General features: G+C 41.5%; 2 protein-coding genes across 12 annotated transcripts; both read right to left on the reverse strand.

The window, feature by feature from the left end:
- Positions 1-18,003: 18,003 nt before the first annotated feature.
- mctp2a (multiple C2 domains, transmembrane 2a) lies at positions 18,004-51,742 on the reverse strand. Of its 2 annotated transcripts, none has more exons than XM_079347156.1 (22): positions 51,623-51,742; positions 48,464-49,447; positions 47,241-47,406; positions 44,872-45,014; positions 44,703-44,779; positions 44,483-44,597; positions 44,342-44,365; positions 41,854-42,027; positions 41,038-41,165; positions 40,735-40,921; positions 40,509-40,602; positions 40,323-40,425; positions 40,125-40,227; positions 39,912-40,013; positions 39,725-39,799; positions 39,317-39,436; positions 29,463-29,582; positions 28,348-28,389; positions 23,442-23,551; positions 23,256-23,365; positions 20,942-21,039; positions 18,004-18,801 (listed from the first exon to the last, which is right to left on the reverse strand). In XM_079347156.1, the coding sequence occupies exons 1-22, from the start codon at positions 51,635-51,637 to the stop codon at positions 18,748-18,750; spliced, it is 3,144 nt and encodes a 1,047-aa protein (XP_079203282.1). In that variant the 5' UTR covers positions 51,638-51,742; the 3' UTR covers positions 18,004-18,747. The 2 variants fall into 2 exon arrangements, with proteins under 2 accessions (XP_079203282.1, XP_079203281.1); XM_079347155.1 differs by having other exon boundaries at positions 41,854-42,030.
- A 150-nt stretch (positions 51,743-51,892) lies between these two features.
- mef2aa (myocyte enhancer factor 2aa) lies at positions 51,893-110,699 on the reverse strand. Of its 10 annotated transcripts, none has more exons than XM_079347164.1 (11): positions 110,490-110,699; positions 90,378-90,571; positions 83,224-83,427; positions 68,289-68,423; positions 66,710-66,932; positions 64,370-64,429; positions 59,115-59,299; positions 57,552-57,575; positions 56,051-56,180; positions 55,766-55,889; positions 51,893-55,577 (listed from the first exon to the last, which is right to left on the reverse strand). In XM_079347164.1, the coding sequence occupies exons 2-11, from the start codon at positions 90,429-90,431 to the stop codon at positions 55,241-55,243; spliced, it is 1,476 nt and encodes a 491-aa protein (XP_079203290.1). In that variant the 5' UTR covers positions 90,432-90,571; positions 110,490-110,699; the 3' UTR covers positions 51,893-55,240. The 10 variants fall into 10 exon arrangements, with proteins under 10 accessions (XP_079203290.1, XP_079203288.1, XP_079203291.1 ...); XM_079347162.1 differs by lacking the exon at positions 110,490-110,699 and adding an exon at positions 106,677-106,845; XM_079347165.1 differs by lacking the exons at positions 68,289-68,423; positions 110,490-110,699 and adding exons at positions 68,491-68,622; positions 106,677-106,845.
- Positions 110,700-129,841: the final 19,142 nt, after the last annotated feature.

Consider the following 129,841-nt stretch of genomic DNA (forward strand, 5'->3'; position numbering starts at 1 on the left):
TGCAGTTGACACAGAGCACATCAGTCAGGGCCCAGCTGTGTTGTGTACATGATTCACAGGACTCGCTGCTCATCACGGCCTGTGCCACTCCGTCAGGAAGAAAGAGAGAAGGATTGTAACTTTGGCCCTATTGTTTAACAGCTCCCAAAGACAGAGGACACAGAAATTATTCTGAAGAGCAGGAGGCACACGGTGGAAAATGACCTTTAACTGCACTTCCTTAGCTGAATCTCATCCAATTAGAGCACTGTATATTTTCCCTAATAGCAGCTGATGAGGCAGGGCGTATGAGCGAGCACGCCTGAGCGGCGTTGCTATGCAGCGAGATGGCTGCTTAGCACCAGAGGAGCGCTGGGGAATAAGTGAGCAGAGAGCTTTAATTTGATAGGGTTAGAATCCTGCAGGCTCCAGGGTCGTGGGTCACCAGGAGCTTGTCTCACACTGAATATGAAGAAATCAGAAGTAAATTGCTTACATCTGCTGCCAGTGGCTGTGAAGGCTGTGATTGGCTCCCAGAGGTGTGCACTATCTAGCGCAGGCAGCGGAAAGGGGCCTTGGTGCAAAGAAGGCTTGTAATTGGAGTAATTCTGCATTAATAGATGTTAAAAATCCTCCAAGCAGCTGGTTTGAAAAGCAGTGCCTTCGTGAAATGAAACAGGATTACGGGGGCGTTATTTATTTTTTTTCTCCCTTTTTAAATGCCTGCACTACATTGCAATCATAGCAGCCGGCTATAAATGCTTTGTCTTCCTTATGAAGGCAATGATGGTTACGTCAGACAGGGGAGCAGATAAATAAGGTAAACAAAAGTGCCATGTGAAAATTACTACCCATCAACATTGTCCACAGCCTGGAATGAGCGGAGAGAGCTTGTAATATTACTGCCAATGAATAATGTTATTGCAGGTCAAAGTTTGAGATGCTCCATATTGCATCCTCAATGTTTCCATCTATAGATTTCATACCAGCTATCTGCTTTGTTTGTCGTGTACTCATTGTGAAGAGCTATTCCTCCATGCTACAAAAACACTGCACATGTTCTCCTGTCTGTGTGACACTGTGTGGTGGTTCATGCGTCTCAACACGGCCCTTCTTTGGGACTGTGTCCAACAGAAAATGGGACAGGCTGTGAATTATCACAAATGCTCTAGCAAATGACACTTCATTGGAAGGTCTTTGTCACCAATTATGTGTCTATTAAGAAACAGTCAATCAGTCAATGTGCAAATAGCTAACCCTCTGAGGGCTCAGCTATTGACAGGAAGCTGTCAATAGTCCATCTGATATGATTTAGCTGTGGAGGAACTCTGTGCTCACTGCAGAAGCTTGACAATTCAGACGCCCGTTCTGAGGCGAACTCCTACTCTAGCTAGTTTATTGACCAACAATTATTTTAATGAGGCTTTTTAATGGAAATGTATTATTCACACTGGATTCACTGAGCAGCTTGCTGAACCTTTTGATTACAAGGTCTTTGGCACATCAAGTGTAGGTCATTTCTGTATATAGCAAAGTAAAAGTTTCCATTTTACATCAATGGCGGCGTATTCTTGTGTTATGTAACACAAATGAGCCACTTTCCTCTTTGTCTTGTGGCCTCCAGCATATTATGCAGCGTCTACATTTGACTAAACCAAAACGCAAATTGGATGTCTGGCAGACTAATTTGATTTCCCCAAAAACCCTGAAACTGAAACCCTGTTAGTTACCTCAAATGATGGACACTAATACTGTTTTTTCGGCGTGTAACTCCAGCTCGGCAGACTATCCCATCCCAATCAAAACAGTTACTTCCCAAATGTTATTACATTATGTTGCCATTTTCAGATAAATGACTGTAAAACAGCTCTGATTCACCGTTGATGTCCATGTACAAACCCATTACATCTAGTGGCTTACTCTGGTTTCATACAGTCCCACTGTCTCATTTGAGTCACTTGTATACTTGAGATAATGTGCTACAATACCAATACCACTGTGGATTAAGAAATATCTCTTAAATACATACAGCATTGGCATGAAAAGGCATTTCAAAGCAGGATGCAAAAATCTGTCAATCTTCATAACAACAGTATGTTCATTTTCAGTGTTTTCTGTTTGGAGGGCATCATCTCGCTCCGAAAGCTGTCCAAGCTGAGCACAAATGAGGAAAAAAAAACAAACATGTCTGCCTCGTACGGATGCTGGGAGATGTTAGCTCCTGCTTTTCAGACACTTTTTCCTGTCAAACACTGACTGGCTTGTCAGTAAGCAAATTATAAAATGAGTGACAATCCTGTGACATTGCATTTGCTTTAACCAGTCAGCTGGGTTACGTAGCATTCACTCACATTGTGACACTGCATGATTGATAATCAAACACAGCCACAGGGCACACACTGATACTATACCTTAAAATACAGTTATTCCTCACCATAAAATGCATGTGATTTGGCTCAGCTATTGCCATTAGGTAGATAAGTGCATCATTTGAATTTCCTCCCCGGAGCTCACAGGAGCCTCTTTACGTTCAGGATGGATCAGACTGGCAGAGAGTGAGGCGAAGAGCTGATAGTCCTCAACTATCCGCCATAATTACCATGACAGACTCACTTAAGCTTCTCCTCCATCCAGCAGTAACTGACATGCAGAGATCCCAGGATTCTAGTTGTGCATAATGGTTGTACATGGGTAGAAGAAAAAGCAGAGGTTACAGCGTCCACAGTGAGGCCATGTTCTTGTAATGAAAGGTGTCCAAGGGATGAAGGTTGACTACATTTATTAAATCTTTATGATCTTTAAAGACTGACCATATTGGAGTTATTAGTCATAGACTATAAAGGGCGCAACTTGCACAAAACAAGTTGTTATTGTTAATAGAATTTTAGCCAAAATAGAAGGAATCTCCAAATATGTGTTCCTTTCGAACTTAAAAAAAAAACAACAAACAAAGGAACTTACTCCTTTTAATGTTTTTTCTCTTTCTTTTGCACATTTTTATAATATTTTCAGTTTCCTTGTTTTTGATATGATTTGTGGAGGGTACAAATAAACAGATAATCATTAAAAAGCAAAGTAGTCCCATAAATCAGTGGTGGGTGTTCCAGCTGAGGTAGCTCAATAAGCTCTCCCTTAAACATTGGCCCATGGTAATGGGAATATCCGAGGGTCAATCGGGGTTATGCAGTCTTCCTCCACAGGAAATGAGCTTTTGGTGGGCTGTGTTCCCAAGGTAATGAGCAGTGTGTGTGTGTGTGCGTGTTTAATCTTAGCTAATAATGTTATAATAACTGGATAAATTATTAAAACAAGCAAGTGGTAACATTCTTAGGACTGTGTGTGCAACTTGAATTCATTGCATTATTTGACAATTTATACAAGACAAAAGAGATTCTTTGTAGAGCATTAGTGTGTTTTTATTCAGAGGTCTGACTGTTTTTTTTTTTATTGCTTTTTAAGTGTGGGTTGCGATGCATGATGACACCAAACACCCCTAGAATAACCTCTGTTTTCTGGAGTCAGATGTCATTGTTACATTAGTTATCCAAACTCTTGCTCTTTTAGTGAACTTCCTCATCACATTCTTGTATGCACGTTTCCCCCTCTGAAATTCTATGCCCATACAGGCCAAATGAAAAACCACAAGTCAGAAGTAAAATCTCTGTTCTCTTCTTCTGCAAGGTCATTATCTGCTCAAAACCTGCCGCAAAGAAGCGGCTGTGAGGAGAAATGAAATCATGTCCTCATATGCAAATGACTTCCTGAACACTCCATATTGTAGAACCACATGCATCTGGCATGATTGGGCTGAGTAGGACAAATTGTCCTCAGTTAGGGCATTTTGCTACTCAGCAAAAGCTGGTGTTAAACATTAGAGCCATGTTCACAATTAGCATGACAAAGGTGAGCAGGGAAAGAATACATACATGGCAAAAATGTACTATATATAAATCCAATACAGACTAAGTGCTGAAATCACAGAACAAATGCAGGCAATAAATACTTTCTTCGTGTAGAGCTGATTTCACCCCGCCATTTTGATCACGTCATTCCCTCTGGAAAATTCCAATTAAGTTTGGAGAGATAAAACATGCCAACTACTCTGCATTTCAAGGCTTGATTGGCCTATCAGCTAGTCAGTGTGCCGCCATGGTTTTCATCACTGTTAATTGATCCTTTCTTTAATTAATCTGGAAAGGAAAGCCCATATCTCTATCCTGTCTGATCGTCCCCTCTGTCTGTCATAACACAATAAAGGCCCTATCCTATTGCTGCTAGCTCTGCCTTAGCCTCTCCCTCTGGCTCTCAGCCAAGCGGACTATTTATGGAGCACCTGACGAAGAGCCTGCCGTACGGAGTTCAATGACCGGGTTCATTAGCGGTGCTTTTCCCAAGCTACTTCTAATTTGCATGCAGTGACACCTTGCTTTAATATGGATGTGAAGGTTAGCGGTAGGCCGAGACACTTCTTCAACTACCCATTGGTCTAAATATTATTTCTCTAGCTCCTTGTTCCTCCCACTGTAACTAACACTGCAGCATTATCCTTCTGATTTAATTAAACCCCCGCTTTTTTTTAATGCTTTGTTCCTCTGCTGGCATTTCATGTATGTTAGCATTCCCTGCTTTCACATGGAGTAAAAATGTGAGACGCATACAGTAACTTAATGATACCTTTTTATTATTTTGAGCATCTTATCAACAGATCATAATTCAGTCGTAAAAAGCTCTAAGACTACAGTTCAAATGAAATAAAGTAAATACAAATGGTCAAATATGTTTAAAAAAGTCTTAAATAGCAAACCTAAATAAAAAGTCTTTAAAGTGATGTCAATATGAAATGAGCATTTCTGTCTTATCAAATACAATTATTTGATAGATGTTTGACTTCATCCAGGAAGATTCCTCAAGACTTTTTTAACAATACTTTTTTTGACTCTGTTAAAAAAGTCTGTGCCCTCTCTTTTGTGTATCTTAACAGTTGGCTTGTGATTCTGACAGCTCTACCTGCTGTAATGGTTGCCTCCAGGAGGTGTGAAACAAGGTCTTAACACTTTGGCTTTTCACTAAGAATGTGTGCTTCTGTCTGTGCTCACAGTTAAAAGTTACAATTGGACCATAAAGCGTTTTTCCCCAGCAGACTGTAAAGAAATGGATGGGAGGCAGCTGAGAAATGAACATGTGAGTATCTGTTTCTGTCTAATTAAATCCACAGAACAGCCTCAAGCCTTCCTGTGCCAAGACTGCATTCAGACAAACTTGTACATCCTGTGGTCTGGCTTCTGTGGTAGCACACTGCCACCTATTGTTTAAAGTCCTCCTCTGTGCTCTGAAACCTTTGTCTGCTCCTCTGCTGATTGCTGAAAAGACAAGTCAGCTGCTAACAGATAACTGATGATAGTGACATCAGTCATGTGCCGGGATAAAACACTCTTTTAAGATCACATAGCTCTTTTGAAGGCTTCTTTATTACTATTTGTACAACACATAGGCTACCTCTAATGGCACAAATCATCTGAGCAGGAGAGTATTGTAAACCCCTGGCTCTTATGTGTTATCATTGTGAAATGTGTTTTCTTACTGTGGGATTCTGCAAAGGCCCATTTGTTGTTGTTGCTCTTGAGAACAAAGCAAAAGAAGAAGTGGCAGCTGGAGGAGCAATTTTTGTCCATCAAGGGCTATTGAGAGTTCAATTATTTATCTTGTGAAGTGTTCCAAGGATGTGGTCAGCTCATCAGGGTTATAATGCACCGAGTGAGAGGACATGTGCACGGAGCGCAGGGAGGAGGATGTTGTTATAGTCTGAAAAAAGTCAGCTAAAGCTTGTTTCCAGATACAAGAACTCCCACGCTCTGTGCAGCTGATGAGGAAGTTCTTTAGAAACAGACTATGTTCATATCTGTGCTTGTGAGGAGGACCGAACTGTGAATGTTCAACATTCAACAAAACTTCAGCTGAATGACTTAATTCCTCTTTTTTATTATATCTCTTTACTAAAAGTGCACAAAGTGAAAGTCGAGGTCAAGCCTGTTGGCCACTTGCATTCAGCAACAGACAGTTTGTCCTTCGGAGAAATTCAGTGGGAGTCTTCAGTGGCATTATAGAGTACATATGTATAGTATATAAAGTGTCAAAGTTGAAGTTGTTCGCTCAGTTATTCAGTTGTTGTTGTTGTTGTTGTTGTTGTTGTTACATTGAGAGACTTGTTTTGAATGTTTTAGAGATTTCATAAACACCATAATTATGATTTTGGAAACAAAACTTCTTCATCAGCTGAAACAAATTTTTTTTGCCCCACTTTGCTGTGATGACAAAACAGAAAAAGTTATTACACATTGCATATTTATAGATAATAATAATAATAATTCAGTCGACTACGATTAATAATACAAGTGTCTGAATATGTTGTTTGTGTGTTTATGTTTGATAAAAAATAAACAGTGAATGTTTGGTCATTCTGATCACTCCTATAAAGGGGGGTTCCCGTCTAGCAGCCACTTTTAAAATCAACATAACCTAATTGGTATAAAACCAAAAAAATTGTTGATCAGGACAACTGGACCAAAGTGAAAATATTTTTCTAACCTCTTGTTACAACTGTTGCCTGAGTCTATCCAAGTCAAATTCTGTGTACTGTAGATGTATAGGTATGTCTGGGCAATATATCCCCTTTTTCAAGATAAAGCGAGATATTTTCAAACTAATTTTAGGCTGATACAACATCGTTTATAATCATATAGTTTATGTTGTGTTAACATAATGTGATACGTTTCTTCCTAAAGCCACTCGTTCACCTATTTCCCTTCTAACTGTCTGTCTCTCGTCACCATGCTCTGCATTTGTCCCTCCACTAGTGAAACACAAAAACAGCCTTCATGATAAAATACACACGTGTGTTTTATTATTCAGGGAAGGAACATTTTTTATTTAATATTATTATAGTTTTTTTTTCAATGGGTAATTTATTTTACGTCATTTGTTAAGTTGACATGCATCAGGCTGTTCATAAAAGTGTGATATTTGACATTTGGCTCATGTAGATTTGGCATAGAACTTCCTTTGTTTTTCTTTAGAGGATATAGTATAGAGATATTTTCATGTATTGCCATTCAGAGAAAAAAAAAAATTTTTCGGTCCATATTGCCCAGTCCTAATGTGTAAGCATACTTGTAATACAATGAAGCAGATTCTGAATCTGATTTGCAGAATATTTAGTCAAATATAAGAAGAGTGGCAAGAGAAAAGCAGCATGAACACAATTTATCATCTACACTTAATGCCAAAGAACCTTCAGCCACATTTTTTCCAGCAGAGATACATTACAACAGTTAATGGAGAGAGGTTGGCAGGAGAAAACAGGATATGCATTATGTCCATAAAGAACGTCAAAGCCAGGGATGAGATCATTCACTGTTTTTGGTCTAACTCGCTTTGGAGCAAAGATTATATCGTTACATGAAAAACCTAGCATCTACAATAACATTCATACCACTATTTATACTGTTCTTATGTAGTGTGAGCAGTTCTTATTGGGCTTATGTTTTTTAATTTTGTCACGACACTCTTCCAGGAGAGTCCTGCTTTCTGAGTTCTGATTTCATGTGTTATTTTACACAAAAAGAACATTTTAACAGCATTTAAACAGAAAATAAAAATCATATGGTCTTTGGCTAAATCCCCCAATGCACCAGACTTTCTGCCCCGTCCATCAAAGAACAACAAAAGCAGCTCCAGCCCGCCCATCCCCTGCTGCACGTGTCATTCACTTCATTTTTAAAATATCAGACAATAAAAAGGCAACTTGATACATGTCCAGATCTGATGTCACTGAAAGGAGTTTGGAAAGAGACAGTGGAAGTGAGATCTGGGGAATTTCTACAACTGCTCAAGCAGCAACCGAGAAAAATACATCACTAGTTTATCCCCCTCAAAAAAAAAAAAGGATCACTTTCAGAATTCCTACTAATGTCCATCCGTTTCTCCCAGTCAAATGGACTCTGGAGAAGTGACTGATTTTACACTGAACTCAATAATCCAGAGACTGTGCAGCTTAAGTCATGGAGCTCCACTGTGCGTATGTTAACACCATTAAATCACCTCAAATGCCTACATGATTCAATCTTTTTCACAGTGGACGACAAGTGAATTGAATTTCCCCAAAGTGGCTGTCCATTTCCTGTCTACATGTGACGAGTGGCTATTCGGTTGCCGGGGAATTCAGACCCACTCTCTCCTTCACTTAACTCCCATATCACATTTAGCACAGAGCGGGAGACTGCCCATTTTTCAAAAAACACAAATCAAAAAATGTTACACGAGAATGTTGGAGAGGCATACATTCTTCTTCTGATAGTGTGACATTCCCCTCCCGTCTATGAAACTTTTATTTATCTTTCAAAATGTGCAAATGCTCTTAAAGAATACAGTTATTCTTTTCTGGGGGAAGGATATCTTTTCTATGCCTCCACAGTAGACCATATTCAGCCTAAATTTTGGCATGGAAGTCAGATGAGGCCCCAGCCTTGTGCAAGCCTGTCAGTGGCACTCTATAGCACAGCGGCTCTTAGTGGCCGTGACTCCCTGACCTGCTTTCCCGCTCCACTGTGAATAGCTGCTGGCACCTCTTTCCAGCCTGTCTGCTAGATGAGGAGCAAGTTTAAAAAGATACAGAGTGGGTTTTTTTTTTCTTTTTTTCATTTTCCATATTTGTCTTGGTTGTGTGTTTAATACTACATGTTCTATCCACACAGTTCTGCACAGTTTGACAATGCCCTCCAGAGCAGATCATAAGAATAACTGATTTATTACAGAGTTTATTAGGCTTTGAATCCTTACTTTACTTGTTGTTTAGGCAAACACACTGAGAATAAAAGAACTAAACAAACACAGTACATCAATTCGTGATGTAGACTTTGTTATAACTTTGTTACATTGTTTTATTTAAGTGTAATTATTTGAGCACTCAAATTAATTGCAAGATAAAAGATTCCAGCATGTTCCAGCTGTAGTGGCACGGAGACACCCGATGCACACAATGGGCTGTGGAGTGTTCATTTCCCCAACAGACTACGTCTGTTTGCTACCTGCTTAGATCAGGGTATTTTAAAACCATGTTTAGAATAAACGGGCTGAAGGGAATAGAGCACCTAAGAGCTAAAGAAATGGAGAGCTCTGCGCACTTGATTGACAGGCCTTGTCAGTAAGTCTCTTCCAGTAAGAGGCACCTGCCTCAATCCTGGTGGGACAACCCACCCCCCACCCCCCACCCACCCGAGCTCCAAAGTGAAGCGCAAAGGCATTGTCTTAATTATCCCCCTCCCTTCCCCCCATACCCCCCCATCACATCTCAACATGGAAGAGAGGGGGAAAAAAACACAATTAACGGTAAGCGTTTAGGGGAGAGAGATTATTTACTGGGGCCCATCCAGTGGAGACAGACGCTCAGCGGTCCTGAGAGACAAGCATGTCCATCAGCTTGGGGAAGCCGAGCAATCCAATTAAAGCAGAGATCTTTCAGGCGGTCAGTGCTAACTGGTGGTGTTCATGTGACAATGACATGGCTTTCATAATCTTTTATTGGTTTCAATTGATCTTTCTTTTTAAGGGCAAAACACTTGATTTTAGGTGCAAAACATGAGGGAATATATTTGTTTGTAACCAGAGGAGAAGAAAACAAAAGCCTTCAATGCATTGTTAGGTTTTCATCAGAGTTTTTGATCAAGGAGACAAGTTGTGAATTTAATTCAAGACTTGTTGCACTATTACAATTGGTTATCTATATACATCTGTCCCTACAGGAGGAACACGTAAGACAACAAAAAGCATGCCAGGATGTGACAGAAGCCAGATTTTAGCTCTCTATAGAATGCAGACTTCACTTCAGACCCTCCAGGCTGAGGCAAAAAAAGATTGGTGCAATTCAAAGAGCAGGACTTTACTTTGAGTGAGGCAAACCAAATGAGAGTCTGGGCTTGGGTTATGCAGGTCAGCTAGCAGGTGGGAATGAGATGAAGCAAAGCGGAGGGGAAAAAACAGGGTGGCAGAGTGGGGACGTCACATCTGGGCTGAATTGGGAAAGTAATACGGCGGGCCGAGAGAAGTGTTTGAGGATCTGGAAGGCAGATCTCCTTTCCTAAGAAACAGCAGGTTAGTGTGTCAGCGGGGAGTCCAGATGAGAATGATTAGAGGTGGCCTTTGAGGAGCAGGTGCCTCCTCTACCTCTGCTGCTACGCCCTGAGTGGACCGTCATTAATCAAACATTGTCATAAGGCATTTAAGCAGAGGCTACTTTAGGAGCGCGTCAAATTCCACCTTGTACGTGGTTTGTTTCAAACGTATGAATTTTCTGCACATGGACTATTATAGGGCAGCATTTCATGGCCTTGAAGTTGAAGCTGTGATGGAAGAAAGAAGTAAAAGAGGCCTCTTTGTAATTGTTAGTGCATTACCTCACTTAACATGACATCATGGTAGAAATGGTAGACACACTATTTGACAATATAAAATCATGTGGCCAGCAGATTTAACAGAGCCTGACCAGTTGTTCCCAGCTATTAAAACAGAGACACATCCACTGACAAAATCCTGTAAGAAGCCAAGAGTAACAACAGTGTGTGCTAAAAATCTCATCATTTCCCCCATGGCTCTATCATCCTCACTGTCTCTCTCTGCTCCCCGGGACCGCCTGCTCTGCATAGCAAGGACAGACACGTTTGAGCATCGATTCAGCGCTACATTAAGTAATCTAGTAATCATTTACACCAACTGTTTTTTGGGGGGGAAACAGAAGCATATTAAACAGGCATTAATGTCACTACGAGGAGACCAGAGCGCTCTGGCTGCGATGTGTGAGCTGTCTGACTTGGTCGGCCCACGTTAAGGGTTTCTGCTCTCAGTTACCTCCTCGAGCTGTACAATGAAGTGGAAGATCTCCCTTTTCACGCCACCGTTTCCACCCCATTTCTTTGCATTGCATTGTTATCCCCACCTAAAACAATCCAGTCAGTCATGAAGCTCTTCCCTAGAAGAGAGCGGAGAAATGCATCCGCTCGCAGGCGAGTGGGCAGAGCAGCTGTGGACACAGACCACTGCATGAGAACTACAGTGTAGGTGTTTGTCAACATAAAAAGCCTCTAGACAGACGCACAGAGACTTCTTTCAAAAACACATTTAGATCTGCATTGAAGCACTGCTTTGGTATTCACACCACCGCATGATTGCATGCATTCCACTACATTCAGGTCCATTTCAGCTTTGTGATACTGATACAAGTAGTAAAGTAAGGGGCTATGAAGCCTTTATAGTTTGACAAGTTCTCCTTGAAATATTTGTGTTCTTCTTTTTTTCAAAACAGGATGTTAAACCACACCTTGTCTGTATTGTTCCTGAAACCTGGAGAGCTTTAATAAGAACTGTATGCTCTGTAGCTGTGAGCTATCCTAAACCTTAAACCTTGGACAAAGACAGGGAGATGGAGAGGAAATCTGAGCCAAAGGCGGTCTAGCTTGAACGGATTTATAGACTTGCCTGCAGTGCATGGTGCAGATGTTTTGGTTGCAAAAGATTGAAAAGGTTTTTCTCACCTTGGAATTGGTGTTCAGAAAAAAAACATCACGGTGTATGCATGAGAAATGTGTGTGTGTGTGTGTGTGTGTGTGTGTGTGTATGTATATATATAAAAACAAGATTTAAGATTGATTGTTCTTTTAAATAAGAATCCGAGGAAATAAATGTTTAAATTTCATATGCTTAAACAAGATAATTATATACAAACTGAAAAACTGAAAAAAAGATAATCAAGCACAAAAAAGTATGGATGGACTGTAACGTTTAAATAAACTTTATACAATATGAATACCTTGCAAAAAATACAGAAGCTGTTTACAGTTTTTCAGAAATACTAATATTTAATATAGTAAAATATATTAAAAAACACAATACACGTAACTTTTAAGAACTATATTTCTTCTGTTTCCAAACTCAGGCCTGACTGAAGTGCCTTCTTCTCCTCTGGCGTCGGTTTACGAAGGAGGTGTGGGTGGCTGGGAATCAGTAATGATTTACAAATAATAAGTAGAGGAATGAACAAATCAATAAATCAGTAGATCTCTGGATATTTGTGAGGCAACCTTATTTCTTTATTTATCCGCCTGTTTTATTTGTTTTCAGCTCTCCAAGGCAGGAGCAGGAATCCCAAATTATCCAGGGGGTTAGGGGGCGCAGTGCCCCTGAGCCCCGAGCCCCATAGCGGAGGTAACGTATTCAATGGCCTGGGGCGAGTGGAGGAGAGAAGCGGCCCTGCTGCATACTGATGGCAGGCAGAGGAGCCAGTAATTGGAGCTGCAGAGGAGAGGGGAGAGGAGGGCAAGCACTCGGAGATGATGGCTTTGTTTTCTCTCTCTCTCTCTCTCTCTTCCTGTCTGTGCCGCTCAAACTCCTCCCCCCTCCCAGACCTCTCTCTCTCTCTCCCTCACACTCTCTAAGTAGAGATATGGAGAAATTGAATAGAGATACTTGCTAATTGGTCTCTTGCTGCTTGCTTAAAGGACCATAGACATTCTTTTTCATTTGCCTATTGAAACTAATAAACTATGTCTGTGAGAGTGTGTGTGTGTCTCTTAGTGTGAGAATGTAGTAAATCAAGGATTACATGACACTGTGTACTTTCAATGAAGAAAGAAGGAAGGTATGAAGGTCTGCTGTTACAGTACGTTGTTGTGATTAAAACTAAACGAGAAGCTGCTCAATAAAATGAGCATGTCCTTTAAAAAAAAAAATCGAACAGTATTTAAAAAAATATCAAAGCCTTACTGGATCATTTGCTGCCTTATTTCTCCCACTTTGTGTAAAACATATGCTTTCCGTCCATGAAAGCCAATTTAAACCCAGCGCTGGCTGATATGATGTAAATTGGTAAATACTATTTTAATCAGAGCACATCGCCGCTAATTAAGAAAATTACTCTGACAATTGGTTTGAAGCTGGTGTAAGAGCTCAAGCCAACATTGCAATCAGGCTTGTTCTTTTTGGTGCTACTCCCTCATGTGGGTGTGGAATGCTGGGAATGCGGTTACATACAGCATCACTATTAAAATCAGACAGGAGAAAAAGTGACATTAAAGTGAGTCGGTAGCTTAAATAGCTTCCAAAAAGGCCTCATTATATCCACAATGTCCTCGGTTGACACAGTTAAACGGTTTGAAATAAGCTGGCAAATGGCCTGAAAGAAGGAAGGAGGTTGTTGTGGCACGTTGAAGTCATTGCTGTTGGCCAGGCTGCCCTGCACAGGTTGAAGCCCGCAGGTCACCAGAAGGACAGAAGCACGAGGGGCTTTCATTTCCTGTCAAAGAGGAGCAAGAGAGATGCTTTCCTAGGCATCAGTCGCAGGCTAATTGGGCCCCTGTGGGTGACACTGCAGCATCATAAATAAAACAAACACAGTTGTGGTGTTTCTGCCACTGGACTCTTTAAACCTTCATCACAGAGCGAGCGGTTCCGATGAAACACCCAGCCTAATTACTCTGGTACGGGGGCTGTTATCTTTTCTGCCTCGCTGTAATTGATCCTCTTTTTTTCTGCATGCATTTATGTTTTTAATCAGAAATGAGAGAGCGCAGTGCCTGAGAGCTGAAAGACCTTGTAGGAGCTGATAATTAGCAGCTTTGGTTAATGGGCCTAACTGTACTCACTCGCTACATGACTCTGGTGTCACAACGTGGCAGCGCTTGGAGAAGATGGTGCTCAGGGGTGATACACGTGATTAGTTTCCACACTTCACCACAGCCCTCTTCACACCTCAGCCTTGGCACACAAGACTCTGGTGGAGAAAATTACACACCCTAAACTGCTCTCACTAATCAGATCGGCTGTGAGTGCGTCAACCTCTGGCTGATCAGTGACCAGCCTCGAAGCTATGATCTTTTTTTTCCCAGTTCTCTTGCAAGGAACAAAAACATTGAAACACAAGAGTATGAGGAGTTATACTTAGAAGTGTAACAGATAAAAGTAGCGTGGGGACTGTAATATATGAGCTGCTTTTGTATGTTTGTATAGCAGCATGTATGCTAATTTGGATAAATATACAACTTGCCCTCGGCCGTGAATTATAAATTGGGCTAATAATAATACACTCACAGTCTCTTGCTTCTTTTAAATTCACATTTGATCAAAATACATCAGCCCCCAGATTGTCATGTTGTTCATTCTTCATTCTGCGGGGTTTGCTGGAGATTTCACTTTGTTATGCAGCCAGTGGCTCCTTCCTTGGGACCATATATCCATATTCATTCAGAACCTATAGAATGTGTCAAACAGAGGTGTCCTAATTGTGTCCTTGATGAAAGGCTATTAATATTGAACACTTTCCCATTCACCCGTGTGCAGGCACAGAGAAATGTGTTTTCCCCTTCTTTCAGTGAGACAAAAAGCAGATCTGTTCATATCTCTAATGATACCTGATTCCCCAGGGGTTAGCGGCGAGACTAGCTGTGGCTTTAGCAGATTCATCAAACAAAATATGCTGCTCTTTCCTCAGGAGGCTCAGAGTCACATTGCGTTATATCACCGTTAATAAGAATGAAATATGCAGTTCAATTATTCTTTGTATTGTTTCCCGACGCTTGCGCTTGTGCTAACTATAGGGCACTGATGTAACACCAAATGTTGAAAAGCTTAACACTTTATTTCCCCTCTTTTTCTTTCAAAGCCTCAGAATAGTTTGTCTCCATTTTTCTGAATAACAAAGGAAGCCCATAACTATTCTGTTTAGCAGCCCCTAAACAAAGCATTTTATAGTTTAGTCTTGTTCTTCTCATAAGCAGTTCTGTCATGATTCTGGCAGTAGCTGGCCTGATTGGCTGGGTGGCCGCATGTCTGCTCCCATGTGACATTGTTTTTGAGGCAGGCGGGAGCTGTCCTGTGGACGATGTCAGTGCCCAACAACCTCTGATCCTGGAACAGCAACTGTCAGACCTGCACCTGTAACACTGAGACCTTGTGTTCCCCTCATCCACAGAGCAGGGTTACGCTCAGACATGCTTTGCATCTTGCCAGAGCTCATTGGCCCAAGCAATGCTCCAGAGACTGAGCATGATCCCAGCTGTTGTCTTCATTTTAATGCACTCTGAATAATATTAAAGCAGAATCAGTTGAATTTATTAATAGAGCGTGCCCCTTAGAGAGATGCTTTTAAAGGCCAATGATTTAATTTCAGCTCTTAAAGGCCATCTTCTATTCTTGATGCTATAAAGAATTATGGCTTTTGCCATGTCTTAACACTACTGTGTACTCTGTGCCACAAAATGAATTATTAGTAAACTGGAAGTACGGAAAACAGCTGCTATTAGCGGCCATTTTTTCCCTGTGTTATTACCCCAGATATATTCCCACCCGTACTCCCAGAGAAAACATCAATCGTGGTTATCGTGATTTACATCTTCTATCATAGGAAGAGAAGAAAGCAGAGCGCCGTCTGGTTGAGTTATAATCAGGAAGCAAAGGAATAGCAGGCGTTATATAAAGAAAGCTCTCTATGCAGCCTCATTTGAAAATATAGACAAAATCATTAGGAACTGTCTCAAACTGCTTGTTTTTTTTCTCTTTGAGATTGTTTCAACTGTGTTGTTTCTCTTAAATTCTGATGTTGGTGGTGTCACCTTTCTCTCTGGAGAGAGACCAAAACCTCTGCCCCTTTAATTTAGGCCATTTGGGACTCTGAGCGCAGCCACTGATCTTTGTGACCTGCTTCTCAGGTGGTACACGCAGACCAAAAAACACATGCATACAAGCTCTAACACATGTAAGTCAACCACGAGTCGTGCTTTTCTCACTTTGTCCTACTGTGCGCAGTGTGTCTCTCAGAGAGGAGGTCAGAGAACCTTAACGGCATTGCACATGTAACAATTACTAAGGAGGTGCAGAGAGAAGTGGCTTATTCAAATGAGGAATTTTTTTTTTTTTTTTTTTTTTTGCTATGCATCTTTTTGTAAGGCAGCACAGAACTGTGACAGAGAGAAAGGTTGCAGTGTTCTCTCTCTCTCTTCACTCTCTGGTAGTTTGACGCCCGCTCCGGGGCTGAACATCAGAGGAGCGGCTGCTGAAAAAACAGGTTGTATGGGTCCTTGCACACAGCCTGCCTGTGGTGCTGCCTGAAGGACTGCCATGGAAACAAGGAGTGTGACAGGCTCAGGGGGGATCCGCCACAGCTGCAGGCACTTCCTTTTTGACAGCCTGATGAAGACATCACTGCCACACCGTGCACAACAACAACTACTACTGGAGGAAAAAAAACATGATCAGACAATGTTAACTGCTGTGTGGCTCAAATGTTCATTAGCAGGCTTGTAAAACACCGAGGGATTTTCCCCACTGCACACTGGGACCATATTGCACAGTGACTTTCTCTGCAGAGATTTTTGTTTGCCTTCCCAAGAGAAAAAACATAAATAATTTCTTAAATCAGAGCAAACCTCTTTCAAACGGGGCTCATACGTATGTGCTTATCCACTATTTGAGTGTGTTTAAATAGGTGGCATGATCGTGCATTGGTGCATGCAATGCTGAATCAACAACTGTTGTAACCCTGTCAAGCTCGTCGGCGTCACCCACTGACTTTGAATGATACAGGGAACATCCAAGTCCACAACCTCAGTGCCACACAATCAAAGATTTGACAGCTTGGAGGCAGGGAACCGTATTCCTGCACGACCATTCATAATGTCACCTGTAGCATTTGCCTCAGTATTATAGTATATGCCCATGTTTTTGTTGAATTGGACTTTATGGGCTCATTAATGATCAGGTGTCTAACATTTGAATATCCCAATGCAGCCGTTTGTTTGCTTTATATCGACTAAAAGTACCCTGAAAGTTTTGCTTAATTGGTTTCACCCCTTGGGGACAATTCATCTGGTCTTGCCAGGGATCCGCTTGTACCCTGCTCCCCTTATGCCCCAGCTCTGTGTTCCTCCCAGCACAGCCAAGCCCCCCCCCCCTACTCCCAGACCCGATGGAGCCAAGAATGTAGGAGGGTCTCAGCCAGTGTGTGGGATTTAGCTCGTCAGGAGCTCAGGGTCACCTCCACACCCTCTCACTTTGAAATGGACCCCTGGTGGCAGCTCCTGGGAGAGCCAAGTGATGTCTCTATCAGCCTGTCAAAAGAGATAGCCCGGGGCTCCACCAGGTCCCCCTGAGCCAATCAAACTCTTCGCAAAGCACAGATGGATGCTCTTTCACCAGCGTGCTTCTGGTGGGGAGTGGGGGGGGGGGCACCCGACCGTGATGCTCAGTCCCCCAATCAGTCAGAAAAAGCTCCCATCGGTGGGGTCTAAGCCTCACTTCAGCCCAACTTCAGTTCAGTATGTGAATTTTAAAAGAGAGGACATGCCAATTGTCTGCTATCAGAAAGACAGAATACTCTGCCTTTCATGCAGATGTGTATGAGCACACCATAAGGTGAACTGTGTCATACACTGAATCAGTGCAGTATAAATATAGGATATATAAGTCATTTTCAATTTTTTTTTCCTGAATGTTCATTTCAATAAATAACTTCCGACAGCTGTTTTGCATTTTTGCTCTGTGTATAAAGTTTATATGTCAGAGAAGATTGATAAAGGATTTACTCCATCTCTCTCCTTGGAAAAAAAAACTATTGTGGGTAGACTGATGGAAAAAGCAGAGTATGTGTATGTAGCCATTAGATAGGCCAGGTGTTTTTAGAGGAAATGTAGAGCACTAAGTGCTGAGGATGGAGGGAGTACTCTCTGTGAGATGAGCTCTTTCTCTCTCATCTGGGCCCTGTTATTGTGAGAAAGCAACAAAGCACTGCATTAGGAAGCACAGTGGAGACACACAGCTTTGATGTGAGCTCGGTAACCAAGGCGCAGCGGTGGCCAGTGTGTGAGCTCTGTTCCAATAGCTGTGTTGTGTAATCAGATGTGTTTACTGTGTATTCAAGTAAAGAAGTGGTGTAATTCACCCTGACGAGAGAGCAGTTATGTGGGGGGGAGGAAATGAGAGAAAAAATTATAAAAATGATCAAGACTCTTTATTTGAGATTTTAGAGGTCTTAATTTGATGCTACAGACTTAATACTTGAAAAAATGAAACTCAAATAAATCAGTCTAAAATACAGAAACTTAAAGTCAGCAGGAGATAATACAATAAATATAAAGAGGCTGACAGAATGATGTACATTGACTCCACAGGAATAGAGGCATACAGTATTAGATATTTAAATGGTGTAACAAAAACATTATCATGACTATTATTCACAACTTTTAAAGAATATATGTAACATTTAAAAATTACATTTAATTAACACATGAATAAAGTAGACACATTGCCCCACCTTGTTTTACATAAACGTTTCTCCTAACCTTTAGGCAAATTTCTCGGTTTCATCAAGTTAAAAACTAAACTTAAGAGAGGAGTTCTACGGTAAGCTAAACCCGACGCTTCACATTCGTTTTCTAAATTAGATCCAAAGATGAAGGCTGAGCCTTTCTTTTCTTTACCTCCAGGCTTGTGATTGACAGCGCCATGTGCTGCCCCCCTAGCTGCTGCAGTTCACAGCCTCTGTCAGGGGGGTGGCAAACACACAAGCCACAGAGCGGCTGGCTGCCCCTCAGCAGCAGGGGGCAGAGTTAGGGTGGTACTGTGGGGTGCGTGGGGTCGCAGCTCTGCTGGCACTGGAGCATTGTTGTCAGGTGGACAGCATCGCACTATACTCAAAAGGAGAGCAGCCCTCCTCCTGCATGCTTGTGCAGCTTACTTTTTCTTTCGCGGCTGGCTGGTGGGCGCTCTCAGCGCGCTGTACTGCACCTGTAAAAACAAACAGGAGTTTGGTCAGAGGCAGGTAATCCGAGCTCAGTGGAGCGCACGGTAATGGCTCCCCTGAGGAGAGCTGGTGCAGGGGAAAGCGAGGCGGGCTCGGCTGTAATGAATCATTTTTTAAACACAGGAGCAGAGGGGATTAATCACAGAGAGGAAGGATTTGAAGAGTCAAGGGTGCCGTACCAGTTTACGCCCCCCTCATTCTGCACCACAGTCACAATATTAGAAACAGACATCAACTGTTGAGATGACCTGCCAGGCCAGTGAGGGAGCAGCAAACTGCATAATCACAAAGTGTGCGCTATGTCCCCTAAAGAAAACTTTGTTAAAGCTGAGAATAGCAGAAAGTATTATTTATGTTGTCAACATCAGTAAATGTGCAACTTTTCTCAAGCTTAACAGATCGACCCTTGATGGAACTTTGATTTCTTCAGGGAAAAACAAGGCCTAAAAAAATAATACTTGAACTTAAAACTTTCCATTTTTTTTATGCATTTAAAATAGAGCAAGATACATTTCCTTCTCCAGAAATTCCTTGATGTTCAAATACATTTGCTAAATTGATTGTTATTGAATCATAATTTTCTTAACATTCAAAAAATTAGATTCAGTTGTCCATAATCTCCCTTTTTTTTTAAAAACTACAACCAACATCCAAAGAGGGCTGATCATAGGGTAAAGTGAAAAAGAGGAGAGCTGGAATTTGCAAAGTTGCTTTTGAAGCCTTCTTGCTGAGCTCAAACAATACGGTGAATCTGTTGAATAAAGGTAAAAACTCTATGCTAATTAGCTGGTGTCCATTATTAGAATGGGAGATGGAATGCGGGAACAAAGTGACTGCCTCCTGCATCAGAACATGAAACTGTCCTCAGAACTGACAGATGCTTCTTATTTCAGGACAGACACAGCGTTGTCAGAAGTCCCCGTTTGAGGCAGACTTTGTAGATGTGCGCAGGCACTAATTGCCAAGTCACATTTGCAAGAAAGACAGGAGTCAATTTTCTGCCTTTGTGGTGTTTTTGTGTCCATACCTATCTGAGGTTTGAAGTTCTAAGTCAACAAAAACAAAATATGTGGTCTATTGTTTTGGGTCTCCTGTGTATATGATGTTAAGGTTATTTTTCACAGGACGTAATGAAACACACTTATGATGAATCTTAAGGGTGTTTTGTTATTTTTATGATTGGCGCTATTTTCAAGATGTACTCTTTCTTTTAAACCAGGCTAAAAAGTATTGTCTCCATGAGATTTGAAAGTGAGTCGCTTTCAAAGCTCAAACATTGTATCCCAACGGGGAAGAAGACATACAAAGGATCCGGAATCAAAATGTATTCACCACCTTGTTTTGCCAACTCAGTCAGCCAAATCTCAAACAACACAGACTCCCTCCAACATCACAGAGAAGTCAGGAATGGCTTGCTGCAGGAGGACATCAAGGGTGCAGCAGAGAAACAGACTGGGGTGAGAGTGTCTTTCCAGATCCAGACTGTCAGGATTTCTCACTGAATTCCGTCTGGCGAGTTACCTGCGAGATGAAGGCACTGTGTGGCACTTCATTTTCTGGCCGAGTAAAATTCACAGTCAGTGAACGGCGAGGACCCAGCGTCGCTTACAACACCCTGACAGCTCTCCTCAGCTCTGTGATGTAAATGCAAATGACACATCAGCTATGGCTAATATGTAATCACATATGGCACCCAGCAACACGACTGGGGCTCACGACTACATTAATTGACTCCACCACCCTGAAGTGACTGAGGCCACATCAGAGTTTCCGTGCTGACACAACAGCCGGAGACGTCAGGGGCCCATGCCTGCCCTCGGCCAATCACCAGCCTTCATGTCACAGTGCTTCAATCAGACAGACGAAATTGCTAATAACGGAGCAGGCTGCAGCAATACGGCTGAGGACAGGTTTGAGCGTCTACTTACTCAGACACTACGGCGACTACAAGGAGCTACACCGAGGAATAATTGGGCCAGGGCTGCTTTAGAGGCGAGAGTCCATTAATAATCAAACAAAGCCAGAGGATATATTTCTGCAACACTTGGGAATTCTGGTACAGCAAATAATGCAGACATCTTTAGGGAATTCCATCCCTATCTGTATGTAAAAATGGACCCTTACCTTTTGAACATCACAAGGCACCCTCTGGAGGAAATCCAGTATTTCATAATTGTCAATAGTATATGGTTTGCGCAGCTTCTTGGTAAATGTGTTAATGCCTGTGAAAACAAGTACACACATGAATAAATAAATCTGTCAAAGCAACCAGCATTACCCTATACTGCTTACCCTATACTGCCCGAGAGTAACAAGAGAATCATTCTAAAAAAGAGTTATGTAACCCTATCTATGTACCGTATAGACTTCTAACCAGTGTATCACTTACTGCTGGCGGTGCAATGGAACATTGTTGATCTGTGATCTGTTTGGTTCACCCCCCCAACGCCCACGTTCAGGCTGTTTGTGATCAACAGATCAATGAAAAAGGTATCATCCTGGTGTAAAGTCAATGAACTGCAAATAATGCCTTGGAGATCTGCTGTAGAAATATGAAGACAGCCCAGTCTTCTCCAAAACATTGAATGCATGTTTTGACTTTCACAAATTGAGGGATAATATTTCCTTTCAGTGCTGAGGATTGTCAAGAACCTCACAACCTCATTTCTTTGGGTCAAGACTTGATTCCATTCTGTTTTGATACTGATCAATATGCTTTAGTGTCAATTCAGTAATGCACATAGATGGCAGAAATACCCAGACTGTTCAGTACAGCTTCTTCTGATCTTTGTTAAATAGTAAGATTTTATTTGAACTCCTAAATGTATTTTATAAACTGCTTTAAATAATCAAGTTGGGCACGTTAGTATGACAGCACCCAAGGTGCCCCCACAGGAGTGAGGCACCATTACAACAGAAACAATAGATTTCAGTATTTCATGAAACGAAATGAAATTTGAAAAACATACATGTAAAGTAATGACCCTTTTTTTTATTGTGTACTGTTACTTCAAGTAACGCCTTGACTTTTCTCCCCTCACTGTCTGCGTTTGTCACGCATCAAAGGACGGAAGCATGAGATTACAAACAGACGTGACATGTTAATAACAGTTTCCAGCTGCCTGCTGTATTATGTAGGTGCACTATACTCTGTGTGAATACTAAAGCTATTAAACGAATGCATCTCCCAGATTATTGTTTAGTCGAGTCGCACGTCACTTCGTGCAGGAGAAGCCAGTGACGCACACACATCCAATAAATGATTTGAAATTACTTTATAGTTGATATAGTGAAGAAAATTAAGGACGTAATATAGTATTGAGATGCATTTTGATTCATTGCCCTTTTTAGACTCACAGCTCCAGTCATAGAAAAGTTTTACATTTTTCTGGCCAACCCAAAAACGTGTGAAATGTGTGATTTGTTGCTCCTCTAGCTGTGAAATGCTGAATAACTGTCCACTATGACGAGAGACAAATCAGTTATGTAGATGACGACGGTAACTTTCCCTCGAAAAAACAGGTTCCATATGATGAAAACGTCTTCTTTTTCATCTGATCATTTCTAGCCCATCTATATTTACTCTGCACATGGCTTCATACCGCAGAGAAAACAGCATCTCTGGGGTCCTGTAATAGGGACCATTATATTCACAGTTTGCTCCTGCCTGTACCTCAACATGCAGACAAAGAACCTAAGGACTTAAATATGTGCAAGCAACTTGAAAGGCTTGCCTTGAAACCACAGAGATGGGGGTTAACTGGGGAGGCAGAGGAGTGTCTCAGACTGTGTGTTTTTTTGTTTGATATGATGGTTTTTTTGGTATTGATTGTGTTGAAGGCAGCGTGGAAGTACAGTGGTTGTGGGCTTACAGCTTGAGGAGGAGAGCCTGTTAAGGGCAGCATATCTCCCTGACCACTGAGATGACTGTCTATTCTGTATGACTACAGCAGATAATGAGAGGCTAGACCAGGAGCCTACAGACTGCCCAAGGACATCATGTATTATATACAGCTTACTACTCTACCTCTGCTTTGTTTTCACACAAACCGTGGGCCTCGCCTCTGCTGGGCGCTGCTGTATCTGCCCACACAGAGCAGTGTAAACCTCTGCAGCTGTCTGATCTCTGTGTGTCTGCAGAGGTGTAGGGATGGCAGGGTTCTTAAATTATTGTAGTTCATTAAATCATGGATTTCCAGTTAGGAACATTGAATAAGAGTTGTGTTTTGCAACAGTGCAATACTAGTTACTCTTTATGCAAAATGTATATATATATATATATATATATATATATATATTGAAGTACTTGGGACACTTTAGCAAGAAAAAGATAGCTGGTTGGCTTAAAGTATTGATGCAACACACTTTAATGACTGCATTTGTTTTTTTCCATATTTTCAATTTCTTGTATGAACTTGTGGTTTGTCATTGAACTTACCCCAGATCAGCACGATATATCGCAGTGGGATATAATATAATACAGCTGTTACCACAAACAGCACCAAGCAGGCAAGACATGACAAGAATGGGACAGACCAGTTGAATATGCTAAAAAAGAAGAAAAAAAGAGTCAGTAAAATGTACATTAGCATTATTAATGAATGATGAAAAGAAAATGAGTTACTTCTTGGCCCGCTCTCCGATGTTTGCAATTTCGCCCAAAACATTCTGGACAATAAGTACAACTTCCTGCACCATATGTATCTTATCCATCAAACCCCTTTTCCCGGATTCCTAAGAGAAAAAGAGGAAGGGAAAAAAAAAGGCACAGACACTGATGAGGTACACCGTATGTCAATTGTTGGGCAGGGTAGACAAAGACCAGTTTATCTTTGCGATGCCATTATGTGTGATTTATCTATTGAATGGCCCATAATGAGCAAACACTGTACATCTTCAGACTCTCTGCTTTTGAGGATGAGACAGACTCAGTGCTCAGACGCTGTTATGTGGATGGCTGAGAGATTTCAGCTTTTGTCAGCCACACACAATGGAGCTGCTGCACAAGTGCAGCACAATCAAGACTCTCTGGTAGATGAAAAGTATACAAAATGGCCATCTGCAATCAGACAGACTAGATGACCTATACGAGAAGAGTGGAGGAGAGGGTGGGGGGACTCACAACTTAGGAAAGATTTAATTCCAGAAGCCAGCAGAGGATCAGTCTGAACATGTTTTTGCAAATTAGTGAGATCGTAAGGCTTCTCTGCAGCAGAAACGCTCCTCCAGAAAATCCTTGCATGTGTGCTTGTTCCACTCGTTTGATTTTCGTCGGAAGTAACGCAGCAAACTGCGGTATAATTTGCTTTATATACACAGATATTATAAAATTAAATGTCTCAATGAGTCAACATGTCAAGGGGGTTGAAGGTCTTCTCTTCCCCAGGATCACATCAAGGCTGGAAATGAGGACTGGCGTGAAGCCTTCCAGAGACAGAGGAGGGACTAAGATAACACGAGCTAAAGAGGCTTGAGAAGGCTCAGATCAAAAGGAGAAAATAATGACAGCAATGATGACAGAGGGTAGGGGAGGAAGAGTGAGAAGGGAAGATGAGTGTTTTTCCTTTTATGTGTGTGTGTGGTTGGAGAAGGGGGGGGGGGGGGGGGGGGCGCCTAACAGGAGGGCCTGAGACGTCTATATGTTTATGTTACGAGTCAGCCGAAGTCGCAGTCTGTGCATTGACAGCGTCCAGACAGAATGCCTTTATCAGAGCTTCATGAGGCCACCCCTGGGAACACACTCACTGCCAGCACAGAGAGACTCCCCACTGTCAGGCCTGCTCTGCTCCACGAAAGGCGCAGGAAGAGAGCAATTCCCACACTAGCAGAGCCTCCCCCACTGCGCTCGGGTCTGGACTCACACTGGAGGCTCCGCATTGTCCAAAAAAGGAAAAACTATCACAAATATGCTCGTTTTGAGATTAAGATCTCATGGTCTCATCTTAGTGGGAAGAGGAGTGTCTAGGTATCATCTTACTTCTCTCCACTGTATCAAGGGGAATGAGCAAAAGCTCATGTGTTTCCTTGATTCTACAGCGGCGCTTAATTAAGCTTTTAATTCTTCGTTTATTTTGAAAAGGGGGGGAACACTGTTACAGTCTGCTAAAAGCCATTGAGATACGTGTTGTTGAGCTCCTGCTGGACCCAGAGAGCCGTGCATTGAGAAATGATAGCTCTCTTTTTATGGAGACTCATTACACACTCATATTCCTTTTCATATGTTTGAATGAAACTGGTTAAGCAGCCTAATTACATGATTTAGAATTCAAACCTCCGAGGAGATATGAAGCTAAATTAACTTCAGTAGGTTCCTATGGAAGGTGAATTTGTCCAGAAATACACCTCCAACAGGGGGGAAAAAAAGCGCATATTGTCTTTCATTTCTAAATAAAAATCTGGCAAATAGATGTTCTCTGAAGTATGCATGGAGAGGCAGAGCTCTTATTATTATTCATGTGATTTAAAACTCTCAAAATCCTCCATCTCCTTAGCGACCAAAACTCTGAGTCTTGCTCCTTCCCACATTAGTCATTTGATGATATTCTTTATCTTTTCTCATTTCTCTTTCACGTTGAAACACGAGTGCAGAGAAAACAAAAATAAATAAAAGATCTCCTTCTGAAATGGAAAAAGGATGGGCAAACTGGGGATGGACTAAATAATTCTTAAATGTCTCCTGATTAGAAAACCTGTGCGAAATCATGTTCTCATTCCAGACAAAATTGTAAAAGCTTCCTTTTAAGGTGCAGTAATGGAGAACCAATTTGATCTCCTGCGCAAAGGTAAACATACTTTCACAGACATGTGGGACAGACATGTGGGGTGCTATCAAAGGCTGGAAAAAGCTCATTTAGCATCACTTTAATTAGAATAAACGCTGCCAAATTTGAATTCTAGGACTGCATATTTTCCTACTGACTTTTCTGACAAAGATAAGAAGTGCATCTAAATGAAAAACACCTGTGTGCCTGGCAAATTATCTCACATGGAGCTAAAATAAGTGAACAAACAAATTGCTGAGATAAAATGCCACAAAAAAAAAAAGCTCTCTCAGCGGCTTTAATTAGATGGCGGGTCCCGTGTGCGATTTCTCACATATTGAGAGCCGCAGATTGTGACAAAGGCAGTATGTCTGGGGGGGGGGGGGGGGGGGGGTCTCTCAAGGAGAACCAGCGGTGAGTGTGGACTATCGGGTGAGAGATGGAGTAACCCCCACAGTCCAGTCTCGCAACCCCACACCAGCTCTTCACCCTGCCCCCCCCCCCCCCCCCCCCCCCCCCCCCCCATCTCCCCTGGGCTACACTCTGGGAGCAAGGCAACCCCAGACCAGCAGTGCCAGCCGGGGGGCAATGAAAGGGCTGTTTCATCTTCCCTGTTCATTTCTACTGGAGATCTATGGACTTGTTTTGCCTTTCTGCTTCTTTATGTTATCATTAAATATTATCTATCTGCACAATTGATACCCAAGGCCAAAGGGAAGTCACTTTGCCCACACATAATTTGTAAGCTGTCTCTTTCCCCGAGGACAGATTTGTTCACAGGCAGAGAATCTGTTCTGTATTATCCCGCTGTAACACCGCCTTGCCTTTCGTCTCTCTTTAACGTCATGCCTTCACATTTTTGCTGCTCTGTCTGAGGTTTGAATATTTCCTTCCTCAGGGGGGAAAAAGGGGGGATAAGAACATATTTGAGTGGTAATCATAACCTTCTCAGAGGAAAAAAAAAGCCTTTATTCAAATGTTGGAGAAAAGACGAGGGGGAGAAGAAAAAAGCAATTGCTTTGAAGTTGTCAAATTTAACACTGATCACTCTTTAACCCCAAATATTTTTAAAGAAGACTTTGATAGGAGGTGTAAAGCTACACTGCTTGATCTAACTGCACGATACGGCATTCAAGTGACAGCGAGACCATAACAACACTTTCAAATAAGCCACTTTAAATTAAAGCTGACAGCTTAAAACAAACATGGGTGACTGCTTAATTAGTAAATGAAAGGAGATATTTCATTTCCTTGGAGTGTGAAAGGGCTTAAGGAGGCTCAAGGAAAACCTTTTAAACAGCTTTAACAGGCGAAGGCTGAGTTCAGAAACACACGCAAAGTATTGAAAGAGTCTTAAACCTTTCCAAAGCCACCACCATCTCTGTAACTATTAACATTGGTCTTTTCAATGTTGAGATCTCAAGGTAGAGAAAAATGTGCTAACCATTGTGTGCAGGAGGTTCACTGTAACTAATGCACAAAGCCAACTCTGGCTGATTCAGTATTCATAAATACACTTTTTGTTTCAATGCTGTTTGTTTAAGCACCCGCTCGCCTGTTCATAGTAATGATATCACATGCAGTTTGCCCACTTTGTGCGCACAGACATATCATGCGAGTTTCATCTGTGAATTAGCCCGTCCTTTCAGACAGGATTTGGCGGATGTGCCTGTGTTTTTAAAAGAATCTGGCTTTTTTTCGCAGCCCCAGGTCATCACAACAGAATATATTGAGCGCATTATGGATATGAATCCTGGGCCTAGACATGCAGCACAAGGGTCATTGCTTGGAGGCTTTGCGTTAGCTCCACACTTCATTGCCATAAAGCAATAATACACATCCCTGTTAACTCTTCCTTCTTTGCAGAAAACAGTGGGATGAGTTTAATTGAATATTATGTGCTGAGGGTAAGTATAATTTTCAGGCTACTTAAAGACTTCCTGTTGTTTTGTTTTTGCGAGAGACACCAGAGAGACACATTAATAAACATCACCATTTACGGTTTCTCACAAATGAATGAGTGATGCGACTGATAACCTTTGGGGCAAAGCATACTGTTCGCTGCTGTGTTAAAGTACTTTGTTCATTTGTTCTAGCACGAAAAGGTCATTCTCAACATCACTCTCGCATTTAAACAATGATGATACAAAAATATCGACTGATTTGGTCCCAAACAGCTGTGCAAAATGTAATTGATGGTGCTGTTTTAATTGGATTTATGGATTTCCAAAGGGATGCAGTACCTCAGCGGGGCACATTTGAAGAGTGACACTGAATACCCAGAGGAACACAAAAAAGAGCTACATGCTACAACTGCTTCATAGATGCCCTGATTTAGAATGCATGAAAATATTTCTATTCTTAGTTTAAAAGAGCCTCTGATGAGTCGGTCATTGTCACTGTGCTTAAATAAACAAGACTAACACCTGCATGGCTCTCTGTAAAATATTTTCTATTTTCTAACAAGCAAGGGTTCATTTGTTTAAGAATCCCAAATATATTTGCTGAAGCAAGAATTTGTACATACAGCGCAGGAACATTGAACCTTGGTTACTAATTTGCAAACTCCAATAAGAAATGTTGGCAAGGTTCACCCATCTGTCAAAACAACCCCCCCTTTTTTTTTTTACACAAGCTTTGAGTAATGTCACGGTGAAATGTGAAAACAGTTCATGTTTATAGTCCCTTGAAACATATTTTTGTATTTACAGTATCCTTGACCAAAACATATTATCCTCTAAAATGCTAGAAAGAGACAAGATGAATTACCTTCTCGTCCTCCTCCTCGTCATCAGCCATGCTTATGTTCACCTGAGAGAAAATAAAGGGTAGTGGGTGATTTCAAACGGACGGGACATGTGGGCACTGGAGCATTTTTAACAAACACCTAGTAATGAAATTTTCTTTGAGTACATTCACCCCTATTGGGAGAGGCTTGTTTCCATAGAGACTGCATCACAGGGGTGACCTCACACAAAAGGAGAGGTGAATGAGGGCCTTCCTCACAAGAGCACTGTCACACCAAAGCAATCTCATTTCTCCACAACATAAGCACAGAAAAACAGAAAAGAGAGAGGGAGGGGGAAACACATTTAATTTGGATGCTGTTGCCTAGATCACTTTATATCAAGTCATCCCTGACCCCAATGTGGTGCACATTGTGACATTGCCTGGGAACAGAGCTGTGTCATTGCCGGCCAGAGGGTCACAGAGGGTCTGCACGCTGGATACGAGGGTGAGCTTCAGCTTCAGCACTGCCCAGGGACAGCATCTTTGCCAACAGCCATAAACACATTCACCGGGGCCGGGTACGATGCTTTGAGGAAGGGGTGTGAGTGGGCCAGGCCCCCGGCTGGACCGATGAGAAGGCTTACAACACAGTGAAATTGGGGGGCAGTCGGAAGTGTGAACAGCATTAACCTTCACAGACATGTGTAGGGCAAACATGATGTCCATAACAGTAGATGGAGAGGAGATGGTGGTGTGTTATGGACAACTACAGTCCTGTGTTTACAGATGCGGTGACACTGTATGAAAGGCTATGCATACATTTACACTGATTTAATTGAAGTGTTCCATATTGCTTGGTGTTTTATTGGGACCAATGAAACAATGTAGAAACTAGTTAAAGGAGCTTTGAACCTAAGACAATACTGCTTCACCTAACTGTACTGTAAGATGCATTTCATAAAACATCTGCTGTAGTTTACAATGCACATGCAAGTGTAAGAGCTTTTAATTGCCATGACTATAAAAGTGCTTTAAAATGTGTATGAAAAGGAATTCATTCTCTCAAGACTTGACCAGAGTGGGGTTATCATCTAGATTTAATTTGCACCGTTAACAGCGTGCGTCCTGAAGAGTTCAAAGTCCTCGTCACTCACCGGGTCTTGGTTGGAGCTGGCCTTCCCCATGGTGAGCTGGAAGTATTGCCAGCCAAGAAGTAGAAGCAGGAGCAGGGGCAGCATGAAGAGTTCACAGTGCCACACCGTCAGAAGGAAGATCTGAGGAGACAGGACATGACAGTATAACGCAAAGCGCATCAAACTACGCTGAGATTTGAAAGCGCAGCTATCAAATCTGAATGTGCCCGCTCCCAAAACAAAGTATATAATGGATTTAACCACATCCTAAATCTCATGGAAAGCCCTTCAGACTGTAAATCCTCTGAGATTTATAGCCAATGGCAACAGATTTTACTCTTAGTGGTTTGAAAGTAACAGACATTCAGAGACAACTTTTAATATCTTGAAATCCTATTTATATACACCAAGAACACTGTGCTGGCAGGGTGCCTTACTGCTAAACAGAAAGTATGACACGGATAGGCATGGTATGCTGTCTTTTAACTAGCACATCAAATCCTCTTAGATTGTGAGGCAGCGAGGCTGTCTGACGAGGCGCATATGGCAACCGGAGAAGCAGTTGCAACATTTACCCCCTCCATGGCGATGATACTGAGAAAAGCCAAGACCCCTGCTAGAAATAAGACGGATCACACTGAATGAGTAATCCCTCATAATTCTGTAAAGGAGTGGTGCTAAGCACGTTGCACAACACCCACTGCATTTCACAGCAGAGGACTAATTGGACGGCTGCATTTAAACCCGTTTAGTGACAGCCTAATGAGTCTGTCTCCGACTGAAATGATCGGGACTATGTGAGGAGGATCACACCAGCAGGTGGACAGGGATGAAATAGAAATGTCCCCCAACAGCAACGGCGAATCTTAATATCTATTATAAATGTGATTATTTGCCAATGCACCCAACATATGGTCCATTTTTGTTTCACAACTGTACTTTTATGAATGCATCCATTCAAACTCAGATTCTACTTTGTTTTTTACTCTTTATATTGCAAAGTGTATTCCAAATGTTGAGTGTAACTGCGAAGCTAAACTAACACAATGGTAGCACAGTGTAAGCTCAAAGGGCTGGAGGCTGCTCCGAGTATGAACAATATGTTCGAGTTAAGCCTGAGACAGGATGTGAAGCACTGAGGCCTTAAGGCCCCAGTAGCAGGCCTGTAAACAGCAGACTGCTTCTGTCATAGCCACCGTACAGAGTCCGTTCATGTTGCTCTGGGGGCCACTCTACCTATCGTCACACAAGGCGTAGGTTCAAATGGCCACCAGGGGAAGGCGAACCATGAGTAATGCAGACAACACTTTGGCCCAACTGCCCTAGGCTTCACCGCTGACTGTCTATAATCTCTTAGTGTAACCTGGGAGACGGTACGTGAGCCAAAGCGTCATGCGGCACCACAGCGGGGTGAGCAAGATTTGAAGAAACGAACAACATGTTATAGTTATTTCATATAAGAGTTCATCTGAATTACATATGCAGCAACAAACTAGAGCTGGTGGGGGATAAAGAAGAGAAAAAAAAAAAGGTAAACCATGAATATGCATGATGCGCAGAGGAAGGTGCAGTACATACCCTCGCTGTTATGAATAACCTACGTCATGTGTTGTCACCTCAGTTCCCATGAGGGGATTCTAAAGCGACGCTCTCCTCACCCCAGAGGAATTCAGCTGGCTGCTGGACAGGTAGCTTGTCATATTCCCAGTATTCTCATAAAAAAAAGGAGAAGAAAAGAGGGGAAATGTGCCTGGAAACTGACATGCAGCCCAGCAGGAATGTTGAACCTCCTTGCCCTCCCTGCAAAAGCTGCTACATTAACCACTAAAGTCTAATTGCTTGGTCTCTGTCTTCCTGTGCAAGTCAACAGAGGGAGCCAATTCATTTCCACCCAGGGAGCCGGCAGGAAGAATCTGTCACAGGTATTCATAATCGCCCACTAATGCAAATTTCTGCTCACCGCGTTCTGGCTCAGTGGACAAGATAAAAGCCTACAGAAATACAATGCCTTGTGTCTAAACTGAGTGCTTAAATGAGGGTATAAACCAAAACTGTCAGAAATATCTTCTCAATTCCTCCCTCATGGTATGTCAGCCCATGTGTTCAGGATTTACATGCTATTTTAACACTAATAAAAACGGTGGAGAGAAACATCTGGGAAAAACCTCTCCGACTCCTTCACTCAGGTGCTCAGACTGAGACTCTGCCATCAGATTTTGTGCAGTAATGAGCAGAGGCAGGACTATACCTTCCCCCTGTCTCCTCGCATTCTCCAGAGTTTCTGTGAAATGGAGACAGAACTAATTCCCCACTAAGTGGTTTATGTTTTATTAGCAAGCTGCTGAGTGATTAAAGGACATGTTGGACAAAGTGCAACCTTTCAGGCGTAAGTGTAAATTTGTATTAAAAAAAATAATCTACATTTTAATTGCCACATAAGAGGAGCTCCATTTCAGTCTTAAGGGAGCGACAGCGATCCCCCCCCCCCCCTCCCTTAACAAATTACTTATGACAAGTGAAACCTTGAATTTCCGCAAAACAACATTGCTAAGATGTTGTACGGGAGGTAAAACTATTGTTTATTTAACCAAACAGGACATAGAGCAAAAAACAAAGACAAGAAAGGTAATAACTAATGATATACTTGAGTATCTAGGTGTATACACGGCAGAATTGGAAAACAAACGACTTGTAATTGAACAAGTGTTAGTATGTGTGTCTTGGAGGAGTGCCTCTATTGTAGGAAACCTCCCTTGACAAACTCCATTTAGCTGAAAAATGTCTGTGTGATTATGCACAGGGTGCCTCGGGAGGAAAAAAAAAAAAAAAAAAAAAAAAAAGAATGAATTAATAAAACTATTAGCACATGGTGGAGTAGATGATGGAGATGCACTCTCCTTAGCCACCTGTAAGCGCTTGGAGAAGGGGGCAACCCCGGGCAGAGCAATTCTGCCAGCAGGGTTAAGAACAGCCTGACAGATTTGTTTTATAGTGCCATTAATATGATTCCACTAAATGCATTCTGCGCCTTCCCATGCAGATCCCCTGGCCAGCAGAATCCAGCACCTAATAATAAAGCACTCAGCGATTAAAAGTGTGAATAAAATAAGTTAAAGCTGAGCAAGCATGGCAGCTCCCACCACCCACACTCTCCCAAGAGAGGGAGAAGGGATCGTAACAGGAACAAAGGGACAAAGACACTATCTATAAGACTTTCTACCATCCTGTAAATTGATTAACAGAAGAGGTGATGGCCCAGTCTACCAACCCAAACGACTGATTGGCAGACATGGCACCAGACGGCAAAACTGCCAAATGCTCTCCTTAAACAATACATCAGACAACAGTCCATTAATATATGCATATCGCATCACAGTATACTGGTGAGGAGTTAAATTAATGTAATGTTTCAGCACATTTCCACTATTTTTAAGGTGGTCTCTTTCTGAAAAGAATACCCTTATTTTCAGTACCATGTACCATCAAAAAAACACACAAGATTTAATCTTGGCTGTATCTTCACTACGCTCTTCAGTTGCACTCCACTTGGAAAGCTAAACAAAGTGAGAAAAGCACCAGCCAGCATTATGGGGGTCAGTCATGGGGGCTGTGGACGGATGCCAGATTACATGAACATACACTAAAAGAGTTTAACAAGACTGACTACAGGCTGCAGGGTCTGTGTTTGTATGCGTTTGCTTGTCTGTATTGTTTGTTTGTTTGTTTTTTGTTAAAAAGACAAAGGACAGAATCTGCAGATGTTACTAAGTACCAGTATGACAAAAAAAAAGTAAATCAAGAGAAAACATTTCAAATGATTTTTACTTGAAAATATACATTTCAACACGAATACTGCCTAACATTAGAGGGTGTTGTGGTTAAAAATCAACGGCAATAGAATTAATCTGCAATACTTCCTCAATTAAAATAAAAAAGATATCTTAATAATGAATCAAAAGGCACATTTAGCAGCAGCTCAGCTCATGCAGGTTTTTTTTTTTTTTTCCAGCCGGGCTGAAACAGAGTCTTGCTGAGGGCTTATGTAGGGGACAGGAGCGGCAGGCTTTAAAGTAGCTGTAAACGCAGAGCAATGAGACATGTAATTTGTGTTGAGCTCGGGCCAGTGTGGGGACAGGCTTTCAGGGGGTGTCGGAGGCAGAGGAAGCACAGATAAGATTTCTCTTCAGGGCAGGTAGAGTGTGTGGGCAGCTATGGCGCTTTGAGCAAACGCTGAATAAATATTTCACATATGCTCAGCTCAAGTCTTATTGACTGGGGAGAGAGAGAGAGAGAGAGAGAGAGAGAGAGAGACAGAGAAAAAAAGAGAGAAAAAGACGGAGAAAGAACTTGAGAGGACGAGGGGGAAAATAGAGCGAGAGACTATATTAAGTGAGAGCAATAAAATGGGGGAATCTAGTGCATCTCTTCAGCAGGCAAAAATCACTTTGGAGTGTGACACAATTTACACTTCAATTTTGAAAAAGGGTGCCATTGATGCATTGACTGTACTTGCGTTATTTGGTCAAGTGTTTTCCTATTTGTTTGCAACTGTAATGACGTCTTAAAAAAAATTAAATAAACAGCATTTTAGAAATAAACCCTGAGCCATACGCTTTAAAAAAAAAAAAAAAAATCCTAAAACTCTAAAATAAACAACAATTCTGCCAAATAGTCCAATTTTGGTGAGTATATTTTCCACAATTTTACTAATGTCAACAGAAGCTATGGTCGATAATAATTCAGATGATGCTTCCCAGCTTTACAGTGCGTTAGTGATAGAGACTAAAAGCAGCCGTGCGAAGAAGAACATTAGCATTTGCTTACAGGGCCAGCTCTGGTGGTTGTCTCCCCAACTGTCTGACACATGCCGGGGCCAGAGTAGCACCAGTATGAGACTGCAGCAGGGCAGTCAGCAGGGGCCCAGTGGTGCCTGTCAGTAGTGGCTACACTGACCCCACACTCCGGCACTGGCCACTAGTGTTTAATCCGTGTCGGGAACGTTAACACTGAGCGACCTCCTGGGTGACAGATCTGCCATGTGAGCCTTTTCCCCTGAGGAGGACGGGAGGGAGTGGCACGGACTCTCTCCCTGTCAGCTCGGCTCACATGCACGTTAATGCGCCAGGGCCAAGACCGGCCCCGGAACAGCCACACACAAGGGCGCACAGGTCGCCGCCTCAGCTGCCTGGGGAGAGGTGTCCTCTGTGACTAGGAATGTGGTGAGTATGTTAAAGGCAGTCATTATGATATGGCACACAATGGGGTTAAACACAGAGCATACTTCATCTAGGCTGAGGCGTGCATTAAATACAGCACCAGCGCAAGAACAAGCACAACAGATGCACAGATAAAACCTCTCCTCGGGAGGCAACACTTTTATTCAGTCAGCTCTAATAAATCTGAAGGCTTTACACTTGTTTGTACTTAAAAGTTACTTCATGCTGTTTAATAGTGCTTACTAATAAATGAATGTGATTCACTTAAATTAAATCAAATGTGTTCTCAAATCTGAAATCCATGTCCCTTAACAAGTAAAAATGGGGAGACTTTCACAGCTCTAATGAAGTGAATATCACCAGAGAAGGCTTATTAATCCCACTAATAAGGGGACATGTTTCAAGGTTACACACAGCATTGAGCCAACCCAAAGAGCTGTCAACTGACACACAGTCATTCAGGGCAGCTAAATAATAACACTGTGTTAAATTGGGAGGCATTCACAAGTACTCATAGCCCATCATCTAATAATTAATAGATTTCAGATCTTTTTTTTTTTTTTCCCTACTCAACACATTTGCAGTCTGTGAGAACTCGCACAGCCAAGGAGATGGAGAGTGCAACCCCCACGGGACTGAAGAAACCCACTCCTTTAAGGCCTCTAACTTTTTTCTCCAAGAGAGACAAAAGAGACGAAGAGCAGAAACAAGGAGAGAATTCACAGGCATGAACAGTTCTCTCAGTGTTCTCACAATAAGCCCGGCCACACTGCATTGCAGTAAAAAACACAAACGGGCAGATCCAAGACTCACAAAGGATCTCATTTTCAGGGACAGTGTTAACAAGAACAATTATGACAAGTCTGATTACGGCTTTGATCTCGGCTGGGCTGCTGTTCTGGCTAATGGCCCCGACTGCTGTGGCTCGGCACAGGTGGTCTCCTGAGACCTCTGGAGCCAGATCTGACCCTGTTCTGCCCTCCTCTGGGCAGACGACAATTCTATCATCTCTCCCAAAAAAAAAAAAAAAAAAGTGCCCGTAGCAGCTGCCAAGTGTGTTTACAGCTGCACCGCATCAAACATTCATCAAATGCCATCTTTACAGTGTATGATGTGAGGCAATCAGCATTTCACAGGCTGTCAAACGATGTCTAAAGCGGTTGCTACCTGGCAGTGTCAAAAAGAAAATGGTTCAAATACTCACATAAGGTATACAGGTTTCTTTCTAGTCTAACTCCTGACAGATGAGGTTCCTCATATGTTAAAATATTAATTCTACTTAAATACTTAAAGCGCTCTAATGACAGCAAGGCTCAAAATCAGCTTTCAAGTGTAAATGATCCTTTTTCTGTTTTTTTTTTTTTTTCTCCTTCCATTTCATCTAAATCTAAATTGTTCTCAACTTTAAACTTCTGAAGCAGATTAATTTGGCTGGCTAATTCATGCTCATTTAGATTTTTTTTTTTTTCCCCTCCTTTACTTTTTTGTTGAGGAAACTTGTCTCTTGGTTTAATGCACAGAATGGAGGCTTTCACTCAGTTGTTCCCACAAATGGCTCCTGTTGGGAAAAGTAACCGATCTCCACAGCGCCTCCACTCATCTTTCCAGCAGTGCTGTAGCTCCATCTACAGGTCCTGTTCTTGTGTGCAGCAAAGAACTCTGGGTGACCCCTCTGCAGTCACTGCTGATGTATAGCACATTCATCTCGCTCAGTGTTAGTGAAAAGCACATCTAAAGACGGTTATTTTATGAAGATTTTAGCTGTCACATTTTCTCTCTCTCTCAGAGAAAAGAACATGCTGTTGTCAAACTCTTGAAAGCGCAGATCCCAGGCTCATTACTCTAGCATAAACAAGAAGGTGGAGGGAAAAAAAAAAGTCTAAATTTCTTGTTTGGATTGCCGTTCACTGATGAAAATGTTTATGAGGATTGGCCGAAACTTTGTTTAAACGCGTGAGAAAAAGTTTTCTCCTTTTCTTTTTTTGTTACCTAATTAAAGAAACATTTCTAAAACTGCTGCCCATTGGTTGAAAACGGAAGGAAACTTAAAACAGAATGGACTCAGCAGATGAGATTGCACAATTTAAAACGGGTAACTTCCTGCACTTGGAAACACCAACAATACTGCAAATATTTCAAGTCCATGCAAGGTTTCCAATAAATGCTCATCTTTAAACCTTCCTCCATGTGAAGTTTTCTAAATGCCACTCATGAGGGAAAAGTTATCTTGATATGAACAGGAAAAAAAAAAAAAAAAAAAACTTCTCTGAGGGGGAAAAAGGAAAACAGTTTTTTTTTTTTTCACTTACTTGGTATATGTGAACCTGAGCAGTGATCCCTCATGCAAAATTTGAATACCTTACCCACCACACACCAACAACCACTTCATAATGCATACACAAATCTACATAAACAGGATACAAATGTAGACTGCATGCTGCGTGGAGGTCAGAAAATTGGCCTGTGGGACTGAGTGATATAATGGCTGAGTATTCCTGGTAAAGCACTACACGAGCGTCCCGCAGTCCCAGTAGAAACCACAGCAGCGGTAATGCATTACAGGATGTATATGGTGTAAAAGGGTAGGACTGGTCTGCCTGCTTGATAAATAATGTATTGTAATGTATATTAACGATAGACCCACCACTGCAGCGTTTCCTACTGGCAATACCCTGAGAAGCCCTGCGCTGCCTGCCACTGTAGAAAAGAGCAGGCACTAGTGGTATAATTATGCACATCTGAGAGGCAAGCAGAGGCCATCTGTCAATGTCTGAATCAGTTACCTTATTACCACTGCCTAAAGATATAAAGATAGGAGTGGGAGCTGCTTTCATTAAGGCACATGGTGGCATGCTTCTTTAGACAGCTCCAAACACTAACTTAATTGCAAATGATGACTTGGAGGAGGAGGAGTGGCTCGCCTTCGAGTGGGCAAGGCCACGAGCGTGGATGATGGCGTGGCACTTGGCTTGTAATGACAGTCAGTGAAGACCCTGTTGTTGCCCTCACCGACGGCTAAACGGGAGCACAAGTTCAAAGTTTTTCCCTGCTACTATCAATTACGTGAAATATGTTTCCGTGTGCCGCTCACTTGCTTAGAATACAATCCTTCAATGAAGAGAAGAACTTTTCACTCCTTGAACCCTCAGACTGCTGATGGTGGGTGATGAATATACAGCAGTCTGTGGCAATTCTCAGCGTGCAACTTCGACACTTAACACTATTAGAAGCGCAGCTCTTCGCAGACAAAAGCTTTGCTCTGACTACTCTGGTTGATTTTTTTTTTTTTTTTTAAAAGCAGACAATAACAGTGTGCCGGTGTTAGTGTTAAAAAAGAAAAGAAAAAGAAAGAGCAGTTCTAAACAAAAGGACAAAGCAGCTAAAATGACCACCATGCGTACTGACAGGGAGCCTTGCTGACGTACAACCGGCAAAAAAAATAAGACGGGAATATCTGTACGCTGCAGTCAAAACAGGTATCAGGATGATGAAACTAGTGAGTGTGTGAGTCTTTTCACTTCATTCTAAGATCTCTATTTGTGTGCCCAAGTCCTAAACAGCAGGTGGAGTTGAAGTGGAAATGAAAGATTAGAGTGTGCCCCCACACACTCCCATCGCCCGCGGAGGATCTAATTATAGGTGGAGGAAGATGGCCCCCATCCCGCTGACCTGTCACCTGTCAGCCTGCCTATCCTCCCGTCCTCCTGCCCATATCCCTGCCTCCGAGCCTCTCGCTATCTGCCTTCATAGACCACACTCTAACCGAACTGTCTCCCTCCTTCTTTGCTCTAACTTTCTTTCCCAGATAGTAGCCTCCCTCCCACTCTATCCTTATACAATCGCCTGCATTGTTCTCCGTCTTCCTGACTGTGTGTCTGTCTGCCTGTTCTAAAAGGCTGTGATACATTGAGCCTGGCCATTGCCTGGGGGGATTTGCACCTCAGGATCAGTGAGAAGGGCTTATAGAATACACCAGGTATGAATTGCATGTCACTCTGAGACAGAGCAGACAGAAGAGAGGCGGTGAAAGGAGAGTTCTTCACACACCCTGTCTGTGACCGCTTCCTCACCCTGACAAGGCGCTGGCAGGGCTTTCAAGGCAAGTGTACACTCTTAATCATGACATTACATGTGCTGTACGGAGGGGGATTCACAGGGTGATTTAAGATTATTTAAGCTTAGGACCTTAGATCACATACCCTCATTAAAATCAGTTAAACAGAGACATTTAAACAAGGTTCAAATCTCGGAGGTAGACTGTCACTCCTCCACCCATGGAAGCTGAGACTGTGATCCTCCTTACACCGTCCCTGGGGTCAGGAGGCTTTGCAAAGAAGTCAGATGTACAAACGCCCAAACCCCACCCCTTCAAATACGCTCTAATGTCCTCAGACCTGAAGGAAAGCCAAGTGGGGTTTGATTTAAAGGATGAAGCACATCCATCACATACACATGGGATACAAACAGAAAGGCAGCCATTGTTTAGTTTTTTTTTCATGGGAAAAGTCTAGCAAAGAGAAAACGGCTAAAACAAAGATTTTCCTGAGCATCTAATTCACATAAAACGAAAGAGTTAAAAACAAGGCTGCAGTGAAATGGGACAAAAGTTGTTCGCCCCAAGGCTCAAAGCGAGTTCATTAACGTGAGGCAATGACTTACCAGAAAGGCTATTAGACTCCGTTGCGTGCTCTCCCATTGAAAACAGCTTTTAATGTACTGTAACGTGTACAGAACTGCTGTGCTGATTTTTCGAACCCGATATATATTCTGGGCGAGAATCTAATAGGAAATAATTGGAACAAAACACTGGTTAGCAGTTTGATTCTGGACATAATGTTTATGACATAGCAATGAGGTCGAAGGAGCTGCAAATCCCTGACTTGACACTCGTGAAATTAAATGTTTAAAGCCAATTAAAGTAATTAGTTTGACTATGTCCGATCCAAACTATGACCATGTATGGCTTTGTTGTGGCAACATTATTACTTGGATGTGAGAGAAACAAACTGGCAAGCTTTTTTTTTGTTCCATCTGCTAAATTCTGTTCAAAAAGTCAATAGAGGTAACCTTTTTGGAGAACTTCACATTTTCCTCGGTTAGTTTTGATTGCTTCGGTTTGAAGGTTCTGATGCCAGCTCTGACCTGAGGAAAAAAAGAGAAATATATACGTATACTGTAGTATGACTCATATTTGGAAATTGTAGTACGCTGCCACCTTTCCGACAAGCCGTTACATATTTCATTAGATACTTACTTTGTTATAAATGACCTCCAGCACCAGTGTGATAGTTCCTTTTGAGACACTTCCCAGGTCTTCTTTCTTCAAGAACAGACAGATCTCCTGCCCATTCTGGACCTTTAACAATGGATACATAAATTATATTGTGTACATTAGATATTAAAATGCAAGTAATGTACATCTAGTCACAGAAGTAATGTAATGGCCGACCGTAAAAACCACACTTACGCTCAGTAATGGAATGGCCACTTTCCCCAAAAAGTTTTGGGCTTTGTCTCCATTTTCATCAAAGACAGTCAACTCGACCACATCATGAATGTCCTTAATTGGACTGAAATGTGAAGAAAAGGATATACTTTTTTATTCACAACATATAAACAAAGACAAAAAATGCAGATGTTCTTTTTTTCCAGATGTTTTACTTACAAAGTAAAGGCTTTGTGCCACTCTGGATTAAGGGTCTTGTAGATAGTGTGAGTTTGAAGTTTGTCATTTGAAAGCTCAACTACACATATGGGGTTGCTTTTTCCTGAAAAATGACAAAAATGGGGGTTAGACTTATGTAAAGAGAGGGCTACGACGATGAAAACAGAGAAGCAATTTTTAGACTACCATTGCGGTCTGTTGCAGGAAGATCATTTGCCTTAATGACCTTGACTTGCAGAAAGCCAATCTCCTCTATTTTCTTGTGTGAATTCTTTAAGCTCTGAAGAAAAAGAAGTTTAATTAAAACAGAGATTTGTGTATTGCTACTGATTAAATTGACCGTTTATTTGCATTATTGATAATAACCTTTCAATAATATCGCAACAATGAATTTAAACAAGGACGAACTTACAAATCTCTCCACCACGCTGACGCGCTCATTGGGCTTCTCTAAGGTAGCTGTTTCAATGTCAGAGCTGGAGACTCCCCAGCAGGGTCTCAGGGTGACCAGAAACACCAGCCTGCCCTTTCCAGGATCCAGGACATGAGTGTAGAGCTGCCTCTCATTAAGTGGAAGTCTCGATAGGTCAATCTCAAACCTGACGCAAAAGGAAAATAGTCCCATTGAATCACCTACTGTAAGGCCAACTAGGTCTGCCTTGTGTGTTTCGGCCAATATGAGCAAAATTAACACTATCCACCTGGAAATACTCACATCCCCCATGATTCCTCGCACTTCCTCCCTTTCTTTGAGAAGACCTCCACCTGCAGAGGTTCCTTATCTTCAAACTGATTGAAGTCAAACTGCTCTCTCCACTGGGGATTGGCCTGGATGCAGAGGCTCTGAGGGCAGTAAAGACACAGATTCAGCACATACAGTAATACGGAAACACACACACACACACACTTTGATGCAACGTCAGTTTTAATGCATTAGCCGACAGAGAAGCTCCTTCGTGACAGGTGGATTAAGTCTTCTCTCACTCCAACCACAATGAAGCAGGAGAGCAGAAAGAGAGGTGTGTTGAGAGTGTGTATCTATTTGTGTGTGCTTGTATGTGCACACCTCAGTAGCCACTCTGGGATTGTAAACACTGACAGCTTCCAATTAGAATCAGCTTTGTCCAACAAACAAACAAGCGGAGAGGAAAGCAGAAAGGTTTACAAAGAAATAACACGACAACACAAGACAAGTGCGGTGGGGAATCATCAGGGGGGAGGCCAACAAGTACAGGTAGATGAACAGGGCATGCTGGGTATGCAAATTAAGGCAATGAAGCCCAGCGCCTGAAGCCCAGGGAGAAGTGAGTGGCAGCTTTGCCCAGTCTAATGAGCTGCCTCTGCCATGGCCCAGTGAGCCAAGGTGGAGGTGAGTCACTGACAGGCACCTGCTGAGAGGGAGAAGTGGGGAGGTAAGAGGAAGAGGCTGGGAGAAGACTTGAAGTATAAAGAGAAGACTTTAAAAGACCCAGGAGCATGAGAAACGGAACTGTAGCAGTAGGGAAGGGAAAAAATTTAAAAAAAGTCCAACCTTGCTCTTGTACTTTTGATCACCCATGCGAAAGCGGACGTAAATGTCCCCGTTGCCATATTGAGGCAGGTCCTGTCCCTCCACTAAGGTGATACCAACCACCTCAGTCCAAGACTGGTTTCTCAGTTGATTCTTCCGCGTTTCAGCTGGCCACTGACCTGGTGGGGCCAGGTTCTGCTGCAGGGCAAAGACAGACAGTTATAGGTTTTTTTAGTTTTTTTTTTAGAATGCACAATACATGAAGGAAGGCCCGTGCACTCACTCCCCCTCCGTTTGCCTGCTCCTGCCTCAGCCTGACACCTCATCATGTTCACAGAGTTCATTAAACTAGGACAAAGGTTTACACTATACAGCACATGTCTGTTGGAGAACATTAGCACATCTCTGCTGACAGGCAAGCCACACCATCGAGGCTCCTGGAGGGAGAGGAAGAGAGGGACGTCAGCGAGCAGCCAGATGTCCCCGAGTGTGACAGTCCCACTCATCACTGGCTCACAGACTGAGTGTGGGGAGGCAGGACACTTGGCATACTGCACCGGAGACAGCAGGCAGCAGTGAGTAATGATGCAAACCACACAGCTCTCTCATCAGCAAATTATGCATACATGCAGTACGTATGGCCTGCTTCAAATTTGTACTGTGTTGGTCATCTAACTTTAATTTAACTAGCTAAATAAAAAATATTCTCTTCTTAAATTAAACTCTAAAACTAAAAAAAAAGAGTTTGGAAATGAAGGACAAGCCCGAGCAAATAATCCACTTTTCCTGTCTTGTGTCACAGAGGGAGTGAGAGAGAGAGGCCTTGATATGTTTCCATGTTAGAGTTCCCATGAGGCCATGCGGTGATAGGCCAGGGCTGTAAAAACAAACAGCAGAGAGGTTGTGTAGGGCCGACTGTAATTAAAGAGCAGGACCGTAATCTGCTCTAGCCTCTTTGATTGCCCAGCTCCTTCGACTGCCCCAGCGACGCCGCTTCAAACAGCCCCTGCTACAACTCCCCTGCCACTCCGGCCCCTCCTCTTCACTACGGGGTCACAACACACATTGCCACCCAATCCGGAGGGGATCAAAGCACATCTCAGGGCCCTGAATTAACATGGAATACCACAGGCGCAGCCCTATAAATATCAGCCCCCTTCAAAAGAAGAGGAACAGAGGGAGTGGAGCAGCGATATAAAACAGGCCTCAGCCAAGTCATCCCAAGTGTTTATCTTGGACACATTTCTATCTCAGCGGCCAATAAAACAATTCCACTTAACTGTAAGTGGCCCCTAAAGAGAATCTATTCCTGGTCCTAAAAGGGCTGCACGATTGCTTCCATATGGTGGGACAGCATGGGGACAAGCACGATGAGCTCAGACCCGGGTCCATTTGGCTGGTACCTCAGCACTGTCCATCCACAGCTGTGATATTACATCCTAACATCTGGGTTATTGCCCACCATGCCTGGGAATTATCAGCGTTGCAGATCTTAGGCATCCCGCACTGGCAACATGCCTCGAACAGCAGAGCCCCCCCCCCTTCACTTCTCCCATACACCCCCTCCTGTTTGAAACACTATCACACAGCAGAGTTTTAACTTAGGCACTTGCCATTCCCCGTCTCTGTGGTGGTAACACAGAGGGAGAAAACGATGTTCAGAAAGAGGGGGAGTGGAGCTGTAAGAGCTGGGTATTCAGCACTTCCAGGATAGGTGTTAAATGCAATAAGATATTGTACGTTTGTCAAAAATGAAACAGGAAAAAAAATGGCATTGTTACGTTGTTAAATTAGCACTGTGATTTAGGCAGCCGAACACTGCGAAGAGACCCATCCCACATTTCTCTCTCCCTTTGAGTATCTTTAACCATCTGTAGTGGATAGCCCACAATGTGTATGAAAATGGCTTCATTCCTTTGTCATCTCATTTCAAATTGAGATCGTCGGCTGGACCATCAAGAGACTGAACAGTGGCAGATGTAGTGACTACATAGGTGTGAATATAAACCCACTCGCTGCAGTGCAAGTCCCAAACAGCAACCCTCCTATTTCACTCTGAATCTAATTACAGCGGCAATATATTGAAAACCACTTGAGAGGAAATGGAACTTTGTTTACAACAAAACCAAATACTGCTCTATAATACTCATCTGAGGGCTCTTTCATGACAATGTATTCAGTAAATATTATTATTTTGGTTTTGATCAGAATGTAATATTGTGCTATACTTTTCCCCAGAGAAAATGATTCCAATGAAAATAATACGCATTGCAAAAAAAAAAAAATGGTTCAAAATAAAACCTTGAAAGAAATAGGCTGTGCTGAAACCAAGGTTACACACAAAAGACTGAGTCCTGAGCATACACCTCGGTCTTTGTTGCAACATATCACAGTGAGCTACTGCCCCCTAGTGGTCATGATCGAGGTAATTGTAAGAATACTCCAGGCCTTGGAAAAACTATCTAAAAATTCCATTTTAACAAAATTTGATGATGAATAAAATCCATACCTTGTTTTTTCGCTGTGGCCATCTCTGAGAAGAAAAGAAGGCATGAACATAAATCAGGTCACTTTTTCTAAAATAAGACTGTAGGGATAAAAAAAAAAAATGCATCAAGAGAAACTTCTCATATCATGGAAATAACCTTACAGGGCTTCTTTTGATGGTGGCATCCCGAAACATTAGGCAGACTTCAACAGTAATTACTCCCATGTCATCTTCTTTACTTTTTGGATCACTAAGATGCAGCTCCAATTCATAGGTTCTTTAAGGAGACAGACAGACGGAATGAAAAATAAAAGTAATGACCATTGAGTAATATCCTTATGATCATGTATTCTTTAAATCATTCTAGGAAATATTTACATACTTGTACAATTCAAGATTTTTAAGAGGAATCATGCTCGCACCCATGAAGTCATCAGCAGTCCGATTCTTATCATACACCTGCAGCAAAATAACAAATGTCCTTGTGATGATAAACTCAGGTTTAGTCCTCCGCCACATGACTTTTGGTTATGCAAACGAAAAATCTCTACCCGGACGTCCACAATGTGCTCTCTGTCACGAAGGGGATAGCTGAAGCACTCACTCCACCGTGGATTCAAGTTCTTATAAACCACTTTGCTTTTATAAAGCTGCTTTCCTTCAAGTTTGAACTTCACATAAGGATCACTGGTACCTGAAATTGAATAGAGAGAAAGAAAAAAAACGCAAATCAGCAAGTTAATGTTGTCTGACACAAGTGGTAATTACATTAACTGTTATGTTAGTGAACAATCACAGCATAAACATTGTGATTTCATGACAATCCTGTGCCTGTGGTGAAAGTGAAATATTTAATGCAAACGGTTTATCGTTTCAGAAAACATACGGACATGTCCAAATGCTGAAACGATGTATGAAAACACACACACACACACATTTAAACACATACACCTACACAACCATCCCCCATGCTGGCTGTGTGAGAAAGTGAGGTATGTGAGAATGAGGTGTACCCCACACATGGCAAAAACAGAGTGATGTAGCTGTTTAATTGTGAAAGAGTAGAAACACTCGCCAGCATGAGGCAACCAGAAACCAAAATGGAGAAGCAACCAGTGTTAATCTCCCGAGCCTGTTAAGAAAGTCTGTCTATGAGTAGAGTGGGGGTATTGGACTTCTTTGTTTCTGCAATTGCATGCAGATTGGCCAAAAAAATGAAAGCCAGTCCCATGCCTTCATTTGTATAGAGGAATAAAGGGGTGCTTGAGAGAGCCTGCAGGGAGGCTTGAATCACATGACAAAGGCCCTGTGGGGATGGGCTGTCAGGCCTGTCAGCTCCCCACTCCAAATGAACATCTCGCAAAGGCAGGCAGGACCCACAGCAGCTCCACCCTGCCAGCCTGTGACAGGGAAACCTCCAGGCAACTTGACAGGAGGAGAATGTGGCAGCTAGCAAGGAGAAAAGCTCTGGCATGACTGAGAACGGTGACGAGGGAAATTAATGGAAAAAAAAGGCGAGAACAAAAAACTAAGGAGTGGGGGCTGGTGGCGTGGATCCTTTTAGAATATGTAATGACAGTGTATGCCATTGGTAAGCCTTTGGCACGGGGTTGATTGTTGGGCAAACAGTGGAGAGACAGGGGGCGTGTGGGGAATGCATCATCTTGGTGCCATCTTGTCAGGGAAAGTAAGGTCTCAACTAGCAGGGAGTAGGGGACTGGGCCTTGAGGGGCTGTGGCCACCCTACAAGTTTACATTTTCAATGGAGTAAGAGTTATGGAGCATGAAATTCTGTCGTATAACAGTTTCAACTGAAGAATAAGTTCATCAGTCTAAAAAGACCAAAGTTGTAAGGAAGGGACAACATGTGATTTTTGTAAAATTGTTGTAGTTCCATATGAGGCCACTTGGTGTCACTGCTTTCCCAGAACTAAAAAAAAAAAACCTGATACTAGCGACTCTGTCTTCTTTTACCAGGATCAGGATCACTTTCAAAGTATAATAAACGAAAAAGTTATGAACATAAACATACTCAAATGTGTAAAAGTCAGAATTGTCTTTCATAGTAAATGCTTGATTTTACAATGTTTAAAATGTACTGCTAACAATCAAATAAAAGTAAGTATCCAAGTGTACTTCATAATAACTGCAGGGCTTTATAAGAGGAAAGCTGGATTTTAACATCAAACTTGAACATATCAACGAAACGGTTCATTTATTTTGTGGGATAAGTGATCACAACTTTTCCTTCTGAAGACAAAGGCTGTGTTTTCAGATAGCCCATCAGTCTAATCACTTGGCCTGATTGCCGGTTAAGATTGATAAAGGGTCCTCCTTCCATTGCATCTGGCATAGCATTTTAAAATCTGTTGTAACAACAAGTTTTAAGACCCGTGGTTTCAAGTACAGATTGTGTCTCCTCTTTAATTAGTATTGATTTCTTGATGCCAGTCTGTCTTTTGTCACACTGGTCTGACTACATTCTTCTATAGTGATTTTTTCTTTTTTGTACAAACGGAACTTCACAAGAGACGTCATCCTTACAAGTAAACAGAGGCATTAAGTGAACACAGCCCGTCTACACAACAACACATTTTCTCATTCGCCACTTTCAACTGTGAGCTGGTTCATAAGCACAGACAGATTACCACCATGTATAGGCACTGTACAGTATGTACATGTAGTGTTTCATCAAAGGCTCAATCTTAAACCAACACTCAAAAGAAAAGCTTTCTTTACAAGACACTTGATATGATATCTCTTGATCTGCACAGATCCAAGGAGTCTTCAAATTTCCCCTCAGTCAAGACAACAGCTTGATGTTAGCTTGTAAAGGGACTAATTATCTCCTTAAGATCCATGTGAGGCAGATTCTGTGAACGGCTAGGCCTTATGGATCACCTACAGGTTGCCGACCTACCAGAGCGCTTGTCTCGGATGACCAGATTCTTCCCCTGCTTTAGCTTGATGTTCAGGAGATATCTCTGGAATGGTTGGCTTGCCTGAACTTCAGGCCCAGCTGGCACAGAGTTATCCTGGGGATCTTGCAGATTTTCTTCAAACAAATCACAAGGCTCACTGGACAGCTGGATGAGAAAAAGGTTGGAATTTAATATTATGGAACAACAGAATGCAAAATTTTACTTTAGTACAGAGAAGCTAAAATATCTGGGTGCCAGAATAATCCTGTTGTCAATGTTATCTATTATTTTCTTTTTTTAAAGGTTTGTTGTTTAAAATAATGTTTTTATTATTTCAACACATACATCGAAGGTTTTCTGGTGACATCGTGTGTTTTATTTGAGAGACCAAACCTGGTGAGCGCAGCAGTAAACATTTTCATCAGAACAGACAGGTGAGATGTTATCAGGGGCTTTGCATACTTTCTGTAGAAATATGTGCGCTACACTTCCTCTAACTAGACACACAGGTTTTGAAATAGTTTCTGTATCTCTGAGGCATCAGGACAAAAAAAAGAACACAACAGTGTTGGTTTCTAAAATACCCCAAATCAGACGTAGAGTCCGTGTAACTATAGCGTTTAGTCCCTTACATATAAGGGTTTATGCAGGTGTATTTGTATGTGAGAGAGTGTGGCTGAGGGCCGCTCGAAGTTTAAGAGCTGAAGCACAAGAGGGAAAAGGAAAAACATTTGGTAGTGAAATATAACTATACAAACAACCAGTGTGCGAGTTTATCACACGGAACTTAAAGAGGAAACGTGGTGCTGCCAAACTTAATCAATATATTTGTTTAACATAATACTATTATTATTCAGCACGACCTCACTATGCTTTTATACTTTAAATATGTAATATAAGTTGGAGTTCTTAAGTAACTGTTTAATTTATTAACAAGAACAGTTTGATAAGTGAATACAAAAGAATCTAAGTGCTGGCAGACTTCAACAACAAACAACATTGGGTTGTTGGATAGCCTAAAGGTTATGTGGCATGCCCCATGTTCACAGGCCTGGACCCTTTCCCGCATGTCATCCCTCACACTCTCTGAGCAACATTTTCTGTCTCCCTTTAGCTGTCCAATCTAAATGTAGAAATGGCCAAATAATACAACTTAATGAAAAAATTAACACTCTCTGACCATATACGTACTGTAGTGGATTTCAAAAGTCATAAAACTAACCTCAATTTCTTCCGGGGGTTCCTCTAACTGGGCGTCTTCCAACATAGCTTCTTCCATCGTGAACTGTTTAACAAAACTGGGGGAGAAAGGTTCTCGATCCAGTTCCTCTATCGAGTATGTCGTCCAGTGCATAACGGCTGGCTCCTCGTTGGGAGAGCCACAGGCCGAATCCAGAGAGGTACCATCTGTATTTTCCTGAGTATCTAACACCAGAGACAATTTTTCTGCAGCAAATTTGCTCCTGCTTTTTGGTGGTGTCCATTTCTCAGATAAGGGCCTTTTTGGCTCAAATGTCCTCTTTTCAGTGTGAGGGCTTTCTCGTTCTCCAAGCGAGCTCGCTCTGGCAATGGCCGCAGCGACAGGACCTGAGAGCACTCTGTTCGCTGGGGAATCTTCAGCAGAGTGACTTTCCCTCTCCACTTTGTCTCGGCTCGTTGAGAGACCAGTGGTGTTGGTGATAACAAATCTTGGTGCAGGAATAAGCTCATTCCCCTTGGCTTTTTTATCTGGTTGTGCATCAACACTGTCTGTTCTTACCTTATTCTCTGAGCTTACATTCAGCCTTTCTCTAAAGTCCTCATAAAGGGTGAGCGACTCGACCGGTGCACTTGCTCTATTGAATGCAGCCACAGCGGGATCCCTGAGAACTTTGCGTCGAGTTACTGGGGCAAAATCGTTCACTTTGCCCATGAAGATTGGTTCATCAGCAGTAAAACCACTTGATACGGAATCGTTATCACTGACACCAGGGGAGATACCAAAGAAGATGGCATCTGAGGCAGTGGATCCCAAGGCGCTGTCTGTAGAACATGCTTCACCTGGCACAAACCTCAAGTCTGGTACAGAAATACTGCGCCGATGGGCCAGCCTCCTCCCCTGCTTGGCGAGTGCCTTCTTGTCGGGCTTCTTACGGTTGACCAACTTGGTTTTCAGCTTCAAGTTCTCCAAGAACGTCTTTTTCTTAACATCCATCTTGACTGGTTGCTTTCGGATTCAAAAGTAAACAAACATTGACTCTTTGTATTAATCCTGTACAAGTCTTAACACATGCCACATCAACATCATCAAAGACAAATCTTACTGAGTGCTGAGACTTGCGTATGATCTCAAATACATTTCTGAGGGGGAAAAAAATAAAGCCGACCTGAAGTTCACTAACTAGCATAACTTTACATACGTTTAAAATTAAATCAAGACACATTTTACTATACCTGTTCAGCAACTTTCTGCATTACAACCCAACACACAAAGTTAGTATCCACGGAGAGAACCAGGACATTTCCTGAGAGGCAGCTCAAACACCCTAACTATGACTAAAGTGCTCAAGCAACACCAAAACTAGCTCGTTCACTTTCCAGCTCGAGGACGGTTGATTGGTGGAGAGGCTGCAGTGGGTGAAACTAGACATACCTGTCCCACCAGGTGAGTTTCAATCACTTTGAGAGTGGCAGAGAAAAGTAATGAGCCCTTCCCAATTCTTTTTTTCTTTTTTTTCCTCCATGCATGTACTTACATAAAGAGTGACTTCAGGATCAGACATTTTGGATCTTATGACTGTGTGGTAGGATTAGAAGAATATCTTAGCACAAATATTGAGTCTATTAAGACACTGAGACATTAAATACACATTGAATCACTGATACAGTGAGGAAACAGTTGCTCACAGCACAGCAAGTAGCAACAGTCTGTTTAATGTTGATTTGAATATTTAGCTGTTTATTTGCATTTGTGGAGCTATTTGTTAGTTTTAAGACTTGCATGCATTACACTTCCTCTAATATGGGCTCTTTATAAGACCAAGTGTCTGAAAAAATAAAATACTTAATGCCATAATCTAGCCTAATTCTGCAATACAACTGTCCTTCTTATCTGTCCAAAACAGACCCAAAATACTGCTGATGGATTCTACAACACGGCTGAGGCATATGAAATGTTGGCTATCTGTTCATCTTATCTCATCCCTGATCTTCAGCAGGGATCTGGCGCTTGGTGGCCGCCTTGTCATATCAGACTCCATTTCTTTCACGCAGCCACATATTTGTTGACAGTGGAACATGGTTTAGCCTGAGCTCGTCAAAAGTGAGCATTCGTGTTTACAAAGTATAAACTCTAGCTTTCTGTCCACACACGGAAGCCAACGCAGCAGACCCGCTGATGTTCACTCTCTCCCTCATTGCCGGTGCACAACAGTGGAGACTGTATGACAACAGATGTGTTTGAGTCTGGACTGAGTCTTGTTCAATATTTGCTGATGTCTTAAAGAGATCAGGCCCACATGAAAGCACCCCAACTTGGCTTCCAGTTGAAAGGCAGGGCTGGGGATCTGAACAGGGCAAGCCCCTATGGCAGGTGGCCTGTCGCCCTTCTTCTCACACAACTCAAACAGCCCCAAATCCTACTTGGTTACTCTACACATGCACACTGGAGCTGTTCCAGCCTGCTGCACAGCTGGTCTGATGGAGAGGAAGCCAAGTACATGCACTGAGGGACAAACACTGAGTGAGGCACATGAAGGCCTTCACAGTGAAAATAAACATTACAGAGTCAGGTTGTAAACGACACAGCTGACCTAAACCCGTTTATCTTGCAGTGGTTTATGTTTTTGTCATGCTCAGCCTAAGTGTTATTCATAAGACGCATCAGCAATAGCCTACCACAATGTTAAAATGCTTACTCAGTTGAGCATCAATATTCAAGTAAAACATAGGCTACTTTTGATCAGCAGTTAAACTTTTGTTCTGTAGTAAGAATATTTGGATAACTTTAACAGGGGAATCCACTCATTTACGCAGAAAGGAAAAACTGGGTAAAATGTGTTTGTTCGTGTGGTCGAAGAGACACAAGGCACGTAACCTAACTAAAACGTAAGCTTGATTGCCTAAATAACTTGTCGTTTTGGGATGTTAAGGTTTATTTTGTTGATATTATCTCTGTAATTCCAATTAACCAGAGCTCCTACAATTGACCATTAGAAAATGCCCGTATGTTTTAAAAAACACAAGCGCACGTGTGGATAATAACCACATTATTTGCAGCCCCAAAACAGGTGCAGCCGACGGTGAGCTGTATGCTAGCCTGGATAGGACTTATTGTTTAGCTAAAGTTCTTATGTTACTTCATTTTCACAAACCCTTTAGCTTTAATTTTTCACCAACTTACCGCAGACTGTATCATGAAAATGCAGGCCAGCAACCAACACACTACAGTGTAACGATTTGTATTACAGTGCCTCCTGCTGGCGGTTATGTGGAAATGCACGGGCTCGTCTTGGAAAGCACAGGTGTCAATCGTGGTGAAAAGAAACTCGTAGTTAGAAGACTGAGATCAAATCTTCTGATGGTTAAATCGATGGGAAAATAATTCGAGCTGATGCATGCAGTCTGTAAAATGCAATTAAAAGACAGAATTCAAAGATTGATAGACATCAAGTTTGAAGTGAGCATACACTGAGGTGTTTAATAAAGTTGACAGTTTCTACTGTTTGGGACTTCACAGGAGAACAAATTCTATGTAAGAGTTGTTTACTTCATTTTATACAGAATAAGAGAGATAATCTAAATTACACATTAAAAGCCAATATTTGTACGTTTGTGAAGAATACAAATTTGTACAACAATATCTAGCATAGTATGTTAATTGTTTAATAAAAAGTTCACTTGAATATTTATTGTATGATGAAAATAAAATAACACATTCAAGGGAAATAAAATGTAGATCAACTTAAAATCTTGCGATTTGGAAACAAATAATTTCATTATTGGCAACAAAGTCCAGCTTGTGCCGCCAAACGGTCTGAGCATTCAAACCGAAAACAGCTTCTTCAGTTAAGTGAACTATCAGCTACAAACACTTACCAAACACATAGGTCTGTTTATAAAAGCCATGAAGCAAAGCAGTGTACTGTTACACAGCAAAGTGAAGAAAAGTCCTCCAAAGGTTCATTGATTACCATCTGCTTTCACATTCATCAATTGTGCACAATTTGGACAAAGACCAAAAGAGAAAAGTGGATCACAATGCATTCACTGTACCTTTTAAGAGTCTTTTCTGAGGTGGTGTTGGGGTGGGGGTGGGGATGGGGTGGGGAGTGGGGGGGCGCAGGTCTGGTCGAGTCCACATGAATTTGTTTTCATTTTAATGAAAGACAATAAAATGAAACCATCTGTCATTTGTCTTTGGGATAAGGCATTTCCTATATGTACAGTTGATAGAGAAACTAGAAAATTCCCTGATATGTTATTAAGTGCTATAGTGTGTGCTCAACTAGGAGGTGGTGCTGTCTGAAAAAAGGCAGTCATTTTTGTTGTAGCCTTCCATTATTGCTATTTCAACCAGCTTTATTAAACTGGATTATATTATGGATTACTGTTATATGTCAAGTATAATGTGTATGAAAAAGAAACGATTTCTGGGGTTTAGCCAAATCAATCATGTAATGAAAGGTATCATATGGAACTTTCAGTCCAGCAGTGTCCAGCTGTGGCACTTCAGGATTATAAACTAACAGTCTACCATCAGATGCTCTTCTTCCTGATTCTCTGTGGACTTAAAAAAAAAAAGACCTGTCGGGACATCATAGTCTGTTTTATGTCATATGAACTGGGGGCTAAAGCTGCATAGATCATTCGGTGAGCATACTGAGAACTAGCATTGAGCTGACGATGGGGTCGCAGAGAACAGAAACCTCAGTAAAGCACACTGGATATGTTACAGTGAATGCAGAGTAATACATTTTCTCGTACAGCAAACTTCTCATACAAATGTGTGCAACCCAGCAGTAAGATTGAAGTCAATGACATTGCATTGTTGAAGATGTTATAATGATGAATCAGCTGCTGAAATATTAGCTTCTTTGAGGATGGAGAAGAAAACAAGTCACAGCTGCCTTTCCCCCCCTTCCGTCTTTGCAAGACACTTTCCTCGTACATGAATGAAACACCTTTGGATTATCACTTCTCTTAGCTCTAAGGTTCCCAATCCAATTGTACTCTTATTAGTAACAGGGCATTTATGTAAGATACAATTTCCACCGTCGATTCAGGAAATACATGAGTATTTTTTTTACATAATTATGACTCACTTTTCAAGTAGACTGCAATATTTACAACCACATTCGGGCACAGGCATGTTGTTTTGTGTGAAGGTCGGCAGCCTATTCTAACACATATATGTCCTCTGCTTAAATTCTATGAACCAATAACAGGATAGGGAAAAGGGCTTGAGAGATGGCATGTCTTTCAGATGAGCTACATGCAGTAACAATAGATTATTGTTCAATGTGGGGCTGGGACCTTGGGTTTGAATGTTGGCAGTGTATTCAGCAGCTGCTGGTATACAACTAAGAAGAGCTACCACAATAGGAGGGGAGAAACCCTATTCCCTATTTCCCTTAGCCTTGTGATCATCCTTCACAAATGTATGAATACAGGGGAACTTCAACCTCACAGCATTGTTAATACAATGTCTTCAGGACAAACAATCACCACTAATAGAGACAGAAAAAAAAAACAAGTCAACCATCTGGAACTAACACACACGGGAGGTTATGTTGTATATTCAATTGTAAAGAGATTACAGTAAATTAACAAAAAAAGCAAATATTGACCAGTGAATGATCTACTTTTTAAGGGTCTACTCTTGTAAACTTGGCTGTAATCCACAAAAATATACTTTTCTTGAAAACGGTGATTATACAGTACATTCAGTATGTACTATCACCCTGCTGATATATATTAAAGTCCTTATTTACACAACAGAGGAAAATGTTTGGCTCAAATTTTCATTTGTACAAACAGAACAGCAAATGTTCATGGCTTTAGATATTGATTCAGGTTTACATGACTTTACACCGTTTGTGATGAAGCACAATAAAATATAAAACTACGATGAAAGAAACGGTGCATTTGAGTGAAACTGTAGTAACTGTACAAAACAACACAAAAGAACAGCTTTGGCTTATATTACTGATGAACTGTTACACGATTGTGAACATGTTGATTTTCTCACCAGTTCAACTGGACAGGTTTGCATTCTCTTAATTGCACATTTATATATCCTACTCTTTTAAATTAAAAAATGATAGTATGTCATTATTGCAATAGTCCTGTTGCTATTTTGTTTTACCACCAACAGTACTGTTTCATTTGATCACTAAAGTAGTCTCAACTGCTGCGTTTAATTCACTGCATGTAAAATCCTGGTTGTATAAAGTATAAATTAACTCCATGTTCTCTGTATTTCCTGATGGACTGATCAATAAATGAGACGAGGCCACTTGAGTTAAAGGTCTTGTCTTACAGCACGATTTAAAAGATAGTTCATCATATTCGAGGGTTTTCAGCTTGAAAGCAACACAAATTTTTCAGATTGTTTGCAACTCGCAAGCACAACAGCATTACAGCAACTACATGTAAGTGTCTGTCTAGACCAGTGACTTCAATAATCTACCACTTATTGTTTAACAATTATTCTTTAAACGTCTTCACTTGCAAATATGAAATGCACCAAGTACCTGATACCACCTGTTTGTGCACATTATTCAGTCCAGCTAACTGAGATTTTTTCAATCCTCCTGCTTCAGTTTGAGAATTTATGTAGATATGTGTTGTAACATTTTGCCACTCAGTCTTACAAATTGAAATGGAGTTGAATAATAATATAGCAATGACAGCTCTAAGAACCCTTACTCTTTCATTTGTCTCCATGTCTCACCCCTCCCTCCCTCCCTCCCTCACTCCTCTCTGCTCGGCTGGTGACTGGAGGCTCGATCCCGGCTCTTTATGTCACCCACGTGTCCATGCGCAAGCGCTTGACTGAGGGGCTCTCCCTGTCCTCGGAGCCAGCTGGGGGTCTGCCCAACCCATGGGGGGAGTGGAAGTCTGGCCGGTGGTCCTCTCGATCACTGCCGTCATAAGAGCTACAGGAGGAGCTGAGGCTGTCGGCAGGTGAACGTCCCAGAACCTCCTGTCGGCTGGACCCTTGCTGGGGCTGCTGAGGGGGAAAGCCGGACGGGGTGACACGCTCTCGAGGTGGAGAAATGGGCTCTGATTTGATGTTTATGCTCTGGCTGGTGTTGATGGAGAGGTTGGAGCCCTGAGGTAGATGACCTCCACCACTGCAGAGAACAAAAGCATGACATTCTGTGTTCAGTTTGGAAACAAGAAGAGACTACAAAAGTGAGGCGCAACAACGGCAGGAACATGTAAATGTGTGATTCAGCATGATATCACAGAGCACAGTGGGTGTTGCTTTTATATGAGGGTGTCTGGAGAATGTGCCTTTGTTTGAAAGTGTGTTACTCACACCAAAGAATTAAGAGCTGCCTGGCCCAGTTGATGCTGTTGCCATGCCGACATGGAGCCCAGTGAGAGCCCAGGAGAGCTGAAGCCCTGAAGGGAGGAGATCTCTGCACTGCTCAGGGAGAACTCTGTAAAAACAAAAGCAGCCACATACAGTGAGAACTCCCTCATATTGCAGCTACAACTCTGTATGCTGCTGAGAAGAGAGCACGAGCCAACAGCGTACAGTACAAAGAGTCACAGCTGAGGCTGTTGTGTTAGTCTGAGGGGGAAGCGAGGACAGACTCACCAGCAGGGTTGTAGGAGGTGGGCATGCCCGAGTAGACAAGGCCCTGAGGGGGTAAGCTGGGGGTGGTGACAGACACTACTGGAGTGGCCAGCTGCTGGGTGGCCTGGGAGCTGCTTATCCTATGGGTGTTCTGCAGAAGAAAAAAAACAACAATGATAATAACGATAATAATAAAATAAGGGAATTGCATAAATGGAGATTTAAAATGCAACACCTTCTTATAGATCTTTGATGTACTGCCATATAGGAAACACATATTGTGGTTATCAGACACTTGAGTACATTTCTAAATGCTGCCACTAGATGGTGGTGTAACTTCATGACAGTATTCTGATCTCTCTGCATTACAAACATGACTGTATGTGAAAGATCAAAACAAAAAATCTAAAACTACATAAACAATATTGTCAGTTTTTAAGGGGAAGAAAATTAAGACATTTACCCAGACATGGCTCACTAAATGTGTATTTACTCATTACAGGAATTCACTGTAATATCTCATGCTTAGATACATATACTATAGGTGGACTTCATTAAAAAAACAAAAACATTTTGCATAATTTAATTCCAATAGTAAGTTGACAACAGATAAATGTAAACTGTGCAGTTTATTACTGACATGCATAAACAGGCAAAACCTGCACAGTACTTTGTTAGATATGAAAAAGAACCCTGTTGGTGAAAGTGCAGGTGAGGAACGCCAAGTGCAACAAACTGAGGTTTCACAATCAGATTTACAGCTTTTAACTGAGCGGGTGCAAAGAGATAAGTAAATGACTCATTTCAAATCCCAGGGTGACGTACAGTGAGGCTCCAGTGGTTTTTTAGTGCAGTGACGAGCATGCTGTCCTCACAATCACACCTACACAGCTCAGTGTGGTCATGCAGCAGACTACGCTGTGAGAGCTACAAACGCACACACTCCTACGACACTAATCAAAAGCAGACATAGTTTGAAACGATACGAAAAACAAATCTTCCAAATATAATGTGACTACCAGCTGCCAGCGGCTACGTTTGAAGCAGCATTGCATCATAATGTAGTTGATGGCTTCCTTGCATTGTTCCAACACTCTCCAGCCAGATGACTTCACCCAAACCAACCATCGCACGGAATGATATCATTAAAGATGACGTAATCTTCTCTTCCTTCGCAAAAATATTAGTCATTTATACTTTCCTGACTTTTTTTTCTGAAATGTTTCAGATAGCAGCTGTAATGTTACAGTTAGAAAACAATCTTAAAGAAACTTACACCGAGCTTTAGCTTTTTCTTTCCCCCCCCCCCCCCAAACTCTCTGTGGTATATGACTAACCTTGTGCAATTTAATCAGGCTGAGGCAATTTTCACAGGCCAAACCCAAAACATGCAGTGACAAACATTTTTTATGTATTATTGCAGGCAGTCTCCGGTTTAAATCGCTGCCTTTTGTCTCGAACGTCTGATTACCGGAAGCATGTAACATTTTAGCCATTTGCCCAGGCATTTTTCAAAACTCACCAAATCCATTTCCTCTTCCTCCGACTGATCTCAACAGAAAAAAACAAGAGAGGCAGAGTTACCAAAAAGTAGCAGAGTGACAGTAAATCACTCTGGACTAAGTGCCAGCAGTCTGCATACAACAGTACGGAGGAAGTAATATAAGATGTGGATGACTTCTTGAGTCGTTTCAAAATCACACATATGTTATTCCTACAGTCAAGTGTTAACCTTTTCATTGAAAATAAAACACTCAATTATTTCTATTCACTTCAAGACTGTGGCCACAATCTTATCTTTAAATGTTTGAAGTATCTTTAAATGTTCTGAGGTTTTTAAGTGTGTTGGGCAATAAAGTTGTTTTGGTGTCAACGATGACGAATCAGCAGTCAGGTCCTGTACAAAAAACTCACTGAGGAAAAACACATGTAGTACAGTAAGGCAGCAGAATAATTCTGCAGAAGATTGTCATGTAACCGACACAAATTAAAGAGGAAGTTTCCTCTCAAAAACGACTGCATAGTACTATGTCTCTCAAATTGTATCTGAACTCCTTCCAGTGCTGAAACAGAAACCTGAAGCCCGTCCTCCATCTTTTCTCTGCTGTGGGACATACAGCGACCAGACCAGTTCTGTCTTAATACCCACACTCAATCAATAGCGGCAGGAAGACACGACAAGGGCGACAAGATATTATCTGGCTCACACCCTGGCCCCCTGATTAAGTCTTCATCTACACTCTGTCACACTGAGATGTGATTAATTTAATACCATTATGGCCTAATGACAGGCTGTCTGCAGGCCTGCACCCTCACAGCCTTTACCATTTTGAAACTGCTCTATTCGCTCAGGCAGAACAGAACCGACCTCAAGCCAAAGAATAACCTTATCCAGACCTCTTACAACACAACCTGCCATGTTCTACTGATTCCACATGCAGACATGGCAACACACAGACGTTGAAACAAAGCACGAGGGCCAGTCGAAGCCTGAGCACCCCAAGTAACCCGTGGTTTATTTACCAAACACAATCATTTTCCTGGAGTGGTTCCTGTTGCTGGAAGCAACAAGCACAGTTTGAAATGGTATATCATCTGCACAGTGTCTGAAAATCCCCTGCCTGTAGTTTTTTGGATGTTGATTTATGACCAGAGGTCTGTAGTTTGGCCTCAGGTGCTTACTGAGGTCAGAACGCCCTGTTCTTTTATTATCATCATCAGAGAAAGTCTTCCACTTAAATGTGAGCCATTGAGCAAGAGTTATGACACCTGGGCTGCAGATTCTTGGCTCCATTTACATTCAATGGAGGAGATCTAAGAAAAACAGAGCACGAAAGAGATGCTGTTCGGCTCTGCACATTCCCACTTGGCAGATACTCTTTGGTGAGGTGACAACCTCACTGGCACGGCATGATGCTACATTGACGTGATAATTTGTGGCAAAATACTGCAAGACATTCTGCGATTAATGTCTGGATTGAGAAGTTGAACGAGGCAGTTGTCTTCCCTGCAGGAGAGATACTTGAAGGTCCTTTAGTTGGGTGTTTTTTTTTTTTTTTTGTGCAGTGGTGTGCTTTGTACTCACCAGTGGGGGCATCATCCCTTTGCTAGACGGAGGGATAACCACCCTTAGGTCTGGCTTGCGGCTTCCCATTCCCATGTTCCCTCCAGGGGGCGGGGGAGACTTGGTGGGCATGACTTTACCCAGGCCATTGCCGCTGGATGTGCTGAGGACGCCTGGGGAGCCCCTGGGGTTAACAAAACCGTTCCCTGCAGAGGTACACAGCGATAGAAACACATCATCAAACCACGGACTGTGACTGACAACACTCTCAGTCATCAAGCAGCACTCTCACACAGTGTTGTTTTCCTGCCGCAGCACGCAACGTTAAGTGTTTCCAACCCTCTGGGAACTTTTAATAGACTTGGATAATTATCCTGCACATTTACAAAAATAAAACGTCCATTTCAAAATTGATGAGCCTTTTATTTTTATCGTGAATGATTGGATCAAAGTCAAGTCTTCGTATCATGGGAGGAGGAGCAGTTCTCTGGCAAATGTACTGTGACTGCTTAAAAGAAATAGCTGAAGCCATTACAGCTGAATAAAAACAATAAAAGATGTCTACATGTTGTTTTAACATGGTTCACACAAACATTAGCAAAGTGTTAGACGATCCCTTTAACATTCAAAACTTGATAAGGTGGGTTGTTAGTCATTTCCTATTTACAATAAGTCGGTATGAGTCCCCATCTACTTATTTCAGTAACTCCCACCCTCATCTCCTCCATTCCACTCTTTGACAGCTATTACAGAATGTAAACTTCATCAGCTTACATTCACTAAGAAGCTATTCTATGTGTTCTGATATGACTGAAACTAAAAAAAATAAGATCTCTGACGGCAATAGAATAATACAAAAGGAAAAACTGCAATAGAAAAATTATTTGGAAGAATTGTTTGAGCGCTGCAGGAGCTTCATTTCTAAAAGACAGATTTTACAAAAATACGGCTCCTTCAAGGTTTTATAACCTAGAGTCTTTTTTTTTTTTTTCATTTGCAATATACTGTGTGACTCATCTGAACGAGGTCTGCAGTGAGGTTCTGCAGATTCCACAAAATCGACGGCAATACAAATGAAACAATGATTTAATATGAAAAATAAATGATAATATGTATAAGAGCTGTCAAATTATAAAGTGTGCAGTGACAGAACGTACTGTAAGGCTAAAAAACATATCCTTTAGAAATACATACGTTTAAATCCTGAAAACAACGGAAAGAAAACTGAATGGTATCTAGCACTGCATCAACAGATCACTAACACTTCAACAAGTTGCTAACCTCCCCATTGTGTTTGGTGTATCCCACTGAAACACAAAGTGTGTGCACAATGAGTAGGCCCTTGCGTAGGAACATAATGGAACAATAGCCCCTCTAACTAAAGATAAGGACAGCAACAATTCACGGTCAAATAAACAGTTATGAAGCCAACAATAGTATCACACAGCTGAATCAACAGTATATACAAGCAGCTATCCCCATCAGCTCTTGGCTTTGATCACACCAGACTTGGCTGCTGCAAGAAAACAATGTTTACAGAATTAACAGAGTAAACGTCCAAGACTCTAAAAATAGCCAACCTGATTTAAAGCAGTGAAGATGTCATTGAGTGGGAATAAGATGTTAGTCCAAATACAACGTCATGTAAGGGAATATTATGCAGAATAGCAATACTGCATGTGAAGAGCTTTCTGAAGGCTGCTGATGAGAAAAAAACAAGACCAAGACATTTCCCATTATCATAGCTGAGAAAGCATAAGTGTGCTTGTAACATATATGACTACTTTCCAATATGCACCGCAACTTCACCATACAAGCTCCCCATATTAATGATACTAGGCCTTTAACAGTTTTTACCGATTATCTTTTTTTGTGTGAAAAAGCATAAACATGCGCTTGTCCATAGTGCTTTCCTACACAGCATGTGATGGCAGACTTGTCTTCACATACAAAGCTTTTGAGCTGCAGCTCAGTCATAATTTCACGTGTACTTTATTTAGTTAACAAATACATCTGAAACTGACAGAGCCTCGTTCGATTTGGATTTATATTTCCGCATATATACTGTGGACAATGAATCTGTAGAGAAAGGTGTAATGTTGCTCACGCATATTATGATGGTTGTATGAATACTACAAACATGGAGACACAAAAAGACAGAGGACACAGCTGCTGTGGTGTCAGAACCTGGCAAGACACCTTCATGAAAAAACACACACAAACCTTGAAGAAATACGTTAATTGTTATTGAATACTTAAATAGCCCTTATTCCTGAGAAAGACGACAGTATTGTTACTTGTGCATTCTTTAGACAAAAACTTCCTGGCTATATTAAGACTCAGTGAAATAAAGAATAAATATGTATTATCACGTTAAATGTTTCATTGTGAATTATGTAAACTGAATAATACAGGAATCTCCATTTAGTTCATGTTTACTCTGCGTTTACTCTTTATTTTTTAACATGTTCATGACACTGTTTAGTGCTACACAGAGCAAAGACAGACAGACACTAAGTGCTGAATTAACTGGCTAATTCAAAAAGGATTAGCCTATTTGACTTGCATATTGGAAAATGTCTCTGATTATGACTTCAGATGTCTGTCGATGATAAAATCCCACACTGCTTTTCAAGTCATTGCCAAACACTTTGACCACAAAGACGTTTTTGAGCCAAGGTAACAGCCAAAAGTTAAGACCAAGCCTTTCAGCAGAGACATTTCAATAGGCCTTTCTGATGTTTGACATCTTTCCATATTCAGACTGAGACTTCTCTAACGGACTGGCAGTGCCAATAAATCCTCCCTGGCAGGAATCTGTGCATGCTGAAAGCTGTTTAGTTTCAGTTCATTGTCCTGAATTATTAACACGGTCTGGGACAGGGCCATTACATAAGGCCTTGTGTTCACAACTGAAACATTCAGTTTTCATTTGGAGTTCAGGGAAAGAAAACACAGTGACTTATTGTGCCCAACATCCCACATGCGTCCGATTCAGGTAAAATGTCTTTGAGAAATGGTAGGTGTAAATCAAGTCCTCCAAAAACACATTTTCTAATAATAGATGCTACGCACAGTCCTATTGTTGTGTCTCAGAAAAACTAAGAATGGACAGGATGTGAAGAGGAGGTAAATGATTGTTCTTGCCCTCAACTCTTTTCCTGTAGAAAAAAACACACATAAGCTTTATATAAGAAGTGGACGTGGACACCATGACAATACCTATGGATTTTTTGACTTTCCTTTCAAATGCTCAATTTTGGCCAACAGCATCTTTGTTGTCTAGAGTCAGAAGTGGCCATATTTTAACAATAAGTTAGAAGTTTAGGAGCTTGAATGAGCTGGTAACACAACAAACAGCACGACACCCATATGTCACCCAAAGCAGCTCATGGGTGAATTGAATCCAAAAATGTTCAAATGTCCAAAAATCTTTTTCTGTGAAAGGGGAACTAAACTGAACCAGACTGTTGGCATGTAAGTGTCTGCTGTAAAGTTGGGATTTTTATTAAGTTCTATGGGAATCAAGTAGCCTTTGGAACCAGCCTCATGTGGCCATTCAAGTAACTGCAGACACATTTTGGCACTTTCACACTGACTTCATTTTTTCAGAACTTACAGTAGCGGCAAAACAGTTCACACTATTGTTTTGTTTCATCCAACATGAACATTTTTAATCCGAATACATACAAACATGTTTTTTTTTTCTTTGAGTTTTAAGAGCTTATAATGCTCAAATTGCATTAGGAAAGAGAGACAGAGAGAGGCCTCTTAAGTCCTCCACTGTTCACCACAACTTTGTTCTCAAAGCTCACAAGTCAAGGATCAGAGCTTTTAATTGGCTGTAATTGTATGAGTTGTTAGGAGAAAAAGTCTGTAATAAAACTATAAAATTAGACTTTAAGGGAGGGTGTAGTGAAACTTTAAAGACCTAAAGCAAGACAAAAACAACAGCAGATGGCTTATTTAAGGAAAGAACAAGAGACACGCTTCTGTTGGAAAAACCTCACCAATAATGTTCACTGTGACATCAACGTATGACACTTCCAAGTCAGGCAATTCAAGCAATCTGCCAGTAGGTAAAAAATAACTAATACATTGGTTGTTTGGGAATTCATTTGTTTGTGTTTTTTTGCCCTTCAGTTAAAAAAAAAAAAAAGGTCTTCCTGTACATGTAAGTAATATCTTCTCTCTGTGGTGACTCCAGCGAACAGTAGAAAAGATATCACACGGCGCATCTTCCATCTGGCCACTTTGAAAGGCTTCTGCTGTGGTCATAGCTGCTACTTGTGAAAAATCTGAGCTATGTCAGGAATGGTCATCTGACAGCAGGGCTGGAGAGGTTTCCCCTCCCTGTCGTCTCTGCTGTTCTACACACTTGGTACAAACAACAGCTGCAGCATGCACACGCTGTGCCAAACACTGACGCCCCCCTGGCAGAAGATCCTATCTCTAGTCAGAACCATTACCACACCCTGAACTTCAATCTCACTAAGACTGTAAACCAATCTGAGGTAGTCTCCATATGTTCTGATCAATATCTCACAAAATATCCCACTGTAAGCCTAAGTTCTTATGGACTTCCAAAACAACAAATATCTATCCAGTTTGTAACTTCACGCAGCATTTGGCAGTATACTGAATGTTTCCAAGCTTATAGACAAGGAAAGAGTTAAACTCCACCTGCCTCAGCCTCTCACACAGCACATTGCAGCCATGACAGGCTGTTCGGTCATTGTGTACTGAGGACTTAGTGGGATGTCATGGCTCAAATACCTACAGGGTTATGCCGGTCTAGGCATCTTACAGACCCTCTCCGGCCATATAAGGGCTGCCAGAGCTGTGTGGGGGTAAACAGATGCACCTGTCAATAGAGGGAAGGGAATAGGATGCGGAAAGGCTACATAAAGGTGACATGTTTAAAGGAAATGCTGCGTTGATTTACCTGCCAAAGTCGTTTAGATAGCTAATTGCCTTGCCTGGTAACCATGATCAGTTTCAAGCACAAACCCTACTGTGTGAAGGCTGCTGATCACCAACTGTCAAACATGCGTTTAACAAGCATATCATACATTTCCTCCGCTGGGTTTAGCAACAGATATATTCCGTTTGGATACAGGGGGACTAAAGTCTGTAAAAGGCACCATCAGTCAGAGATAATGGCAATGTCTTGAACCAATCACAGATGGATACACAGCTATCCGGCTCGCGTGCTTAGCAGGAGGCCTATTGGGCAGAACTACAGAGAGCTAATGAATCTCTCCGGGAGGACTTACCCGCTGGGCTGGAGCCCACAACACTTGGCACTGAAAGGTCTGTGGTATCCAGTATGCCACCTAATGAGACGCACAGAGTGATATGATTAACCATCTGCATCCTTCTGCAAGCTAGCAGAACATGTGACAGAGATGCCTGAGCAGACATGAAAATGTCACGGAGATCGATCTTCACGGCAAACGAAAGGGAGACGTGTGCTCCTGCCAGTGTCCTCATGGCGAGGGGTTTCGATATATGATTAAAGAGGGCAACGCCATGCTGTGTTCAGCAGGTTTGTTGTGTTTGTAAAGCTGGATATGGGAAAAGGAACCTTTCACGAAGGAGACTCAGCTGAACAAGTCATTATTCATTTTCTTGTGAATAATGTATCTACTAGAGTTTCTCACATATGAACCCTCAGAGACGTTTAAATCAATCAAACGAAAAATGTCTGCCCCAGTTGTTCAAAATAAAAACACAATCGTGACCATTTGGCAAATGATCAAATCGCAAAGAAGGGAAAAAACAAAAATGAAGTAAATCCCCTACAAATGAGAAGGTGTTAGCCAATTCCGATATGTGGTTAATATTGAATGAGATATTTCACACCTTGATGCTTGTTCTTCCATCGTATGCAGTGAAGCCGACTCTTGCAAAAGCCATCTGGACTGGCTGAGTCAGACCAATAAGCACACACGAGCATAGCCTGACGTCATTTTTCCACAATGCTGACACAGTCAATGGTGTGATGATGATCATATCAGAGGGTGTGAAAAGCATATCACACAAAAAAAAACAGGGTAAGGGTGTTAGTATGATATGACTTTCTGATCTTAGACCTCTTACGTCCAAAGCTTTCTTTGCGAAAAAAACAAAAAAAACAAAAAACTGTGTATTAGAGACAATAAAATAAAAATAAAGTTACCGTAAATTCCGTACTATTGAGCGCACCTGGATATAAGCCGCACCGGCTAAAAATAAGTAAATAAATGTATTTGTACATATATAAGCCGCACTTGATTATAAGCCGCAGGTGTCCACGCTATAACAAGAGCTATTTACACAGACGTAGGCTACCGGTAACATCCGCAAATACTGTAGCGTCCGTACGGACGTTAAAGGACGGCGAGAGCGTTCAAATAATAACTTTTAATAACCCGATCACTGTCGGCCGTGACCACGCCGTTTACAGCAGAGAGCAACACATAACTTGCCGTAACAATCCAACTCTCTCCCCCAGCGTTCTCTCATACAGCCACTCAACACGTTCTCGCTGGTGCATTCACTGACTCTCCACATAATCGGAATTATGAACACATTATCAACTACTGACTTTACAACATGAACCGTTACAATACGAAGCCTAGCCGACGGTGTCTGTAACACGGCTGATGAAAAAGATGACCGTAATATATTTCACAAGAAAACGTCCATCCATTCACTGCCTCAGAATGACTTCATTACTCACTTCCTCAGTCTCTGTTGTCGCTGTCAGTGTCATCTTAACGTGCAGCAGCTCTGTTAGCTTCTTTGACAGCCAGGTCGATCGCCTTTAACTTGAAAGCTGCATCATATGTATTTCTCCGTGTGTTTTCCATGATGAGGGTGCGTGCATGAAGCGCAAAATGACTGATATTAAGATCCGACTTGACGAAGTCAAATGTTTTTGCGGCAGAAGCTCATTGTCCCCCATAAAAAATCCATGCATTAGCCGCACCGGAGTAGAAGCCGCAGTGCTCGAAGTGTGAGAAAAAAGTAGCGGCTTATAGTCCGGAATTTACGGTATCTTAAGAGAAAATGTGAAATAAAAGAAACTAGGCGTAAGAGCTATGTGACCTTTATGATAGTAAGACGTTTTTTATGATTGTCAGTTGTTCTTCGTTAGTGTTTTTTTTATTTGCAAAAGCCAGGCTGTTTTCACCCTGATTCTAGTGGTTTATGGTTATATTGTGTTTTTTTTTCCACTATAACAAAGTTTTCAGTTTTAAGTGACTGGTCTTATTCCATCCTGAGTGGGAAAAAATCTGCCCACAACTCTTCTATGGTGTTTGGTAGGCTATGTGCATGTTACACTCATGTTTTTTATCTCATACTCTCTTTATATGTTACATTCCTCTTACTACAAACAGACCAAACACAAATGCTTTCGGGTGAATAAGAAATTAGTTAGTAAGTTGTTTTTGTTGTTTTTTAACCGTCAATGCTAAGCTAGGCTAATGACCATGGCATTCATTTGACTAATATTCTTCTGCTGTAATCAGATACACACAAAGGAGCTTTAATGCAGCAGATAACCTTTGCATCTTCTGGATCTTCTGAAGAAAACTTTATTGACTAAATCACAATTGTTGCCTACTAACCTGCACTGCCTGCACTGGTGGGCCTCTGGGGGCCTCCACTCGAGCCTACATTCCTGTGCAGAGAGGCCTGGGGAGGGGACAGCATCCCACTGTCACTCAGGGAGACTGTGGCTGAAGCCAGGGCCTGACTGCCCAGAGGCCCTCCTTGCTGGTACATGGCATTAGGATTGGAAACAGGCACTGCCACATGCATTGAGAAGTTCTGCTGAGGCAATGCTGTGGGCTAAAACAGAAAGACAAACATAGATGATTACATACACACTCTAAAATATTAGGTCTGGTGGTTGGTCAGTGGCTGGCGTTGCATTATTAATCCAATATAGATATCATTAAAAGATCAAAGAAGTTTCTGTTCAAACACTAGGAAACTCCCATGACGCATACTGAAACATACATTTTAAACTGGACAGTTGCTATATCACAAAATATGGTGATCATTTCTGCGTAACATGTGAGGGCTTTTCAGTGACATTTTATGACAATCAACAAAAAGTTTTGTGTCGTTATCATCTTACACACAGAATACATACAGTACATCTTGAGTGCTCCCGTAACACAGAGAAAACAGGAAATAAACATCCAACAAAACATGCATTCAGGTGATCACTTTGGCATTGCAGCAGTCAGCACTGGAAACATTCTTTTGTCTTACACTGTGTCATGTGTTTCTCAGCACAGCCGAGAGGAGTAACAGGGACTCACAACTTCAGGAGTCGTGACTCACATGCATTTACCTTCAAAGTGCTGACAAGTGCAAAGCGTAAGTGAGAATGACAGGTGGCAGTGAGAAGGTTTCATCATAGCATTATCCACTGAGCCAGTCGGGTGTTGTCATTAGTTTTGTTAATGGCAAAGTGATGCTCTTCATGTAAGGAACATAGAGAAAATGACTTGCTTAGTAAGCACTATGTCCTTGCACAAGTCTAATATTGTCACGCATGATAAGATCACAAAAGATTCGTGGGACTTTAAAGGGTGAGCCAGTGTGGTCTTTGATAAGGGAGAGGGAAGATGCTAAATGATAGTGTGGTGTTAGCGAGCTCTGGAAACATTTTACTGCTGGATCTGTTCAGGAGGATGACTTATTCGTACGAGAATGCTTTGAAAGAGAAGATGTTAAAGAAGAAATTGTTAAAATGACATCATCAAGATACTATTTTCAATAAGCAATGAGTCGAGAATAAGGGTATTTAAATCACAGAACATAGTTATCTGAGTGACCAGCATTCACATTACTGTACATGACTGATGTGTTTGAGAAACGACTCCTGTTTAAGTTTTGATAACATGATACGATGGTGTCATCTTTCCAGCAGATGCATGCAACGATTCACCTGTTCTAATGAAATGTGATCTTATCAGGGTGTGCCAAAGTATCAGTTGCTGAACAAATCAACGTATAAACAAACGCACACCCAGTGAATGGGGTATTAATCGTAAGCCAGAGTAGTTCTGAAAGAGGGTGACAGAAGTTCTGGGTGGGGGGGTAACAAAAAGAGGAAAAAGTTAAATGAATATAAGAGTGAAAATCCTTTTGTGCCACAAAGCCAAGCAAAGATGTTGCATTTACAGTACTTACGATTTTATGATTTCTCATCATATTATCAAACTCCTCATTAATTTTTTTATACTTTTCTTCAGTGTGAGGAGTGAGGACATATGAGGCATCGGGGTCCGGGCTATCACAACCTCTGTGTTCTTTCTTGTTTAGCGCCTGTAGTGAACATCAACATAAAGACAGGAATCAACACAAAACAGCAGGGGACAAAGGAAGTACTTACACCACAGCGCTTGTACATTAAATCACTCTCTTCGCTTAGTTTGCCGAAATGGTCGTCCATGAGGGGGCTGTGCCCAAAACAGTCATCTGGATCGGGACTAGCACAGTCATTATGGCCTTTGTTTCTCAATTTCTGAAATGAAATTACACAGTTGAAAAGAAACAGAATACAAGATGTGGCTCTGTGTTTGTTCTGCTTGTTACCTGATGAATAAATCCTTACTTAATTAATATATAAAAGCATTAAGTGTACATTTGTCCTTCAGTTGTGTCTTTTGTTGGAAGACAAAAGCTGCTACACCAATGCTTCATCTTAACTGTAGTTCAATTCAAGACTATTCGTAAATGGGAAACTGACGTGTCTCTATCTTCCAATCTTTAAAAGTGTTTAGCAAAAAAAAAAAAAAGAGAAAAAAAAGCGTCCTCCTCCTTTTTCCTCCGCTTCTCTCTCCTTCTAGACCCCCCTCCCCCGGTTTCTTCCTTTCCTGTTCTTCGCTCTCTTGCAGCGAGTGTCTTTTTTTTTTTTTTGCATTTTTCATCACATTTCAGCTATCATGAGCCACCCAGCTGGAAGAAAACCTCTGCATAAGGAGATCCTAAGGCAGAGCACTTTAAGACTGTCCCGATTTAGTATGGTTGTCACTCAGGGGATCCTATCACAATGAATGCATGTGGAGAATAAAACGGATAATCAATGTGGTCAAAGATGCTTATTTGAGCATGAAATTAAGCAATTATAGTATTAAGTAAAGAGCTCATAAGTACTACATAGGTTTGGGAGTTGTGGTGTAATAAAAAAGCCCATTCCAATTTCAGAGGGGGGAAAAATACTGTTCAACTTAACATATAAAAGCTACACTTGCTCTTTTGCTCAGTTTCATGTGGGCTGTTCTCTGCTCCTCATTACAGCTCTGAATAGCGGTGTTAACAAGACGCGCTGACAGCATGTGACAGCTTGAGATATCAAGGCAGTGTACATCAAAACATGATTTATGTGTGGCTCTCGAGGTTCCTCTATCAGGCGACTGCAGGTCCACAGCAGCGCCCTACCCTGTCTGCGAGCTGCCTCTGAGGTCTCGTGTCTACAGGAAGGTCACTGACTCTTGTGGATGCAGGGGTCAGGAGTGTGAGCCAGAGGGGAGGCACCTACAACTAATGAGACCTCGCTCTCTCGTGCCTGTTCTTCATCGCCTAACAGAGTGGGAAATGGTGTGTGCAACAGAGGGAAAGAGAAACTATTTGAGAAGCAGTGTGGGGTGCATATGTGCAATGTCTGTGAGTTTTGGTGGTGGTGGTGGTGGGGGTGGGGGTGGGGGGTGGGGGGGTGTTTCTACAGCTGCTACATCCTCTAACAGAGATGTGACAGTGCGTTCAAGTCTTTGCAGACAATGCGGCTAACCCAGCGCTGCTCGCCACAACCTCAGTGCAAGTTACATTTCCTAAAACCAGGCCCATAGCCTTCAAAGACCTCTTTTAATATGAACTCTTTTAAATACAGATTTTAAACACCTCTATCGCCAATGCTGCATTTTCTGAGCAATGTATATTTTTTTGCACGAGTATAATGTCAACATGCATTGCGCAGACCCAGACGGAAACGTGTTGCTTTTTACACATTTGACAGAAATAAGGAAGTTCAGAAGAGCACTCGCAAGTCTTCAAACTTTACTGTCTGCAATGCCAAGAAGAGAAAAGAGCTCCTCCAGATAATGAATGGCCAGCACTGTACCAAAGATGGATTACTGTTTGGTGTGGTACAGAGCAGTGGCATTCTTCTCATTCTAAGAAAACGCCTTGCTGGTTCATTTCCTGTTTACTGAACAAACCCTCTTTAGTTAGGGTCCTGAAAGGCCTGTGTTTACTGGGGTTAGACTGTGCACTTTCTCCACCAGAGAGCCAAAGATCTGATCTCAACCTGCAAATTTAAGTCTCAACCTGCTCATTATGGGAATATCTTGGTCAGACTGGTCAGGCACGGCTGTGTGCGAGCTTGGGCAGGGCTGCTCTAGTTTCACAACGAGCCTGGCCAGTCTTCAGCACACCGCACCCACTGGCCCAAGACATGTAGGGAGGGGTGAGGCTACACAGTGGGTGAGAGGGAACCAGATAGCAGCGGACAAGGGCAGGCAGATCTTAGATCTGCTCTGTGATACTAAGCACGACAATGCATATTATCGTCTAAAAACTGTGCTAGCGGTTGAAGTGGGATATTGAGGGCCTGTGAAATTCTTTGTTAAATGACTTGGCGTGTTATGAGCGTCTCACAGAGGCTTCCTACAGCTCCCAGTAAATGGATCACTAGATCAGCACATGGCCAAACAGGTGTCCCTCTTCCAAACACCTGTCAAGACCTGGCTCACTGTTCTGGCCAATCAGAGGCAGCCGTGCGCAGGCATGGCCGTAGAAGGGACCACATGGAGCCCTGAAGGCCACCCGACCCCAGATCAGCTTTGCTCTGACATGTCAATGCTGATCTGGGGCTCTGGACTTTTCAGTGCTCTGACCTAGAAAAGGGAAAACTAACAAGACCAAGATGCAAAGAAAAAGGATGCATTGAAAAGATAGCTTGTTTTTGTGTACTGCTAATAGTTGAAAGGAATCAAATGCCTCTCAAATCTTGAGTCAAGTTGTGGGGTTTTTACTTTGGAGAGTACATTGGACTAAGCCTGAATAGCTGAGGTTTGGGTTTTCAGTAGCATTTTTAATGGAAGATATGGGTTGTTTGTTACCAAAGGGGGGCTGTAGAGAGCATAGACAAGGGAACTTGTGTAATCTCTTTACAAGGCCCTTAGAGGCTCACAAAGATGAGTGGGAACAGGGCCAGTGGCTATTTTCTTACAGAGGTCCAAACCTGTATTGATAGACATTTGGCTCTTTAAATAAAAATGAGACTTTGAATGGCTGACGTCAAACCAACCAGGCACTATTGTCCGTGTGTGCATGTGTGTGTGTGTGTGTGTCTCTGTCTTTTGGCTTGTGTGATACTTCAACTTCTTTCTCAAATGTTTTCCATTGCAGGAGGCCTTGAGGCTTCCTTACCCTGAAGAAAAATAATGTCATCTCCACCTGAGCCCTGACTACAAACCCAGCTGTAACCAAGGGGAAACAACAGCATAGTTTCCTATCCATCCTATCCATCTCTAGATTTCAAGTATGGACAAAAAGCCACATCAATAAAATCATACTAATCATTTTATTGAAATATAAAATGGTTTCATGAAAATTTGCCTTATGAGTAATTTAAAAAAAAAAAAAATATATATATATATATAAATCCGACACGCAGTAACTGCATAAAAATCTGTTCCCAAACCTCAGGTTTATTCTCAAGCATAACATTCACCTTTTTTTATTTCAAAATTGAAGCAAACACTCTTCCATGGATTAAAAATAAAACTCAACCCTTGCGTAAGCCACCTACATCACCTGTTTCTTAAGAAGTACTTCCAGTGGAATGGGCCCAAGCAATTTAATCGGCTGCTGTGAGTCTTAAAAAACAATTTCACTGTGATGTTCTTCCTCTCTTGTGTCAAGAGAGCTTTCTGCATTTGACTTATTCATGTACTGCACAGTACTGTACCTGAATAGAAGGCAGGGTGAAAGAAATAGTGGCTCGGTATAAAAGCTGAACTACAAAATCCTGTGGGGGAGATGGCTGAAAGGAAGGCATGAAGAGGCTGTTTTTCTATAGTCTATTCCATTGTGCCTGAATCACTGTAACGTTCACTTACAGTAGCTTTCAATATTGGCAGAGCACCACCTGACCTCTGGCTGCTCCACCACGGCTCTGATTACAGGCCCCTCAACAGCAAGACAGTTGGTAGGGTAATGGCAGCGGAACAGGACATTTCACAAAATGTTCCTAAAGTGGAGTGCAACATGAATGTTTAATGTATGTCGTGTTTATTCCTGCCTTCCTACACAGAAGCTATATTTTAACTGGTTGCTCTGCAGCGGCCCGCTCTCTTTACCACCATTTAGCCAGGTCTTGCAGCTTTTCACCCTGCAGTGCTGTGAATTAGCCCTTGTGCCCGCCGCTACACTAAGCAAGGTAGCGTGCTAATCCTCATGACATCACCATTGTGTCCAGGCCGTTCCATCTAATGTGCTTATCAAAGGGCTTCTTTGAGTGTGAACGCACTAGGAAATCAGCATGGGGAGGCGGCTGATAGGAAGGCTTTTATCTGCTAAGGAATATTTCTGCTCTTATATAACATCTTAAGAGACTTTTCACAACAGGCATGTTCCCCGTGTGGTGAAGTAGTCTTCACTTGAGGTGAATAAAAGCCTTTTTTGGCTGCTCTCTAAGCACTGTATGCCATGGTCAAGCACAAGGTTACTGTAATGTAAAGAGCTTCCTCTCCCTCTCTCTCTCTCTCTCTCTCTCTCTCTCTCTCTCTGTTTCCTCCCACATATTCTGTGTTGGGAGTGGTGTGCAGTTAGATTGGGAAACTTCTGTAATTCCCAGACCTATCTTATTTAATCTTTTAACCATTACACATTACAGACTGGACAGATATCTGGGATATGAAGCTGGATTCACGTCCTTCCTTCAGCTGTCTCTATTGTCCTCTTTTTCAGTGGACAGGAAGACCAGCGGGAGGGGGAAAGTGCTCAACATGACCGTCTGCATTTTATTTGGAGTTTGTTGTATTGAAGTTGTTAAAAAAAAATAGAGCACAGAGTGGCATTCAGTTCCACCTGACACAGAAATGGCAATTCCCTATGCTCAAATGGTGGCCATTTTTTTCACATCAGGCTTATGGTGGGAAGCTAAAAAGCTGTCGTACTACTACAGTACATTCCAAGTTGTTTAAATGATGATCATCATACCACTTCTTCTTAACTAAAAACAAGATCCTCATTATCCAGATGGACATTTGTTAAGGTAAAACCCATCAGTTACTGTAAACTAGCATTGAACTCCTCCGAGCTCACATTGTGTTGTCATACACTTATACAGCTAACAGTACATTAGCCTACATTATGTTACTAAATATTAGTTAGGGAATGTATTCCTTCCCTATCGTATCATTATAGTTACTATATTGTGCTTCTTTGACACTTCTTAGCGAACAACAACATCACAGAACGTAACATTAGCTTTAGTCTGCCTGTAGCTAAAGGGTCAATCACATATGTTGACTTGAAAGATGGCCAGTCATACAGAGCTCCAGAGCTGATATCATTTTCCCCTTAGCATGAAAAAAAAGAGAAAATAAATACCATGTTGAAAAGGTCAATGGAGAGACTGCGATGAACTGTTGGTTCAGAGTCAAACAGGTATGATCTATTTGTCCAAAGTGAACATGCACACCAACCATGCTAGCTTGGGCAGGGATGGATACACAAACCAATGTTATTCTTGTTGCCATGCTATCGGTTGAGGCCTTGCTGTGCAGTGTGCAATCCCTTCATAGCTCTCACCTCTGACAGCGTGGTAAATGACTGATGTGACGAAGCTATTAGCTGGCGCACTCAGAAAGAACGGTCTCAATCAGCCGACTGTGAATTTTGCTCATAGACGAGGGAATGAAAGTATAAAATGAGGATAATAGGACAAGGATATAGACAAGCTACAGTCATCATTATCTACTAATTAAAAAAATAAGAACACATGTACTTTTCACAGTCCACCTTAATAAAAGGTTGAAGACATTACAAAAAAGTATGGAAATTACAATCCATACCACAACATTAACGTATAGATTATTGAAAATCTTTCCAACCATCTTCACTCACTGTCTCCCATCTCTCTCTCTCTCTTTCTCTCTCTATGGTCATTGAGTGGATCATTAGCTTTCAGGGCCCTTGAAACCATACCCCCAACCCTGAACTCCCATTCCTGCTTGCCTCTAAAATATTCATAAGGACAATTAGGAGTTCCGATAAGGCGAGTACGGAGGGTTGGGGGGCGAGTGGCAGAGAGGGCAGGATGTGCCAGCAGGACGTCTGTTCTGCAACACTCTATACCCGGACCACAGACCTGTCCTCATCAATCTGAGACACAGCAGCCTCCCTCTTTGCCCCCAGTCAGGTCAGGCAGCCAGGGGAAGGTGGCACAGTGCCAGCTAGCCCCCCCTATCCCAGCAGGTTTTGCTCTGTCCTCGCCCCTGGGCAGGAGGGGTTGGCCGCACAGCACGCATATTGGAAGGAGGGGGGGCACAAGGGCAAGCTGATTGTTGCATGAGCTAACTCACACAAGCCGCCATGTATGATCGCAAGGTCTCAATTCAGGAGTTTGGCCTGCAAGGTCAGCGAAGAGCAAACGGAGGGTGGATTCACGGCCTGTGGTTGCGGTTTAAGATAGACCAAACTAAATTAGGTCAGCTCCATGTCTGACCTATTTCATTAGGACGGAAGTTTTTAGTTTTTGAAAAGCATTAAGAACCTTATGAGATGCGATAATTTTTTTGTTGAAAAAAATCACTATTATTATAAGCTTTATTCTTCCCCGAAAAAGAGCCGACTTTAAGAACTTGCTGACATTATATTTATTTTGTGTTATATATTGAGATATAGCCAAGTGAATCAGGTTTAGTTAAGTCTCATTTAATAGCGTAAGTTGGATACAGTTAGGTAATACCCAAGACATTTTAAAAACATTCTGAAATAAGAAATAATGTGAAAAAAAAAAAAAATCTTTAGTCAAGCTTTTTACAAACATACGTGTGTTATTGTCTTTGGTGTAAAAACTGCATGTTTCAAGTTTCAGATTTGGAGACAGAACATGTATCCTAATGACATGAGAGTATTGACTGAGAGTATTGAGAGTATTGACTCATTAGTGACAAAGGAAAATAATGTTTTGAAAAGAACACATTATGGCTTTCTTTCTTTTTTGTTCCCTTTCATTTAAGGCTCTAAGAGACCCTTGAATTCAAATTAGACTTTGGGTAAAAAGCTGAGAGGGTGGGGGAAAAAAAGCTCTGACGTCAATGACATACAACATGTACTAAAAGCAAAAATCTTTTAGCAGTATCCTGGTAACAAGCATATCATGATGGAGAGCAGAGCCATCATAAAACACTGAGATGTGGTTCATAACGGAAATAAACCTGACCAATTGAGTCGTACAGTAGGTTAAGAAAACTGTACAGACCTAAAATGAATACTGAATGCTGCTCTAATTCCAATAATCAAATTACATTTACAGTTTGAGAATCAGCGGCTATTACTCTGCCATCAGGAAACTATTACTGCGTGTCTGTTCTATAACCAAGGACACATATAACAGAGCAGTTTGAACATTACCTCAACTGTTTCATTACACTGAGAAAACTACAAAAGAGGACTGGTGACCCTTTTTCACTAAAAGCCCAGAGGAAAAGGAGTCCTTGTCCTACAAAAAGGGGCACTTTGAAACCCAGCGTGTCGCTCGCAACAGAACCATTAATACGGCTTCACTCACATGGAGAGAGAAGACTTTTCACACAACCCTCACCACACTGCTCCATAAGAGATAAATGAATAATTTATTGAACATGAGTATTAACACTAACTAAAGAAAGATGGCATAATAAGGAGGGTTGGGAATCGCAGGTTCATTCCTAATACCCTACGTTATGATTGGATACGCGATATGCGGCACGCGATAACGATTGGCTGATATTTGGAATAAATATGATAATTGTATCATGGCGTCCACGACGCGATGCAAACGACTTTGTAAACTCCTGGTTTTATTATTCTCTCGAAAAAAATGATGTTATTATTTCTATTATTATAAAGTTGTTTAACATTTAACACTAACATAAAAACCAGAGTCGCAATCTTTCCCGTATGTTTACCACCGTGCTGTTCTTTCTAGCTGGGACCAGAGGCTGGATTGAACCGTGGACTCACCTGTGACAGTCCCTGAGCTTTTACACCAAAAATCTAGACATGTGGAACAGAAATGTTTGGTTTCATTCATTTAAAGACACATCGAACATTATCATCTTGTTGTCACTTTGAGGTTATTATTAAAGATGAATAAGAAAGACAATGCAATCTTTTTTTTGAAAGATTGACTTCATTATGACTTGTATATTGTTAGGGTTGTTTCAGGTTTGATTTTGTCGTCCAATATCCCCCCTCAGAAATATTCACAGGAGCTGACAGGGGACGCCAGAAACTGAAAAGTCACGTCATCAGTTGTGACTCTGTAGTAAACAAACATAACCCTTCACTCTGTTTTCGCTTAAACATATGCGAGTTATCTATTTTTAACTTGTCCTACTGCACTCGTCTGAAAATAGAAGCTGGTGCAGTGTGAACAGTGAGTGTGTTTGTTTTGACTGGAAACACATGCTAACTCTGGAGCTGACCAGCACAGGCCCAAAGGTGGAATGTCTGCTCTCAGGTATACACAACGCTCCCAGCATGCAGGAAACAGGAAATAACCTGTCTTCACAACACAGTCCCTTTACCTAAACAATGCACATCACCATTCATTTATAAACTAAGTTTCATAACAGTAATCATACTTAAGATAATACCATCTTATTTAGGATAATCTACAGTGCTGTGCGTGACTGAAGATGAAAATCTAGAAAATCATTTTAATATCACTCCAATAAATCGCAGGAGAGCAGACGAGCACATACTTTTTTTTCTGTAATAATAAAAATGGGCTGCAGAACATTTCACATATATTGAAGCCTTGAAAAATCAACATCAATCCAATAAGTTTAAGTCAATAGCAATGACATTTGATTTAGATAAAAAGGGATTTTTTATCATTGCTGCTTGGAGCTCATGGAAAGGAGAAGGAGGAGTCTGTAATTGCGTTGTGGGGAGATAATGGCAAAAGTGTCATTAAGGATTGAAAGTCACAAGTCTCAGGACCTATTTCACAACATTTTACAAAAGGAACACTTTGAAATACCAACATTTGTCCTAAAAGCCCCCGAATTCTCACCTCACAGGGTGACAGTATTCTGTTTGATTTGGCCCTTTTCCTATCCCTCTTAGTCCAGATTTAGTGAAGGCCAAACACTTTCAAACTTTCTTGTATCTGAAATATATAAACTGTAGCTCAGATGTAATCCAGTTGTTGTCCTTAAATGTAGACTTCTGTTCTCCCTTTCCGAACCATTAAACCAATTTTACACAATAAAGTGCATAAAGTGAGAAGCATGACAACAAGACTGATGTCTTTAAAAGCGTTACTTCTCCACATCAGAAATGGGGTTTTTTTTCTTTCTATTTAATGTTCCTAGAAATGCCGGTTTGATGGTTTTGCAGAAAGATGGTAGAAAACAAATATCACAAGATGTTTTCACAAAGAGAAAAAAAACAAAAAACGAGGCAACCCACATCCCCCAAATGATGCACGATGGTGAAAGAAAAGCTCATTTAATGTGTCCAAAGTCAGAAGGTTTTACAAGACTAAACTATTCATTTAATGCTCAACAATAACTTATCATCATTTACAGCTACTATTGTCATTAAACTGTAATGAATAATTAACGGTGGTAATATTCTATTGCCTTATTAGCTGCAGGCTATATATAGGTTCCCATTACACAGGAGTACACAGTGCTGGTGATAGTTTCCCTGAGTGCTGACCTGAGCCTCATGGACCATCCTGTAATGTTTCTCTATCAAAATTATACATACAGTACAGTCGGGTCCGACCGATATGGGACATTTGGAGCCAATAACGATATCGACCGATATCTTTCTGAGAGAGATGTTCGATAATTATAGAGTAATAGATTTAGATTAAAAAAATCACATTGATTGCATTGATCCATTAAACATCAAACGTTTGTGGAACAGATTTACAGTTAAACAAAAGCCTTTATCAGCCAGAATAAACAAATAGCAAACCCTAACTGAACAGATACAGCGGCACATATCAGAGATCCAATTAGCCAATATGGATAGGCACGTGCCAAGCTTCTATCGGCCGACTCTACTGTATCCAGGAATATCCTCTTCTGCTACTCAGACTAGTCTCACTAACATGCTTAAAGGATTTGATCTCTTAAGGAAAATAAACACAAACATGCTGTGCACAACATTATCACAACAGAGCAGCAGAGTTTAAAGAGCACAGAGTTACTAATGGCTGAACCTCATTTCTCACAAGGATATCTGAGCAGGAGATCTGCGAAGGTAGAATCAGAGGAAGGTTTCAAAGGTGCATGTTGTGTTGGTTTAATTAAGATGTTAAGCAGTTACCTGTTGTTATCTAATAATGTTCACCTTTGAATGGCTAAACTGAATTGAGGTCGAACACGTTTTTTTATTTAAAATCAGAACTTTTTTCATAAAACCTACATGTCACTGTGTATATTTTTCAAAATAAATTACTTTTCCATGTTTTCCATTAAATCTAAGCAAATAAATAATGAAGCTTTGGTACAGTTTCTCACACACTCTCTTGTTTCTCCTTCAATCCCCCCCTCACCCCCGCTCTCTCTTTCTATCTTCCATTTTCAGTGAGCCATCAGCAGGAAGATAATTGGTCAATCATGCTAATTGAAGAGTTTGGACAGCAAGCCCACCATAGCAGATGTGCCAATTTGCATTCATTAAGAAAGAAATGAGTCTTAATCACAGCTCGGCCTTTGATTGACAACATAAACATCGCCTGCCTGAATCTACCTTTGACTACCATTCGGTCCAAACAGTGAGGTACCATTTCATAGCTTGTAATATTATTCTCAAAGTAGCTATTTCATCTTAATGCAATGCGTTATCTCCGTCTCTTCAAGTGAAACGAGGAAAATGAAAAGCTTCACTGTGATTGTTTAAAAAGCTTTTGTCAGAGGAAAATCTGCAAAGGGCAGCTGCATGCCTTGGCATTTAGTTTGGGTCAAAATTTTCATATCTTATTGAATTATAAATATGATCAATTTATTACAACAAATGATAGGGATCATGAAATAAAACTAATGGAAATTACTTGATAATTTGATGCTTTTTTGGCTCTCTCGAAGGTTCCTTCACAGAGAGTAAATATTCAGTTTTTTTTTCCTGACTTGCACTAACAAAGGCCTTCCGTCATTGTTGTGAAGAAGATAAGCAGCATTTTCCTGAGAATGAATGCCGGTTGTTTACGCTCACAAATCATCAGGGTAAAAGACATTTGAAAAGCAGCGGTGAAAAGGCAAAGATTTGCCTATTGTGCAGTCCATTTTCTAAATTACAAAGCAACCGTTATTCACTCAATCGCATCTTGAAATTTGGTTAAAGACAAATCACAGCCTTGATTTTATTACGATTTAAGTGTTGACTTTATGTCAATTGCGTGTGCCCTGCAAACCTGATTTATCCTCCTCTTTACCTCATGCCTAAATTGTTTTGAATTGCTCAAAGAGAAGCCGGTAAATGCGACATGATGCCTTTAAAGTTAGAGTGTCATATTAAGGTTTCTATAGAGACACAGTGATGGTTCTGTATGCTGGAGAACAGTGTGAGGTTATCGTGTAGCATGAGCAAAATCTCATTAGCTCCAACAGCAGAGAGGGAAGGAAGAGTAATAATATTAGATTAATCTAATGACTAACAGCAGCATTTTCATTTGGGCTACATAAAATGCAATACCTAGCACAAAAGGAACAACAACACAACACATTCAGGCATGAGTACTCCACTGGGTCATAATAACAAGAATATATTAAATACCATATTTATTTCCAAATTGACGAGAAGTTGATCTAGAGACTGGCTGCACACTGTGGAGACAGGGACAAGTCCACACTTTCTTGATTTGGGTGGTCCACATGGGACCATGTTTTATAAAGTGGTAGCATTTGCATGTGCACACACACAAATACAAAAACACACACACACACACACACACACACACACACACACACAGCCTATAATAACTTGTTTCAATTATTAATAAGAATAACAATAACAATAGAGTAAATAAAAATGTGCATGCAAACTCGTGTACAGCTTAACTCACACAAATATATTGAATAGCATTGTTTCAAACAAACTCATTTCCCTCCTCCTTTTTCTGTTTTATTAAAGAAAACTGCAAAACGTTTACTTAGAATAGAAAGTACTTACAAAAGAGTACCAGTAAAGTGTGCCAGCAGCCTGTTGCAAGACATCCTAAAAAGTTGATTCAAACACAAGTCCTACATCTGACAAATCAACTAGCCAATCATAGTTTGAACATTTGGGGTGACCATGCAGGGGGCCATGTGCCACCCCAGTTTGTTGGTGAAATGACATCACATCAAATGTGGCCCTCAAAGAAGAAGATCTGTATTCTGTGGAAACCAGTTTTCCTTTAGTCTGAATAGGAGACTGAGCGCACTCTTTCTACTGTTTCTAATGTTTGTTTGTTTTTAAGCTAACAGCAGTATGTAAGTGAAATGACAAAACGTTGATGAGTTTGTGTGACATAAACTGCAGTACAACACACTGCTACATGTGTGAAGATTTCCTTCAACATTCACCTGCCGCCTGGAGTGCTGGTAAGATAAAACCCATCAACGCATGCAAACACGCACAAGCACAAACACACACACACACACACACACACACACACACACACACACACATGACTGAATATCGGAGCACACAGTTCTGCTTTGGACTGCGAGCCAAGTTTGAGACAAAGTCCATAGCCCTCCACTGGGTTATCAAACTGTGTCCCAGGCATGCATCCATCTGTGGAAAACATGGAGACTGTTCTCCCACACTGTAGAGCTCGGCCTTTATCTACAGATGGTACTACTGAGCAGGAATGTGACCTTTGATTTAGTATCTCTCACGAAACAAGCTTCCCAACGAAAAAGTAAGAGAGGGTTTCTCTGGCCTCTTAAAGTAGACAAATGAGCACATGGTTGTTTACACCACAACCATTTCTTTAACACAATTTAATAACTTAGATAAGTGTCCACAGTAACTGTCCTCATGCGCGGCCCATTTCACTTAATTAACAGGGGGATGGGTCGTATTCTTCCCATCAACTTAATTGCATCAGCTCCTTCATGTAGTGAACAAGACTTCTGGAAAATAGTGCAAAGACCAGAAAATGGTTTGAATTTCTCTTAATGTACGATCATGTCATATCATTTCCGGATAATGAACCACCTCCTACATCGGTTTCTAGTGATGTGGTAATGCTGTGAAGTGGACTGGCTCGGTTACTTCTGCTCCGTTTCTTCAGTTCTGAATCGTGAACATGTAGCCAGCAGGCGGGGGGGGGGGGGGGGGGTTGTGTATATCTGCAAAGATGCTGGCCGAGTGAGCGGGCACAACAGCGGCTTGTTCCTCGCCTTTTGTGCAGAAGGGGAAGCTTCCTTGAGAGTCGTGCACAGAGAAGCTAAATAGAAAAAGCAGCAAGGGATCGCTAGTGCTACTTCACGAAAAACGCACAGTCACATAAAATAAAGCCGCTGATATGAACTTAGATGGCTACTCTAAAGATGCACATGACAAAACAGTCTGAAGAGGAGCAACCCCCATTTAATTCTGAGTATGGGACTTTTTTTTTTTTTTTAAAGACAGTCTTCTGAGTCGAGGGAAAAACAAATTTGTGGTCACTGTTATATAAGGAAGGAATGCATCCATGTATTTTTTATGCAGGTGAGCCCCTGCTCAGCTCGGAGGGGGCCCCTGATGGAGAAGTGACTGCATGAGTCTACTGGATGCCAGAGCACTCTTCTGCAGCTCTGCCAAGCAGGTAATTCACAAGCAGCAGCAGCATGAATAAAAGATAATGGGCCGCAGCTGACTCCTTTATGCTGCATGTCATTTCACTAATTTCTCCAAGCGAAAGTCTCTCCAAAGCAAAAAGGAATCTTGAAAATGTTCAATCTAACCCTTCTTCAACACATGATTTCTTTTAATGGAGGAACAGTCAAAACTTTGTTAGTTGTTTCATGGTGGCAATAAAAGTATCACAATAAAGAAGGCTGCAGTGTTGAAAAAAAAACAAAAAACAACACATTAAAGCATGAAAAGAGAGTCCACGTTTTAAACGAAATAAAAGCCACAAAGATTAAAGGGCTACTGGCACCGTCAAGATATGAGGGAAGGCCAATAAAAGGCATTAACAAACGTTGTATATGCTTTAAATTCATCAGACTGAAAAAATAAAAGTTTCTTAATGTAGACCTTGAAAATGCAGAGGAACCTCGTGAGTGCCATGTCACATTTGGCTGACAGTTTTGTATATTGGCATAACAAGTGGCTTCATCTTCCTCTGGAGATCAGGCATGCACGGGCTGCCAAGAAATCTAAGTGCTCATTGAATCTTGTATGGCGTTAAGGAAGGTACGAAACACGGCATCTTCACTGCTGCATTAGCCGAGCTGTTGGTCTGTGATGAGGAGCAGCCAGAGCCCTACAGGTACAATATCTCTAGGAAACACAAGCAGCAGTGGGGGTCAGGAGCTAGTGTGTGCAATGATGTTTTTTAGTGTCAGTTGACGGGCGCAAGAGAAGCTGAAGTTATCAGGGTGTGCAGACCTCCTGTGTCCTATCTGCATAGCGACAAGAAGGAAACTGTTACTTGTGCATGCCTCTCTTTTGTTTTAAGAACCCCCCTCAGAGCAACGCTTTGAAGCCTACGGTTGTCACAAAAAAATACATAATGCATAATCTAAATATTGTGCTGAAATAATCAATCTATCCAAAATCTAATGAATATGGACATTGGATTTGTAAAACCAAACATAAAGGAGAAAAAAAATGTTCGATCACAGCGAGGGGAAAAAGAACCTGCCGTGAAAGAACTCTTTCCTCACGAAGTAATGAGACGGGACTCACTCACCTCTACAATGTCAGAGTTGGTTCTGCTCTCATGAGGTTCGTTGTACTCTGTGTATTTCAGCAACACTTTGTCCATGTCTGTGCTGGCGTACTGGAACAGTTTGTTGGAGCTGTTGAAAATGATGAGGGCGATCTCACAGTCACATAGTACGCTCAGCTCGTAGGCCTTCTTCATCAGGCCAAACTTCCTCTTTGTGAAGGTAACCTGAGGGGACACAGAGGCAACGCAACCATGTATTACACAGGATAACAGTTTGTGTCTGAAGATCAGAGACAAGCCAGCTAAATGAGAAACTGTCCATCAACATGTGATTTGCGAAACAGTAAACTCCAGGTAAGTCTTTAGCAGTTTATTTCTCCATAAGGTCTATGTTTATTGTACAATAGTCAGTGGATGAAGAAGTATTTAGAACCTTAATCTTAAGAAAAAGTTCCATCTGGTGAGTGCAATGTAGGTCAAGCCAGGGATAAAAGCAGTATTACCAGTCTCATTAATTGAGAACAATGTTACTGTAACCAAGGTGACAGATAACAAGATCATCCCACCTCTAGGAATGATTGCAATGACATTGTGCACGTCTGAAATGTCTAGTTATCAGGACAGAGGTCAGGGTTAAAGGCACGAGTCAGCCAGCTGAGTCAGAGCTTTGGCAACAACAGGGGTCCATACATTACCGTAGCCCCTGACTCCATATACGGAAAGCTATCTGTGTAGTGCAGCATAAGCCTTGTAACACGAGCCCTCAGATGGGACTTGGGGTCATACATCACTCCGATGGTAACGCAACCCTCTCTGCAAAGTGACTTTCTGTCCTGTATCTCTGCAGCTCTGTCTCTGTGGTTGCTTTAGACTCATACACACACACACACACCTACACACACACACACACACACACACACACACACGGACACACATGTCATTATGTTACACCACGTCTTTACAGTACACGCTACTGTCATTTCTCAATCCGAAAACATCGGTCACAAGAAGGAAGGACAGAAATAAAGGTGTTTTCTCCTTTGGCTTTCTAATGATTGTTTGCTTAGAATAGTAAATCGTGACTTCAGATATATGAGGTCCTTAGGTGCATGTGTCTTGTCAAATGTGTGTTAAACAACGTGGCAGCAAGTAAAAGCTATGCTCAGAGCCCCAAAGGAGTGCATGAGCCTGTATTCTTCATCAGTTTCACTGACCTACTAAGAGAGGAGTCGCGCAGATGAGCTGGCTTTGTCCAACTTTAATTGGTCACAGCTTGCAGCTATACCCTCGTTTAACTTCTATAACGCAGCATAACTCCATGTGTTCCATAGTGTCAATGAAGCCGCTGAGGTAATGGGGTCACTCCAGCTTTGATAAATACATTTGAATGTTTTAAACAACAGGAAAATACATGGGACCATTATCCCTATAGTAGACCCTAAGGAGCCTGCTCTCATGTCATTTTCTATTCAATGCCGCCGCGTTACTTTAGCACAGACGACAAACTAGAACGTGAAATGTCTTTTACCGAAATTACCGGGATTGAATGCAGGAGAATCGGTTTCCACGCACACAAATTCTTTGGTGACACAGTGAAAGAATTGTGTGGTTTTTATGGCTGTGATTTTGGTGACTTTGAAAAGGCAGGTCTTCATATGCCCATTGTCTACCCACTGTAAGTACCTGCAGAATCCCTCATTTACCTGCTTTAGTTTGTTTGCCTAACCAACCGGAAAGCAGGAACAATCATGTGGGAAAACGATTAACAAATTGTATGCTCTTTAGCAGATGAATGTGGCTGTTAAGCCATGGAGATGTCACCTTACAGCAGGAAGCCCTGGATGAGACGCTGAGCGAGGTTTTTGTTCCAGCTGGATGCATGGCAGAGTGCTGAGTGCGGGGCTGCTGACCCAGCCACAGCTTCATTTCAGCCTCAGCTGCAGCACTGAGAGTCGGTTCTTGCCCTGGCCCCTGAAAACAGTAACTCTATGATAGCCAGCTGCTCCTCACACTGACAATAAAGGTGACGACTTTAATATTCCTCTTAACCTATCCAGTTACTTTTAAATGGAAAAGAACAAGGACGTTTTGCACTTTCCCCCCCAATTTATTAAAAAAGTGAAGAGTTCAGCTTAGTTCACTTAGAATGTCATGACACAAACATCTCAGAGCATAAAGACCAATATATACAAAGATATCTTCTCTGGTTGATGGTGAGACGGTGGAAAACCACAGACATCCTTGAGGTCAAGTGGGAGGTTCAATGGCAGAGCTTTCCAAGTCAAAAACACCCACAAAGACACCCAATGTGGTCTTAAAAATGTCCGTCCCTCCTACAGAAAATGTGGTACACATGCAGTTCCAGTTCCATTACTAGTTCATGTGATTACTGGTTCAGAAGCGTAAAGCTGCGTTGTACCAGGTTCAATATCTTCGAGTGGCAAGTATAAGAAGATCAAATGTGAGGGCTAACAGAAAGAAAAAAGCTCCAACACTTCCCAATGAAGTGACGTCTTCCAACTTGTTCTACTTTCGATAAAGTCATTATAACAGCTCGCACAAAACCAGATGAATCAGTGACTGAACGAGAATTTCATTAAGACTGTGCGATGCTGAAAAGCCTGACCTTCGAGGAAGCCCTCACAATGTCACTCTCAATTCACACCTACTGTATTTCCAACTTCTCGTCAAAGGCCTCGCTAACGTGACCCCTTTAATAGAGCTAGGTGATGCAGCTCTCTGATGTTTTTTTTGCACTTAAGTGATGGTTTTATAACTCAAAAAAACCACCCCCCATGTGAGCTAAGTTAACAGATTTGTCTGTTCTTTGATTTAAAATTAAATCCGACTGCGCCAAATAATGAACTTTGTGTAAAATGTTTCTTTCGACTGATGCACCTACAATCTTGTGCTAAAACACACGCCACTGTGACCGATGCTTTACTCCGATTTTCTTTCTCCAAAACGGTCTCTCTGCCACAGAAAGACCAAGAGAGCATAATAACGCACTCCTCAACAAACCCCCACTCACACAACGAGCAGAAGTGTCAATCACGAGGTCTATCAATGTCTGTCCGCAGGCAGAGGTGCCAAGATGACAAACAAGACATCTGGGACTCAGAGTGCAGCTGTGACTGGTTCATGGCAGGAGATGCCTGAGTCACTAACACCTTCAGAGGGGTGAGGAGCTGGCGGCCTTATTAGAACCTCATGTCACCTCAGACGACCCCCGTGGCAGACATGAGAGTGGGATGGACAGTCACAGGGGTCTGGCACCAGCTGGCAGAGTGACCCAGGCCCTGTGGCTGCTGCCCTGGCTATGTAGTGCCAGAGTGTGCAGGCCTGGGAGACAGGCCGAGGCCGGCACGACTGTCTGCGTGGATCAGTTCTCACTGGGAGAGAGGACGGCCCCGGGATCCCTATTTGGACAACTGAGGGCGCAAAGGCCTCATCCACTGAGTGGGATTGACCTTGAAACCTTCAGTAGCCGTGACTGATCCTGTTTAGTGGAGAGAGTGACATGCTAGTTAGGAAAACAAAGCTACGTCTCTGTCTGTTTTCAATAACAGGAATGATCCAAACTAAGGACACGTGGCTTGTTCAACTGTGTGAAAACTGTAATTACCATAGGAGACTGTAAATGTGTAAATACTCAAGGGTTATCCAAAGTCAAGGTAAGGCAAATTTCTGTGACAAAGATTCAAACTCTAACTTCATGTTTAGCTGCTTCAGCGCAGTTTTATGGAAACTGCATATCATACTGAAGAATCACATCACATGCACATTCTGTCACATTGAACAATGTTCCTCTGTTCTGTTCGTGGTCTGTAAACGAGCTCTTTACCTGTCAAAAAAAATAATGACAACCGCTCCAATCTTCAGGATATGGTGAAGGCTGAATTATGGGAAGGTGTTGCTCCCTGGAGAGAAGGCGAGACAGAGAGCTGCTCCGTGCCTACAGGCAACTCAAGTGCCAGAGCTTAACAAAAAAATAAATAAATAAATAAAAATCCAAAAATGAGCCACAGCAAGGGCAGGCAAGCCTCCACCAAGCAGCAAAATCATCAAACTTTTAATGACTTGGGCAATTACCCCCAGTGAGCCTGCCTAATGGCATCCAGAGGACGTCACTAGACACTGCTCACTGGGCTACAACAGCTGCTTCATACACTAACATACAGGGCTAATGTGCGCGGTCCCCTTTCCACCTTATTTCTCCAAGTAGATCTGTGCCCAGCATGACAGTTCCTCTGACAGGTTTTGATGCTTTCACGACCTCGCAAAAAACCTCCTGAAAACTTCCTGAAAATGTCAGAGCGAGCTGCATGTGTGAACACAGACAGAAACGATTTTGCATCAAAATTTGTTATGTTATCGCCACTAAATCTTTAGGAAGATCTAACTGGGCTGCTTCTCTTTCTTTTTTTCTTTTTTTTTCTTTTCTGAAGGCGCCCGTTTGCTATCGGCATGTCAGTCCCGATGACTGTTCCGCTGTGTTGTAGAACCATCATAACTAATGCAGGGCATCGCAAAGGAACCCTCTCTGTACCGTCCTACAGTATGCATGACAGAACCTCGGCTGCCTTCATGTCTCATTCTGTACACTTTCACACAGCAGAGACGCACACTTCTGTGCAAGCTGCACTTCATGGTGATGTACCAACAGTTTGGAAAGATTTTCATGTAATTTTCCTCGCACGCTTTAAAATCTAAATTGTCAAAATGTGTCAATAACACACTGCACTAATGACTTGAAGCTAAATCTAATAAAACTATCAGCCAAGCTCGCTGCCTCACTGCTTGTCTCTTCTCTGCACTCACAGGTCCTGATAGATTGTGCAATTACAGACCCCCTCGGCCTTTGGCACACTGTGTATTATAAATCCTTAAAGGTTAACAGCCCGCCTAAAGAACATGCAGTGATAATGCAAGGGAGCCTCAGTTGTCCCCACGCAACATCCTTTACAGCAATCCATCTAATTAGTCCACTTAAGGAGTTCTCTTATTTTAATACTATGAATATTGGTAGCTAGCAGCAGAGCGGCACAGATAAAGATTCAAATTGTCTCATACAATGGGGAGCATATGCTAATGGCCATTCCCCCTCGGTTATAGGAGCGCGCCCCAGGGAGAGATGGCACTACGCGCTTCATGGCCCAGGAAGAAAAAAAAATCAGAGGATACACAGACATCACTTTACACCAAAAGCATTATTTGAGCATGGTGGCCTACTGTCAGAGCAGATTTTGTGCTGAGCCAGCTATAACCAATAAAATGCCAGCAGAAAAAGCCTGCGCTCTGCTGATAAACTTTCCCACAAATTATGCAGTGGCACATTTAAAATCTGACGCAAACAATGGGCTTCGGGAAGCACATTAATAACAAGCGACGTCTTTCTCTGCGGCTCCACTTTTCTTTTAAAAACAACAGAGTAAAAATCTATTCACCCCCCCCCCCCCCCCGCTTTGATGAATACAGAATGGATCATCTGAAGGTTAACTTGATCACACTGCGAACAGTTGACAACCTGTTATCATTGGAAAAAAAAAAAAAAAGTCCTCTCTTTTAGCCCTCTGATGTCAATGGGCATTTGCAAACTGTGTAGATACCGGCAGTAAGAAGTGAGGTTCTTCCGCTGCCCTCCAGTTTAGAGACTCACAGGAGCGAGGTGTTACACTGATAATTGCCCACAGTGTGGATAGTTGCTGAACTGTTAGTCTGACAGTTACAGATGCAGACACCTAGTGCCATATCACCTATCTGAAACAGCAAGAGGAAGTAGAGCACCTCCATTATTCTATGTGCACGGCAAAAACAGGTTGTCCAACACATGGAACGATTCAACTTTGCATAACTCTGCTGTATTAAGTACGCAATTCTTATTGGTCAACTGTAGCATTCTTAGTACTACCAGTTGTCTATAGCGGAGAGCTGCTATGACGAGCAGACTTCTGCGAGGGGGAAAACTCTGATCGAGGAAAATATAAATCAACCGAAAAAGTCCAGTAACAAGAGAAGATTCTAAGGGACTCTTTAAGTGACGGGAATACAATCCTTCTAAATTTAGTAAAATCATATCCACATCAAGAGTTTTGTGGAAGAAGTTGATTTATTATGTTGCAGTGCAGTTCACAGGATGAGATACAGTTAGCAGGTCATATTTTACTGTAAATAATCCATCACTTGTTCTATTTAGCAATGGGAAACCATACAGCTTTATAAATTGGTCAAAATGACAAATAGGAGATTCTTGTGTATCCTCTGGACAAAACCATAATTCTCTATAAATAACCCTGCCTGTTATTCTTGCTTCAAACAGACCCAGGCTGTTTTGAAAGTGTTTTGCTGTTTAAGAGTTTATATTTAACATGAGCAGACAGAGTGAATTCCAGCTCTCTCCCTCTCTGCGGCTAGCTGGGACCAGTGTAGCCAAGGCAGAGAAGGGTGCTGTGTGTCCTGCTGACCCACCCTGCAAATGAGAGGGTGCTGTGGTGCAGTGGCTGTGTCTAATTACTACCAAACAGCTGCAAACACATAGGGCTACAGCAAAAAAAAAAAAAAGAGGCCCCAAGAGGGCTTGTCCCCTGCCAGGCCAGGGGACAAGCCCTACAGTGTGGGGAGGCCACAGGCAGCCCGCTGTGCTCCTCGCTACCCTCAGCTCACTCCCACGCCATGAGGCCCCCGCTGTAGCCCGGCGCTCCTGCTGCCTCATCAACTTCTCCGGCTGAAATTGCAGGGTGGCAGGGGAATCATGTCTGTAAATATGACCGCACTGACAAAGAAATGTCATGGTCCCTGTTCAGCTGGCGGGGACTTTAGGGAAGGGAGGTATGTCTGTTTAGATCCGTGCACACCATGACAGCTGCTGAACTCCGGCAAGGCAGGAAGGAAAAGAGAAAAGGACTGTAACCTTCAGACAGGTAGTGAGAGGAGTGATTTGTCGAACACAAAAGAAGGACACAAACAAGTGAATGATTTAAGGATACAAAATGATTTCATTCAATTGTCTTTTGTTCACCGTATCCAAACGTTTAGAAAAGAGCTTGTGATGGATAGAGAGAATACAGAAAGAGTGTTGTCTACATTAATAGCTAGCTAGATAAGTCTCCAGAAAGAGAGAGAGAGAGAGAGAGAGAGAGAGATATCGTATTGACATGTAGCATTGTGACACTCACCTGCCTGTTCCTCTCATCCATGATCCTGGTGATCTGTATCTTCTTCCGCCCCATGGCTGGGTCCTTTCTCTTCTCTCTGACACCTCGACAATATCAGAACAACAACACAATTTCTTCCCCCACTCTCCTAGCACATTGTGCAACAGTTTCTCTTCTGGTTCACACGCTTTCTTCTTTCTTCACCACAACGCAATCTGCAGGTGGACAACACAGAGAGAGGAAGGCAAAGATGAAAGTTAGAAAGTGAACCTGCACACTCGACAGGGCCTGTTTTCTGTTCTCCAGCACAGTCATGAAGAAATCCACACAGTGTCAACTTTATCTCCTGCTTCGACTTTTCTCTGCTTGTTCTCATCGTGTCTGTATTTATCATCAGAGCTGCTGGCTGCATATATCGTCAACCAGAAACCCTCGTGTTAGTAATGTTAGTTAGAGCCAGACCAAGTCTGTAACAAAGCGCCGTGTTTGCTCCAAAAAAACTGAAGATATAGGTCCTAACAAACTCTTCCTGTTTGTTTTGTCTTGCAGCCAAGCCACACACACACACACACACACACACACACACACACACACACACACACACACACACACACACACACACACACACACACACACACACACACACACACACACACACACACACACTGTGAGAATTTGTGAAAATGTATTTTTTTTTTTTTATTGCTGATACATCATTATAAGATGATTACAGGTGGAACATTTTTTCATAATGGGCCGGCATTGTTTAGCATTTTGTGACTTTCCATCCTAAAAAAGAAGTTTTGCAGTCATATATTGTGTCATCGAAATCTTTCTTTAAACAAAAAAGTGTAAAAATATCGTCTCATCTCATTTTTCTGAATCCAATGTTAGATATCACCTTGATAGTTTTATGAAGTGACGTTCGTCTTCCTATGAAGTTGGTCTACCTAACCCTGCCTGTTAGGACTGTAGCAACCAGCCCTCGCTCTTCCTGAGCCGACACGCCTTCATGCCAGCTTTGTCCTTAAGATGATTAAGAGAGCACCCAGGCTAAGGTGACAGCCATCGAAATCTCCTGGGCTGGACATGTAGTCATGGGGGGAGAGGAGGAGGCCTGGTGGGTGGGGGTATATTCCCCCATGAGCGTGTAACTTGGCCAGTGTTTCGTAGCATGCGAGGCCCCAGGGATCATCTAACTCTGTTCAGTCTCGGCTTCTCTGCGAGAAGAGATATAGCCCCCTCCCTGGAGGCACATCCATCACTTAGACCCAGCAAATAGAAAATGTCTAAACAACTACATTTCCCTTGAGTATGAATGTAGAAAGGTTAACAACCCAGGCCATTAGATGCAGTCAGCAGTTGTGAGGGGAGGAAGCCAGGGGCCGAATTGGCAGTGAAAACGAAAATGACCAGTTCCAGTGGCACACAGTCATTATGGGTTACAGATGGACTGGCATTATGGTGTCTGGCCGTCTGAATCGGGCTCCACTGGAGAAAAGCTCGACTGAGATCACTTCGCTAACTACCCACGCATGCACGGCTGTCTGAGCCAGGAAGCAAACCGACTGAACCCCCGCAATGAATTTCCCCAAACCACATCACAACAGGCCAGGGAGACATTTGTTTACCATTTCATAAACCCTGACAAAGCAGCATTCCGATAAAGAAGGGGGGGGGAGGTGGTGGTTCAACTACCTGAAACCTCCTCAGAGAGGCAGAGCAAGATGCAAACTCACAGCCTTTATATACGACTGAAAGCTGTGTTGAATTTACACGAATGTGCTGTCATTTAGGTGAACGGGTTTAGAGGAGTTTACCCGAGATGGACAATCATCAGTTTAAACTAGATCAGACCACAAGTTTGGATTCAATGATATATGAAATATACGATATATATGACACATATGAAAGGGAAGGTAAGTGAGCAGTGTATCCCATCTAAATCAACCTCCTCCAGTACTTAAGTCTTGCTACTCTTCCACATCACACACATGCGCAAAGTCCTTTCTATACACAGACAAGCTGTCACAACGGGGCAGTTCAACTCTGGAGGCATGAGAGACTGTGTCATGACTTTTACATGCACACAAAATGACAGGCTGAGAAGGCCTTCAGACTGCAGGTGTGCTGCAAACCACGTTCCACATTCGTCACAGGCTATTCGAAAGCTGAAACATCTTTCTGTCTAGACCTCTCTTTTTTTTTTTTTTTTTTTTAGTATTTACTCTAATCTAATACTGTGGTTCATCACATCCCATCAAACTCCACTGTAGATCAAATAATACGAGATTCATCTCCGGAACGAAGTGAAGATTTTGAGCTGGCACATCAGGAGACGTTCAGATTATAAAATAACAATGTGAGTACATGTTTGTGCGTGACACCTTATCCAGAGTGTTCGAGTAGGACTGAGTATGTGTTATACAGAGGAGGAGGAGAGAGGGCAAAGTGAGGCGTGAAAGCAGCTGAGTAGCATCGGTATGGGACTAAACGAGAAATAAAATTCACTTTTCTTTTCTTTTGACTTCGCCTCTTAAACAGTAATCTAACGCTACCGCTTTAGGACTTTTTCATTGTGCTGCACAACACCTGAATGTTCAAGAAAATAAAACAGACAAATAAACTGAAGTGACCAGGCCGGTGGGTTAACGTTATTAAAGATTTATTATATTTTGAATATTCAAGAGTTGATTTAGACATGGATGGAATAGAGGGATTCCACAGCCAAACACGTGTTTTTTGAGAACATTTTGTACGGTGGAATATTCTGTATATGTAGCACAGCTTCTTATCATGTACATTTAAACGACCTTGATATGATACACCTGGTCCTATTTAATACTAACCAGTCCAGCACTTCTGAAAGTTGCTTACAAAGGTTTGTAACGCATAAATCAATGTGCGTAGAACACGTCGCCATAGGAACGATCACATCGAGCCCGACAGAAAGTCAATATGACATGTCGAAGAGGACGAGTCCCCGTCTTATACCGCACCTTCTGTTGGAAACGCAGGCAGCTGAGAAACACAGAGCGGCCTCTAAAAGTCACTCAGCGCTGCATCCGTTCCTGAACAGAACCGCTCTGATCCTCTGTGACGAGGTGTGAGACTGGGCAGGTGAAAGGAGTGCCGGTCTGCCTCCTCTTCCTCCCTGGCGACAGAGCATGGAGACACTGGGAGGCTCGGTGACAGGCCTGGCCCTTTCACAATCAATAAAACATGCTGAATTCCCAGTGTAATTACTGGATCCAGCAGCACAGCCTCCTCCTTCTCTGGTTGTAAGCACAAAGTTGAGTCATTCCTCCCTTAACTGTTGTCCTATTTCAAAAGGTAACATGTAATTATAGAGTGGATCTATGTTGCAGGGTTTTAGCTAATGAGCAAAAATTAAGGCCAGAATACGTCTCCAATGTCCAAATAAAATCCAGTATATTAAAGGTATTGAAAATGTTATGCTCGGTAGACTTAAAAGGGATGGACGAGAGCCAAAGTCAGGAGCAGAGCCATGACAGTTGTGCTTCCTGTGCAGGCCAGCGTCAAGTCTCAGTATCCTACCACAGGCCTGTGGTTGGCTATCTCAGACAAGACCCAACTTCCTGCCCCTCCACTTCCTGTTATTCAGGACCCCTACGTGCCCTCTGCAGGGGTTGTGTAGGGGGGAGCGACGGAGAGAAGGAAGAAAGGGAGGGACCACCTCGGGGACACCCTTCCCCTCTGATCCCTTCCCTTATTACCTTCCTGACTGTGAGTCCGAGACTAAACAACAACACCGGCTCATCTCTTGTGACCTATTATGTTTACTGGAAGGATCATTACGCAGGCTGGACGCATTGCACATCAGCCACTAACTTCGAAACTGGCGGACAAGCCTTTTCTTGTTACTCCATCATTCACTTGTTCAAAGAGTGAGTAACAGCTCTCTGAACACAGGTTCACATCCATTGGCACAAGAAAAATAGCATAGAGCTACATGTCTGATATAAGATGCAACAGCGCAGTAATCTAATGCGCGTCGGAACAGGGATTGTGTGAAATAATCCATGACAACGTTTCCAAGTGTATCGAACTCAAAGTGTCAACACTGAGGATCAGTTACGATTAGCTCCTGGCAGGCGGAAGACACAAAGCAAGGCAGCCTAAATCCACAGTTTTACCGATTTGTTTCAATGGAGCGTTGACACCGGCGCAGCAGGAAATGAACATCCGCCTCTTTGTTCTTGCTTTCATCAGGAGGTGCTGCACCTGTAAATGGGGGGCTGTTGGCCTGAGGGGAGTGGAGGCGAGCCAGCCCTCTCACGCTCCCTCTCCAGCTCCCTTTTGTGCAAGCACGCTTATCTCCCTCTCCAGCAGTGAAAGGCAGGATTGTGGCCCCAGCAGCATCACTAGTGTTAATGTCTCCTGATGCTAATCTGACACACGGCTGATCCCTCAACAACCACTTTCTCCGTTCCCTATTTTAAACCCTGCCCCTTCCTTTTCTTTCTTTCTTCCATTCTTACGCTCTTTCTTCTTCCTCTTCTTTCTCCTAATTTTTGTCTTCCCGTTTCTTTTCTCTTTTTCTTTGAACTCATGTTATACATTTCCTCACCTCAGTTTCCAAGGCAACTAATGAGATATAATTAATAGGAGCTATTGCAAGGGCATTTGAAAAAAAAAAAAAAAAAAAAAAAGTGAAAAAGGAGGCTTTGAAAAATGGAAAGAGATAGTCTGCAAAACACAGAGTTTCTGCAGTACTTCACCTGGCCCTGTATAGCCTTGGTCAGGGTGAAACTTTCTTCCTGAAGTATGATTTAAATAACATTTAAAGGAGAGGTGGAAAAAAAAATAATTAGAATTTTACTACCTTGAGGCTGAATATCCAATACATATGCCCACTACAGAAGGCCAACAACTTGACATTGTAAAATTGAGATTGGTAAATGTTTCATAAATCTGCTTACAGATTTAAACCCTTGTAAGGTCATTTTACTGGTCTTATTTCATTAAGCAGCATACAGTATTTGCTCTACTTTTCAAATCAGCCTAAAACTGACTCACTCAAGTAAGACATAAATAGGCGTTGTTCAAAAGGAGACAGTGACCTGCGCGGTGGGGACACGCACAAAGCCTGTAGTGAGAGGCTGCACTGAAAATGGCAGCCAGGCAGACAGCGACTGGTTAATCTGCCCTGATGACTGGTAGCTCAGTCCAACTCTCCAATGACCCAGCTGTAATCCCACATTGGATCAATGCAAGTTCAAACAATCCTCCATGCTGCTAGCACCTTGCCTAGGCTGGGGGATGGTGTTGTAAGACAGGGACCGGGAGACGGAAAGCTACTTATCACCTCCAAAATGACATCAAAAGGAAAGAAAACCCCACAGGATGAACCTGCTCTCGCTCAGTGAAAAAACGTGTCGCGGCATATCGGCAGCGCTTCACAGACAGACTGAATGGAAACGATGTCGCTCATCAAAAAGAAACACCAGACCATGTATCTAATCTACGAAATCTGAACGAGTGGTTTTTACAACCAATGACCAAAAGGGCATCACATGCTGACAGCATTACCAGACAGACATCCTCCATCTCACTCTCACTGTACTGTCAGGGGATGAGAGGACTATGCAAGGTGACTTTGACGAAGTGCCTTGGGGTTTCATGAGAAAACTCCATTGACATTACATTAATTTTATGTCTCTTTTCTAACTGACTTGGAGCCTAGAGTCCTGGATAGCAGGGAAATAAGAAGCAGACGGGTTTTTTCCCCTGCTTTATCGTCAAAGCAGTGAAGGAAGTAGAGAGCAGGAAGACAACAGAGTGACAAACATGGTATGAAATGATCAGCTAGTCACTGTTGGTTTAGTTTAGGAGTCGTGCAGCAGAAGGATGAGACATTTGTGTGACAGAACAGGAAAATGTAAGTCAGAAACTTTCCACGGAACTTCGTACGAGTTTTGGGTTTAACAGCAGGCGCGTGTTTGTGAAAAAGAGGCGGAGAGTAAACAAGAGAGTGAGAGAGATAGTGGAAGACTGTATGACTGTGTTAACTGTGTGTAAGGAATATAAGGGAAACAAGGCTCAAAGAAGCGCCCCGAACCCATCCCATCCCACCTCTGTGGTAGTGTGCGGCAGCAGCGTTGTAACATAATTACTGCTGGGACACTTCTATTCCCAATGATCCATTTGCGTCAGTCAGGTTTCCGAGCGCAGCCAATGAGTGGAATCTCAGTTTCTCAAGGATAAAGAGATGACCCTCTCTGAACAGTTATATCCATTTCATGTGGAAAAGCTACTCTCCTTCTCAAGGTAAATCCCCAGAAGCCCATTTGAGTGAAACTTTCATGAACAAAGAAAATTATGATAACTTTCTTGATGCCAGGGTGGGGTGATGAATTATGTCTCATTAAAAATGAATGTGCTCGACAACTGAGGATTCATAGACATACATTGCAGTTACTTAAGTGTCAGACTATAGCCCTAGCTGGTGCCTTGAAAGTATTGTCATTACATTTGAGCTATAGAGCTTAGCGTCTGAAAAAAATCAATCCAACAGTCAATGAAAAGCCCTGAAGGTCATTTAAGAGTAAAGTCGTGTCCAAAATTGTTTAAGACATTCAAAGAAAATATTCAACGATACCCAAGACAAATTAATTTTGTATTTTCAACGGCCCCATTTACACCTTTTTTTCTCATTTACTTTTATTATGTTGGGTTTTTTTCTGCTTCGGCTTTTTCACAAATAATATTGGCTCATTATTTCAGTTAAAAACCTTTGAGACTGCAGCTACAGTAGTAAGTGTATCTCTTTAAAGCCCATTTCCACACAGCGGTCTGGTAGGGATCAGCACAGTTTGGTACGGTTTGATTTGGTAAAGCCTGATCATTTTTGCGTTTTCACAGCCAGGTCCGCCCCATTAGGTAGGAAGCGTGGAAGCTCGATGCCGATAGCTGCGTCCGCTACGTAATAGCGTGACATCATAGCAGCACAGTGTACCCCGCTCATAAATTCAACATAGAAGAAAAACGCGACACAGTAAACAAAGACCAACCTCCATCAATTCAACTATGGCAAAAAAAACAAAAAAACAATCGACCGTGTTTAAACATGGCGGGGTTTTGTTTACCGCTGTTACACGGGAAGTGACGATTCTTTAAACCAATCAACGGACCGCAGTGTTTAGCTCCACCTTTTAGAGTCGGATCGACATTCTTGGCACCCCAATGGAAGAGTATCAAAAAGTAGGACACAATGGATCGGTAATTTGAGGGTCTTTCCCCCCTTCAGCCTGTGGAAACGTATGCCGTACCGAGACGAACCAAACTGAACCGCTTGGTAGAAACGGGGCTCAAGACTACAGGTGATCATTTAATGTCTTCCAGAAGATGACATGTTGTTCATTTACATTCGACTGCTACTAATAAGTAATAAATGTATAAAGGTATGTATAAACCCTGAGACTTTCTTTTTAGAAACACCGTTTTTAAGATAATTGCTTTCAGGCTATTTTAGCAATGCCTTTAGAGGGCATCTGAGGTCATCACAGGCTCAATACACTCAATACATTTTGGAAATATTGTTGCAACTTATTAAGGACATAAGATTATGCATTTATGCTATCAAAATACCTTCAGAATCATTTTAAGTTGACATACTTTTTGGATTTCAACGATCGCTGGGTGATTCATTCCATTTTGCAAACTTGGAGGGCAAAGCTCTGTGAGTTGAATGTCATGATGGTACATGATGTCTCATCTGCCTCTAGAGTTTGAAGCTGTAATGGCTACAGTTTTTCTCACAGTACCACAAAGTAAAGCACGATCCTTCTTCATTGAAAAACATTTTATTAACTTAACCTCCTGACCACTACAAATCAACCAATCTACTGTATGACGTGCTGTATCTGTAAAATGCAATTGACCCACTAATGACTAGCTACTCACTTCATATTAAAGCCATTGGTTTAACACCATATCTCTGAGCTGAGCCTTCCATCAGCCACATTCCTTCCGGCAGGATGTCACTTAAACAAGTCAGTGTCTTGACATGGCACAACATCAGTATTCGGGACTCTTTATGGACAAACACTTCCTGTGTCATACTGTCACTGCTCAGACAAAAAGAAAAGTTACATCTACGACATGTTTAGCTTATTTTTCAATGACTATTTGTTTTTGTTATAAACATGTGGAGCAGAACTAAATCAGAAATCTCTTTTCCTTCATTAAACCTTTTGAGAAAGACACCCAAACACACACACTGCCAATCTAAAGCCTGCCTCCTTGAGGTTTAAAAACGTCTATGTCTTGTCTTCCTTGTGTGTGATAGCATGTGATAATTTGCATGGTTGTCTATATCAGATGGACTTCTCACTAGGGAGCAATAATAATGCCAACGCCACGGGGAGCAACAGTCCCCCACCCTCCAAGGCACCCTGCGAGCTTTGTTAAGTGCCATGGCAGCCTTTTGATGTTTCACAGGCCGCAACTCAGAAATGGTAAACAGAGAAGATGAACCAAGATCTTCCTCCGGGGGGGAAATCCACAGTGTAAGGATATTAGGGACGTCATGCATAATGTGTCTCAGCAGCAGCACATTTACAGGATCTCATCACGTCTTTGAAAGTACTGTGGACCCAGATTAGACAACAAGATTTGAGATATTCACTGCTCCCCGGGAGTTTGGTGATCAGCAAGGAAGATTTGAGTAAATAAATAAGACAACAGTTCTTGCACAGTGTCCATATTGTTTAGGATTACTCCGTCTTCAGAGAATCTGTGCTTTTAAAAGGTAAAACATTTAAAAACCTGATGATAAATATTTGATTTTATCTTCCCATTTTTATCTTCCACTCGATGCCTCTTTCCCACAGTGTTCCATTACATAAAAGGTTTATGCAATCTGAGCAGTGAGGATGGCCATGAGTCATAACTACAGTGAAAGGGGCTGGCTAAAGTAGCATTGATTTTCTTTTTCTTACAGTTTTTTGTTATAGAATAAGTCTGTTAATGAGCTCCTTCAGTGCTAAAAATAAGATTGTATTTCATTTTAAATATTCCATTTAAAGCAATAGTTTACATATTTCATCATGTAATATTGTGTCATACTAAGTCTTAAATATGTTTTAACAGAAAGCATTTCTATCTTTATGTCTATCTCCTTTAGTAACTCTACCGACATCAATGAGCTGAATTTACTAAAGGGGGTTTTCTGCAGCTGCAGCCAACAGTTACTCCCAAATCAGATGATGTGTGTTAGTTGTCACATGAACACTGTGTGCTCGCAGTGTGATGGAGAGAGAGGGAGACGGACTGAGAAAGTAAAAGAAAGAGAGACCCCTAAAGGCCCTGCTGCTGCTCGCCTCTTTAGGAATCTTTTCAGTCAGACTGTTTGTCGATCGCCTCTGGTCCCAAGTCTCTGGGTCAGCTGCCGCTGATGGAAGCTGGTACACTCCTTCTCCTATCCCCCCCCCCCCCCACATACGTTCTGAACAACCCTGGCAGTCAGGCCAGCAACTTAGGGATACAGGGAGGAGGGAAACAAAATCAAGAACACAGTCCGACATGAAGACAGGCTGGCATCAGCTCACAGGTGGAAACACTACACCAGTTTCAACTCGATTTGCAGCCCACAGCCCACAGATGGAAAGTGGACTGGGAGAAAGGGAGAGGACAGACGGGCAGACGCACAAACAGCGGGCAGACTCAACACCTCGCTCACAATCACAGTCACACTACAGAGAGCTGGGATCTAGAGACTGGAGATTCAATGACAATACTATCTGAACGCCCTTGATTTAAAAAAAATAAAATAAAAAAAAACAACAACAAAAAAACGTGTTTTAACCAAATCAGAAACTAAGATACTGACAGAAGTAGAATACAAGGGTGCAACATTTTACAATTTTTAAATTGTTTCCACTAATAAAGGGGGCAAAAAGGAGAATTGTCTACCTTTAAACAGAACAATTAGTAGGTTGCTTTGACACTGAGACAAGCATCATGTCAGACCTCTTATGCAGCCAAAAAAAGCAGTATCAGGTGGATACCTATTTGGGACCTGGTATTGGCAGGAATGACAGTCTATATACAGATCTGATACCAACAACTTGATTCACCCTCAAAAAATCAACAAATATAAGTGTAGAATACAATCAACAACCATCTTAGAAGAGGGTGTAAAGTAGGTCAAATCTAACAAAATGTAAATCCCTCACTGTCTCTCCACCAGTATGTTGCATATTTTCATTGTCCATGTGTCAGAGGAGTATCTGCATTGGCCAACCGAAAGGCTATATCGGTTTCATTTTTGTGACAAGAAGATGGTTTTACAACGTGTATAAAAGGGGTAAAATGATGAGGCTTCAAATTCCCCCAAAATGAGCGAGCCAAAACACGTTGCTATCCAAATGTATGTATGTACACACAGAACAAGAACAAACCAGATTGTAACTTGTGTGTAACAAGTTGTAAAGTTCAGCAGTAGCTAAAAAAGTGCACCCATAAAGCATTGCAGTGTTCATACTGCGAGAGTTCAGCCCTCACAGCAGAGAGGAAGCCAACTTTGAACCAGCAGTCAGAACCCTGTGGTGGACTGGAGCATGCATCCAGAGAGCAGAGGGGACCTGGGTCACTTCCCCTTCCCACTTCGTAAGGATGATGTGTGCTGCAGAATAATGGGAGGAATCACCCCCCCCCCCCAGCTGTCCTGGTTCACATGGCTCCTCAGACAAACAGAAAAAACAACAACATCGCAGGCATGGCCTCCTTCCTGCAGCACGGGAGGCTACAGGGCCAGTCCAGCAGCTGCAGGAGATCAGAGTCTTCCTTCCAGCAGCTTCTGGACTTTCAGTCAATGTGCTCGCTGCAGGAGCTGATACAGCTGGATTGACATAAATAAAAGGTAAAAAAAAAAGGTGGCGAGATGAAAGCGTAAAAAAAGGCTGAAACTCTTTGGTTTATATTGAGATGTTGTGAATCAATTTTTGGGGTGGGTGACTGATACAGAGAAACTCTCTGATACTCCACACTTTGTCAGATTGCTATCACCATTCAAAGGTCCAACTCAGAACATATAAGAACAGATGAACTAAAAGAAGGTGATAGAAGAAACCAGCAGAGCGAGCTGCAGGATCAGAGCACCTAAAGGTCTCCATGACAGCCTGACAGACTCTTTGAGTAAACATCAACAGCAAACATTTTGTTAACAAAAAATTGCACTCGAAGTTATCAGTGCACTGTTCTTTACTTGGGCTCTAAAACAGGAGCTGCTTGTGGTCACCATGAAATATATGGTTTGAATAGGTCGAGATTGAACACATTATGATATAGCGTCTTAAGTAGATAGCTTTAAGATGTCCCAGATGTGCAGTTACTGCTCTCATCATGATTTGAAATCTAGATTTAAATAAACTACTCTAGCACTTGGCATCAGAACAATACATGGATTCATCACAGTGAACCAGATTTTGCAGAAAGTTAACTTTGCTCATAATTCAATTGTTTGTCTGTTTGCTTCCACTCAGCCGAGTCTGTGTAAAGACAGATCAGTGAAATCTCCAGCGAGAGAAGCTTTTTAAGATCTACAGTACAACATCAGGAACTCTATACAGTGGGGTATATTAGCAATCATGGGAGATCTTTTGATCTAGTAAATTAGATTATAATATATTCCTTTGATTTATGTTTTTTTTTCTTTCAAAGCCTCATTAAAATGCAGTTAAAATGCAACTCAGCAAAGAGATGTCTTTCTTAACTTTTCTTTAGTTGCTCTCTACAAGAACCGACTTCATGTCAGCACAGAGGAACCAAGTCCCTCACCATTTTGTATCTTGATATGGGCATATTGCTTTAAAAAAAAAAAAGAGTATTTAACCAAACCACAGGACACTAACCTTTGGGGTTACACTCCCTCCATGTGTACAGCCCACTCACTTTTAAGATGATGAACGGTGTGAAACTGTGGTTTTTGTTGCACCCCAGAAAAACAAACAAGAAGGAGGTGATATCATAGAAAGGTGTTAGATGACTTGCTCTCTCAAAGTCGTCACCTTTATTCCACTGCATGCTTCACAGTCTACCATCCCCAAACCACAAATTGTGCAAATGCTACAGCACAGCAGCCGACCTGTAGTAAATGTGAAGTAACTATTCTGTTCTCTAAGGACACTACAGGAGGTTCTGGTGACTCGATATGTTTGTTTTCTAATCACAATCAGTGACCAGAATGGAGAAGTGAAGTGAGAAACAGACTGGGTGGCGAGAGCAGATTAGCCACAGAATAACAGTGCTCTGCTACAGGTTCTTCCTGCTGATTCTCCGCTGTGGTCCGGGCTGCAGAGTTGAAGAGCGACCTCCAGTCAGAGGCCTCGTTTGGAAGAGCAGGGGGAGACAGGAAAAGACGGCACGGCCATAAGCTGCTCTGCCCCGCTCAGCAGCACATGTGCTGAGTGAGCCAAAGAGGTGGCTTACCAGCTGAGGTCTCAGTCAAGGGCAGCACAGTTGAAAGGTCACCATTAGCTGTGCTGCTATACAAACAGGGCTCGGCGAGTAATACATTTACCCTCTATAAGCTTAGAGCAGGCTATTATTTTAAGTGTCAAATCAAGTCACGGCGATGTATTCCTAATGAGTGTTGGAGCTTTATCGTTTTACAAAGTAATGAGGGCTTTTGTTAAAGATAAATACTCATAAATGATTTTTTTTTCACATTCCTTTCAACCTGAGAATATGTTGGATTTCTTTTTTTTTTTGAGTCAACGTTTTTTTAAACTGTTTTGAACGGTGCTCAGTGGACCTCAATGTTTTCAAATACATTCCATTAACTTGGAGTTAAACACTTCATGTTAAAAAGCAAACATTATAAAGCAAGGTGATGCCGCCTGACACCCACGGTTCACACTCACAACAACGGCCCATGATCGCAACACATGTGCGTCCGGTTTAACACACACCGCGCATACTTGTATCAAACAGGAACACAGCCCAAGACCAAAGCTCTGCACCAACAGGTATGTAGCAGGTTAAATCAAAGGCCCAAACATGACCTTTAAAACATTACCCCAACCGAAAAAAAAAAGAAAAAAAAAAGATTCAAACACTTGTCTCTTGCCTTGATCAAAACTCAAACATTCTCAGGCGTACATTTCAGAAAAGTGTGCACAAAGACTGTTCTCTTTCGTTTACAGGGCACAGTCTACAGTTAAATGCGGTCTAAAACATTATCTGCAAGGCTCCAAATTCTGCATCCAACCTCCAGGTCTCGCAGGAAAACGCTGGAATCTCCATATTGATGATAGCGCTCCAATAAACAATGAATCATGTTGCTAGGATGCGTTTGTTAGTTAAAGAGAGGTCGTGCAGTTTCAATGTGAAACTGACACTCACTTTGTTTCTGAGCGATGTTAAAAAAAATATATTCTTATTATTATAAGACTTCAAAACTGCCTCCCTCGGCTCAGTGCGTTTGCCTTCGTAAAGCAAACTCTGATGATTAAGAACTATTTCTAACAAGCTTCATTAACGACAGCAGCAAGGACACACTCTTCGTCAGACGACTGAACTTCAGCTCTTAAACAACAGCATGTCAATGTAAAAAAAAAAAAAGGGAAGGCTAAAAGGATTTTTTAAAAAGTCAAAATCACATTGAAACAACCTAAAAACTATCATAAAATGCACAACTGCAGTAATGTTACATTATAGTACATTTATAGTAAAAAAAAAAACAACAGAAAAGAACATATTGGCTTACCAAACAATAAAAGGTAAACTATCCTCTTTATCAGACCAAGAATATTCAGAATCTGTCTTATTGTGTATTCAACACATCCTTGGCTTCCAGCTTTCTGCTGTTTTGTCCTTCTTGGAAATCAAAAATGTCCTGGAAGGAGGAGGGCGGAGGAGCAAGACTTTCACTCAGTGATTCAGAGGCATCGAGTAAACGCCAGCATTCTCTTTCTGACAACCAGCGTTAATTGCAGATCCGACTCGCCCACACACTCCACATTTCTCCTGGAAGGAGAAGCTGAGACACTGAGATTGAAGTGGGATGAGAAGTGCGGTAAAAGATGCTGCAGCTGCCCGTTCCTCACACCGTCACCACCTCATATTTCTCCCTTTCCGCTGAGAACTTGTGCTAAGACACTAACAAGCACTTACGCACATTCGCAGAGACATGCAGGGGCACACAAAACACAACATGTAACAAGGCTAAAACGTTTCATAAACAGGGCTAGTCATCGTGGGAAAATCATCCATTTAGCTTGCCATCCCTTATCAAAATATTGTTGATTAAATGATGCAGAGTGAAATGCAATAGATAAATAATCAAACCGCTGTGTGTGTGTGTGTGTGATTGAGTCATACAGAGGTAGAACATTTGGGGTCTCTTAGGTTAGAGCAACAGTTCAATACATGCATAAGAAAGACTACTGGCTGTGCTTTCACAGACATCATATTCATTCTTTTGACTAACAGACACATAAATTGATAAAATGAGGTTCATCTGAGCGGTACTGAAAGAAGCCCTCATCCACACATTAGACATAAGAGCTCACGTGATGTGGATCATGAGCAACAAGGCCCATTACAGGCCAGGCCCGGAGCAGCACACAAGCTAATGACTGCAGATTGGAGGGTGCTTTACTGCTTTGCTTTAGAAATCACCGGCAACCAGCTGCTAATGTACACGCCGCCAGAACATAGAATGTAAAGTGAAAAATACGTCTGAAACAACCAATCCTTGAAGAAATACTTTAACTATATGTCATTACCTGGACTGGGAATATACTGTATGTAATACAAAACTTACAGTCAGCGTTAAGAGTATGATACACATTTTTCATTTGGCAAATGTGATTTTACACATAATAACACCAAACCACCAAAAAGATGCAATCACCTTTTCTCAAATAAACCTCATTCAAATTTGAGTTGTTTAAAAAGAAAGTCACAAAATACAACTTTGATAATAAAAAATAAAAAAAGACTCCTTCAGTACAATATTAATGAGACGTGTGTTGTACACATTCACTTGAAACATTTGAGAAGGTCAGGTTACTTCATGGCTGTTGCCTTCACATGGCCAAGGCTTAAGGTCACAGGAGTCACAGAGATTCAAAGAACTGTCACACAGCAAAGAGTCTCTCTAAAAAGCTCTGATATCAACTATAGCGATACTGATTATTAAAAACATATTGTACATTGTTCCATAATATATCACTTTATAAAGATTTTAAAGTAGTTTTTTATTCATTTTGTATGGAAAAACTATCAAAACAACTACTATGCCGCATGAAACATAAATGAACCACTACATCACCCAACCTCTTCTAAATACAGTAGACTGGTTTACTTTATAATAAGGAGGTCAGAGGCAAAGCACTGCTATAGCATTCAAATAGCTAGTATAATATCAAGTAACTACTTGTGTTTAGAAAGTGGACTCCAGTTTGTTCGTTGATTACATCTTTGTGATAAAGTATCGACACTTGCAACATGTATAGTCATAAACAAGGACGATGGTGTTAATGTGCAGTGACTATTCAACATCATTAGGATTTCAATGGCCCATTATTATCAACTTCAAGCCATCATGAAAACTGACAACCTTTTGTTACCAAGTCCTACACTTAAGATTGATTTCATGTTGATTGTGATCAGTTAAAATACCACAGGCTGTTTTACACATTTTTTTAAAAGTTGCTGATATGTAAACAAAAACTTTGCTGTGAACCCAATATCAGAAAAAAAAAAACTTCAATCACATTCACTTGGAGACTAGACTGCTGCTGTTAGCTCTACAGTATCAACACATTGATTACTATTTTGCTCCGCGCGATGCGCTAGTTTCACAAAGTAGCATTGAGTCCACTCTTTCAGTCCCACGTTGAAATCTGCTTGAGTTTTAAGAATCATAATTCATATATTAAAAAAAATCACTTGAGACCAACGCTAAGGCATTTAAGCGACGTGTACAGGTTTAGGATTATTCCTTTAAAAGTTTCCTCCTGATTCTCTGAAATCAACAGCGCGCGCGTCTTATTACACCCTTTCAAATCATAACGCTGCTCAGACGTAGTGCGGCATCAAAGCCTGACTAATAATTCAACATGACTGATATGAAGTGACACTAATCGGCTTTTAATAGTCGTACTGTGTTGTATTTTCTACATTCACCCCGGTAAATAGGAAGACAAACAGATTAGGAGGCTATACTGTTAATGTCTCCGTCTCTCAAATCCACTCTACGTCTCCCTCTTGCGCTCTTCCACTCTCACTCTCTGTCGCTACATAGCCGCTGCCACACTCCGTAACATTGTTTCTATTTCCGTTACTCACCTTTTACTCCCGAGTCAGACGCTGAGAAGCCTATAGACACTCTATATCGGTGGCTCCAGTGGATAAACGTAATTTCAGTTCACATTTACACGCTGACTGCTATTTTAGGGGAGCTGACAAACTCAGAAAAGCCTTCTCCCTCTTGTCAGTGAAAGACTCCTCCCCTTATCTGACGAGCTGCCTCCCTCCCTCCCTCTCTCTCCCTAACTCTGTCAGGAACACACACACACACACACACACACACACACACACACACACACACACACACAAGCGCACACTCCGCCGTCAAACATTACAAAAGTAGTGAAAGTCCCAGTTGTCGCCTATATTGAACAACTTAAATAGTGGTAGCACATAGCCCGCTTCAAATGCTCTGATTGACCCTGCTAAACTGCGGATTCGCTTCATATTCCTTAGAATAACAACTCAGTGGAAACGGGGAAATATAGGCTATAACCAAAGTTCTAAAAACTTTACCGATAGGAACGACTAGCAAAAAATACAATCGTATTAAAAACAGAAACAATTTTCATTTTTAATCTGGTTCTTTATGACTTGCTGCATTTTGACAAATGGCTAGGCGACTTGTCAAAATTACTCCGCTCGTCCTCATTACATTAGATACATTTGACGTCATATCTCTAAGACAACGACAAAGGAATTTGTTTTGAAAGACATCTCCCTGAGCCAATCAAAAGCCTCAGCGTCTGTTGAGCTCCCAATTAGAGGAAGAAGGCGGGGGCTTGTTTCACCCACATATGAGTTGGTCACGTGTACATGCAGGATCACAGGAGGAGGTGTGGTAACTGGTGTAGCTTACTGGACGGGCTTCACCGTCTTCTGGTCTGGAAGCGAGTGCGAGAGCTATTTCGCACAATTATCAGCTGCTGTTTCAGTTTTATATTTGGATTGGATGATGGTGAGGTCAGGTTAAGATAAGGCCTCTACTACAAGCACACAAGCATCAGACTATTTATCAGAATCCACTAGTAGCATAGACCTACAAATAGAGGCTATATTCCAGGGTTAACCTGTTCTTATTAAACAAGGCTTGTTTACACAAGTTTGTGGAGGTTCATTGAGGCAGGCCAAATAAACTACGGTTTTCTAAAGGTCTATTTTCAGCTCATGTTTTCCTCCACTCCTCAACACTGAGCAGGGAAACATTATCCTATAAAACAACGTTTAACATTTTTTAATTCTTAGATCTTTGAAGTTAGCAGGCCTATCTCAATGTCAAGCTTGTAAACTGATAGGAAAAAAAACGATTGAGCTCGGGGAGTACAGCACAAACTTGACAAATTTCAACATCAAATTGCTTTTACATCCTTAATGGGAGAGTAAGCAATGATAGTTGAGTCATTTTTGTTAATGATTCTTGTTTTCTTCAATAAGATTATGAACTTTACTATCTTTACTTTGAATGTTGCTTCCCTTAAGCTACGTAGCCTGTAGTAGCATACACAGCTTTTTATTAGGCAGTATAGTTTCACTACCAGCGACTCCTACTCTTAAAGTACTCACCGTCAAAGCTAAATCTGTTATCTCCTATTTGAACAACAGGATTATTTTTAATATGGAGCATAAAAACCTATTAGTGGGTGACTTTTATTATATTTTTTATTTTTTAACAACATCGCCTATAATAGCTGAAGATCAGGCTTGCTCCTTCTTTAGCTTGAGCAAACCTAAACCATTCATTGCTGGTTAATGTAAAATAAAGCTGAGGTACATCTGGGTTTAAATGTCCGTACAAACACAAGATACAATTACAGTACTTAATTGAAATGTTAACTACTGTAATTTAAATGTGATCGTACAAATCAAAGCAGACTGTCTTTGTGCCTATAAACACACGTCTATGTTGACCGTCAGAGCACTCTGATATCTTGAATCAGTAATTTGATGGCACAATATCCCTGACTGAATAGTAAAAGAAGACAGACATCCTCTACTAATTGCATCCTGTTTATTAGGTCTAAATGATGTGTGCCTGTTGCAGTATGTAACATTGTCCCTTTTTACCTGTCACTCAGACTTCAGTCCTCATTCTTGAGTATTGTTTAGTGCTCTACAACGAGGAAAAACAACTGTGAATACTGGCAGCTGAAAGCCAATTCTGCAATGACCACAAATCCATTAAATAAAAGTCAAATTCACAATGGTCTTATTCAGATGGTTTTTGCCACAAAGTTGTTAAGTTTCTACAGTATGGGCTTAAAGTTATTAAATGTAGTGTCCATTATCAAGCGTCTCTCTCTTCGCCATGTTCTGTCCAAGTTAAAAACGTGCACCCTTTAACAGCCACATGAGGTTATGTGGGTGGACTGTCCACAGTTGACTTGAGCATTTGTGACCCTGTTTGTTTGACTGTGTAAACTAAGGCCGCAGCAAAACACTGGTATACTGCAGCACCCAAGAATTCTACCTGTCAGGTTTTAACAGGTCGGAAGAGATATAAAGGCCATTGTCCATTCTAGTATCTGCATAGTAAAGATACATTTGAGAGAGTCACTAATGAAGTGCATACAAAGTCAAAGAAAAACAACTTATCGTGTAAATACAAAACTACTGTTATTGTCTTTATTTTCACATTAATGCTTGATTTACAGTTGTGCCCTTTGCTCACTCACTCACTCACTCACTCACTCACTCACTCACTCACTCACTCACTCACTCACACACACACACACACACACACACACACACACACACACACACACACACACACACACACACACACACACACACACACACACACACACACACACACACACACACACCTTAGAAAGCAGAAACATTTTGTGGTAAACTATTATTTTTTAGTTACATGTACAGTAGCTTTTTGTATGCATCATGACTAAAATGTAGAGCAACAGCAGCTTTTTTAACTTCTCTTCAAAGCCCAGCACCTCATGCATGTACAATCTTTGTGCCCCTACAAAAATCTGCTTTCTGAGATTGTCAGACAAATATGACTTTGTACAAACTCAACACTCATTCCTCTTTCTCATGTTATACAAATGGAAGCCAAGGTCCAGTGATCATTAAATTTGTGTTTTTATTTAACTAAGTTTTTAATTTTATAATCTAATTAACCTAGAGTAGTACTTGCAACTGTCTGTTATTAGGATACATGATATACAAACACATAGGCCCATTCAAACTGCTGTATCATCATTAGAGAGTTTTATTTTAGCAATGAAGCCAAACATTTTTTTTTCTTTTCAATTTTCTGAGTATTTGGTACACAAAGTGAACGCCTTTTGCAGTATGTAAAAGTGGTTTAGCATGAAACTTTTTGTTTCTGTGAAAACAGCTTGACTGCTGTTCACTTTTTATCATCACACATATGCATGTTATTTCCTTCTGTGTTAGTGACAATAGTCGTGACAATAGAGAATCAGACAGAAACAGTCCCCAGCTGTTTTCTTGAAGTGTTTTCAGTCAGGAAAGTTTCTGCTGTGCACTGGTTCCTAGTGAGTTCAGGCTGATGCCAACTGACAACAGAGAGGCTCCAAATTGCTCTCAGCATCTCCTTTAGCAGCACTTTTGTGTCGGCATGCATCCCTCCCATCCTCCCACAGTGATGCCAGCAACACAAAACAGTTGTGTGAGTTAATAAGCATCTTCATTTACTTGCATCAGCTTATTAAGTTTCACCTGAACTGACTTTACAGCGCATTTTGTCACACAGTCACACAAAAGATACAATATTGTATAAGACTCATCTATGCAATCATGAAATTACACAAAATGTAGGTGGCATTACATGTCAATCAATCTAGACCTTTCCTGACACCTGGGTCTCACCTGTTTGTTGTTGCTTTCCTGTTACAATCTCTTCTCTTCCCTTTGCAAGTCTTGACTTTCTCTATCTTCTCTCAACTGCCTTTCTTTCACTCAGCCTTTTGTTTTACCTCAAAGCCAGACCCGCTGGCTTTGGATGCTTCCTTCCGAGCCCTGAGAGGCCTGTCTTCTTCACACCCTCTTCCTCCCCTTGTTCCTCGGTCTCTCTGCCGGCAGAGAGCGAGGGTGCTGTGGTTTGAAGGGTAGGACCCCAGATGGACATAGACGTGTTGGGCATGTGTTACGTGATGGGGCTTGGCTAACGACTCTCTTGACCAGCCACAGCTGTCAGTCACAACTCTGGAAGGTGTTGAGGATTTCTTCTGCTCTCACAGAAGGCTGGAAATAATTGCAGAAAAATCTTCAACATATTTTCCCACAACAAAGTGAACTGTTTAAGGAGAAAATGTGTTAGGTGTGATTCTGCACTGAGGTCTGGTCACATCAGGCTTTCATGGAGATTAAAGCATACTTTTTAAAATGACTGATTAAATGTCCATGCTGAGTTGATTTTAAATTAAGAGGAAACATTATTTTTTTTTATAACAAACAGTGATTAATTTCAACAAGTTGCAGGGATGTGCCAAATAACGGCTTATTCCTGCAAGGCTTTGATGCACGACAGCTGGCATTTCTAACATTGCACCAGACCACAAATAGACCCAGACACTCTTTTCTCCAATTAAAAAAGGGACTAAAACAACCGTTGCATGCAGCAAGCTTTATTAGGTTACACAAGTCAGGTTTGATGTGCATTACGATAGTCAAGAGAAAAAAATAGATGTTTATTTTGTAAATAAGACAAGCAAAAAAACAGATAACTGAGCCACACAGCTTTATGTGACATCAATCTGACCACGGAGATCTGAAATAACATTTAATTATCTGAGGCTCATTAAAACAGACTTTCTGAAAAGCTCTCACCAATCCCTCGTCTTCCTCTCACTGCACAACTTTGGATTGTCTCATGGCTCTGAAACATCCAGTTTCATGCTCTGTTCCTTACAAAACCAACTAAAGAAATGAACATGGTAGATGCAATCATTGATTATATGTTAAGTAAATGGTAATGAAATAGCCTAGATTTCATTCAAAATGTTTTGATTTGTATAATGATGCTAATGTCTCTTCAAACGGTTACTCTCTCACTCTTCCAACAAAGTCATATCTGAGGAGACCGCAACGATGTGTCAGATAATAAAGTTCAACATCTAAAAATACTCCTTGTGTCACAGTCTAGAGCTCTTCTCTTATTACCCACTGTAATTAAAGATCCAAATAGTGTAGATGAGCACGCAACTGTTAATGTGGAGGACTGGCATTAGAAGTGACAACCTTCATGGTATCATTTCTCTGGGAAAGTGGAGCAGATAACAGAGCCATGCGATCTAGAATGTGGGTCAGTTGGAGAAAGGGGCCTGACGTGTTTGTGGTCAAATGTAGTCTAACTGTTCCTCTTCAAATCAATGCATTTTCAGTGTATTTGTTATACAGGTTTAATGATAGGAACGACTTCTCCCCCTGCTCTGTGATGTTTTCTCCTGTTCTTTATATCTCACTGCTGTACAACTTTGACACGTCGCAGTAGGTTTTGTGGAGCGCTGTGCTCTCCCCGAGGCAGAGAACAACAGCACACAAAGGTCCCTCTGATGAGCTGATGATCTCTCATGGGATTTTCCGTCTCCTGGGTTCCTTCAAGTATTCCTCTCTGTTTATCACATTGCTGGATGCTTATCAGCTGTGAGATGGAGTAGACCTGATCATCCATCCTGTCTTGTTTACTTGACGGGCTGCCTTTTTTTTCTTGCAGTTGTACAAAGATCCAGATAATAAAAGCACTGTTTAATTATCTCCAATATTCACATGATCCTATAGCTCCATTTATAAAATGTAGTCTCCATTGTACTGAGCTCATTAAAAATTGAACAAGGTCAGGAATGAAACTGCTCTTACCATTATTCATTTTGTCCCTAATTTCAAGTATTATTCCATTAATCACCTGGAATGACTCAAGTAATTTACAATGTCATAAGTTTCCGGGGGATATTAGCCAATTTAATACTCATAAACGTACATCTTTTCTATGTTAAATGGAACAAGACACCTTCTAGCAAATTTTTTTCTAAATCAGAGCCTGTTGTAATTATTTTTGGTTGTATTTATTTACAACTCACTTTGATGGAATAAAACTTTCATGTTTTTTTAGACGTAAAGATCATCTTGTTCTTAAGCAGCTCACTGTCAGATTCTCTGACTGGTTGATTGCATCATAGCCAAAAAAAACCCTTGTTCTGTGTGTGTGTGTGTATGTGTATGTGTATTTGTACGTGTGAGTTTCTGACATCGCCAGAGCCAGTCAGCAGGTGCCATCACTTCTCATTCCCACCATGTACAGTGTAAAGACATGTTGAGAACGAGCAGGATCAGGAGAATCTGCCAAAAGGAACGTGTGGGAGAGACCGCTCTAAATTTCTGCCTTTCAGCCAGTTCTTCTTCAAGGCATTTTAGCTACGATTCCACATCAAGTTAACGCTGCTGTAATTCAGATTGTCAGGCTGTATAGCAGGAAAGCTAAAGATATCTGGATATAATGTCACTGTTTACCTGTAGGCAGCATTTAGACAAGACACAGTGTTCCACATTTATCCTTTCTTGAACATCACACACTTACTACACATGGATTGTCCGATGCTGTAATATACCATACCTTGCTGTAGGTATCATTTTTTTCAAAAAATACGTAAGAACATTTTCTTCTCACAAAGAGTTCTGTTATGTGGTTACATCCTCTGTATTACTGCTACAGTCCTGAGTTCAAACACTGAGTGTATTATGCCATGCATATTCCCTCACAAAAAATCCAATGCTGCACGGCTGATTTCTAAAAAAGATTTCCCTATCACACAATTGTAGGTAGTAGGTGCCCAGTTCTCCCTAAGCATTATGACTCATACCAGGCATAGAGCAGCTATCCAACTCTAATCCACATGAGATAATTTGGTATTCATGTTTTACAAATGTGCTTGAGAAAAATCCCTAAATCTTTTTGGCAAGTGCAATCGAGAAAAAGTCGTGCAAGCATGTCATCCGGCGTGAAAAGGCGGCAGGATGGTTGAGTAAAGCTGGGCTTTGTTTCCTGAATTCAGCCTGAAAGACACTGCCATCATCAGCTTCCTTTGTTGCAGACTTTGTCTTTCCAGTATTTTACTGGTTTCTCAAAGGTAAATAGAGGCTTGACTCAGTGGGGCACGTGCAGTTTTTCCTACAACAGGTAATAAATTTGCGTGTCAGGCCTGCGCGTCACAGATTAAACATGCTTTGTTTGGGATGATTTATGAGCACGATGTCGTGCTGGGTGCACTTGGCTGTGAGGAGCCCAGGGTTTGATGGCAGTGAGGGGGTAGCAGGTGGGGCGGTGAGTTGGTGAGTGTCAGATTTGTCTTACAGGAAGACTGATCTGTAGCTGCTCCGAGGGTGCCCACTGCAACACACACCTCTGTCATTAATCACGCACAGCCTCAGAGTACAGAGTGCTTTGTCTTCTCCTTCTCTCACTTATGTACTGCAAGCTGTCACCATTCTGAGAAAAGCTTACTTCAGAATAACTATCAAGAAGTAGAAAACTCTTCTGTCGCCTTCTAAAACTGCTGGGTATGTGTGTACTGTATTTCCACAGAGAAAGCTGTTAAGTCACAGCAGAAAAAAAAGGACCCTTACTCAGTTCAGAAAAAAATGCAACAAAACCAACAGATTGTAACCTCCTGTATGAATATGTTCTGTTTTTGTTTGAACATTGCCCGCCTATAAAGATTACACGACAGTTCTGCACTCTTCCTCCTTCAGAGAAGGTTACCTATATAGGATTAAGATCTTCACTATCCTCACTCAGAAACAGCTGATTCAGCAAGCATCACTGCTAAAAGCATGTTGATTTATAATCCACATACAGCTGACCGCTGATGCTGCTCTTTCTACTCATCCTGCACACTCACTCTTTCAATTTACAGCTTGAATTTGAGGTCTTTAATCACTATAATAACAATGTAAAATTAAAATTCTTCTTCAAATAAATATTGGGAGAAATATTTAATGCCCCAACTATGGCATTTTGACCTTTGCTATGTTAGTTTCTTGGAGGTTTAAGAGACTATATATGGTAAAAGAAGTTGTGACAACAGTTGAGAAGTTGGCGTATGCTAAATTATGAAGTCAAAGCCCAATGCTAAAATGTTAACTTTCTAATTAGCTAGTTAACAGAAGTGCATCCCTCAGAATGAGATTGTATTTGTGGTATAAGCTAACCACAAATTGTCAGAACTTACAAAGCTGCAAGTGAGTGCGAGTAATACCAGCTCTCACACATCTTTAGGAAACTAGCACTGAAGGATTAACAAATCAAACTTGGTTAAAAAAAAAAATCAGTCTTCAAACCACCTCTGCCAGCCATCTTAAATCCTGACTCATACACAGGCTGTCACAATTAAATCAATGTACAAAAAACACTGACTGTGCTAACAGGTTTCCAGTCGGCACAGGGAGGGCAGACACAGATTCCTGCTAATTGGTTCTAACTTTGAAAGAATATTATACTGGATGTTCAGTCTTGGAAAAAACTGAATCATAGACTTTTTCTATAGTCCGTCAGCCCGACAAACCACAAAGCAAACCACATGTTCCATATATGCAAAATCCCAAAAGGCACCAACACATAAACAGAAGTTTAATGACTAACTGATGACTTAATTGGCATTGACTCCCTTTTGTAGTTAGCCTCAAATGGCCACTGGAGGAATTGCAGTTTCTGGCCCTCCTACACAGGCTTCATTTTTTCATGTAACTGTAATTTATTTTTCATCTGAATATTTTAGTAAATTAAAAGAATGGTATGTGATACTGGGTCTAGGAAGATGTTTTGATGAGGCAGAGAGGGATGACAATAAAAACAAAAGAAATTAGATCATTTACCTAAGTCCTAATACATGTATGTATGTATGCATGTATGCATGTATGTATGTATGTATGTATGTATACTGTATATACAGATACATATACACACATACACATGCATTCTATAGCATCTGATATTTCAATGACACTTCTATCTGTTTTCTCAGTGCATTTTAATATGTTCTCCTCTCCCTGTAACTGTGAACATTTCCCATCAAAATCTTTATTTTCTTCACACTGAAATACAGGCTCAAGTTTGCCTTCCACCCTGGGCATCTCATAAACAGTTAATTTCTAAATGTATCCCTCGGTGGTCAGGAAGGGGAATAACGATCTGTCAAAATAGAGCTTGCTTCCACAAAGCATGCTTTCAGTGTGCATAGCCAGATATGTGAAGTATATAATTGCACACACTGTTTAACATTTATGACATTGGGTACACCATTGCGGTTTGTTTATCGTAACATACCAGGCAAACAGACTTAATGTGTGCATAAGCAAATATTTGCAGCACTATATCAAATTCTGCTACCAAATTAAGGATATCAGAGAGGCCAAATAGGGTCGTGTGTGAAATAACAGAGATGTTAGTCCATCCACTGCTCCGTACACTGATTGCCCTATCTCATGAGTTGTTGAAGTGTTTGCACACAGAGCTTTGCCGCCTGCGGGCTTATATCACACTGTGCCTTATTAAGAGCTTTAACAAAATCTGGCTTTCACTAGCCCCCCTCAGCCACAAAATGTGAGGGCAGCCGTCTTCAGGACCTGGTTTGTGCACGGCCTGCTCTAAACGCCTTAACAGATCGAGCCAGTGTACATGTGCTGGATAGATAAAAGGCCAGAATGGAAGATATTAAGGTTGTGCTGTAAAAACTCGGAGCAGAAGTGGTTTAAGAGATATTCTTCTTTCTGTAAGTGGTGTAGGAGATCAGTCACACTCAGCTTTATTGGATGTCATGGCTTGATGTGATTCAATTCTGACTTAGATATAGATGCATACCACAACATCCTTAACATTATTCCAATAAAGTTCAGAGTGGCTTGTGTTGAAAAAATGTTCTCCCTTATAAATGTCACAGACAAAATTTACAGTAACAACTTCTGAAAACCATGACGAGAGTGGGGTTATGGTCTTGTGATACAAGTTCAGCTGCTAGACAGAGAAGCTTTTTACATTTATGCAGAACTTACAAGCAGTGGTCCAAAAAGTGAACTACTGACCCATAAATTGATTATTTCCAGCTGCACACTGACCCACTGAAATGATTTCACTGTAGTCGTTCAAAGTTATGATGTATTTTGGGTGTAGCCTGACTTTGTCCTCTTTCTTCGGTCACCAAAATAGACGACTCCATTTTATTATAGCATGCTGGGAATTCCCCTCCATTTCCTTCTGCTCTTGACCTCTCACTCTCCATTGTATGTGTGAGGAGAGGGTCTGGGGCCGGAGTAGCCCGTGCAGCCCTGCCAGGCTGACAGATCGGCTGGTCGTGCCCTCTGCTGCTCCGTCTGCACTGCGGTTCCATTGTTCTGCCCTCACAGACCGAGCTGCAGGGCAATTCCTCACTATTGTGTCTGACAGACCTGCAACCTGATACCATGGCAGCAGGCGCCTGCCTTCATCCCAGTGGAGCATGGGTGCAGTGTGTACATGTTGGTGAGTATGTATGTGTGTTTCTATGAGTTTTTCCTTGAATTTGAACTTTAAAAAAAATAATGATAATAAGGCTTAACCACAAATCTAATTAATACATCGTGTGAATGTCTTTGTTTATCTTTCTAGCCCTTTGACATCAAAATCCAGATCTATCAACAGAGCTGCCAAATCTCACGCACTGAACGTGATAGTCATGCAATTAAGCACCTTCACACGGTCACACGCTGCTACTTCAATTTCACACAGTGAGAATCATAAGTTGCCCCTTTTTTTTTACCCCCCTCTAATATATTCCCTCTAAGAAGTTGAGAGCATGTGGAAACCAACATGGCAGGGAGAGTGTAGCTGGCATGGAGGTTAGTGACAAAATGAGCAAATATTGATGGTTAAGAGTACATAATGACATCACAATTGTCTAAAACTAATATCAATTTAAAATTAGATATTACTCTAAATCTGGATTAAAACTGGGCATCCCTAACTATACTGTCAAATGTTGTTTAAATAAGAGTAGTAACCTTAACAGCATCAGTAATTGTATTCAATCAAAAGAAGAAAAATAACCATTTAAGTTTCTTGTTTTTATGAAATTGAACCCCTTTATAAACAGAAATGTAGAACTGTTGAGTTAAGCTTTGGTATTTCTAACACTACAAAGCTTTCATAATGCATTGCATTTTTAGCTTTAATCACAAAAAGGATCAAGAACATTCAGCTTATGCTAATGTTTACTAATTACTGACTATATGATAAGTATATCAAAGTATGTGTACATCTGTAAACCAGTGTGTGAATTCATGTAATGAGAGTCTACACCTGTAGAATACTTTTTCCCCCAAAAAAATTTTTGTGGATATTTTTCTAGCATCAGTAGGTCGATGCGACTGCTTGAATCTGCTGCCAAGAGTCTTAAATGCTGGTTTTTCCGCTCACAAATTACAAGTTTGCAGCGCCTCTACCTTGTAAGAGTCCAAAATGTAACAACAACTGAAAAATAAACTTAGTTAAACCCAAAATGTAACAACTGGTCGATAATGTAACAAGTTCTGTAATTCTGTTACAAAATGTAACAGAATAACTTTTTGCCCCAAATAGTTCTTACATTATGGGGAGGTGAAATAGTTTTCTCCTGATTGTGTAATAACTTTATTACATCAATAACTTATGGATTAAAAGGCTGATTGCCACTGGGTGATAGACATCACCAAGTGGAATGATTTCTTTGTTGATAAAAGAAACTCAATGGTCCCCTCATCCCAGTCATTCACATGCTTTATGTGTGTGTGTGTGTGTGTGTGTGTGTGTGTGTGTGTGTGTGTGTGTGTGTGTGTGTGTGTGTGTGTGTGTGTGTAGATGTGTGTGTGTGTAGATGTGAGTGTGTGTAGATGTGTGTATATCACCAAATTTATGAGTACCGTATATATGTCACAAGTATGTAAGACATATTTTATGTTTTTTTAAGGAAAAAGCTACTGGTTCTAATAGTCAAGGGTAACAAAGTAACCATGAACATGTGTCTTTACTTTCACACAAGACAAATGAAGACGATACAGGCACCATAGGCAGAGGAACAAACCTGAGACTACACAGATGTAGGATGTAGGTCTACAAAGGCACAATGCTCCTATTTAGTGGAAAACTCTACACCCACAGTCACATCTTTACTGCAACAAGACTGACATCTTATCTCACCTCCACAGAGAAATAGAAAAACTGAGCCTGAAGAAGCCTATAGTGCAGACACAACACAACAGCCTATACACATCAAAGCAAGCCCCGACCAAGCCAAGCATGCCGCTGTGTGTCACTGAGGAATAGTCCTCTTTTTATGTAACACACAGATGATTAAAGAGTTCAACACAGCAAGCAGACTAATGACTCCACTGGGTTGCAGGGGAACTCAAGAGAGAAGAAGGCAGGGCCTCTGGAGAATACTTGCTGAAACAGGGATAGGTTCTAAAATATACAAATTTATTCATCAGAAAGCAGTCTTTTTATGTCATCGATGTGTGCGTATGTGATGGTGTGCAGGTGGCAGAGAGGCGAATGTGAGTGAGGAAGACGGAGGGGGAGAGACGGAGATGAGAGAGAGAGAGAGAGAAAGAGAGATAGCAGGTCTGATAGCATCAGCCTTTTGCGTGTAAGCTAAAAAACATCAAGCTGAAGGTAACAACCAGCAGGAAAAATAACTGAAACTCTGCCATAATGTTGGCTTCATTCTCTGTATCCTCTAATAAAATAATAGATACATTAAATATCATTAAAAAGTTATCTTTCACCACATAAAGAATTTTTTTACAAACTACTAACAAAAACTCAGCGTTGCGTTCAAAGTCATAGATTAATACATCTAACGTATCAGCTAGAGGACCAAATACATGAGGGAAAAGCTAGTAAGTTGTCAAATACATTCATTGAAATTGGGAGAAACTTTTCAGTTTTTGACTATTAGTAATATTGTATGAAGTGGTCGCAAACTGGCACTGTTTGCTACAAAGTCCACAGTGAACCTAGTTGCTTTCGACCAACTGTATCAGAAAAAAAGGTAAGATAAGAGGGTAAGCCTAAAGTCAGAGTCTTCCATTTCATGAAGCGGGCTACAACCTGGAGATCATCATGGTTAACTTACTCTAACTCAAAAAGTGGTGAGTTTACAGTTGCCAGCTGTAAATGCTGACAATAATTAAGTAATAGGTTTGTGATGCAGGCCTAAAAAAAATCACCCTCCTTAAAAATCAACTCTACCACCTTTCATTATTATTATGTTTGTTTCATGTACGATTCACCCTTCATTTCAACATATTATTCCCACAATAAAAGAACAAGGAGGGCACAGCATATAGTTTAATGTGGCTAGTTTTAAAACACAAGTACAGATAATACTACTGATTAGTCTTCATAGGACAATGTTATTTTCATCACCAAATAGGTTCGGAGTGTTAATCCTGTTTAGGGTTGTAGCCTGTCCCAGCACACACACTGGACAAAAGGGAAGCATATCCTTGATGATCTATAAGAGCCTGTTTTGTTATTGTGGATAATTTATTGATAAGATGTGTATTTAATAACGTGTTTTTTGTCGTCAGCTGAGTATTCCTTTTCTTGCTCTTGTTGACAAAAGTTTGAGGCTGTTCCAAAGTGACTACTCTACTTGTAGATAAATACTTGTTAGGCCGATTTTGGCCTCGATTATCTCCTTCCGATAATCATAAAAGACGCCCCAATCATCGTAAAATAATCTTATAAAATAATCCTGCCGTGTGGTGTGTTAAGACTGCTCTTTTCTGGTCGGAAGGATGTCGGGACCGCTCCGATCTCAAATCGGGCATATTTAACATATTGGATTGTTTTGGCCCGATATCTCATCGTGTGTGGTGTTTCCCCAAGGGGAAAACTAGCACGAGCCTGTTGACGCATAGCCAATCAGAAAGCAAGGTGACATAGTGGCGAGGAAACGCTGGGAGAATCCAAAAATCACTGCCGTGTAGCCGCAGCTGCCGCACACCACACACTGTCCGACTTAACTCTGTTAACTTTAACTATATATAACTATATGTAATCACATTGCAAAATATTTTGTATTTAAAAGTTCCTTCATAATTCTTTTACTCTGAATATTTTTTAGACATTGCCAATTTTAATTTTACGCATGGACAATAAACATAGAAGACATTTAAAAAAGTAAGTAACCCCTTTTTTTAAGCTAATCTGTTTTTTATTTAAATGTATTAAAGCTTTTATCCCATCTACTTCAATTTCAATCTTTTCAATTCCATTTTGGGATTGTTTAATTTCAGTTTCATATCTGTGAGAGCTTTGCTTCCTGTTCTCTTTAGTTTAAGACCTCTTTTAGAAATAGAACATAATACCCAGAACAAACATCATTTTGGAGAAAGAGCTCCTCATCCCTGGATATGGCAATGGAAGAGTAAAGGCAAATCCAGTCAAATGGTTCCTCCTCATGAGTGCAATCCAGCAGGGATGACAACACAAACAATGGTACCGATGGTTGTTCAAACCAGCTGCACATTGCTTTTGTTAGGATTAGCATGGTAATCTCAGGGTTGGAAAAGCTTGCTATAGGGACACCTGATCGACCAGGGTGGATGAATGTGGTTCTTTTTTCATTCCAGACAATCATTACAAACAGGGAACCTCAGTATTATAATGGACATTTAGGTTGATCTTGATTGAAAATAGAAAGGGATGTAGAGAAGTGATGACAAGATTAAAATTGCAAAAGAGGCAATAGAGGAGGACTTTAAAAAGAAAAATAAAAGGAGGAAGAAGCTGATAAAGAAAGTGAAAACACAGTCAAATAAGAGCTGGTGTTAGTCTGAATGGGCAGAAGGCCTGCAGAGCTTGGCAGGAGTCCTGCTTCTGACAGCAGCTGTGGCCTCAGCCTTATATCTTAAGGTGCTTCCTTTCTATCTCCAGCTCTCATGTTTCCAATCTGAGGGGACCATAAATTATTGTCAGCAGTAATCACAGCTGTCTACAGCGGGCCTGCTGAAGGGTCCCCGCTTGTCTGGGTGCATCATGTCACTCTGGATCACGGCACCTCTGACATGGGCAGAGGGCAGGACCTGCGAGCAGACAAAGAGACCACAGAAAAGTTTTTGAGAGGTGCTGTTTGTCCAAGATCCTAAAGCAAATGTAAATGATCTGCCGGATAAAGAAAAAGAACTACGATTTAAAGGAACAGATCGCCTGAAAATAACAACCTAACCTGTGATGGATAAATGTCAGTATCTATGAAGCTAAACATAACATCTCAAAGTCAATCACGTTGTCATTTTAATTATATGATGGACATTTGATCCAAGGAATTTTAAGAAGAGTACAGTTTTCAAGTAAATGTTAGTTCTAACTTCAGTATACTTGAAATGACAAAAGGATGTGTTGTTGACTATTGAATATTAACAATCAAGTGAACAATCCCTTTTTATAGAACAGTTGGAAAGCAAAAGAAACTGTCAGACTGTACATCTGTGATGAAACAGGATCTTTAATTGTTGCATTCCTTAAAAAAAGATGTAGTCTCATTTCATCTTAACCCTGAAGGAGTTCTTGTTAGATTCCCAGCTAAATGCTGGCACAGCTCTCCTCCCGAAAGTCGTAAAGCAGACAAAGTGGGTTTCCCCTCTTTCTTCTGTCCGTAAAAATTCATCTGGCTCCTTTGGCTGACTGCCCGGATAATCGTGGCACGGTCTGTGTTTTTCGCGACAGCGCTGTTATTTTGCTGTGAAAACTCTCAGCATGGGGTGGCACACCCACCTCTGGCAAGACACTTGCTGTCAGAGCTGATCACCAGAGAGCAGCCTTCCCTTTCAATTAGCCATGTCTGTCTAAGAACAGGGCCAGGAGCGCCTGCACGAGCGACACGGGCACCCAGTGACGGAACAGAGAAGAGAGCAGGTGGGCGGAGAGGGGAGAGCTGCAGAAGTAAGCCCCAAAACTCCAAACGGGGACTGAAATACCCTCCACTGCTGTGTGCTAAGTCCCTCTGTACCAGAAAGGGCTCTGCCATGGCACGTCACAGTAAACACAGCCAGGCTCCATGGAAACACGGCCATTTGGCAGAAAAGCATGGGATGAGATATGGCACCAATGAGGCAGATAATTCCCTGAATAACTCTATCTTCCCCCTCATGTGCTATCACAGTAATGAAGAGAGTGTGTGTGAAAGAGAAAGTAAAAGAGAGCAAGCAGCAAAAAAGCCATGTCAAATGAAACCTGTGAAATAACACACCACAATTTCTATGGCACTAATCAAGGCGCAAATACAAGGCTGTTTGGGAAGCTTATAGAGCACTGTTGAAGGGGCTCGAGGAGGAGTCCTGGGATTGGAAAGAGAAAGGGTTGCATCCATGCCCCAAGGTTGTTTATTACAAATGCCACATCCAGGTGGGATTTGCAGAGTTGCACCCTTGCCAGCATCTTTCTCTCAGTGGAAAGAGCCTGAGGTGGAGGATGGTAAACATGGGCAGCTGTAACACAAGCACAAATGTCCCCAACGACTTGAAAAAAGAACCTTATCAATAACCTTTTGAAAATCTGTGGAGGTTTGAGCATTTAAGAGTTGGATGAGCAGATTTCAATCATTTTACTTTTAACACGGTCAAGACAAAAGTAGATACAACCAGCGATATATGTCTGACTGCTTGGAGAACTGTTTTCAAAGGCCCAATTCAGGATTAAAACAGAGCTTTGTCTCTGGACAGGGCCTTGTCTTCAGACTCAAGTGTTAAACTCTTCAAATCCAAGTGGGCTGAATAAATGCAGGCAATAAGAAGTCAAAGGGAGAATAAGAGAAGACTGTTAGCGTGCTGCTCCAATTTTCCAATCTCCATATGCAGAGATGCTCTGTTCCAATGAGTATCACGTGTTTTAAGATGTTGTTGAGGGCCAGTGTACCTATAAAACCAACAGCTCTGACATCTGACACCAGCAGACTGAAACCTGCGAAACCCATCGCCGACTAAAACTTGTAAAACTTCAATTGAAGTGAAGAAACATTTTTGACAAATGCCTTTTGTTTTTATGCCACCCGGAAAGTAAGAGCACTTTGTTTGTTGGTGACAGGGTGCTTTCAGACTCATTTAGAAGTGGTTTTGGACTGATCATATGACCATGATCTTAATCAGTAAACAGCTTTCCAAGAATTCACAAACATCAATCAAGCGGCAACCTTAGGTGTAAAAAAATTAAGCCAATGTGGAATTGTCAAAAAACCTGCAGTTCCCTGAGCTTCCACTAGAGGCTGGCCCCAAAAGCAAAGGGATACTCCATATTAAATGTGAATTTCTTCATCAGATTTCTTTTTGGTAAAAACATTATGGGGTGCATCTTGTGTGATTATATGAAAGCTGGGAGTTCTGAACATATTTTTAAGATAAGGCCATGCTTGGCAGGTGGCTATGGAGTAGTTGTTTGCCAGGAGTTTTAAGGCCACTTTAACTTCAATTCTTTTAAAGTTGAAATAAGTACATACAACATGGCAACTGCCTATGGACTGATAGAGGTATGTTGGTGTGTTTCATATCAACTGATGAGTCTGTCGCCTTTCGAGTTGTATTCAGTATAATACCTACATATTGACAAATGTGCAAGTTTTATACAGTACAAATAAATTCAATGATGTGAACATTAATCAAGTCACTTTCACTACTTACTTTTAAAAAGCATTAACTCTGTTTGTTGCTTTTTGATAGTAGTAAACAATGAATGAATGTTTCATTTTCAGTACTGAAACAACACTGAAAACTACAAAGGCTAATTTGTGAAATTCTCGCGTAGATAAGGTTTATGGATTATTTACACACTTAACATTTCAACACAAGAGGAATTTATATATTTTTTTTGTGACATAAAACATGAGACATAACTTGCGTTAGATATGTTTCTGCGCCCAGTAAAGCTGGTAAACGAAAGAGACAACAATGAAACTGATAACAGAACAGTTTAACATTCCATCACAATCTGTTACGAATAATATTTGCAAGGATGTACACCCAGCAGACAGATTGTTGCTTTCCAATTAGCAGTGAAAACAATATAATACTTATTTGCTGGTTTAGTGTAACAAGTCTGTAACCATGCACATGTAGTATGCTACGTTCTGACGTTCTGTTTGAGCTGCTGTTACGCAAAGCTCCCACCCACAGTAACACCTTTCCAATTATTTCCTCTCTGGTTTCTTGTTCTGTAGATCTCTTTTTCCCTCCATTAGCTTCATCTGTCATAATCCTCGCCTGACTCTTAGCCTTTGCCATTGTATCAAACAGTAGAGTTACGCACGAAGGCTGCTGTGTGAACTAGTGCCGTAAAGCTTCATGCACTTTTCATGAGATAATCACAGTCTGCTGCCAAAGTAAAACATCATGCTAATAACTGGCACCCGGGCCATGAGAGAGACAAGCCTCACTGTTAAAACCCATTGTACTATAATATAGTATCGACTTTAATGCTCCTATTTTAAGGTGGGAAAGTTACACATTGTTGCTTTAATTTAATATCCTGGTTGAATGTGGCACAGTTGTTGGGCTAAAAGCAGTTTCAGTTTCAGTGTTTACATATCCCTCCACATGTTTGTATAAGTCTGTGTTCTATGTCAGAGCTTCTTCAGGGAACAAGACCGGGTATTGTTGTTGTGTACTGATGAGGTTGTGAGATGCTTGAGTGAATGTAATGCTATTAGCAGTGCAAATGTAATTCTATTAGTAGTGCAATGTAATGCCACAAAGCAAATCTAATAAGACAGTTATTATGAATGTCACAGCACAAGCACAGTGTTATGATTGTAAAGGGGTATGGATTTCTCTATGTATATGAGCTCCTACTTCCATTATTACTTTTCCATTACTTTCAAGCAACGCCAAACTCTATGAACCAGCTGCTGTTTCATATCTCTGCATGCTCCCATATGTATCATGTTCACTCCATATGTAGCTCAGGATATGACTTTGTCTCTTTGTTCTGTTGCCATTCAAAAAAATATCATTATGACATTTGTGGGATATTTCATCCTTATTTGACAGAACTTACGATGATGTACTCTCTGACTTTAACTAAGAGAAAAAAAAATGTTAAAATGTTGGTGAGCCAGATGACAGAATGAAAATATCTACTTTTGAGTCAAGGAATAGAGGAGTTTATGGACAGCAGATAGTGTCGGTTCAAATACAAATGGCTGTGTATATCCGTGTAAGGTTCAAGAAGTACTATGAAAAAGAAGATGCACATTTTTAAGAAAGTGTAAGAATTCTCGAAAGCAGAAGATGCTGGTCTCGAGATTTAGAGGAAAGGACGGCACCTTCGCTCACCTTTCCCAGCTGATGTGTGGGATGAGTGCCCCTTTGGTGAGCTGCTGTTGTCAGCCGAGACAAACTGCAGCTCTTGGGAGCGCCCCAGATCTGACAGAAGCCTCCCCCTCCATAAGTCACGTCATCTGAGTCAGTGAAGGAGTCTGCGCCCTGCTCGCGGTCACACTAACCAGGAGACACAAGCTGTTCCTCTCCAGGTGCTCATTAATGCACTTGTCCTTGATACCTCCAGCATACAACAACACAAAGACAAACACATGCCTGCCGTGTTCTAATTACACTCGTATGCGCACACTTCGCAAGGGTGTGCATCGTTCGTTTCACTAAGAGACTTGTAAATGTCAAACAAAGGCAGACGCCCCTTTTACTCCCCCTTCCTCCTGATGTTGTTGCTGTTGTGCTTCTATATTGTTTTTGGGAGAGGGTGTGCACACTGATAGGGACAATTGTTGTGCAAGAGAAAGACACAGAATGAATGAAGTGCTATGCAAAGATGGTTTGAGCCTTTGAAGTGGGGAACGTTTGGAATAGCTGATAGGAGAGGCAGCGCTGAAGTGGAGAAATTCATCAAGCTTCCTGCGCAATTAGCATATGGGCCTAATTATCATATGAAACCAATCCCCCATAACCAGCCTATACTTGATATGACTTCCTCTGCCTCTACATTATCGTCCGTCCCTCTGAAAAATGGTGAACATGGCTGACCCCAGTATTGTCTTATACTTCTCCTCTCTAAGGCCTGCGTGAATAACTACCATACCTCCAATGTTCCTTTTCGCCATTATGCAGTTAAGCCAGACAGTTAATTATCCAGGAGCAGGGAGGCCGGGTCTCTTTGCTGGCTGCGATAACGATATGCTTTACTGGACACAGAATGAAGAGGGCCAGCCCACAGGGAACCGTGCTGATGTCAGGCAATCTTTCAAAAAAGGGCCCAGGCAATTAGATGCACCAGTGCTACCAGGGATGACTAGTGTTATTGAGGATACTGGCTAGCCTCCCTAATGGGGGTATTTAGGGCAATTATGATAAAGATGTCAGGGCGACCTCCCTGCGACTGCTGCTTTTACAAGGGGTGCCTCTAAGTGCAAGATCACAGAACAGGAATAAGGAGTGACTAAAGATGTGGTCGGTCCCGTGTGGAAGTCTCGCCACCAGCATAACTGCACTTAAGACTCGTCTCATGTGGAAAATACTGTCTAGAGGTGCTAAATGGGTTAATCTGCCCTCACAGTTGAGTTTTTTTGGAGTCGATTATGACAGTCTCAAGAAAATAAACACTCCAGCGCTCAATTAAAGAGTAAAGCCGCGCGGATTTGTTTCCATTTAGCATCACAGAGGTTCAACACATCTGGCCCAGTGAGAGATGGGAGCACTGTTATTACTAAATGGACGTGGGACGTCGGCCATCTGTAAGGTAGTAGCTGGGGCCCATAAAGGGGTCTTTCATGCAGCTTCTGTTGTACATCTGCATTGTTTCCTCACACACATTTACCTCAGTCATCACCTTTCCACCCACCTCACATCAAATTAACAGCTCAGGGACAAAACCAAGAGCTACTGGTCACAACACACACCTCTAGCCAGCCAACCCAACTGCAATGTTAGCATATGCCATCCACATGGCTGGCATGACACTAAACACACACTGACTAATGTTTGAAGTAAGTTCAAAGAGGAAAGTGCAACGTGGAAGCAGCATGTATCCTCTTTCCTCCAATAAAACAGCCAAACAGCTGGTCTTATTCCTGCAAAGTGCTCAGTACATTTCCATGATTGTTTTAATATCATGGCTGTGGATAATAAAGAATGATATCCCTCTCTGTGTAATAACCTCTCAGGATAGATATTAGACAGTCAGGAAACAGCAACCCTTCAATCCAGATGGAGAAAAAGCTCTTCAGTGAAGCACATTCCTGAAGTAAGTGTTTCTTTCTGGTGTAGATTGTGGAACAGAGCCATACACTATTCAGGAGAGACTGGAGAGATTAGTAGAACGTTTAGTGCAGTGGAACACTTCAAGTACATGAGCCTCTCATAATCATACTGTAATGAAGAACTGCCACAAGAGAAGACTTAGCAGATGAAACCATTCAAATTTGCTTCAGACATGCACGTAAACCCCCTTCTTGCCCTTTAACAAAATGTGAACATGGCCATCACTTTGATTGATGACCTAAAACCTGCAAAAATAGTTGCCACACTCGTCTGCCACTTTGTGTTTAGTGCTTATCATTACAATAACTCAATTAAGCTGGTTTAACATAAAACTCCATCATCATGTGATCATCATGCTAATATTAGCATGTTAGTGTATAAGAATGATACATGCAGGGCCTGTTCTACAGCCTCATAGAGCTACTAGTTATGCTTTATGAGCATAGAGTTGTTGTCCATGTGTAGATACATGTGTAGTTTAAGACAATTCAGTAACTATTTTAGGAAAGGTTTCACAAAACTAAACAATTTAGGCACATCATTTTCAAAAGGTATCCTGACTCTAAAAAGATTATGCAAGGAACTCATTCAATTCCTGAGAAAGCAATCCTCAGGTTGCTTTTTTTTTCCTCATATTTTTTTTCATTTTGTTTTTGTAATATTACTACTACTGGAATTTACCTCTAACATGTGCGTCTTTCCCCCTGTGAAATTAAAGGCTAAAATAACCATGCATTTACAAGTTAAAAAGCACTCTGCTTAAATATAATAATATCATGATCCTCCTCCTATTGCTCAACTCAACCTTTTTCCTAATCCCCTCTTAGTATTTTTTCATCCAACATTGTCTGGTTTTTTTTTTTTTACATTTGTCTTTACTCCTTATACAAAATGCTACCAAAGCATTTCAGCATCAAAAGCAAATGGGCATGAGGGCCTCTCTGAAATACATCCAATCAATCAGAGCAGGTTTGCCCTTCTGGAGAAACAAGCCCCCATGCTACTCCTCCATCAGTCATGCCCCACCTTTGAATGTCCTCTTTCCTATTTTCACACTATTTCTTTCACTCTGCAGCTAACACCATGACTTATTATGTTTTCCAACTTGATTCCCCTTGATGTTAGCTCTCCAACTCTCTTGGTGCCTGTGGGTTATAATCCCATCTGATGCTTTTTCCATCAGGATATCTGAAGAATTAGCTCCAAATATGTGGTGGATATTCAAGAATAAGAGGGATACTAATATATTCCATCTATTTATCTTAATCAATTATATTTATATTGACATTGAAAAGGGACCCTGGAGGAGAGTGGTACGCAGTGGTTACTTCATCCAGGAGCTTATAAAAGGTTTTTGAGCCCAAATTGGAGTCTTTGTAAACACTGATTCAGACAGAATTCACATCTGTAGCCTCACTTTGCTGCCTTATGAACTGCTAATAGTTCACCTAAAGCCAATATCTTGTCCTTTTAATGTTCACCAGCTTCAGAGTGGCCACTTTGGGCATGGTTGCTTCAAGCTACTTTATCATGTCAATTTAATTATTAATCAAATACAATAATATTTAAGATATGCTATTACAATAATTACTCAGAAGTTAAGTATTCTTGTATAACTCAAGTACCAAAGACCGTTCTTTTTTTTTAAGTGCCTTATGTACGGTCTCAATGTGGGCCCTAAAAACTTAGGGCAGCCTCTTGTGCAGTCACTGCATTATCCTGACTTGGCAGGTTAAATTTACAGCACTCTATTTTGCACACGGTCTGCTAAAAAGGACACCTTTAAGGCTGTTCTGCACTGTGCTGGTGTAGTGAGCGATGGAATAAGTACATTTCTCTTTTCATAATGTTCCCAAATTCAGAGCACAGATTCATTATTTAAAACTCACACATAGCAATTTCATAGAAAGCAGAAGATAACCATACAAACCTGAGCTGTGTGGGTC

The sequence above is a fragment of the Symphodus melops genome, assembly GCF_947650265.1.
Source record: "Symphodus melops genome assembly, chromosome: 6".
NCBI lineage: Eukaryota > Metazoa > Chordata > Actinopteri > Labriformes > Labridae > Symphodus > Symphodus melops.

What these genes read in the sequence shown, in the direction of transcription:
- mctp2a (XM_079347155.1), bottom strand. An exon ending in ACGAGGAGGAGGACGAGAAG is followed by an intron (nt 23,552 to 28,347) that starts GTAATTCATCTT and finishes TTTTTCTCTTAG; the next exon opens with GAATCCGGGAAAAGGGGTTT. An exon ending in ATATATCGTGCTGATCTGGG is followed by an intron (nt 21,040 to 23,255) that starts GTAAGTTCAATG and finishes TTGTTTTCACAG; the next exon opens with GCATTAACACATTTACCAAG.
- mef2aa (XM_079347163.1), bottom strand. Translation starts at nt 90,431, where the DNA reads ATGGGGCGGAAGAAGATACAGATCACCAGGATCATGGATGAGAGGAAC. An exon ending in CCAACTCTGACATTGTAGAG is followed by an intron (nt 68,623 to 83,223) that starts GTGAGTGAGTCC and finishes ATTTCATTTCAG; the next exon opens with AAATTGAGAAACAAAGGCCA. An exon ending in CACCTCCTACAACCCTGCTG is followed by an intron (nt 55,890 to 56,050) that starts GTGAGTCTGTCC and finishes TTGTTTTTACAG; the next exon opens with AGTTCTCCCTGAGCAGTGCA.